General features: G+C 44.3%; 1 protein-coding gene across 1 annotated transcript; it reads right to left on the bottom strand.

Annotated features, from left to right (window-relative positions):
* Window positions 1-1,498: 1,498 nt before the first annotated feature.
* Window positions 1,499-93,086, bottom strand: SIAH2 (siah E3 ubiquitin protein ligase 2). The gene is made up of 2 exons (XM_086944910.1): window positions 92,619-93,086; window positions 1,499-2,593 (listed from the first exon to the last, which is right to left on the bottom strand). The coding sequence occupies exons 1-2, from the start codon at window positions 92,955-92,957 to the stop codon at window positions 2,036-2,038; spliced, it is 897 nt and encodes a 298-aa protein (XP_086801036.1). The 5' UTR covers window positions 92,958-93,086; the 3' UTR covers window positions 1,499-2,035.
* Window positions 93,087-122,930: the final 29,844 nt, after the last annotated feature.

The raw sequence follows: 122,930 nt of genomic DNA, 5'->3' as shown, positions 1-122,930 counted from the left end.
AAATCAAAGAGCATGAGACAATGGGGGAGGGGGGAGCAGCAGAACAGAAGTGATTTATATTCTGTAGCAGGAAACTCCTGAAAGTATGTATTTAGTGAGTATCCTTTATAATGACTTTTAGTCCTTGAATTTATGACGAGCAGTCATATTTGGGAGGGATATCCTTTCTAATTAAGGTTGTGTTGATGAACAAAAGTGGAGGTGGCATATAGCCTTATAGCCTGCCGTAGAGGGCTATACCAGCTATTAAAGGCCCTCTCCAGCGTTAAAGGCTCCGAGCCGAAGGCGAGGGCCTTTAACAAGGGAGAGGGACTTTAATAGCGGTATATCCCTCTACGAAGGGCTATAAGGCTATTAGAACATTAGGTCCTCTAGTGACAGAATGTTCTAACAAAAAAAACAAAGTCTTATGGGAGCGTCAGGGGAATGGAATCCCCTCAGGTTCCCTGAAGACTTTGTTCACAGCCAGAGCTGTGAACAAAGAAACATTGGAATGTTGGAGCTCCATGCTTATAGCAGCCTTTATAAGCCCGCAGCACTCCATTGCTTTCAATGGAGCTCCCAACATCCCAATGTTCTAATCTAGATTATACATTTTTTTTGTCCATCGATCATGTGTTAATTGGGCGCAGCTACACCAAGGTCAGGTAGAGGGAATGAGAAGAGGAAGAGAGGTCCGGAATGAGGGGGGGGGGGGGCGATGAAGTACAACTGCATCCCTAGGGTGCCGGAGAGAGACTAGAATAGGGTTGATTATTATGGAAAAAGACAGGAGGTGTTTGGAGAGGTAAGAATAAGGATGACAAGGTGAGAAGAGGAGGTGGCAGCCAGCAAAAGATCGGAGAGCAACAGTCCGAGATGAGGTAGGGAGAGGCAGAAATCTTCCATTCCTTACCAAGGAGAGTATTCAAATGATTGAAGGGTACACGAATGAGCAGCACCAGTGCAAGTCCAGAACATCTATGGACATTATGCCAGAGTCTGCCAAGACCACCAGGTAAATGAGAACAATATGGACTACCAAAGGAGGCATAAGCGCAACACCGGCAGCTTCATCAACACAAAGTGATGCAAGAATGTGTTGACCACATTGGGTGGCAAAATCATATTAGAGGTTAAGAATATAAAAGGCTGACCTAAAAACATGGTAGGTGGAAACAGGAAATCCCAGCTTCTCTTAATCCACAAGATATTTTAAGAATCAATCAGTGTTTTACTTGTGCTTTGTTCTGCATAGCTAAGCCCCCCTCCCTACACTCATCACCCTTCTCTCTTATTCTTTGCGCCTGAAGCGGAGGGCACTTCAGATGCAACTGCACCACTTCTGCCACATTAAGAAGGGATTTCTGCTTCGCTAAAACAAATTGACACTCCATCCGGATTCATATGGTTTTGTTATTTATACATTTCATGTATAGTACTAATCTGCCTTCTGAGGATTGTGCCTCTATTTGGAGTGGATATTTGCATTTCTCTCAATAATGCGCCAGTGACAAAAAAAGTTTGATGGAGTTTATTAAAAAACTAGATTGAATATGGCAACAGTCTTTAAATAGCACACGATTTACAATGTAATTTCTTTCAATATATTAATATTTTATGGTATTAAATAAGTAAGCTGGATTTCAGGAGTAACTGTATCTGATACAGGGCAGCCACAATAACGTTAAGGTGCATATCTCATGACCTCCTTAGGTCACACCAAGATCCCATTTCTTTTAAGGAGTGACTAAACGAAGAGGTCACAGTGGTATATTTTCATTGTAAACAGAGAGGCACTCAAACTACTCTGCTACACTGATGCTCAGCACTGAGTGAGCTAAAAGTTTAGTAGCCCCATATGGATTTCACTCCATCTCAAATGACACCACTTCATCTTCTGTACCTGATCACTAGGTATTAAGTTGCTTAAGACTTGTAAACAAAACCAAAAACGGACTTGCTTATATCTCTTTTAACACCCATGAAGACAAAGTGCAATAAGAAAGACAATACAATACAAAGATAATTTCAGAGCCATACAGACATGTATATCTCACGAGCAACATGTAGAAATTGTCACGTTGATTCCAAGGTTACCGTTATCTGCAAAAAGATGTGCAATGGCAGTATCAAAAACTAGACAGTCGCTGTTCATAATTGCAGCAGCTACCCCATCATGAATAGAACGGGGCGTGGCCTCCCATGTCAGTCTGCGGCGACTGCCGTTGAGTTCAAGTCTGTAGGCGAAATTCTCAGCTTGTTTACGTGTGCCAATTAGGAGGACAACTGCAAAAAACTGCTGATGACCTTCATATTTCTCTTGTTTCTCCAACACTAGCATGAAATGATGATCAAAGCAAGATTGCATCATCACCCAGTCCACAGCACCTGGAAGGTTAATGTCGGTAGCAAGAAAGACAATATCTTCTCCCTGGAGGGTGGTGATGCTCTTGTGGGCATGCATGAGATGGGACATGACTGCTTCCAATGCCCCTTGCCATTTACAGGAAGCACCAGGACATGGACACGCGTAGGGACGGTATTCACACGTATCTTCGTGGTCTGGTTTTTCTGTATGGTGAAGAGTTATGGAACATCCGGTTGAGGCATACTAAGTAGAAAGGGACAGAATAACACAAGCATTAGACAAGATAGAGTGACACATGAAATATACCTTTAGCCCTGTTCACACCCATCATCACTATTGCAACACAGTTGATGCAGGCAAACTATTTGCGTAATACACAGGGGGATGCTAGCAGAAGCCTACACTATTCCTGAAATTGGTTAAAGGCATGTGCAGTGGTAGACAATACATGCGCACATTATTTGGAGAAGGTATATTAAGTGCTGCTGAAAGATCAGTATGTGAAAGATCAGTATGTGAATACAATGTAATGCACTCAAAGCAACTAGAAACAAGGGATGCAATTAAATTGATCTCAAACCCTAGAATAACAACTTCTAGGATACACAATAAAAGTTCCTAGAAGGGAGAAGGAGAAGGTAAGGACAAAAGGCCCCTCACATAAAAGAGTTGCTCTGAATTAAAATGTTTGAACCAATCTGAACCACTGGTTACATCATTACTTTCTTAGTTTCAAAAGTGTTTTTATTGAAATTTGTAACAGGCATATAGTAAGACAAGGTTGACTGTGCCATTACATATTATGACCAAGTTTTTGCAAATCAGCATTGCCTCCCCCCTTAAAAGAAACAGTCCAAGCCTGAATTGCGTAGAACCGGTCCCGTTTGAATTTGCATAAAAGCAGGACCAGAAAAGAGTTCAACATGGTGGTCTCAGTCAGAGAAAAACACACACAAAATACTGGAATGCAACCAGAGGACAAAAAACAAACCTGAAAACTGCAACTACATATCAGTTTCTCAACCGAATGCCTCGGTGCCCTCACACTCAACTAACCAACAGGAACATTCTGCATTTAGAATACTGCCATTTACTGGACCCAATTATCTTGAGACTTATTCTAAGGTCTATCTATCTTCTCAGTGAACCTTGCTCTGCAGTGCGGCATTAAAAGATTAACATGTGAACAAACAACAATTTTTATTTAGAGCAAGCCGTATAATGGATGCAAAGAATACAAAAAACTGCCTTCAACTTGCTTTACTTGACCAGGATAATTACTTTTACTGTATAGAAGTTCTTAGCTGTACCTAGAGAAATGTCCAGACTACTCACCAGAAGCAATTACTGCTAAGGAACGGAAAGCATAATACCACCTCCACTACACTCAATTTACCTGCCCAATTGCTTGACCTGCATCAGCACTGATTAGAGGAATCTAGAGTTGACTGTCTTACAAACCTATCTACAAACACTGGCCAATCTTGGCAAATCTCAACATAAGTCTTCTTGCTGCTACAGTTGATCAATTGGCAGCAGACCAAAATCAGATTTCTCAACCGTTCCCAATGAGAACAATAGTCATGTATGGTCATCAATACAAGTTTACCCCAAAAAATACAGAAGTCACATAAATTACCTACCAGTAGTCCAGAAATCATACCTACTTTTCATTACTAAAACCTGGCTATACAGTGATGTGGCACCAGTTACATAAAAAGAAATCCCAGAATATACCCAACCCTCTTCACATATAGAGCAAATGGGAATAATGGAGGAGGGTTATCTGGGCTGCATACCAAAACAATATCCACATCCTTCAATAAAAGTTCACTGTGTCAGAACAAGAGAACATGCTTTTTCGAAACTCAGTCAGTCAAAATACTTTATTGCGATAACTTAATATCATATAAAGACAATGGCAAAGTACAGATTATTTAAAATACATATACAATAAATACATAGTTTAAAAACGGTTGAGATACATACAAAAGAGATAAAAGGTCATACAAAAAGTCATACATATATATATAACATCTTTATTTAGATATATAAAAACATATCTTTAAAAGTTTCTACCAGCACATTAATACAATCTTACAGCTTAAAAAAGATTAAAAGATGAAAGAATAAAAACAGAAAGCAATGTGGCTTTCTTATCAGTGCTTACTGCAGCATGTCCATTTAAAGGTTAGCACTCCCAGACAATGCCGGTGGGGTTAGGTACACATTCTGCACAGTGGTCCAATTTTTCTAAAAGCCTGTAGGCATACTGAACGAATTTAGCCAAATTTTATGTTTAAGACAGTGTTCTCTAAGGACAGAGCAGCAGTAATGGCATGTCTGCAAGTCCGAACTCCCAACCTGTTCCATTCCGGCCCGAGTAGGCGTCTGCGTTGGGACATTAAGAAGAGGCATATACATATACATATACAGAGCACGTGCAAAAAAGTTTCATTAGCTGACCCGCACCCTCTGCACGTTTGATCAGCCCTTTTTTGGCGCCATACAGGGAGATTTTGTAGGAAGCGCCAGTCTTCAAGTCTTAGGGCGATCAGGCATCGCTTTAGATAATAAGAGAATGTTATCGAAAGATAATTGGCCGGATAAAGTCGTTCATAGGAGTTGGCTACTGCCCAAGCATGGCTGCGTTTCGAAAGGCGAGCTTTGTCCATGATCAGGGATTTCAGTCTTATAGCTTTTTTAATTGTATTTTTGAAGGCAGTCTGGCTTGGGTTGAGGGCCCAGAGATCCGCAGCAGACATTTGTTGGATGTAATCATTTAGGAGGCGGCCATATGTTCCTCCCGGATTGCTCACACTAATTTCATTCCAGACCAAGAATTCCAAGGTGCCAGCTTCTGCCTTCCTTAATTTGTGGATCAGATTAAGATATGAGCCAACATTAGAGGATTCATAGTTAGTTAAGCCCAGCTCTAGTCTGACCTGTGCTGGCGAGGAGGAACTCGGCAGGTGGAGCAGTTTTTTATAGAGTTTGGTTGTCAGTTTGTTTAGAGACTTATTCATTTTTCCCTTGAAGATCTCTATACCGTACGAAAGTGTGGGGCCGATCTTTGCTCTAAGCACTTCCAGTAAGGGCAAAACCGTGGGACCTGAGAGTCTCCTCGATAGCTTAGCCAGGGATATCATTAACACTGTTGCCTTGGCTGCAATCACAGTACTCGGTTTGGTGAAGCTGCCCCTGGAGTCCAAATGGACCCCTAGGTATTTGTACGATTGGCCGATTGAGATGCTTTTTTTGTTTATTGTCCAGCCTCCACCGCTCTAGCGTTTTTTGCCAAACGGGACAACCATAGTTTTTTTCATGTTTATTTCTAATTGGTTGTTGACCGTGTATTGCATTAAGGCATCCAGAAGTCTCTGTAGCCCCACTCTGGTGAGACTGAACAGTGCCAAGTCATCGGCATATAAAAGATTGCATAATGCCGTGCCTCCTACTTTTGGTGGATGACTAATTACTTCCTCTAGCGTGCTTGATAGGTCAGCTATGAATAGATTGAAGAGAAGGGGAGCCAGTACGCATCCTTGTTGGACACCACGAGAGGTCCAGATTTTCCGGGAGAGATGCGCGCCAGACCCTAGCTTCACCCCGACCCATGTAGTGGAGTACAGCAGGATAATGGGATTCAAGATGTTGTCTGGGATTCCCCACTGCTTCAGTTTTTGCCACAGCGCTGCCCTAGGCACCCTGTCAAAAGCTGCTTTGAAGTCGACAAAGCAGCAAAAAAAACAATCGACCTGGAATTTGTGAGGGCTTTGTCGATGATGGTGGAGGTTGCCAGTAAGTTTGTCAATGTTCCTGATTTGGCAACAAACCCTGTCTGATTGAAAGGAATCAGATTTTTTTCCTTTGCCCATTGTCTAAGATCCTCCAGGATGAGGCCTGCAAAATGTTTTGCTTCTATGTCCAACAGGGCAATTAATCTATAGTTGTTTGGGTTGCCTCATGGACCGGCTTTATAGGTGGGATGGATAATAGCACCTCTCCAGGAATACGGGATGGTTCGTTGGTTCAGGGAGTAGTTAAAAAAATGTAATAGCACTTTGGACCAGAAAGGGATATCGGACTTGAATAGCCTCTGCGGTAGGCCGTTCGGCCTGGTGCTCCATCTTGTCTCCCTTTGGTCAGAGCATTGACTACTCTTTCTTCTGACAGTACCTCGAGTGAGGAAGGCCCCTGCATTTGATTGAGTGGAGGATTCAGTGTTGTACCTCTGCCAGTGTCAGAGACCCGTGTTAATCCAGGGCAATCAGGATTGTCTTGTGCCTGGAAATGCTCTGTTAGGTACAAGATCCAGTCTGCTTCCTGGATGTTCGCTGATCCGAAGGATGTTATATTCCGATCGATATTGTTAATGAGTGACCAAAATGACTTTGAGTTTTGTTGTTTGCTTTCCCATACCAGTTTAACCCAGAATCGAGCTTCCTGATCCTTTCTCTCTTGGGTAACTGCCCTCCTAAATGCCTTTTGGGCTTGACGATATGTGGCGAGGAGGCTGCTGTTCTCTGGAGATTTTAAGAACAACCTCAGTGCGTTGTTTCTCGTTCTCTTTAATGTTTTTATCATGGGGAGTGCTGTTGCTCCTACTGGTGGTGTATGGTTTGGACCCTGCCTTGTCGCTGGATATAGTCTGATCAGATGTGTACATAGCTGCGACCATGTTGCTGTGGGAGAGGCCTTTTGGTCAAGAGCACACATGATAAAGTCCTTGCTTGTTTTTAGGATGCACTGTCCGTTAGACTCACTCCATTTCAGGCGTTTTAGGTTGTCGGAATGTATTCCTTTGTATGTAAATGGTGCCTTTTTATGGAGGACTAAATTTGCGGCAAAGGAAACGACCAATGGCCTGTGGTCGCTCTCAAGTCTTGGCAGGACGGAGAAGCTGGCCAGATTGGACAGGAATTCCGAGTTGCAAATAGCGAAATCCAGGTAGGATTTTGTTCTTCCATTTGACCAGGTCCAGTTTGGGGGGGGAAATCGCTTGCTGATCTTCCATTCACCACCAGATACCCTGCGTTGTAAAGTCTCAACACGGTGGTCTCGCCTAATGTATTGGAAGTTTGCATGGGGGTTTAGATTGGGGGAGATCCTCAATAATGCTGGTCAGATTAGGTCCATCTGAGCCTGCTATATTCCCCTGGAAAAGGTTTGTGTTAAAATCTCCAGTGATGATGCGGTCCGAGTTGGGGTATTCTGTGGCTATGTCGATCATTGTTTTGCAAAATCTGGCCAGGTGGTCTTTTTTTGTGCAGGTGTTAGGATTGATATACACATTTATGAATAGGAGCAATCGCTGTCTGTTCCGTAATTTGATTTTGACCCCCAGTAGCCAGTCTTCTTTCAGGTTAAGTTGACTCAATTCACCTTTTAGGTCGTTGGATATGTATATGGAAAGCCCGCCTTTAGGGTGGCCGAAGCGGCTATCCCTCAGTGCCTGCTTCCAATATTCAATGAATCCTTCAATGGGGCGACCCTCTAGCTCCCAGGATTCCTGCAGGGCAATTGCCACGTGTTCCCCCAGGAAAGACATAGTGTCTTCATTTTGGATTTTATGGTGTAGGCCGCAGATGTTCCATGAGCACAGTGAGAAAAGTGGTTCCCCCTTGCCACTGGCCACATATAGTGCAACATGCGAGGTACTAAGAGCCCCAGAATAAGACATATCTAAAACCAGATATATCCCTGTTACAGGACCTATTATAGTCACAAAGTGCCTTTTATAATACTCAGTTCATGCTATTGAAGGGGGATTATTATTTTTCATCCTAATGTTCCTGCTCCTAATAGCACTCACTAGGAAGCTAGCCACATAGAACATAATCCTAGGAGTCTGCAGAAGCTGTAAATAAATAAGAGCAGGTTTAACTTGAATAAATCCAGCCTCCTTTAGGATGGGCACAAGGAACTTCCTCCTCGCCTCTACGTAATGCCCACAGAACATCACTAAGTGCATAGTATTTTGTTCGGAGAAATGGTCACAGGAACATGGTAACGCCTTTTCTGGGGTACTCCATACAGGATAAAAACCAAGATTAAAATGTATCAAGTTAAAACGAAAACGAGTTAAAATAAACCTGTGGTAAGGGTGGGTCACCATGTCACCATGTTCAAGTAGCTTTCTGGGCCGTCAGGTATAGACAATATTAGACTGACCCTAACACTTGGTTTTTTCAACTCACTCTCTTCTCTTTCCAGGGATAAAAGCTCTCTCATTGCACACTTTGTTAATACAATATCTTTGGGTGTTATAGACTCTGTTGCGGAGTATAACTCTGGCCTCCCCAGCTTTGGTGAAATTTTCCTTAATGTAAGTCAACCACTTAATGTTATTGACTTTATCCAAACACAGACAATCTTTCATGATAATGTGATTTAGGGGAATTTCTTTGTTAAGCCACATCCTCAGCCAAGCTACAAGAGGTGCTGTTTTTATCAAGTCTGTGATGTAGCCTTCCCCAAGTTCCAAGTGTACAGTGTGGGACGGAGTCGATTGTGGGACACCAAGAACAGATTTGAAGAATTTATTTTCCATGATCTGTAGGGAGTCTAGACCCCTGTAACCCAAATTGAGCTGCCATAAGATGCAACTGAAATACATTTAGCCTTATACATTTTCATTATGGCTGCAATTGGCCTGGCCCCCAGTTTCTTAGAGAACCCCTGGAGAGCTGAAGATGTTCTTGCTAACAAGATTACTCTGTTCTTTAGCTGGGGTCCCCAGTTACCCTTTTCATCAAATGTGATCCCTAGGTAAGGGAAGGAAGCTACTCGAGCAAGCTTCTCCCGTCCACAAAAAAAGGTTTTATGACAGTTTTTCCTTGCTGCGCTGCCCATAAGCATAATTTGGGATTTCTTCGCATTTATTTTTAGGTCAAGTGAGCCCATAAAAGTTTCAAAGGCGTCCAAAAGACGTTGGAGCCCCACCCCGGTACGTGCAAGAAGTACTGCGACATCCGCGTAAAGGAGAACAGGGATCCCCTGCTCCCCTACACGCGGAATGTCGAGGGTCACGTCCCTCAGGGCAGGTTCTAGAGCATTCCCATATAATGTGAACAAAAGGGGTGCAAGAATGCACCCCTGTCTGACCCCCTTTTCTGATGCAAAGTCCTCCGTACACCGTCCAACCGTGGTGACTCTAATTTTAGCTGTAAGGCCAGAGTGCAAGTCTGCCAATAAGTTAACTATTGTCCTGTCCAAGCCCATTTCTAGCAATATGGACCAAAGCTTTGATCTGTTGACCAGATCAAAAGCAGAGGAGAGGTCCATGAAACCAAGTTACATGGACCCCGCCTTGGCCTTGTGTATTTCTCTACCATCATATGCAAATTGAGACATTGGTCCTGAGTGCTTCTTTTGGGTCTAAATCCATATTGAACATTGGTCAGAATACTTTTCTCAGTTGCCCACTCATTTAGTTTTGCTAATATGACTCTTCCTAAAATTTTGACTGATGAGTCAATCAATGAGATCGGTCTATAACATGCAGGATCCTGCCTATTTCCCTTTTTAAACACAGGGATAATTATTGATGTTTTCCATGACTCTGGTATGTTATCATGGCTTAAGGCATTGAAGACCCTACAGAGTAATCTAGACCAAAAATTAGGGAAACATTTAAAAGCGTCAGCAGGAACACCATCAGGTCCTGGCGCCTTTTTCTTCAGTGTACAATCTATTGCTTGTAAGACTTCTGAGACCTCAAAGTGCAATTGATTTCCATTGGCTATACGGCCAACCGGACCCCCAGGACCTCCACTACTATGGTCAGAATAAATGTCGCTAAAGTGTTTTATCCAACCTTCATCAGGTAGGTTAGTTTCTAGAGGAGAATTCTCCTCTCCTGTGAATAAAGGTTGGTTAACAATTTTCCAAAATTCTCCACTATTTTTCAATATCGCTGGGTCTGATAGCTGGGACCAAGCTTCATCTTTGATCTCTTTTTTCCTATCAGCTATGGCTTTTTTATACCAGGCTCTACAGATTGTGATAAGAGCGGGGACTTTTGGAACAGCCTTCAAGGCACTTAACAGCGTACAATGTGCTTTTGAGCATCTGTTATCAAACCATCTTTTGATGGGCAGTGTCTTCATTTTTGGACCAGCAAGCAGTCTTTGATTAATCTTGCTGCAGATGCTACCAAAGGCAAGTACCACTTCCCTATTTTGAGCCTCGCTAGATAAACACACACCAACCTCATCCACAGCGTCAAAGAGTACCTCTTGTACCAGGGATTCTGGAATTATGCTATCCCATTTCAATCTGCGACCCTGGTCTTTAACTTTAAGTGCTAACCTGTTGTCGCGAGGACCATCTTTTAGCACTATAAGGTCAGTAATTGCTAGATCCATGGTGACAGGATTATGATCGCTAAAAACAGAAACCACTGTTTTATACATTAAAACTTTACCTAGTAAACATAATGGTATAAATATATAATCAATAATAGAGCCATTGTCTGTTCCCTTAAAGGTAGGGACCCTAACCCCCCCTCCCCACACCCAGACTCATAAATTCCATCTTGCTAAAAAGTTTAGACATTCCCCCTGTTTATTATGTTCAAGATGGATTGGCGAGCAATTAGGGGGGGGATTCTTCTTCACCGCAAACACACATTAATGTACAAGGGTGGATATTAAAATCCCCCATAAAGATGATTTCAAAAGAATTTACATTTTCACTGTAGGCTGACAAAAACGGATCCAATCTATCTAGGCTATGTAAAGTACAGTCAGATGCGTTGGCATTATAAAAATTTATAAATAAAATGTTAGGATGTTCTGCTAAAGAAAGTTCAACAATTAGACAGTGATCGGAGCCCGAGTCACATTTCTTCAAGCAACCTTTTATGTCTAGTTTAAAAAGACTTAACAGTCCTCCCTTGGCTCTTCCTGCAACACTGGACACTGCTGGGATACAGAAGTGACTATACCCATCCAATGAAAAACTATTTTGTGTGTCCCAGGTTTCTTGTAATACGATAATGTCGAACTTACTAATAAAATCTGACCATGCCAGGTTTCCCACTTTTAGCTTAATTCCTGCGATGTTCCAAATAAGTATACTAAATACTGGTACATAATGCCCATCATGGCTGTTTTGTTTGGGCGAGAGTCAATCATTTTGGTCCAAAAAGGATAAAGGAGTATAACGATTAGACAACAAAAGAGGTTGTGCAAGAAGATTTTGCTGAACTGGATGATTTGCTGTATTACAGCTTCGGTCTTGGCCCCATCTGTTATTCATATCCCAGTTGTTATCCCACCCTGGTGCAGGGGTCCTTGGGTAGGTAACGTTCTGTTGTTCTCCATAGAAAATGTTTAATGTTAATGGGACGACAGTACCCTTTCTACGTTGGGGCGGGAGTAGATTAGTAAGGATATTTGGCAGAATGCATGGGTGTGAAAAACTCACTGCCACACAATCCCCTTTGAATTTTTTGGGACGATTTCCTAACCAGGGAACCCTTTTTGCAGTCTTGATGTCCCGAACCAGTTGCTGCTTCCCCCCCGGAGCTAACTTCATATTGTTTGTTAGCCATTGTAATGCCTTATTTGACAAAGAAGTGGATGATTCAACTGTACCACCTTCTAGGGGGGGGAACATTGGCTAATACTAATACAACTGGCGAGGCTTCAACTGTAAATTGTAACGGGTCCGTTACCTGGGCTTGTACTGGGGGGATATTGACGGTTAGTAAACCGTCACCTTTACAAGCTATCTGGTTAGCATTCATTATCGGTAACTGCACTGGGGGGTTAGTATGCAACAGTTCATCTGTTCCCTCTCCAGCAACATTCCCCCCCTGTATTGTTGCCCAAGTTAGCAACCAACGTGGTTATGTTTTCTACCCCCTCGACTACCTTTTTGTGCAGTCCTCCCAGCTTTTTAACCTCAATTTGCAGTTTATCTATTTTAGCTACTAGAGGTTTGATGATGGCTTTAATTTTACATTCAATCAACTCGGCAATTTTTGAAAACAAATCATCATCAACAGTGTATTTTACTTTCCCCTCTCCATTATCCTTTAGTTTTGCCTTTGGGGTGATTGCCCTCTTCCTCCTTGCCCCAGACCGCAACCCTCCCCGCTTTGGCTGATTCTTTACACATGAACGTACTGGCCGAGGGGCGTGGTCTGTGGAAGACTGTTCTTCATCTGAAAGACACACCTGTACCTCCTGTTCAGAGTCAATATCCATGTCACTCTTAGGGTCCGCAATAAGTACCTCGGGGGCAAGCACTACATTCACAGGTAAATCGCTCTTACCCTGATTAGTAAGGAGGCTAAGGTGGTCATCGGGATCAGTCTCCAGGGGTGGAATATCATCAGTAAGAGGAAGTATAGTAGGGCTCAGGCATCGTAGGTCTGGAGGTTGGCTCAGCCCCAAAGATTCTCTCCTTTGTATGTTTATTTTTTTCACAGTTGGACCAAATAATTATCCATAGTGTTAGGTGTGGTAACAACGGCTTTTTTCGGCATCCTGCCGCTATACCCAGAGGTCTACCACTTCAGGATTAAATCTAGGGACTATATCAAGGGCAACTGTATCTTACTTGGGTGTTGGGGCTTTTTCGTCTCTCCGGCAGCGTTCCTGGCCCTGTCCCTGTCGCTTCCTGCCGTAGAGGGCCCGCCCTTTGCCCGGGCTTAGCCCCGGGCGCTCCCGCGCGCGACTCGCGGGGCGAGAGGGAGGTCAGCGTTTTGAAGCGGCGCCTCCTGGCGAGTCACGGGCGCGCCGCGCCTGGTGCTGCTGGGGGCTGGAGTTCGGGAGGTGGGAGGTCTCCCGGCGCTTCCCCTCTGCCTTCGCGTTCACTGCCGTTCACCTCACGGCTGGCCCGATGGCGGTACAGGTTTGTTTTCAATCACTATGGTGTTCCCCCAACTCATTAACTTTCTTAGCCACATTGCTCCTTCTATGTGGCCTGCCCCCACACAAATCGGCTAATGTAGGTAGATTCAATACAACTATTGCCAAGAGGCCTTTGAAGAAGTTTTACCTAAACCTATTATTAGAAACACTCTGCTTCCTTGCCATCAGACCCTGAAAAGTCAGTAAAACTGTTCCACCAATGGCTAACTGGGACCTTCAAACTGGTAATCTTTCAAAACAAAATGGCTGCAACCTCATTAAAAGAAGGATAACATAGATATCATTTTGCACAAAAGAACATGTGGAAGACATACAACCCCAATAAAAAAGCCGTGAGCTACATTCCCAGCCAGAGAGCTCTTAAAAATAGTCAACAAAATCTTTGACATGCCAGTAAAATAAAATGCTGAAAAAGCTACTAACCTAGAAACTTACTTCCACACAAAGCCAAGCAAAGACAGCATAACACTGCTTTCCCTGTGAAAGTGGATACAACGACCACCCAACCGTAGCTATGCATATTCAACCTTCTGACTGAAAACTAAGGGTCTAATCAACAGCAAAAACATAGAAGGCTCATAGAAATATCATCAACTCTTCCATATCAGCTGGTAAATTTAAAGACATTCTTCATTACATCAGTAATGAAGTCCCACCAAACTCAAAACCAGTCTCAGTAGATGCCTACCTAGGTTAACTATCAAAAGGGTATCTTATACCCAGATCTATTCCTTAATAAACCCCACAGACTACCATTTGAAAGACCGAAGGGTTTGAGACCCAGAAGAGATATGGAATCAATACTAATATCCATAAAGGGCAACCTCAAGAACTCTGTTGACTCTAATGACGTTGCTGCTAGACCCATTAACCCACCAACTCGGACGGCCACCAACTATTATCCCAAAGATTTTAGGACCATGGTATCCAGGACACAGTGCTGAAACGGTCTTAAGGATAGATTCTAGAATACCTGACTTTCTCCTTTTTAACTCCGTACCTATACCTGTCAAGTAGATATTTCACAGGGTTCAACAATTGCAGCACAACTTTTTAATTAACAACCTCCCAAAGTCATGGCCTCCATTTTCGGGGATTGTCGAATGGCTTTGGAATTTTGGACTGTAGAGAAGTATCTCTTACTTAACTCCTCAAAACAAACTGATATACCCGCTCGAAAATCCTGGCAAAAATCAACATCCTTTATCCTTCGGGTCTGTAGAAATTAGACAGCCTTCACCTCTTTCAGGTTAAGTAAAAAAATTAAAAAAATAAAAACCCTTGGTATGATCAGAACCCCTCACCTAAATCACAAATTAACAAAGCTACAGGAGGCTTGTTGTATATGGTAGAATATGTTGGCATCTTTAATTTCCTCTGCCTAGGCTTTTCACATGGGATACTGGGTCACTGGTACTAGTGATATGCCTTCTAGTCTATGAAAATAGGTTCTACATTGAAGTCTAGAAAACAAATTAGCAAGCTACAAAGAATGCAGTAGCCAGACAAATAATTAATCTACAGATGGGATCACATTACACATTCCCGCTCGCAGGGGTAAAAAAAAAATCCTCCAAAGTTCTTTACGTTAGATAAAGGGTGAACCATGGGATGGGCCAGCCTTCTTACCATCCATACTCTGATTATATGAGCCACCTTCAGATGAAAGTTAGCTCCACAATTGATTATTCCAAAGAAAAAAAGCCTACTTAAAAAAAATTCTCAGTACATACATAAAAGGTTCAGAACATACTCGCAAAGAGAATAAGGACCATTAACAACTATCACAAATTAAAAACAGAAATAAAGACTTGTTTTTTTCCCCCCCAGCGGACTTTGAGGCCACTAGGAGTGGCTGGTTTATATATGCTCCTCGCAATTCTACCCTTATATTCCCGTGTTATAACCACTTATATAAGACTCACATCCATGCTGCCACTCCAAGTGTGTTTAAGGTTTAAGTTGATTAAGTTTGGTATTCATGCTGAATTGGCAAAACAAACTTTTCCTTTGAAAAATATATACAAGCGTACAGGTACATTTTTGATTCCATAAATCAATATTAAAAAGTGGACAATAACCATAAAAAGACAAATACACAACAGTAAAATAAAGAACTGACCATACATTAACAGCGAATTGCAATTGGCCAATCTTACTGCTAAATGAAACTTAAGAAAACAACTACATATGTTAATTCACTGCATCTGGCCCCCTAAAGAAATATTCAATTAATTAATACACTGTTAACAACAGCACCTCCAAACATTATTTCATCAGCGACACATTCTTTAATTAAACTGCGGATTTAAGCTTCAGAAAACAATGGCCTAACATGTTAGTTCATTTCAACTATTAGTGCGAGAGCAGCAGAGTTCAGTTCAAAAATAGTATACCTACCTGGGATAATGTAGGCCAATTCTAAATACATTGATATCCCCTACTACCCCTTGTATGTATATTGTAAGAAAACTGGCTTTTTGCAGCCCCCCCATACATTTTGCCCCTATTCAGACTACTAGCTGCTGGTTTTTCAACTTTGAGTGTACAGAGGCCTGCTAACTAGACCTCAATGCCAGTGTTCTTACCGTTACAAAGAATGTCGAATTGGCTATCCCCAACAGGCAAGTACTGACTTGCTTATAAGTTCCTTGAATATGGCACGAATGGCATGTAAGGCAGTGTCCACCCAGGGCTGCAGCACTGATTGTGCCACCCTATGTGGGATCCTGCACAAAATGGCTCCCAGCCTGCCACTGCAGACCGCAAGGGCAGTTGTCACACTGCCAATTGGACTTTACCGTTACTGGCAAAGCCACCCATTCCCTTAATATATGGGAGTCTCCCCTAGCGTAGGCCTAGAGGGTTCTAAGGCAGGGAGCTGTATATTACTAAGTGGGGCATGTATGCTTATATATGTCCTTGCAGCCAAACCCCCAAAATTGTTGATTTGCTGCGGAAAGGTTAGTACACCCTGCATTAGGGTAACAGGCTGGCACCCGAGCCTGGCTAACTTCGGAATGGGACAGCCAACTGGATACTGAGAGGTAGCAAACTAATTGTCACATTAAACCAGACCAGATTCACCATTCGAATTTAATGTAACTATTAAAGTAAAACAACTTTTAGAACGTTGCCACTCTGTGACCAAGCTGGACCAGTGACCTCACACAGGTACTGGCCCACAGACTGCTTTCTGGCCGCCTGGGGAGTCTTGTGATTGACTTCCAAGCTTGACAACAATAGAACCCTGTCTCCGGGGGGTGTGTCGCCTCTCCCTTTTAGAAAGTCACTCGGGTTGTTAGCCTAAAAAGTGAGCTTCAAAGGCTAAGCCACCTTTGGTGGGCAAATGCCGAAAACACTCCGGAGGGGCTGCCCTTTATTTATGCAGATAAGCTGGAGACAGGGACAAAGAGAGAAGACCAATGCTCAAACAGGTTTTCCCCTGGATGTGAAGCCCACAGGTAGCCGCATCTCTAGGATGTGGCCACCAAGCCCCTAAAGGGTGCTGACATTGGGAGTGGGCAGAATAGTACACTGCAGGATTGTTAGATGTCTCACATTGCTGGAGAGTGATCACCAGATGGGAGAGGACCTAGTAGCCCATTGGCTATTGACCATGTGGCACCCCTCAGGGAACTTTGCTGGGATAAATATGGCACACTTTGCACCCTGTATCTCAGATCACATTGGAACTGGAACAAGGACTCAAGAAGGTCTACCCTGCTGACCTTGCGCTGCACAAAGAGGCCGCACCATCTGCTGGACTGCACCTGCTACACGTTTGTACTAACAAAGTTGGGATTGGGCCTGTGACTCCTGGTATGGGGAAAAGTGGTGACCCACACCAAAGACTGACTCCATGATCTGTTGGCTGATACCCTGGAAGGAGCTCCAGTAAGAAAAGAGCTGAAGTAATAAGTGACAAACAACCTTCTCCTATCCACATACTAGTGAAGTAGGGCCATCTCGCCTGTCTGGAAAGCACTTTGGAACTCGCCAAGAGGTAGGCAAAATCAACAGAAATGCTACAATACAATTAAAGTGTGGTAAATGCACACATTTGACACCTTAATGAGTGCATCTAACACTCTACATGCACACATAAGACACTCTGGTCCATTTGAAGCGTCCCAAAACACATGCGCAGCTTCTCTGTTCATCACTTATGGTACGGAAGACAAATTCAAGTAAAGTCCATGACCGCTGCAATATGCAATGCACTGCATCAGCATCTCCATGACTTGGCAAACAGAAATGATCAAGAGCCTTTAGCGGAGCCATACATTCGCTGAATAAACTTATGGTGTTTAAACCCAGAACCACATTGAGCACATAAAACAAACCTTAATCAAGGGATGTGTTGAATACACCTGGAATGCGCATGGGTCCTGGTGCACAAAGACTGAGAAGCACACAGAAGCCATCAAAGCTGAGTAGGCAGAAGAACACCACTAAAAGTGTGACACACAAACAAAACATATTTTTGTGTTGAGTGAAATGATTCGAATGTTAAATTATTCTAATTGTAGCTCCACTGTTTACATTAATTAATTAGTACACAACTGTATTTGGATATTAAGTTTCTAACACTCTCCTAATATTTTATGGGCAGAATCATACAAAAATTCCTCTAAAACAAGCCACTGGCATCACAAAGCCCATTTCCATATTTATAGATAATTGCACACCTATTAGAAATTTGTTTTCAGAAAAAAAATTTGGGAAGATGGTTGTGAAGTTTCCAGATTCCTACTCAAGGAAGCACAAAAGTTAGAGCAGGCAGACCTCGATGCAGAGCTCTGGCCAGGGACCAGGGTTCGATTCCTGCCCCGGCGGGTCTCGGGCTCATTAATTCCCCTGACTGGATATTCTCGCCTCAGTGCCTATTCTGATCATGGGTCCCACGCTGCAACTCTGGGCAATAGCTTGCTTAGTCTCCACAACAGCCCCCACAACGCGAGGGATGCCTGGTCTGCACCATGGGGGTGTCCAGGAGTGGACACTTCACAGGGAAAGCCAGGAAGGGTTCCCTTGCGATATTCGTACAAGCGCCGGGAAACCCACTGTGGGTAGCTGTGCGCTATACAAGTACAAAAACATTTACATTTACATTTACAAAAAGAAACAATCGAGAATCTGACAACATGCTTGACGGAAGGGCTCATCTTCCCAACCGCCACCTGAGGGACCACTTTTAGTCTTGCTCTTAGCTTTTCAAATCACGCCTTCTCAGCTCTAGTAGGTTACAGCATTTATATAGCGCTGCCTCTGCTGTTCAGAATGGCTGGTCTTGGTAGCACGATTCTTTAACTTAGGCCTCAATGTAACAGTAGCACCTCAAAATACCTCAATGTAACAGCAGCACCTCAAAATACCTCAATTTAACAGCAGCACCTCAAAAATACTTCAGGAGAAAGTCTAGGTATTCAAAGAGTTGGGGTCTTGACAGTAGATGTTGCAGTTTCAACGGTGCTGACGATGAAGAGGCAGTGATGGTTTGAAAGTTAGCTTAAAAACCTTTCAACTTCTGCAAGTGGCACGGAAATCCATCACTGATCTATCTGGAAATCCGCTCCCTTTGGAAATTGACGTACAATTTTCTTGATATAATGATATTTTCGGAGTTAATTTTTTTTTTTTTTAAGTTTTATTGTTTTATTGCAAGGAAATACAGCAAAGCATATTAATAAACAAAAAAAACAGAGTATCTTCAAAAAAGAAGAACAAATTATATAATAATTTTTTTAACAGAGTACAAAATGGAAGAGCAAATATAGAATACATAAAAATTAGATCCACTCGGCAATTGGTGCCCACATTTTTCCCCCATGATTCCTTTTTTAACCCCCTTGAGCTTATAGATAGCAGATTCCATATTAAACATAAATAGTAATTTTTCCCGCCACATGAAAAACGTGGGGGGATCCTGACTAATCCATTCTTTGGTAATACAGGATCTAATTGCGGCCATGCATAGAAAAAGAAAATAGGAAATTGGTCTAGGCAGAGTAGCAGTGTGATCTATACCAAGCAATACTAATTCATTAGTTAACTTTATATTACATTTCAAAATAATAGACAAAAAAGTTTCAATTTGTTGAAACAACAATGATAATTTAGGACAAAGAAAGAACATATGCAGTTCATCGGCTGCATACAATCCACATCGGCTGCAATTCGTGCCTACCGACGTGCTCCATTTAACTACTTTTCTAGGAGTATAATAAAGATTATGGATACACATGAAATGTTGGGATTTCATCATCCCAGTTATGAGACATTCTGCAGCCATTTTAATCAACAATAAGATATCGACATCTACTATACCTAGACTGTTTGCCCATTTAATCTGACATTGGCCTAAATCATCCCCGTATTCATGCATTAGGCTTGAGTATATAGCACCTATCCGAGGTTTTTTTTGTAAAAGCTCTAGTAAAGGATTTTTAACCGGTGGAATTGAAGGATGGCCCTGTAGGAAGCTACGAAGATGTAGGTATTTAAAAAAATCATTTCTTCCCACAGAAAAGTTGGTCATTAAATCCTGAAACGAAATCATTTGCCCATTACAAAATAAATCACCCAGGTGCTTTATTCCTTTCTGCTGCCACCTATACATAATTAAATCATAAAAAATTTCTGGAAATAGCTCAATTGATATAAGAGGAGTGTAGAAATTTAATTTCACTAATTTAATATGTTTTCGAATTTTCTGCCAGACTCCAAAAGCTGATTTCAGCGTCTTATATTTGTTTTTTTTGTAATAGCTGGGTTCTACTATTCTCAAAAAGCTACCCTTAACTTTCTCGCCCAAAATCATTTGGTAAATTCATGGAGTCTGACATTCTGCAAGTTCAATTCTTTCACCCAAAATTAAGGGGCCAATGTATTGTAAGACAGCAGAAAAGTAATAAAAAAGAAAATACGGTACATTCCATCCGCCGCATTCCTTGCTAAGAATCATTTTTTTACCAGCTTTTCTGTGACGTTTATAGCCCCAAAGAAAACGAAGTGTGGTTCTTTCTAAGTTTTTGAAGGAATGTAATTGGAAATCCAGAGGAATTGTGCGGAATAGGTATAAGACCTTCGGTAAAACCAGCATTTTTAAGATGTTGGTTCGGCCAAAGAGGGACAACCGTAAATGATCAAGACGCTGTAATGAAGTGTTGATTTGGGTGATAATAGGGTTTAAGTTGCGCTCTGGTATCTTTTCTATAGGTAGCGAAATTTGAATTCCTAAATATGTGACTTCTGAAGTGGTAGGGATATTTGCTGGTGGGTTTTCTCCTGAACACAAAACTTGAGTCTTTTCCAAATTAAGTTTATAACCCGAAAAGAACCCGAACTGTTTAGCAATCTGGTCAATATTAGGTAAGGCTGTTTGGACATCTGCAGTAGTAATCACGATATCATCGGCATAAGCAAGGACTCGATAGTTAATATTAGCTAAATGTATGGGTTTGATATTGGCTTCCGAAAAAAAACGATTGATTAAGGGGTCAATATAAAAAGCAAAAAGTAGGGGAGAACAGGGACATCCCTGACGGGTACCCCTGGAGATTAATAAAGGTGAAGATAATTGTCCGTTGATTCGAATATATGCTTTGGGGGTAATATACAAAGTTTTCAAAGCTTTAATGATCCCCTGACCTAATCCCTTCCTGAGCAGAATTTCCCAAAGATAATCCCAAGCAACCCGGTCAAAAGCTTTTTCAGCGTCTAAAAATACGAGTCCAATATTAGACCGAGTTGCTTGGGACCAATCCAAAAAGGAAATCACACGTCGAATGTGATCGGCGGTGTCTCTAGCTGGGATAAACCCATGTTGGTATTTAGAGACTAAAGGGGAAATAATATTAGAAAGTCTAACCGCTAAGATTTTAGAAAAAAATTTGCTATCGGAATTTATGAGTGAAATAGGGCGAAAAGATGAGGGTAATAACGGAGGTTTTCCTTTTTTAAGAAACACCGTAATAATAGAATCGTGCCATGATTGAGGGGAGTTACCTTGCTGTGCATTTAAACATAAATCCAATAATTCTGCTTTTAATGCATTCCTAAAAAATTTATAAAATTCTAACGGAATGGCATCAGGTCCTGCAGCTTTGCCTGAGGCTAGGGACATTAGGGAGAGTTCGATCTCCTCCCAGGTAAATGGTAGATCTAGTTTCTCCTTCTCTTCAGTAGATAGAATAGTATTCAATACTGGATCAACAAACTGATTAATCTGGTCTAAACAATCAGGACGAACATCATCTGCATACAGTTTGGAATAAAAATCACTAAAGACTCTCAAAATATCTTCCATTTTGCTAACTGTCATCCCTAAATGGTTATCTATTTTGTTAATACTAGCAAAAGCTGCTTTCTGTCTTGCCCTCTTTGCCAATATTTTGCCCGAATTTTCTCCAACTTCATATAACTCTGTCCTGAATGCAGAGACTTGTTGTGCAAATTTCGTAGCAAACGTTGGTAAATCGTATTTTTTAGAGCTGCTAGTTTCTTTATAATGGTTTCCGTAGGTAATCCTCGCTTATATGACTGCATAAGTTGGACCTCTAAAGATCTAAGATTTTTAAGTTCAGAAGTTACCTGGACTCGGGTTTCTTTTTGTTTGCTTAATGAGTAACTAAGTGTTTCACCCCGAACCCCACATTTGAAAGCATCCCAAACTATTTCTGGTGATGCAGTGCCTTCATTATTAAGAAAGATTTCCGGAATCCAAGCATTCATGCGATCAACATAAGCTGGGTCATACAGTAGTTTACGGTCAAAAGACCATGAACGGGTAGTATTAACAATATTCAGTGCAAACTTGAGTATTAAAGGATTATGGTCTGAGATAACTTTTGGAAGGACCTCATATTCTACTTGTGCTAAATCATTATATAATCCCTTATATACAAAAAAATAATCTAATCTAAAAAATCTTTGGTGCGGTGCAGAAAAAAAAGTGTGCCCAAACATACCTCCTCTTTTCTCATGGCCTACATCAGTTAGTCTGTACTCTTCGATGATCCCTTTAAGTGCTGTAAATACCTTCTTCTTCCTACCCTTGTATGGAATCCTGCTATAAATATCAAATGTTTCTTCCAGATGTAGATTAAAATCGCCACAAAAAATAATATTGGGTGACCATTGTGCAAGCTCTACACTTAGAAAATCAAGTGCACCAGAGTCATCCAATATAGATCCATACAAGGAACATATGGTAACTACTAGTCCTCCAACTTTAAGTTCAGCAATCACCCATCGTCCAGATAAATCCTCTTTAACTCTTTTGACTTCCCCCATTCCACGCCTCTTGAGTATTGCGACCCCTCGTGTTGTGGAACTCTGGCGAGAGCACCCTACCACTTCCAACCCAAGATCTCTTAGGGTCCCTCTGTTAGACCAGGCAATGTGGGTCTCTTGAATGCAAACTACATCCACCCGCATAGTTAATAACATCTGGGCCATTATACCTCTTTTTCTTTTATCATTCAAACCACATACATTGATAGAATATATCGATAATTTAGCCATTATAAAGCATTTTTAAATGGACTTGACTAAACAAACATATGAGCAACAACTGCCGAAATTCGATATCTACCAAAAATGAATCTTAAACAAAAAACAAATACGTCTTCCAGCTGTATGACCTTGCACCCCAAAAGAAGAGCTTCTTCCCACCCACCAACCCCTTTATTCCCCCCCACCCCTCCCTTCCCCCACCAGAAGCGTAAGGGTTATTGCCCTCATTGATGGTATGTGAGTATCAGCTGTGAGTTCCACCCGGGTCTGACCCTCCTTACAAAATAGCAAAAGAAAATAGAGTGCATCTGGGACTAGAAAAAACAGCAAGATAAAAAAAAGGAGAGCAATTAAGTAGCAAAGCATATTGCTAAGGGGGTCAGCCTATTCAAACTAACTGCAATGTTGAACATAACCTTGTTCCTATAACACTTATTACATAGTCTCTAAATATTGTTGCGCTTTTATCTCCGATACAAAAAATAAGGTTCTTCCTTTATGCACAACTTTAGGTTTAGCAGGGTTAAGTAAGAAGGTTTGACCCCCCCTTAGCTTGCATTGGTGCCATAAGCTGTTTTAGTCTCCAACGTTGTTGAACAGTTGCAGCACAAAAATCTGGTCTAACAAAGAATTCGTGCCCCAGACCTTTTCTGGGTTTAGAAGGTCTTGCCAAATCATAAAGGATCTCACGGAGAAGATAGTTCTGCACACAGATGAGAATAGCTCTTGGATGTTTGTTCCTCCCTTCCTGGTCTGTCTTTTGATTAAATGGGAACCGATGGGCTCTTATAATTTCCTTATCCCAGTCCCATCCAGTGAGATCCTGAAAAGCATCCGAAAACAAGTCTATTACGCTCACGCCAGGCTGGGTCAGATCCCCGGAGAGAACACGAGCAGCTCCTCACACGGCTGCAGTAGCGGCCGCCATCTTGCTTCCTCGGAGTTAATTTTCCAATGCGTTTCTTTACCTATATATCAAGTACTAAAGTCTTATGTACGATATTTCTGCCCACTCTGGTTCAAACTAAAACAAACAATGTGAAACACTCTGCCTCCCATACAGGTTCAGAACGCCCTTTATAAAACGTCAGAATAAATAAACTTGGTCTCTCCTGGCCATCTCAGGTGGAGAAAAAAGAATTTGGAGCATCTTGTGTAACTGGAGTAGATCGGGAACGCAGAGAGACCTGGATGCTGGAGCGAGGTTACAGAATTATAGCCTGGTGTCAACATCCGCTCGTTTTGATTACTGACACAATTAAATGGGAGAGGCTGGAGCAAGAGTAAGAACTTATCCACAAAGTTATTTCATCGCAATATTAAACAGTTGGCAGAACCATGTGGCTATGACTATCAATAAGTGAACATACTTACTGTAGATCAGAGTATTCCACTGAGTGTGCAAGTCTGTTGTGGTCTTAGTTAGACCATTTAACACGGTTATTTACTTGGACTACTACATTTTGCTGAATCCTGCAAGGCTGTTGTCCTGAGAGCCATGTACTATACCTCAGTAAATGGTAATTATGGGTTTAAGAAATTGCCAAACTTGGAGCTGGATGCAGTTTTCTACATACTTTACAGTATCCTCAGTGCAATGATCTAGCTTGGACCAGTCTTAATCGGTTTCAAATATTCTACACATTAAGCACTCTGAAATGATTTGTGGAAATCCAGAAGTTAACCTTTTTTCCCCACTGATTATTCAAGACCTTGTCTGGATATTACCTAAACACATCTGGCACCCTAGTAATCCTTGCATGACCATTTCAGCTAATATTTAGACATGCACTCCAATACTTAGGCAAATATCCATGTGGAAAGTCTACCATTAGTCAGCTATCCTAATGCCATCTGGGTGATTGATAGATGTGGCCACAATCAAGAAAGGGAGGAACGGGAGATCCATACTAAGGAATATTAAAGAAAACAGGGAATCAGCGAGCAAGTGATCTACAGAAGCAATTCTACAAGGTACCAATGTATAGAGTGGTCCATGAATTGCTTAGAGGCCGTTTCCAATTTCCATAGCAGCACAAGCACTAGATCTGACAACAAAAACAGAAATAGTGATCAAAGTTGGTCTGCTGGTCACATACAGCCAGGAACAATGTTACCAACAACTCAAGCTTCAGGATTCGGGAACTGGCCTAAATTCATTTCCGTATTACCAATGGAGTCGAGGTAAAAAAAAAATAAGAACAATGTTATCCTCATTTACAAGCATGAAGTGGGTCAGTTTTATCGCAGATAAAATTAAGCATCTCAGGGGGCCTTCTGTGCCTCACAAAGATAGTCTGGTGTTGAGGGACTGTGTGAGATACTTGTTAAGAGTGAATATGGCAGAAGGGGATATGCACTGTTTAATGTTTTACAGGATCAGCAGCAGAGTGCTTAATCACCCAAAGGTACTACAGATTGGCACACAGATAAACCCATACATATGCACGCTGAAATGGCCATGTAGTGACAGTACCCATCAGCAATACCATTTCGATGCGCTTGCAAAGCAGTCTCGTGTGTTCATTAGGATTGTGCAGCAATGGATATGAGGTGTATGGGCGTGCTTAAAAAAAAAAACACGGTGGAACCAGATGTTCCACGAATGGATTATCTTTTTTACACATTATAGAGAGTCAATTGCCTACACATTCTCCGCTAACAGGATGTCTTTCAGTTAACCCCCCCTTAATAATGTATCCCCTAGGATAAGTCAATTGGACTTTTTATTGACACGGAACTCTGCACTGCTTCTTAGCAAGACCAGCCCTTTTCCATAGGATCTAAATTGGATATTGATTTTCCCTAGCAAAGACATCCTACGAATCCACTGATTAATAGTTTTATGCTGAAGGAACAGCTAAAGTTTACAGATGTTTGCACCTCTGTGGCACTTTAAAAAATATATAAACAAGAGTGAGAAATGAGGCAAGATGGCCTTTGCAACAGTTCATTTCTAAGCAAACATTATTTTACCTTTTTAGGTCGAGCTCGACCTCCTTCAATGCGAAGCATTGATTGCTGTCTGCTCGACAACTATTGTCAGCCGTTTTTGGGAATGAGGACACGAGTGTGGCACAAGCGCAGATTTACGCAGATTTGACCTCGTGGGCGCGCACGGCGCCGTGCCCATCTCCTGCCTCGGAAGCTCCAACACCACACACGCATGCGCATACACAGAGACACACACACAAGCGCCCATGCACGCACGCACCCATACAGAGAACCTATCCCCGCCGTCGCATACACACACACACAGCATACACACACGCTCCCCCCCCCCCCCCCCCGGAAGCTCCAACACCACACACGCATACACAGAAACACACACACAAGCGCCCATGCACGCACGCACCCATACATACAGAGAACCCACCCCCGCCGTCGCATACACACGCGCGCACATACACACACAGCACACACACAAGCGCACCAAGACCCCACGCCGCGCACCAAGACCCCACGCCGCGCACCAAGACCCCACGCCGCGCACCAAGACCCCACGCCGCACACCAAGACCCCACGCCGCACACCAAGAACCCCGCCGCCCCCCCTACAACTAAGGATTGATAACGTTGGGCGCGAGCGCTTCTGACTCAGACAGCATAACATGGTAGCGCGCACACATCCCCCTCACACCCCACTCACCAGGTTATTCGTTCGTGTCCCTCGGCAGCCATCCGGTCATTCTGGGCAACAGGCGGGTGCCGCGCTGAGACGCAAATCTTCCGGCGGGCACAGGAGCGCGGGGTAGACTCCCGTCTGCTTCCTGTATTTGTCTGGCCCCACCCCTGTCCCAACAATGGTTGCCTGGCTTCCTGTTGAGCCGGGCTGCGGCGGTGAGTTTGCTTATTTCTAATGGTTTAGACGTTGATTTACCGTCCATTAAATTATCCAATACTTTATAGTATTACTCTATAGTTGCAAATGCACTTTTATGCCTTGATCTGTGTGGACATGTGGAAATCCTGAACGCATAGCAGACAAACATTTGCGTCATAGGAAAAAGCATGTCTTTCTGACATAATGTTCTAACGCGCATCACAGTCCCTGAGGAGACAAGGCTGCCAGACAGTATGTTTTTTTTTGGGGGGGGGGGGGGGGGGGGGGGGGGTTTACACAGCATGCATATCTGATAGCCATTTTAGAACTGTCAATAAAGGTACGGAGCTCTGTCACAGTCTTAATAACGGGGATGACGTAGATATAAAAAAAAAAAGCAACGTTGAAGTGGGCGAAGGGTGGGTAATTAAAAAGTAAAATAAAGCAGCAGCTGTACCAATCGAGGGTTGGGGGAGAAAAAACCAAGGTGATCTAGACAACATGTAGGCCTGGGCAAAAGTAAAATGGGGAAAGGAAAAAAAGACTACTTGTTAACCTCGGGAACGGGAATTTTCACAAACGGCCCCTTACAGACGCACCCGCCCCCAGCCCTCCTCCCACTTCATGAATAATCTTCACCTCGTTAGCGCACTTTACGTTTACCCTCCCACCGCACTAATGCATTTAAACCCTTGTTTTGCTACTGCAGATGTACGACACGGTATAAGTGTTTATATCGGCGTGTCCTATCCGTTTTACAGGTTTAAGTTAAAGCTCCCACCAAAGCCATGTGTCTACGTCTTGCCATATCAGATATGATATATCTTTAGGGATGCTTTCAATAAAGCATAATGTGAATGGCCGGTGTTAAGTTTAAGCTCTCTCCAAAGCCGATATTTCTGCGTCCGCCATGTCAGACACAGCATGTCTCTAACAATGCGCTCAATAGAGTTTCAAAAGTAAGCAGTTGGTGCTAAGTTAAAGTTCTCGCCAAGGCTGATGTTTTTATGTCAAGTCTATCCGACAGCGTGTATTTAACAATTCACTCGATAGAGTTTTAAAGTGAGGAGACCACGGTACATTAAGGCTGCCCACCTAAAACACTTTGAATATTCCAGTTGCCCTCTGTGTAACTTATCTCAAGTTTTACCTGATTTTGACTATATACCCCGGCCTCTTTCGAATTCTATGATTGCAAGTAAAACCCTTTGTCTCTACAATTCTGATCACTCCTCCAGAGACTGTTGCAGGTAGAGACATGCAAGTCTCCGGTATTATGTGCTCTGTAAATAAGCGCTGCGACTGGATGAGTTTAGTTGGCATGCTTCTTTTTGTTTTACCAACGTTTTTTCATTTACCCTTGCTGTCGCCTAGGAGTTTTTTATTTTTTTATTTTGGTGATGTTGAGTAACGCAAAATATCTGTGCCTCAGACGCATTGAATTTTTCAGGTACCTTCCACTTTTGCACATAGCTTTCTGCGTTCCTCCTAATTTAAAGAGACACCTAAAATAAAGCCTTGCATATTCTGTATGAGATGTGACAGGTGTATCCTGAGCGAGTCTCTGTCTGCCCGCAAAGCAAGTGCTTGTCTATTAGGGCCAGTAAAAATAAGTTTCTAAAATTCCATTGAGATGTGAGCATTTCTGTATCCTCAGTTTCTGCCAGTGAAGCTTGATTCTGGGGTGAAATCCCTGGATGATAGGTTGCGTAGAGGAGCCCAAACATTTCTCAACTCTCCACGCCGTTTTCTAAATACCCGGTAAAATATTACAAAATTAACCAGAGATGGCTGCACTTCACAATTTACTAACCGTTTAAACGGTCTAGAAGCATAGCTTGTACTCTTTAATTGCATTACTTGATGTGATCTATGTGGGTAAAAAATCCTAGGCCATCAGCTAAGTAAGTGAACAATTAGTCTAGAACCAGTGGCGAAAAGAAAAATCGAATATGAACTGTATAAAAATATATATTTAATTAGTATAAATAAAAATCATATAGAGATTCACAAAAATCAAACTATATGATAGGATAAAAGTATGATTAATAAGGAACCAACAACAGGTTTTATACACAATAAGTACATAGCATAAATCATACAAGTTACAATAAAAACAATACATTCACATTAGTTAATGACATGAAAAGTATTGAAGAATTATTCATTTAAACTCTTGAGTTCACTTACTTAGCTGATGGCCTAGGATTTTTTACCCACATAGGTGATTACCCTGCCCTAGGAGTCTGTATATTACTGATACCCAGGGGGTCCTTGTTTTCTCGCACCTATTACTTGATGTGATACCATTTGAATTAACAATTTCACCAGTTTGTGATAAATACCTCCAAATCGCTTCTTTTGTTGTCCATATTTAGGATACATATAAAAGGAAAGGAAAGGAAAATTTAGAGTCCCTATTTCATGGCTGCAGCTAGTGATAATTTTTGGTCCTGCTGTATTGAAATTCAAATTGCATCCACCAATGAAGGATCCCGAATCATAAAGTTCTTTAGGTCTCTGCACCACCCCAGCATCACTCAGCACCACCCCAGCATCACTCGGCACCACCCCAGCATCACTCGGCACCACCCCAGCATCACTCGGCACCACCACAGCATCACTCGGCACCACCACAGCATCACTCGGCACCACCACAGCATCACTCGGCACCACCACAGCATCACTCGGCACCACCACAGCATCACTCGGCACCACCACAGCATCACTCGGCACCACCACAGCACCACTCGGCACCACCACAGCACCACTCGGCACCACCACAGCACCACAGCACCACTCGGCACCACCACAGCACCACTCGGCACCACCACTCAGCAGCATCACCACAGCACCACTCAGCAGCATCACCACAGCACCACTCAGCAGCATCACCACAGCACCACTCAGCAGCATCACCACAGCACCACTCAGCAGCATCACCACAGCACCACTCAGCAGCATCACCACAGCACCACTCAGCAGCATCACCACAGCACCACTCAGCAGCATCACCAGAGCACCACTCAGCAGCATCACCAGAGCACCACTCAGCAGCATCACCAGAGCACCACTCAGCAGCATCACCAGAGCACCACTCAGCAGCATCACCAGAGCACCACTCAGCAGCATCACCAGAGCACCACTCAGCAGCATCACCACAGCATCACTCAGCCCAACACCAGGTTATAGGTGTCACATTTGCGAAAGTTATAACTATTGGCATTGTAAATGACAAAGCTATTAATTTAGCTATTTTCAAAACCAACACATAAATAAAAAAATTGGCCTTTACAAGACCAATAGCTCAAACTTTCCTAATGCGAGACCTATTGCATTGCAAATGCTTGTTGCTATTGTGTGTGCTGGGTCGGAATCTAGAACACCCCTACCAGAGTTAAGTTAGTAAGCACGTTTACTCATAAGGGCCTCTGCCACATATTTAGGAACAACTGACTGTCTTCAAAACATGTAATAAATAAAAAGAAATAAATTGAATAATACTGTAAGATTCTGAACAATGACTAAGCATTAAAGTGGACAAGCAGCATATCTCATCGAACCCCTTTCTTTACAATAGGGAACAAATACAAAACTAAATTTGAAATAAAATATAAGCATGAGACATTAACAATATGTAGAATACAGTGACAATCTAAATCACAGGTAACGCATTATGGCCAACCTGTAGTCACGAACATATGGCTACTCCTTCAAGATGGTCCAATGCCTACCAACAACCTTCATATCAGTTCATTTCTTTGCTGCCATCGCTACCATATTTTACTCCCAAATCACTGGTTTATGCTACCTTCTCGATCACTTCTGTCAAACACTCTGTATAAAGAAATGCAACTGGAATTCCAGATTCATCCATCCAAGCTTTACAGCTCGACTCATCACTCACCATGAACAGACAGGTCAACGCTGTCACCCCCAGATGTTTAAACACCCTGCGCATGCTACTAAAGACTTTCAAGTGGATCCCCCCCGAATCGAGGAAAACAGTCACTCACGCACTCATCACCAGCAAACTTAACTATGGCAACACACTCTACACCGGCATTAACAAGACCCTACTCTGCAAACTGCAAAAAATACAGAACACCACGGCTACACTCGTCCTCTGCATCCCCCGGCATGAACACATCAGCCAACACCTGCGGCGACTACACTGGCTCCCCGTGGAACAGAGTCACCTTCAAGATACTCACTCACGTCTACAAATGCCTGCACAACAACGAACCCAAATACCTCAATGACAGAATAAACTTCCACATACCCAACAGAAACCAGCAATCCTCCAACCTCGCACTGGCTGAAACCCAGCGGATCCGCAGAACCAGCTCAGGCGGAAGATCATTCTCTCACATCGCAGCTAAGACCTGGAACAAGCTACCGGTAGACATCAGACGCGCCCACTCCCTGGACACCTTCAAGAAGACCCTCAAGACCTGGTGCTTCGGCTGAATAGAGCTTCTCCAGCATTGGTTTGGTGTCTCATGGTAGACAGGGATTCTATTTTGCAGCTCTTATTTCCAATACAACTCACTCTTTTTAACCAAAAAGAACCTTTATTTTCCAGGGTTGGTGAACCTCTCCACCTTAATTACACTCTTTCTTTTGTTTTAAACTCGGATCACTCAAAAAACCCTTCCATCTCACTTAGATGTTAACTCAAATCTCACTCTCCAGACTGAAACTGGGAAACCTTCCTGCAAAAAAAAAAAATTTGATCACACATGCTCCATTGTCTACCAACGTTACTTGTCCAAGATACCACAGGCCACCACAAGAACATACCAAGCCACACCAATGCTAAATCACAAGCTCCTCTGCCACCAACAAAGTAGCAATTGATTTAGAATGATGCAATACTTAAACCATTATACAGAAAGGCAATGCTTGAACGAACATTCTTAACAATTGCTCAGATGAGCTAGCAGCTATATCCACAAGACCCTGCTCATACTGAAAGTTTAAGCCTCTACGTGCATCAGTGTTTGTCAGGAAAGCGATTATGGGGAATACTAGTGCAGGTATCAAAAGACAGACACAGAATTCGGTGAAACTCATATGGGCTTCAAGATGAGCATACTTAAACAAGACAGTGTCACTAAAAACCAAATCATAAAAACTTCACACGTGGGGCATTGCAGTGACGGCAAACCAGCAACATCAAGATAACAAATTAGTGGGTGATATTGCTGCATGGTGAAGAGGCTTGACCTGTGAATAGTACAAACAGTTGGAAAGTGGCACATTATTCTGCATAATGCACACTATTGGCCAACTCAGTCTTGTTATCCTACGTCCGGTGTACTGGCTGTTTCGTGGGAGAAGAGACCTATTTAACAAGCATTGGAAATGCAATAGGTCTCGCATTAGGAAAGTTTGAGCTATTGGTATTGTAAATGACACTTTTTTTTATTTATGTGTTGGTTTTGAAAGTAGCAAAATTAATAGCTTTGTCAGTTGCAATGTCAATAGTTTTAACTTTTGCAAATGTGACACCTATAGCATTTGTAATGCAATGTGTGTTGTATTTACGTGACTTAGATGTATTGATATTGCAAATACCAATGGCTTTTAATTTTGTAAATAATTAATACTTAAATAAAAGTTATTGTAATTTATAATGGCAATAGCTTAAACGTTTGTAAATAACTTTTGTGAAGATTATGTTCAGTGTATTTTATTGTGACGAAAATCCAAGAACATTGCATTTGCACCTACACACACACACAGCCACACACATATAGATGTGGTGGTGGTGGATCTGGGGAATATGGTGGTGGTGGATGTGGTGGTGGATGTGGTGGATGTGGTGGATGTGGTGGATGTGGTGGATGTGGTGGAGGTGGTGGAGGTGGTGGAGGTGGTGGAGGTGGTGGAGGTGGTGGTGATGTGGTGGATGTGGTGGTGGTGGATGTGGTGGATGTGGTGGTGGAAGTGATGGTGGTGGGTATGGTGGATGTGGTGGTGGTGGATGCGGTGGTGGATGCGGTGGTGGATGAGGTGGTGGTGGATGAGGTGGTGGTGGATGCGGTGGTGGTGGTGGATGTGGTGGTGGTGGTGGATGTGGTGGATGTGGTGGTGGTGGATGCGGTGGAAGTGGTGGGTGCGGTGGAAGTGGTGGGTGCGGTGGAAGTGGTGGATACGGTGGATGTGGTGGATGCAGTGGATGTTGTGGATGCAGTGGATGTTGTGGTGGATGCGGTGGATGTGGTGGTGGATGCGGTGGATGTGGTGGTGGATGCGGTGGATGTGGTGGAAGTGGTGGTGGTGGAAGTGGTGGTGGATGTGGCGGTGGTGGATGTGGCGGTGGTGGAAGTGGTGGTGGATGTGGCGGTGGTGGATGTGGCGGTGGTGGATGTGGCGGTGGTGGATGTGGCGGTGGTGGATGTGGCGGTGGTGGATGTGGTGGTGGTGGTGGTGGATGTCATGGTGGATGTGGTGGTGGTGGTGGATGTCATGGTGGATGTGGTGGTGGTGGATGTGATGGTGGATGTGATGGTGGATGCGGTGGTGGATGCGGTGGTGGTGGTAGTGGTGGATGGGGTGGTAGTTTGTTGTGGATGTGGTGGTGGATGTAGTGGTGGTGGGTGCGGTGGTGGTGGATTTCATGGTGGATGTGGAGGTGATGGTGGATGTGGAGGTGATGGTGGTAGTGGTGGTGGATGTGGTGGTGGTGGTGGATGTGGTGGATGTGGTGGATGTAGTGGTGGATGCGGTGGTGGTGGATGCAGTGGATGTGGTGGTGGATGCGGTGGTGGTGGTGGATGCGGTGGTGGTGGTGGATGCGGTGGTGGTGGTGGATGCGGTGGTGGTGGTGGATGCGGTGGTGGTGGTGGATGGGGTGGTGGTGGATGTAGTGGTGGTGGTGGTGGATGCAGTGGTGGTGGTGGATGCGGTGGTGGATGTGGTGGTGGTGGTGGATGTGACGGTGGTGGATGTGACGGTGGTGGATGTGATGGTGGTGGATGTGGTGGTGGAGGTGATGGTGGATGGGGTGGTGGATGGGGTGGTGGATGGGGTGGTGGATGGGGTGGTGGATGGGGTGGTGGATGGGGTGGTGGATGGGGTGGATGTAGTGGTGGTGGGTGTGGTGGTGGTGGTGGATGCAGTGGTGGTGGTGGATGCGGTGGTGGTGGATGTGGCGGTGGATGTCATGGTGGATGTGGAGGTGATGGTGGATGTGGTGGTGGATGTGGTGGTGATGGTGGTTGTGGTGGTGGATGCGGTGGGTGGTGGTTGTGGTGGATGTGGTGGTGGATGTAGTGGTGGTGGTGGTGGTGGATGTGGTGATGGAAGTGGTGGAAGTGGTGGTGGATGTGGCTCCAGATAAATGATATAGGATTGTATATTGTAGACTGAGGAGAGGAACTCCTCACGGATCTGGAAAAACAGTTCAAGGGAGGTATATGCTATCCACAAAATCACATTCTTCATCTTAATCCTCATTTAACATAAGCAAAAGATGCACTCTAGGGGGCAATTCGGTCAGAATAATCGAGAGGGCCTGCTGAGTAGTCTAAAAGATGCAACAATGCGATTTCATACACCGGTGGTGTGGTTCAGCGGCAACCAATGGAGCCAAGTGGACAAACACAGCATGCAGTTCTCGCAATTACCTTTATGTAATAGTCACCGGATCAGTAGGGATGGTTGGGGGGGGGGGGGGGGGGGTGAGAATGATCGGGTTGCTTTAACGTGTGGTAGGGTTGGCGGTATCAGTGTAATGCAGGGGGCGGAGCTCCCAAATACCAGAGATAGCACAGCGGGGATTCAAGTGCCCTCCAGGGGCGTTTGAAAGTGTGCAGGTTCAGGCCACACACATGCCACGACCCGAGAGCTTTGAGGTACTGATTTCTATGCCATATAAGGACTGTCAGCCATAGGCATTCCTCAGAAGGACCTTGAACTTACAAACCTTTGTTATGAGACAAAGAATACGTTTTCCATATTTCGCATTAAGCGAATGCCCTCAACATTTTTAGGAAAAGCCACAGTATGCCTACAGATAGAGTTAACCAGTTGGACTTTAAAACACTAATTGCCAAGATTAAAAACGTCAAAGGCGGTTATAAACACAGTTTAAGTCTTGATGGAAGAGACTGCACAACTAATGCGAGACCACAGAGCAGAACAGGCTGCCATGTTTGTAATGCAGAAAACTAATGTGCGACTCTAGGAACCTCTGGAAATGTTTACTTTCGACTTTGCCCTAACGATAGATAATTTGTACATGCACAGGCAACTGGCTCCTGTTGGTTTTAACTGTCAAATCTAATCACTTTAAGCCTCAATGTTTATGATAAAAAGTAAAAGGCCTCATTCAAACCAGTTGTGGAATATGTAGGAAAAATAACACACAACAGTGCCGTTATCTAGCTAGGTGGTTCCATTAGCTAGTAAAAAACGTCGCCATGGAGAGACTTTTAAAACAAATTTTTAACCACTAGGGATTTGTCTAGAATATATGTAAATTAAAGTATACTGGTGAAATATTATGACGGCTTCAAGATATTTTTATTTCAGTATTGAACAACCCAAGAACTGATGAAGCAATGGAAACGTGTAAAAGATCATTGGCAGCTAGGGATATGCTTGGGGGATTTCCTTGCTATCTATTTTAGAGGACCAAGTCATGACATGTAAAATATTGCAAGTAGCGCATAACATAAATTATTCTAATAAACAATATTTGACATCAAATTACATAATAAAAAATGATACTACTTCCAGGAATTATAATCTGTGGAAGAGTGGCAGAGTATTTTAAAATGGTGATGTAATAAGCAGTTTTGGGGTTTGAAGGTTTTAAAGGATTCGTTAAAACTCCAATCCTCCTTATAAAATTCCAGCTCTAGTAACGTTGATGACAACGAGGAGAACTGTAATAGCCGAGACAGGCAGGGCTCACCCACCAAAAAGCACGCACTACCACGAAACTGTCAGACCTAACTAACGATTACAAATGTTACTAATAAAGTAAAACTCAGACTGGGAGTTAGCAGAAATGGCACTTACACATTTTCTTCTTCACCTCCATACAAAGAAAGCATTTTTTTCCACATGGAGAGATTCCTCACCTGAACTCCCACAACATATTGGAGTGTGTTCTCCTTTTCGCAACCCAGCCGCCCTCCTTTGCCCACTTTTTAAGATGTAGTACGGGTGGGAAACTGGCCGTACATGTTGGTGAATTCCTACAAATCGCTCACTTTGTGAGGGTTTCCAGCATATGCAATGTGCACTCTCTCGCTGGGAGCAACTATAGCCCCCAACCCTAACCCACTATTACAACAGTGTTGGATATTACCAGTCATAAGTGCCAGTAGTGCCTGTGACGCTCCACATAATCTGATGCTCCGTGAAATGCGAGGGTAAAAAGTGTTATGAATCGGCCCATATGTGCGCAAATGCAAGAAGACCCAAATGATAAGCAGCCGCTGTTCAATAGCGACGTGTGCTTCTGGTTCTTGTAAATAGCTTATTTTACCAACTCAAGTTGCTTGTCTGAAGACGTTTCCCCGAAGATCTCTAGCTCCTCCAGTGTAACGGACAGTGTTCGTTTCATGAATTCAAGGATCAAAACAAAAAAAGGGTCACATTTCAGGACAGAGGGTCATCATTGCTGTGGGGAGGGGGGAGGAGAAATGCGACGCGACATGGCAGGCAGGGGAGGGGGCGGAGCGGGGGTGTGGGAGGAGTGCAGGAACAGACGGCGAGGGGAGGAGAGTAGGAGGAGGAGAGTAGGGGAGCTGTGGGGAGGGCGGAGGAGAAATGCGACGCGACATGGCAGGCAGGGGAGGGGGCGGAGCGGGGGTGTGGGAGGAGTGCGGGAACAGACGGCGAGGGGAGGAGAGTAGGAGGAGGAGAGTAGGGGAGGCACGGCCTAGCGGCCGTGCAATCAAGAAGTGAGGGGGCGGGAGAGTAGGCAAGGCAGGCGGCTGGGGGCATGTGCACGCGCTTTTAAGCTCAATGCGCATGCGCATTGAGCTTAAAAGTCACGGGCACTGCAAGGAATCGCCACGATTCCTTGCAAGTTGGATAAAGAGTGGATAAGCCCCCATAGTCTCGCTTGCTCGATGCGCATGGGCATCGACAGGCGAGACCTAAAAAGGCATGGTTGGTAGATCTGAAAGGTTTATGGACGATCATAAGGAGGCTAAATTGTTTGGGGTCTGAAGATCGAAGACTCAACATTAACCAGAAATACTGGTAAAAATGGATGGTGTTAAGGAACAACGTAAGTATTAACAAACAAAATCATTCTGGAATGTAAATGCATGTCACACTGGATCAGTATAAATTCTGCTTCAAGGCAAATAAGGAAAACAAACATGAGGTCAAATCTATTGCAGAGTCAAGGTTTTGGGTTTTTTTTTGTCCTCATTTGAGCAATAAACATCTCCGTAGATCAGGTGTCCTGTATTCCATCATTGCCAGCTTGGTTGTCTTTGCAACAGGTCCCCCATCTTCCGCTCCCATTTGATCAAAGGGAAATTATTTCTGGAGCTAGCAGATCAGATTCCCTGTATATGGAATTACTGCTATACTGCATAATTATTAGAAATCCATACCACCTTAAATTCCCTTTATCTCAGAGTGAAGATTCTTCTTCCCATATGTCCCAAAATACAGACATCTTACTCTGTGCTCTACTCCGATTCAGTTTCCTGAGCTTTTGGACCGAGGCCAACCAACCACATTTCGTGGAAGGACTAGGAGTTATCAATTTAATACATTCCTCACGTCTGGCTAACAATAATAATACAAATAGTAGATCTTTTTCTTTGTTACTTAACTTAGCCCATATCCCATTTACAACCCCAAACAAAACTAGACGTGTGCTTACCTCCAGCACTTGATGCAACACCTTAGAGAGGACCTTACCCACATCTTGCCAAAATGACTGGAGTTGGGGGGCACGGTCGAAACATGTGTATATCGTTAGCCTCTTCCTCTCTGCACTTGGGACAGCATTTCACGTCTTGGTTACTAATTTGTCCGTTTTTTGGCGTCCAGTATGCTCTATGCACTATAAATAAATGTATTTTTATGAGATGAGATGAGCTAATAGTATACAAAAAAAGTAGACATTTATACTCGTCAGAGATCTTGTACATCCAGCGTTGGCAGGTCTTTCCGCCAAACCTCTATAGGTAGAGCGAACTCCTCTTCCTTGGAAAGCATTAACATCCAATACTAACATGAGGAGATCTCCTCCTTTTGTATTGAACTTCCTTGTAACTTCGCTTCCAGTCCACCATTTCCCGTACCGTCCTTCTCCAGAGACATTACCCAGCTTACCAGCTGGTAATACTTGAATCTGGAGAGGTTACTGTTGGTTATTAGTGACATGTGTTCCCGATCTATTAAGATGTTTCGTACAAGTAGTTGACCCCATCTTGTTATACCTTCCTCAATCAGAGGGTTTGAGAGTTTATATTTTAGACATTCTGGGGGTGCCCATATTAGGTAGGTTGATAGTTCTTAAGGGATAGCAGTCGTATAAGTTCAATTTTGTAGAAAGAGAGTACCGTGATGTGCTGTTGTGTGAAGTCGTAAGAATATAATGAATTGATTACCATTACTCTAAATGTCTGGACATATTTTATGTTATGTGTTTTTAATGGAATATTGTAGTAAATATTGGTTGTGCTAAATAACTTATATTATAGGATTGTAAGAGGGGTACGGTCTCACACGGGTGTTAAAAAGTTAATATGTATAATATTTGGGATAATTTGGTATAACAGTAACTGTTGATGTTTTCTGCTGCTATCACGATTGATTTATTGATTATTTTTCGTTGTTTAATTTAATTTTATTTTTATTTCTCAGTTTTAATTGAAATACACTTATTCATCCTTTCCATGCATGCCCACGATATATTCAAGCTGTGTATATCGACATTGGCTGTCTATTCGGCAGCAAGTAGGGTTGTTGACATTAGTGGTGACGAATCCTTTGCATTCTGTGGCGGCCATCTTAGTTTGGGTCGTGTTGTTAGGCTTTAGTCCTTCCTCGCTGGCAACACTTTGAAATTGGCGCGGAGATGCGCGTTAGATCACCGTAACTGTTTGGTAATTCCTCGGTGACCGGGAGAAAGAGAGAAGAGTTGGCGTGACTTGGAGACGCTTGACGGTGTTGGTTGGTTGTTTCGACCGGACCTTTGTTTGGATCGGACCGTGGATTTCTTCACGCAGGTCAAATGCCAGGTACACCTTATATTTAGGGTGTAACATGATGTTTGGTCGCGTTTAGATTTTAAACAGTCTCGAGTTTAAGAGATGTTCTCACACATCGCCAATGAGTAGCGGCAAGTTATACATGTTGAGGACTTGTAGGCACTCGATAATTTGAATTAATATAGCTGCATGTGCCTTCTATGTCTGCAGATTTAAGGGGGAAAGGGGGACCTACTTCTAGGAATAATTACAGTAGTATGACTTTAATGTCCACAATGGCAGTTTGGACAGGGCAGGATTTTTGAAGCATGGATACAAATATGAATGTGAATTATTTTACACATGGATAATTGACCTTAGGGTGAATAGCTAGGACTAATGGTACTTTGTTATTTTTGATTTAGTTAGTTTTGATTGTTTACACGTTGACATTGCAGGTTGCCTTGCTAATATGAAGATTGGCCTAATGAGATACTTGGTGTGATATACCTAAGCGAAGAAGAATTCTGATAATTAACTGGGAATATTTACCAGAACTGAATGTGGTAGGTGACATAATGAGTCCCACGGAGAGGTGCTTGGTTTGTCTTTGGTTTGACTATTAAAACGATGCATGTTGACATGGTGTAGTTAGGTTATAAGGGAAGTGTGACTAGAGATTTGATCCTTGGTATTTCTGAATATATTCACTTGGTGGTGGTTTCTCTCTACAATCACATTGGATTTTATTCCACTTGATTTTATTCCACTTGATTTGATTTTATTTTATGGGTGATTCTTTATTAGAGACCCTAACCTCAGGAACGATCTTCTCCCTCTAGAATGGTAGTGGCACCCTTGGGTGCCTGTGTCCGTGTATATAAATTTCATGATAATGTGATTAAGTTTATTGCCTATTTATTGTATTTGATTTCTTGTCATAGGTAAAGTACTGCTTATTTTGTCTGCCCATTGTCCTGATGAGGCCTGAAACTGTTTGACAGGCCGAAACGCGTCGACAGTTGATTATTGATCTCGACACACTTTGTTTCACTTGGAAGTAATATGAGATATATGCTCGAGGAGTTGGAGTGACTTGAGAAGCCAAAAAAACATTGAGCTCGAGGAGTTGGAGTGACTTGAGAAGCCAAAAAAACATTGAGTTGTGCTTCAACAACTCCCATAAACAATTGTGGTGTTCGAATAAGGAATTAAGGATATAAGAGACATTTCCAATTTTTCCTTAGTTGTAAGCTATTGGGCTTCAGACATAACCCATGGATTAAGGGTTAACAATTGTTCAAATGTTATTTTGTTATATGTGAATATTGTTTGACAAAAGAAAATAGATATTGTGTAATTTTGATGTATATGATTACAATACAAAAAATTCCCCCCAAAATTTTTTTTGATTACTAAAAAGAAAAAATGATATCATTTATGTGTTTGGTGTTTCTTTAGAAATTTAACCATACGATGAACTAAAAAGTAGGACATCAGATCAAGTCATTGTAAATGTGTATAGTGGAGAGGGATAATTGACGGTATCCTTGTCCTTAAATAATTACGTTCAAATTGAACACCATTGGCATCACTTGTATTTTGCTTAATGCATATTAGAGCATAGTCAGTGTAGTATAGGATTCTTAAAGATCTCCTGATTTGGTACCAGAGCTTACATGCAGATGAAAATATCTTCAATTTCACTTTTAAAAAACATTTTAGGTACCTCAACAGAGGAAATAAATTGTCCTTAATTCTGGTCAGGGAGATTCAACGTTGTTGATAGCTGTAAAAAATGGAATCTTACATTTAATACCCCTGGATTTTTTGCTTTTGTTCTACCAGTTTCTTGGACATTTACAGTGAGTCTCACCAACAGTTTCACTCATGGTAAATTATGAGAAAAATCTACCAAGGTCTAATTGTCTGTCTGTCTTTTAGGATAAAGCTGTTGTAGCACAGCTAGGGTAGGGGGGTCTGAGCTGCTGCTTACATATGAACTCATGTGTGTGGGTTGCACAAGCAAGACTACCATCTTGTGCAGCCCTGCATTGGCACACCGGTATCCTGTAGCAGAAGGGACGCCTTCATGGAATGGATGCAGAGGTAGGGTGGGCCATAAAGTGCGGGAGGACATTCATAGTGCAAGCCTGTAGTGCTTACTGAAATCTGTGGCAGTTAAGTGAATTACACATTCTAATTGAAATCTGCATCAAAGTACAGTTTCCCCTGACTCTGCCTACAGGATCCAGAGATGTATGGAGATATCAATCTTAGTGTAAATATGCATCCCAATTGTAGATCCACACTGCTTATGGCACTTTAATGAACTGCCTTATTTTCCTGGATCAGCCATAATCAGGTTCCAGCTCCTTTCCCCACTGGGCCACGTTAATTACTCTTCTGGCCAGCAGGACGATCAAAGGCCTCCTGACACAATAGAGCCATTTACAATTCTTGATCCAGTTTAGGAAAGGAAGTGGTGGGGAGGCAATCTGCAACTGCCAATTAACTCCTCACACTGCACCTGGGCTGGGAAAGCCATCGTCCAAGCAAACAAGCTGAGCTTGTCATGAGCAGTGGAACGCTCACACACTGGGATAATGCTGTGCTGAGCGTTCCACAGGAACGGGTGTGGTCATGACGAGCTGAGCTAGTCATGTTCACACGAGCGCCGTGCCTCATGACGAGCTGAGCTCGTCATGAGCATGGGGGCGCTGCGAGCGCCCCCCGCACAGCAGGGGAATTACCCCCGCATGGAAGGTGTTAGAAGGGGAGGGCTGGATTCTGGAACTTTCCACCCCACTTAAAAATCTCTGCACCAGGGCGAGACTTTTGAGAAGAATCCCAGATCGAGGAGCAAGAATGGTAAAAGAATGCCCAGATGGAAGGAGAAGCTACCTGATGCCACTGCTAGGATGGACTGAACTCCCAAGACATGAATGACTCTTCATGGCTAGTGGTACTGACCTTCTTATGTTGGAGTAACATATAGGGGATGAGCCTGATGAAGGACCCTAAATGTTCCCTTAGGACTTCTGTGGACATTCCCTCAACTCTGCTAACACACAGGTCCCCCTGTCACACACTCATTTCTTGGAGAGTGCTGCATGGAAGGTGTTCGCTTTTCTGGCTCCAGAAGGGCTGTGAAAGACACCCATCCAAGCATGCGAGAACATCAGGAACCCAAGCAGAGGACGGGACTGGGAGCCAGACACTGCCAACAAAATTGGCACTTTAGAAGCCAGAAGGCCAGAGAAAAAGCTCCTGGTTGCTAGGGCTGGTCACTAGCAGCAAATCAAGCCCAACACCCACATCGGCCCTATGGGGCCAGAGAATTTGCTAGACAAAGCCAGGTCCTTTGGCGCAACTGGAAGACAATACATTTTGCTGTAATTTTCAAAATCTCTCTTCTTGGAGAGCCAAGCCCCAGCGTGTAAACCAAACGTTTTTTAATACTTTAAAATTAAGGAGGAAGTGTGCATGGGAAACCCCTCCAAATTCAACATTTCGCCAAAGGGACTCCCCGGGCCCATTACACAGAAATATTGTCCATGGGTGTGGGGGGACAGTTACCTGGGACAAAAGGTGCACCAGGGAGCGTTGCCATGCTCGAACTACCTGGCAGTGTGACTCTGCTCTCCATGCCAGTGCCTGGGGGTAACGTTTGGTGAGGGGGAAGAGTGGCAAGCACAAAGCAGACAAATTCCAGTCAGGATGCGGTTAGGAAGATAGAAGCAGGATGCACCAGACCTGTTGCAGATTGTGCCAGGAACGCGAGGAAGTGGGCTTCCCAGGAACAGATGCTTGCTGGGTGCCCCAATAAGAGGGCACCTGGCTCGAAGTAAAATGCAGCTTTTCAAAAAAGGCAACAAAAGGAGGAAAATGCCTGGGACACACGGCCACTACTTCATAATCCAAGCTCTAGGGCGAAAGAGTGTCGCATAAGCCCCTGGGACAGGGTCACAATTAGCACAATGGCAGTTGTGGTGCCCCAGGAAGGGTAGGGGCACCATCAAAGTTACCAGAGTGTATTCAGGGGGGCTCCAAAAGTGCAGTAGCCCTGCACCCCAAAGCTTCACAATAGTCCCCCTAAAGCTCCGCGGGGTTCAATCACTGACTCCAGGAGAGGCTTTCCCTTGTTTCAAACAGCTGACCCTGCCTCCCGCAGATAGTTGTTGACCTGCACCACCATCCCTACGCTGTGACTCTCCTGACCTGTTCGGAAGAGGTCGCTCCCCCACCCTCCCAAGGCTTGCTGTCTCCGTGACCAGAGAGCGTTAACAAGCTATACCGTGGTATCGTAGCGCTTCACAACTGTACCCTCAGCGCGACCTTTTCCCCCGCATTACTGCCGCTGCCTGCTTTGCTCGTCATATTTGTAACTTTTATTTTGTGCATTGTGCGCTTTGTAATCTTTGTGCTGTACTGCCAAGTCTGCGCTTTGTTTTCAGATTTGCGCTTCACTTTGTGCCCGGTTGTGCCTCTGTTCATCCCCCAGGCTCGGCCAGTTTCGATTTCTTTTAGCTCCAGCCATTTTGTTGTTTGTGGTGCTTCCCTGATCGTAGCTCCATCCCCCGCGCCCGCCTCCCAGCTGACCCTGCCTCGCCCCCGCCCCCGCCCCCTCCACCATCCATACATGACAGATGCTCCCGCGCGCAGCGTTCACGCGCAGCGATCGCGCCCCAGCTGCGCCGAAGTTGCGCCAAAGGTAAGCCCGTCTACGCCCGTCCGCGCCTGGACCGCGCCCAGCGCCATACCCCCTGGTTCCCGCAATGCCCAGCCCACTCGTATCACTTACGATGCCACCACCCTCCTAGCCCTTAACCCCAGCCGTTCCCCCAACTGCGTCCAAGCCGCTCCTGGACACACCCATGGACCCTTCTCTTGCAACTCATGCAAGTATGACGGCACCAAAACCAACTCCACATCCACCAACACCAAACAGAGACCTGACACCAACCACCTAAAATGCATCCTGCTCAACACCCGCTCGGTCCACAGACACGCCATCGACCTCTGGAATCTACTAGACACCATTTCTCCGGACGTCGCCTTCCTAACAGAAACATGGATGAATGCCTCTTCAGCCCCAGACATCACCATCGCCATCCCGGAAGGATACAAGATCACCCGTAAGGACCGCATCAAGCAAACAGGAGGAGGCATCGCTATCGTCCACAAGAACTCCATCCGCATCTCTACCAGCTCAGACGTCAACCTTGCCAGTGCCGAACACCTCCACTTCCAGATCCACACCGACCCCAAGACCACACTCAGAGGCACCCTCCTCTACCGGCCTCCAGGACCTCGTGCACAATTCAGTGACGACATCATCGACTTCATCACCCCACACGCCCTCTCATCCGAGGACTACATTCTATTGGGAGGCCTCAATTTTCACCTGGAAAAGAGCAATGACAGCAGCGCCACTACCCTTCTGGACAATCTCGCAGACCTCGGACTCAAACAACTTGTCTCTACGCCCACCCACATCGCAGGTCACGCACTCAACCCTATCTTCACCTCCAGCAAACATATCTCCTTCAGTCACACCACAGCTCTTCATTGGACGGACCACAGCTGCGTCCACTTTACCTACAAGAAGACCACAATCCACAACCATCCTCAACCCACCCTGCGAAGAAACTGGAACAAAATCACCATCGACCAGATCTCCTCATCGCTTCTTCTAAACCCCCCCCCGCCCACTCCTCAAACCCCGACCAAGCAGCCATTAACCTCACCCAATGGCTATCCGACAGCACCGACATCCTAGCACCGTTGAAAAAACGTCAAATCAAACTAGGCAGCAAAAACGCCTCCTGGTTCAACGATGATCTTAAGAAATCGAAGAAACTCTGTCGCTCCCTCGAGAAGACCTGGAAAAAAGACCCAAACACCAGCACCAGGGGCGCCTTCAAAAACGCCACCCGCATACACCACCAACTAATCCGGTCTGCCAAGAAAGCCGCATTCATAGACCGACTAGACAGCAACGCTCACAACAGCAAGGAATTATTCAACATCGTCAAAGAGTTTACAAACCCATCAGCCAACTCCAACGACATCACCCCCTCCCAAGCCCTCTGCGACTCCCTAGCTTCCTTCTTCCACAACAAAATCGCAGACATCCACAACAGCTTCGACAACAGACCCGGAGACCATCCTACCCAACTTGCTGCAGGACCTTCACCCCCCTTGAACATCCTTAACGACTGGAACCCAATCTCCACTGAGGACACCATCCGCCTGATGAACTCCATCCACTCAGGATCCCCCACAGACCCATGCCCTCACCACATCTTCAACAAAGCAGACTCCATCATAGCACCACACCTCCGAGACGTCATCAACTGCTCTATCAACTCCGCCACCTTCCCGGAAAGCTGGAAACACGCCGAACTCAGCGCCCTTCTGAAAAAACCCACAGCTGACCCCACCGAACTCAAAAACTACCGCCCCATCTCGCTTCTCCCATTCCCGGCCAAAGTCATCGAGAAAGCTGTCAACAACCAACTCGCCGCCTTCCTCGAAACCAACAAATCACTCGACTCCTCACAGTCCGGATTCCGAGCCAAACACAGCACTGAGACCGCACTCATTGCCGCAACAGACGACATTCGAACTCTACTGGACAACGGAGACACAGTTGCCCTCATCCTCCTCGACCTCTCCGCTGCCTTCGACACGGTCTGTCATAGCACCCTTCTACAGCGCCTCAGAAACGTCGGAATCCAAGGAAAAGCACTGGAATGGATCACCTCGTTCCTCACCGGAAGAACCCAGAGAGTCCGCCTCCCACCATTCAAGTCAGAGGCCACTGAAGTCATCTGCGGCGTGCCACAAGGATCTTCACTCGGCCCCACCCTCTTCAACGTATACATGAGCCCCCTTGCGACCTTCGCTCGCCAACACAACCTCAACATCATCTCTTACGCTGACGACACTCAACTGATCCTCTCACTCACCTAAGACCCTAACACCGCCAAAACAAACTTACACGAAGGAATGAAAGAAGTAGCCGAATGGATGACGCACAGCCGTCTGAAACTGAACTCAGACAAAACAGAAGTCCTCATCTTAGGCACCTCCCCCTCCGCCTGGGATGACTCCTGATGGCCAGAGGCCCTCGGAAAAGCACCCACCCCGACAGACCACGCACGGAATCTGGGAATCATCCTGGACTCCTCACTCTCGATGACCAGACAAGTCAACGCCGTCTCATCATCTTGCTTCAACATTCTTCGCATGCTCAAAAAAACATTCCGCTGGATCCCCACCGAAACTAGAAAAACGGTCACCCACGCACTGATCACGAGCCGCCTGGACTACGGACCTTGCCAATATCATCAGGGCATACGGGATGAGCCTCACGTCCTATGCAGATGACACGCAACTGGTCCTAGCAGTCAAAAATGACGGTCCCAAAAAAGCTAATACCTTCAATCATGGCATGTTGGCCATCGGTAGCTGGATGGCTCAAAATTGCCTAAAACTTAACTCTGATAAGTCAGAGGTGGTAATTTTTGGCACTCTATCCCCGCAATGGTCCCCCACCTGGTGGCCATCGTCAATGGGCCAACCTCCGGACCCAACCAACAAAGTGAGGAACTTGGGAGTCATTTTTGACGACCATCTAAACTTCATGCCACATGCCAATCAAATTGCTTCCTCAGCCTTCCATAAACTGCGGCTTATTAGAAAAATCTTGCCTTTCCTACCTGAGTGTGCCGGCAAAACACTGGTGAGTTCCCTTGTCCTGTCGACCCTAGATTATTGCAACGCTCTGTTTCTAGGTGCCCAGGAGAGAGTTCTTTGGAAAATGCAGGTCATTCAGAACGCTGCCGCCAGGCTCTTAGGGCGCATTCCTAAACACCATTCGGCCGCACTCACTATAAGACAGCTGCACTGGCTGCCAGTGAGGAAAAGAATCATGTTTAAATCCCTCTGCCTGGTTTACAAGGCTCTGAAAAATGTTGGACCCGCCTTCTTTGTCCAAAACCTTATCCCTTACCGCCCTCCAAGAACGCTACGATCATCCTATCAGCATGATTTAGTGGTACCCCGTACCAAATCTGTCTCATGGGGGGACAGAAGATTTATGGTAGCCGCACCTAAATTGTGGAATACTTTACCAGAATCGATTAGAACCAGCCCTTCCCTCTGGATGTTCCGCAAGCAACTAAAAACTTGGCTTTTCAACCAATGAACTTTTGCTCTTGGAGGCCCAAAACAATGCAGTAACTTCAGCGCCGAGATGCCTAAGGGCCGTCGTTCGCGCTCTATAAATGTTTTTATAAATAAATAAATAAATAAACACCCTATACGCCGGCACCACCGCAAAACTCCAGAAAAAACTCCAACGCATCCAGAACGCTTCAGCCAGGCTCATACTAGACATCCCGCGTAAAGATCACATTTCTGGTCACCTGAAAAACCTCCACTGGCTTCCCGTAAATAAGAGGATTACTTTCCGCCTCCTAACCCACGCACACAAAGCACTCTACGAACTTGGACCCGAATGCCTCAACACACGACTGTCCTTCTACACCCCCTCCCGTCAGCTACGATCCTCCAACCAAGCCCTTGCCACTGTACCTCGCATCAACAAAACCACCATGGGAGGTAGATCCTTCTCCTACCTAGCAGCTAAAACCTGGAACTCACTTCCCACTCACCTTCGCCTTACTCAGAACCACCTAGCATTCAGAAAGCAACTTAAAACTTGGTTATTCGACAAGTAATTCCCCACCCTGCCTCAAGCGCCTTGAGACCCTATGGGTATGTAGTGCGCTATATAAATCTATTGACTTGACTCCTGGACCTTCTCCTTTTAAGCAGGGCCACTGAAAATATGAGACTGCGCGGCATAAGTGAATTCCACATAATGATAAATTTTCAGCGCATTAGTCATAATCCATCATCCGCTGCATAATTTGCAAATTTTAACAAAAAAAGTTGTATCTAGCTCGAATGGTTCCAAAGTTACTAAAAATGCAGCAACATGTGTTGCCGTGCAGTGGAACGAACTTTGCAAATGTGGAATGGTCACCTTTCTGTTGCCTATTGGTATATGTGGGTTTTAAACTGGTACTTGTGAGGTAACACCCAATGCCTAAAGAGTTTTAACAAGTGTAAAAAATTTAAAATTATGAAGTAACACCATCACAAAATGTGCCGCATTATGTAACATTATTTGAGTGTACTTGCTGCATAATTTGGCCTTCTCCTGCCACATAATACCAGTGGCCCTGCTTATAATCTCTGGAGTGCAGGGAACCCTGTTGGGTGGTCCTAAAGCTTAAAGCGCAACATAGTAAAAGTAGAAATAAGACTCTGGGATAGAGGTTACTCAACCCAATGCTTTACTCACAATGTTGATGGTTGAAAATGCTAAGTTTTACCTTGTTCTATCCTCATTAATTAAAAAATTGTACTATAACATGTTTTCTGATTTTACTAAAGAAGTGACACCTGGGCAAAGCCAGTATGCCTGCTAGGACACTTCCTTATGTAGTGATATTGAGTCTAGTATAAGCAGGGGTGTTGAGGTTATAGTGTTCAGGATCTACTAGGTGTGTAACATGTTATGAGGGTGCCAAAGGTATTCCTACCTACCAGATTGTGCACACCCGCAAGTTGAGGTTACTAGCCCACATCACATCCCCTTAGTAGGCGTTGGACTACTCTTCTTCACTACCCTAGAGAGTCAAGTGCTACAATGGGATATTTGGCTCCCAGTAAAGGGAAGCTGCTCACTTATTACTTGTGAAGGACTCACATCCTTCACAACCAATAACCAGATTGCTTACAATAGCTCATTGTAAGTATTTGTGCCATGGGGTATTCTGTTAAATGTGGTTGTCGCAAATATAGGGTAAAAGGATATTTCAAAAAGGATGTGTAAAGCTACTGTAAAGAATGGTGCGAAGTGGCAGCTGTCGGGAGAGATAAATATAAGGGGAGAAAAGTATGGGTGGGCGGAATGTGCGTAGTCGCCAACGCAAAGCTCTGCAAAACTGTAAAAAGTCTGAGAGTACGCAAAAGTTCAGTGAACACACGGAACTGCTTGTTCCGCCCGTTCGCAATGCTTTTTTCCTAGTCGCGAACGCGGTTTGCATCCATGGGGAGAAATATCGCTAACATGCATTTTGAAAGCACGAAAAAGCAAAACATTCTGCGAAGCCGCGGATCGCAGAATTTTTGGCAATTCCGCGGAACGCAAAATTACCCAAATTCCGCAAGCAGAACGAAATTTACAGCCCAGGCCTAGAGAAAAGCTATCTTTTTGGTACGATGCAAACAGGAGTCCAAATCGGTGCCAAAGGGGAAAATTAATGCAGAGTAAAGTACAGTACTTATGGGTTCAAGATCAGGGCATTTCCTCACTCATCATGACATGGATGTGGAATCTGCCTACTGAATTAAACCCACTCGCCCTGCTGAATAATGAAGTAAGGGATAGGCCTACGGATAACCGACACCATCGCTGTATCTTAGTGTAATCGAGAACAAGGCTGCTATTTCAAGCTGAGAGGTTACTGTCGATAACTAAACGTGCGTCAGAGGGGAACGTGCAAGTTCATTTGAAGTATTTTAAAACTGGAAGTCACGGCGAGAGACAAGTTAGGGTTTGAGGTTTCATGCGGCCAAGACTTCATAATAAAAATAAAATGTAGGTTGTGGTCCGTGATCAAATCATAGTCGTCGATATAGCTAGCAAGTTAGCACGTTTAACAGAGCAGAGCAACTTTTGTTATTAAATCAAAATGTATGCTTCGGCTGCTCCGAGGCCGGTAGAGAAGATTGAGTCTGCTGCAGAGGCACACGTTTAAGGGAGTCGACAGCTGATCAGTCCTAGTAACAGGCTAGTGTATGTACAACGTACCCTCTGGATATTTTGGCCGCACGGCTGGCACTGGGCGCTAACAGGGTACAGACCGGCTCACCTTTGGCACAGCCGATGTGCATTCCACATTTTCGGGCTTCTGCCCAATATAGCAGATTTCTACCCTGCACATGCTCATGCTCATACAATAAACTAGATATTCCCCAAAGGTGGCCCCTGCTGTAAAAAAGAAGCCAAGCACCCTGTGCACAAAAGTGAAAAGCATTAGCAAATACAATAAGTCTTGCCTTAGGGACCTCATACGTGCTTAGCCAGAGCTATTGGCTTTGCTAATGTGTTTACGCTATGTAGTAGAATAGCGTAGCTTGTGTCCATCATGCCACAAAATTATAATTTAAAAAAGTGTTAAAAGAATTTGTTAGCTTATCTATAAGTAAAATGAGATTATGTACAACAACCTTATTAAACAAGCATTTACAATGCAATGGTCTCGGCATTCTTAAAGTTAGAGCTATTGGCATTGCTCATGACATTTTTATTTAGGTTTTTGTTTTTAAAACAAATACATGGCATTGTCATTTACAATGCAAATAGCAGGGCAGGAGAGCAAGCACAACCAACAAGGGGGCAGGAGAGCAAGCACAACCAATGGGGGGGGGGGGGGGGGGGGGCAGGAGAGCAAGCACAACCAACGAGGGGGAACAGGAGAGCAAGCACAACCAACGAGGGAGGGGGGCAACTTTCGGGTTCTTTAAGAGATCAAAGTAATGAACAAGAAAAAAAACAAGATGAAAAGGTTTAGGTATTCTGACAACTGCCAATTTGTCTCTCCAGGAACGGCGACAGTTACTGCTCATGACTCCACATTTTTTGTCGAAACGTATTTGGCACACCAAACAAAATCCCAAAGTATTTTATGGAAACAAACAACACTGAAGTTTGATTTTATTTTCTCCGCTTTTCAGTGGTGAAAGGCCATGGTGATATCACCAAAGACGTTTTGCACAAATGTCACCGATGTCTATTTTGGAGGAGATGCTTATTAATCTTCACTGAGCTTCACTTCGCATGCAGGTGACACCAGGTTCCTACTACACCACCTATGTCTTCTTTTTTTAGATGGGTATATGCGATAAAGTACACTAATAAGCCCTTGCTTCACAAATACATGAAGCTAATATATTTGTTTCAAAAAACAAGATTTGATATGTATGGCTGGCCTTAGGCCAGACATTCTGCTTTTAATAAAATTATATATATCATATACTTACATAAGGGCGCTCAACCAGTTTTAGTGTGTCTTTCATGTTTGTTTCGCCCATCACAGGAAACAGCTCGTGGCACAGGGTCAGCTCACTTAAGTCACTGGTTCACCTCAGTTTGGGTGACTGTATTCTGCTCTTTCACAATGTGCATATACCCCAAATAGAAGCCCTCGTCTACAGTTTTACTAAAACCATTACCAAACACTATCAAAGCCAAATGTCGGTGGCAAACGCTAAACATATTGTCTGTGCCAATGCTTGTTTTTTTAAATCTTTCTCTGCAGATAGTACAGACAACTTCAAAATGGATGACAAATAAAATCATATATTAGAATGAAGATTCAAGAACCAACAACTCTACTTCCTAAGCAGGGCTGCTGCTACCAGGCTCAGGTATTAGGATCACATTTGTTGAAATAAAAATCTTAAAAGAGCATGCTGAAAGAGACCACGCATACACCTCTGGTGAGAAGGGCAAGCCCACCTATGTGCGCCCCCTACATCAGGTTGCATGTACAAAGCCTGTAGGCAAACGATTTGCTAGAATTCACTTTCATCATTAAAATGAAGCCACTGCAGCAGTGGTACGCAGTCATATGAACAGATGTGACAGCTTAAAGTTCCCATACGAAGGATTCAACCCTGCAGGTGTTTGCATAATGGTTTAAATGACTTAATGATCACAACTCAATTGTGAGTAATAATGCCCATCACTCAGATGCTAGCGTACAGTCATTATTTATGAAGGCCAAAACTCTGCCCTCAATATGTCGCTTCTAATCTTGAGTTCTGGCTCACACTACGAGACGTCAGTTACCTGATGTAAATAGCGTACTTTTACACACAATGCGCCATGAAACTACCTGCAGAAAGCAAATTCAATCACCAGTGATACGGACCAAGACACGCACATCTTCCCACTCGAATGTTTCCCAATGGTGGTTGGAAATACAGGCAGAACAGTAGGCGTTAGCTACTAATAACCATACTCAACTACATTTATCAAGAATACCATTAAATATGCTCTAGTCTACTTTCATACTCGCAAGGACTGGATCTGTCACTGGTGGTCGGGAGCAGTTTCGAATCGCACTGAAAGGAAATGTAGGTCACATTTTCCAGATCCCACATGAGCGACTGCACAGGATTCTCAAAGATTGCGCCCATTTGTTCCAAAGCCTACCTGGGTGAGCTCCGAGTGCTCGCGAGGCTGCTTTCGCAAGTTGAGAATTTCAAGCTCGGGTTGCGGGTATGACGTCAGAATTTCATATACAGAAAACATAATATTCCAACCTATGTTAAAACAATATGGGAATTGGACTTATTTTACGGGCGCTAGAGAAACAAGCACAACCAACAGGGGGGGGGGGCAGGAGAGCAAGCACAAACAACGAGGGGGCAGGAGAGCAAGCACAAACAAGGAGAGGGCAGGAGCACTCAGCGGAGGACTGGGCAGCTTCTCTACTTCTTCCGGCGGCGGTTGGGCAGAAATGGCTTCAGAAAAGCGCCGACATTTTCGGAATCGGGGGCGTGGTTTTCGTTCTCCCCTCTTCCCTTTTGGCTGGAATGTAAAATTCCAGCCAATGGGAAGAGGAGAGAAAGAAAAAAGAAAAGAAAGAAGAGAAAGAAAAAAAAAAAAAAAAAAAAAAAAAGCCCCCGAATCCGAAAAAGACAGGGCTTAAAAGGGAGTGACGCCCCTCTCCTCCAATGGCTGGCCTCCGTTTAGGAAGCCAGCCAATGGAGAAGAGGGGCAGGTTAAAGCCCCCATACTAAGAAACATTAAATCTCTGAGCGAGACTGCGCAAGCGCAGCCTACGGTGCGAGACCTACAAAAATATATATATATATATATATATATTATATAAAATGTTAGTGCTTATTTTTTGAATGTTGGTATCTTTTCCCTGCCTGTTCTAATGGTTGGTATAGGTTTTTTTTGGGTGGGTGGGGATATAAACAACGGAAGGGTAGAGATTGGGAAATAGTATGTGAATTATAATTTGAGTAACGGATGGATATTAGGGGAGTATTAACAGATGCCAGATTTTAAGGGTACAATGGTGCTATAGCAATGGCTGAAGTATGGAATACACAATTAAATAACATAGCACTTAGTGTCCTTTGTCTTCCACCTGGTGCTTTGAAAAGGGTCACAAGTTATCTAAGCACTAATCTACCAATACAAAATAACATCTGTATAAAACAAGAGGCAGAAGTTACTAGTGCTACGAAGCCATAACAGTCACAGAAGTAGGTTATGCAAAAACTGAGTAACATAGCAAGCAGTGTATGTTTACCAATTCTTTACTCCCTTAATACCCTCATAAATATGCGGCCTAGTTTTTTTACCCAGACATACTTAATGTGCTACAACCTACTTGTAACTTGGTGCTTAAAGATGGCATACCGTACACTTCGGCCACCTGCACAAGCTAGAGGACCAAGAGATACAGGAAAAGTTTTTTGGGGGCTGCATAATAAGATATTAAATCAATAATTCTACTTATTTTTAAGTACACAAAACCGTAATCACAAATAGCACTGGTAATAATTTTTTGGTACGTACTGAGTGCACAATAATAGTAATTCATATAAGAAGCATCTCACATGCTTTTTTATCAAGGCCAACGATTAGTAAGGTATAAAAGCCCCGTATACTCGTTTTGTAGCCTCATTGAGCATCTCATGGCAAAAAGCTGCAGTTCATAAAGAATCAACAGTTGCTTCCAGACAGAAAGGAGAAGATAGCTTCTTCCACCAAGAAGTAGCAGTGGGAGGAGGAGCTTCGCGGGCAAGCAAGATGGCCGCGTAAGCTCGGAGCTCCGGAGACCCTCCGCATAAATCCTGATCGAAATCCTGATCCACGGTGGTGGATTCTTGTTGATAAGCGGTCGTTGAGACGGGACCTGCTGTCCGATTCAAAATCCGACGCTTGTAGACGGAGATACATCGTGCTGAAGATTTGCGCCAGGGATGGACCATTGTATCGGTGATGGCCGACGACAGCGACACTGTAACGCATGATCGATATGCTGTGTGAGTGACTACTGCGCCGGCCCTGCGGAGCACGCGAAGTTGCGGAGTGGCCTTTCGCTGAACAAACATCGGTGGCGGCTTCGCCCTGCAATTGCTCGCATACCCGAAGAGGCTTTGGTGTACCACCCTTTGTTCAGTCTCCCGGCTCCAACATGGCGGGCAAGGGCGAACCAGACAGAACGGCGAACCGGGTCAGTAGGAAGACGATCCAACCCCAGTCAAACAAGATTGATCGCTATGCCCAACAACGGATCTCGCCGAATGCGGCTGCCCGTTCAAAGACACCCTTCGGGCAGGATCGCCGGACGAGTCGGAGCCGACACTCCGGGACATCATGGGGGCTATAGCTGGCATCAGAACGGAGATGCATAAGCAACATGAGGTCTTAACGCATAAAGTTGATACTCTGGCGATTGACCGTAACCTGATCAGGGCCGATCTCGGCAAGACTAACGACAGGGTGAAATCGCTAGACCTCAAAACCGCGAGCCTCACGACTGATGTCTCGGACCTGCAGACGGAGGTCCGGGACCTGAGGTCTGCCAACGATCTCTTCTCGAGGCGGCTAGAAGATTTTGAGGGACGTGCCAGGCGGCAGAACATCCAAATTATCGGGGTACCGGAGGGTGCGGAGGACTCGGCCACTGATCTCTTTGTTGAAGAACTGATACAGACTCATCTGGCCCCTGCGGGCCTCAGCCGTTTCTTTTCAGTTGAGCGGGCCCACAGAATGTCGGGGGGACGGCCCAAGTCGGGCGCCACGCCAAGGCCCATTATAGCTCGGCTGTTCAATTTCAGGGATCGGGACGTGATCCTACAGGCCTCAAGACGACACGGGCCCCTCAAGTTTCAGAACGCGGATGTCAACTTCTACCCGGACTTTACTAGGGCGGTTCAGCGACAGCGTCAAAGCTTTGCGGGAGTGAAGCGGCGTCTCAGAGACTTGGGGATGAAGTACTCGATGATGTTCCCTGCTAGACTACGTATTGAACTTGATGGCCGTGCTGTGTTCTTCGACATGCCTGAAGTGGTAAGCGAATGGCTGGACACCTTGCCACACAGACACGAGGAACGAAAAGAACATTCGGAGGGCGCTTTGGGAGGCCCGAGCGTCAAGAGTAGAACTCATTTTAATAACTTTGTCGGTCAGTGACCCTGTTGACAATGACCAAAGCCATACTGCTGCACTTTATGGTGTATATCCTTCTTTCCGTTATGGAGGGTGGCGGGGGGGCCTACGTGATCTCCTTTCTCCTCTAGGGTCTTCTTGTAGTTTAGTTAATGGGGCGACAGGCACACTGCTGGTTGGGGGGCCTTCTTAGTCTGATGCAGGGGTGCAGGGTGGGGGGTGGTTTGATGGTTGGTTCTGTTTGTTTTCTATGTTTCTCTTTTCTTCTTTTAAGGCAATGCAACGACTGCTCTATTTCTGTAAATGTATCTATGAGGCCTACTGGGGTCGGCGAAGGCCCCCGATTTGGCGATGGGGGGTAGGAAATTAAAAGTGCTGTGTTGGAATGTTAACGGTTTCGGTGATCGCATCAAGAGAGGGGTGGTTTTACAACTGTTCAAGAGATGTAGGCCTGATGTTATTCTGCTGCAGGAGACACACTTGGTGGGAAATACGTGTCGAGCGCTTAACAGGAAGGGATTCAAGATGGTGGCGCATTCAGGGTTCTCCTCAGGATCCCGAGGGGCGGGGATTATGGTGCGCACGTCTCTCCCATTTGAGATGAACTTCAGCGTTGTTGATGAGAGGGGGCGGTACGTTGCTGTCTCAGGGAGATGGGAGGGACGGTCTCTGGTTTTAGTTTCAGTTTACGTTCCCCCGGGGCTACAAAACAACACTTTTCAGGACCTTGGAGGCGCCATCTTGGGTCTACCCAAGGGGTTGCTTATTGTGGGTGCCGATTTTAACTCGGGTCTGCTCGGGGACCTTGGACAGACATCCGCCCAGAGATCTCCGAAGTTCACAATCCTGGTTGCCCGATTTCCTAGACACCATGGGACGGATTGACTGCTGGAGACTTATGCATCCCACCCAGAGTCAATACACATTTCACTCCGGGCACATGGTAGCCTCTCTAGAATAGACTATGTCTTAGCTCTGGCGGCCCACGCATCGGCAATTTCCGAGGCCCGCTTGCTGGCGAGGGGCATCTCAGATCATTCCCCGGTCTGGGTGTCTTTCGATTTCGACATTGTGGTTACCGAGCGGGCGGTTGTGGTATTTCCGAAACCCGAAAACGCGCGGACTCCTGTCCAGGGCTATTGAGCTCTATTCCTCAGAGAATACTGGGTCGGTTGCATCGGCCGTCACTCTGTGGGAGGCGTTTAAGACTGTCCTGAGAGGTGAGGCGCTCTCCCTTATTGCTGATGTTCGGAGACGCAGAGACGCTGATGCGGTGCGCATCGAAGCGGAGATTATGGAGCTGGACTCCCAATTGGAAGTGGGCTCGACGCCTGAGCTGCTCCATGTTCTCTCGCTTAAACAATCAGAATATCGTGATATTGTCTCCGATGCTGCCAAAGTCATGGGTAGAGAGCAACAGGGTCGAATTTACGATGTCGGAGACAAGGCGGGCAAGCTCATTGCTTGGCTCGACAAAAAGGAGAGAGCCAGTCGGGTAGTTCCAGAAGTGTTGGGGGAGGACGGTCTGCTGGTCACCGACCCGAGTGCAATAGTAGAGATGTTCGCAGACTACTTTGAGACCATTTACACCTCGGTCTCGGACCGATCTGAGACCGACTCCAGTGCGCTTTTGGCAGAGATAGATCTCCCGTGTCTGTCAGACAGACCGTGATGACTTAGATAGGGACATCACCGCAGACGAGATAGCCATTGCCATTCGCTCCCTTAGATCTGGTAAGGCGCCTGGCCCCAATGGTATTCCAGTGGAACTTTATAAAATCAAGCACGATGTCGTCTCTCCGCCCCTGCAGGACATGTTTCTGGAGGCGCGAGAGATGGGCATGCTTCCCCACGACCAGAGGCTGGCCACCATTGTGGTCATCCATAAGGAAGGGAAAACCAGAGACCTGTGCCGATCGTATCGTCCCATCTCTCTGTTGAATGCTGAGCCTAGGATTCTTGCCAAATTGCTGCCCAACCGCTTGATTGGCGCGATTGGCGACTTAGTGCACCCGGACCAGTCGGGCTTTATTCCACACCGCAACACTGCCCTTAATCTTCGGAGACTCCATGGAGCCCTTGCTGGGGCTCACACGCTCAGGGAGCCGGCCGTTCTGGCGTCGTTGGATGCCACGATGGCGTTTGACTCCCTCGAATGGGACTATCTGTGGGCAGTGTTGGCGAAGCTCGGCTTCGGCCCGGAATTTGTAGGGTGGGTTAAACTTCTGTACGCCAGCCCGCTTGCCAACGTGACGGTCAATGGTCGTGTATCCGCGTCCTTTGCTCTCCACAGGGGCACCAGGCAGGGTTGCCCCCTGTTGCCCCTTCTGTTTGCACTGGCACTTGAACCGTTGGCCGCGTGGCTACGGCACCACCCCGACATGCACGGAATTCGCTGGTCCCCTGGATTCGAGGACCGAGTGTCATTATATGCTGATGATATCCTGCTGTACCTCACCTCCCCTTGCAAGTCACTTATTGTGGTATGTGACGTGCTTCGACTTTTTGGCCGGCACTCTGGCCTGGTCATTAACTGGCCGAATTCGCACTTGTACGCCCTGAGAGGGGAGACACCTCGTCTTCCAAGGGACTGTGGTATACAGGTTGCGAGACAGGGATTTAAATACCTGGGGATCTATATCTCAACTGACCCCAAGGCACGCTATGAGAACAATTTGCTTCCCCCTCTTGTTCGTCTCCGACGTGACGTAGAGGGTTGGCGTAAACTTCCGCTCTCCCTCCTTGGGGGCGCGGCATTATTTAAAATGATGTCCCTGCCCAGGTTCCTGTATGCTCTGCAAAATACCCAAGATCCGGTCCCAGCTAGTTACTTTGGGGAAATCGAGAGCTTGCAAGGCGCCCTGCTCTGGGATGGCAGGCCACGCATAGCTATCACGAAGCTTACGCTCCCGTGGTATGATGGGGGTATAGCATTGCCTGACGTTCGGAGATACTATTGGGCCTCCCAGTTGGCAGCCCTCAATCACGGCCTCTATGGCCCAGCAGACAGTCCGGGCTACGCCATGGATCGGTGGCTCCTAGATGGCGGGAAATACCATAGGGCGCTATACACGAGGTCTCTTGATAGGCGGATGTCTGGACCAAAGAAAACAGCCGTGCACATTTGGAGAACGATTACAAAGTCACAGGGGTGGAAGGATAGGCTTACAATGGCAACTCCTCTCTACGACTCCGATATTCTGGGTAAATTGTGGCACACTAAGGGATTCGACAAGTGGGACATGATCGGCATATCTAGGGTGGAGGATATGATAGTGAGAGGGGAGGTAAAATCTTTTGCCCTACTACAGACAGAGTTCCAGCTGGGCGGAACGGAATATTTTCGGTACGCTCAGCTGCGCCACGCACTCCTGTCGGCCATGCCGGAGGGCGAGAAAATCCCTGAATATTCCCCCCTGGAGGATAGAGTACTGGACGGCAATATGCCGGATAGCGCTATTTCCTTGACCTATAAAAAACTGATTAATACTCGCACGGACCTTCTTTTGGGAGTGAGAAACCAATGGGTACGGGATGGGATAGAGATCGACGACGAAGACTGGCAATGTGCGGTGTCATCCCCCAAGGAGGTTGCTATTCCTGCTCGGCTGAGACTGGTACAATTGAAGATTCTACATAGAGTTAATGTTACTGGTCCCAGGTTAATACATATGGGACATTCGGTTGATGGCCTCTGTCGGCATGGCTGTGGCGCGCTGGCCACTTTCATGCACATCATTTGGGAATGTAGTGCGATAGCCTCCTACTGGAGGCGGGTACACATGATTATGAGTGAGGTAACTGGGGTGGAGGTTCAGGCGGAGGCCCGGCGATGCCTCTTGAATATTTGGGGCCCAACTGACTAAAACACTGCACAATCCCAATGGGTTACCCTGGGGAATATGGTTGCAAAACGGGACATTGCACAGATGTGGGGAGCGACAACAGCTCCGAAGGTGGTACAGTGGAAGGCCAACATGGATTGGTGTATGTTCCGAGAGAAGACTGTGTATGTATCCAGGGGTAAACCCAAAAAATGGCAGAAGCTGTGGGGGGCCTGGAATGAGTATAGGGGTGACATCTGCATACCACCGGATACCGCCCCACTGGAAGAACACTTGACCCCATAGCCTATAACTCCAACTGGTGTTCTAGTTTCACTACTATCCTGTGCTCCCCCTCCACCCCCCTATGGTTCTGTGCATCAACACTGTATTTTGAATCTAACGGATTACTGAGCCTAGCCGACTCCTAGACCGGGCCCCGCCACATAATGGTTTAATTGCCTTCTTTCTTAGCGCTAGTTCTGGCACCTCTTTTCTGTACTTGTCCTTTCATAAAACCAAAAATGAAAATTATAACCTTGACACGTGCTGGTACTTTGCTTCTTGCACTTTTGACCCATTGTCTACTGACTTGCTGCCTAGCCTCCGGGATGTAAGGCTGAATAGCTGTGTGCACTATTTGAAAATAAAGGTTTTAAAAAAAAAAAAAAAAAAAAAAAAAAAAAGAAGTAGCAGTGGGAGGTAAGCGAGTCTACCAGAAGGTCTGTGGTGCTCGTCAAGCAATGTAGAAAGTTGAATTCGACGAGAACAGCATCTCTTTGTGTTGCATCCCGAATTAAACATACATACGGATTTTATATGTATAAATATTGTTTTATTGAAATGATGTATTGTGTAACATGTATTGATTTACTGTGAAATTCACCTAAACTGAATTTATTGTTGTTATGAGGAATATGTATGATTGTTTTTTATGAATTGTTAACCAATATGCATCTATTTCGGAACTTTTTAATAAAAAGCACTAAGATGCATACATCTTTATGTCGTAATTATAATGTCTTACATAGGGCTATATATGTAGTTTGAAATATGTCTAAACAAATGGTGTTTTGGAAAGTAAATGCTAGTATATGATTTGGAACACACAGAAAGGAATTTCTTTGCTTGATTGTGATACTCAAATTATACTACCTCCCACATCAACAAAAGGTATAGTTTAACAGACCAGCCCACTTTCACTTTGAGAGACCGTATTTTGCCCTTGAAGATTCACACATACACACACCTAAAATTAGTTCCCCACAACTAGTAATGGGTAAATACTTGCACTTCCCAATGATTGATGTCCCTATGTATAGTAGGGTTACATCAACTATTTCAATAACTCAAGACGTTTATTGTAAATTATAATATTGATTCCTCACTATATATGTCATTAGAGCAGCCAGAGAGTATATGCAGAATGTAGTTCGAAGACACCCCTCCCCTGCACAGCATTCCCTCACATGGCTCTACTAACACTGCTCGCCCCTAGAGGGAACTTCACAAGGCTTTAGTAAAACCATTCATCCCTAGCAGGAGCTTCTAATGGCTTGATCCATCACAGTTTTTTAGCTCAGAGCTCTGAGCTGGGATGGTGCAGTGAGCTAAAAAACGGTGATGGATCAAGCCCTGATCTGTTGACTGGGTCCAAGTGTTCTGCTTAATTCAGATACTCTGTCCATCACCACCCCCTTTTCTGAATCGTTTTGTCCACCATAAGCGTGGAAGGGTATGCTCACACATGAGTCCCTTGCTCACTGCACCATCAGGATTCAAGCAAGCCGGGCCGAAGACGGCTGTAATGCCAGAAACCGGTCCCCGGAAGCTTGTTTCCTTCCCAGTAAAAGAATTGGCTTGGTAGTTTGGTCTGCCCTGTTCCCATGATGCACTGGGCCAGGGACAGACTAATTTGCATGTAGCCAGGTTCTGAGCTGGGATGGTGAAGTGAGCTAAAAAACGGTGATGGATCAAGCCCTGATCTGTTGACTGGGTACGAGTGTTCTGCTTAATTCAGATACTCGGTCCATCACCACCCCCTTTTCTGAATCGGTCTACCAAGGGGGCCAAGGTCAAGAATACTTCGAATCACGCTCAATAAAAGACAAATTGGAAGTTCTTAATTAAAACAACCATTACTTTAAAATACGCCCTTTCAACTAAGAGCAGTTCTTACTAACATCCTTTTGTTAGTGTTGAAAAATATGCATCTACCAATGTTTAATTTTGGTTGCTCACCTACAAAAATCGTCATCACAAAACAGGAACCATGTCTGCAGCTCAGCCTGGCATCATGTAACAAAAGGCGTGGGCAACAGTATCAATTCACAACACATTGCAAATAATCAGCCCCAAGCTCTGTCAAAGTTGAAGGTTGTTGTTTTTCATTTCTGAAATAAAAATGGCATTAGAAAGATCGCTCTTTATGCAACCTGTCAAGGGGTACTCCTGGGAAAAATACTTAAAAATATTTTTTTTGGGATTTTTAAGCAACAAAGTGGAAAAACAAGAAATAGGACAAGGAAAGGGAAAACATGCCTTAGGAGCAAAAACAGTATTAAAGTTTTACATGAACAAACCTTGAGCCCAAGATTCCAGCATCAGTCATCCTACCCGCTGCGCCACACCTCTTCCACCAAGCAGAAAACAAATGAATGGAGGAGGACCAGCTTGTACTTATTAAAAGTCTTAACACCAATATTCATAATAGAATAGACGCTTTCAATGGTGTTAAGAAGAAAATGTACTTCCCGTTAGGACCAGAGGTCAGGAGAAAATTCTTAATCCTTGCACACCACTAAGCTCCATCCACAAGTGTAAAAGTAAAAGCTCTTCAGTGTTGACTCGCTCTAACAGCCTAAAAATATCCTTAAACAACCTCCCTGTGGGAAAACATTTAAGGCTGTGGCACCTCTTGGTGGGTGAAGCGGGCTGTTAGATGTGGAGTTCGCCCATTTGGCCAAGGTAGAGGAGGAAAATGGTGCAAAAAGGTTTCCTCAGAGATAGGTTATATGGCCATGTGTGACATATTCAAGGGCCTGGAACATGCAAAGCTTTGGGTGGTGTGAAACACACAACATTATGAGTCCTCGCGGAGGGAGCACTTGACATTGAGAGAGTCGAAGACATTTCAATTCGGACCCACACTGCGGTTTGGATTCATGGTTTTGGCAGTCGGTGGGTCCAAATGAGAGACCTGCAGAGGTGCAGACAAGTAATATATATAACATCAGATTTATGGATTCCTATATTCGGGTCCAGAGACGATATTTGGGAATCTTAATTTTGGACACTAGATGGGAATATCGGCATTCGGTTTGGAATTATCACCGACATCAAAGTCAATTGGTCCACTGTGACAATAGCCCTGAAGAAGTTGCATTAATTGTGACGAAACACGTGTTGGCTGAGAACAGAAGTTATTGAGAAGAGTAACAATAAAGCAGTGGATACTAACCAAATACTGGAAGCGGCCTTGAACTTATTGATATTCAGCTTGTGCTGGGGAATGTAATAAAGAGTTCAGGTGGTTCTTGTCACATTTTGGAGAGAGGTGTGGTGCGCTCTACCCTTGGGCACCAGTTAGTAGTGTTTATGTTACATAATAATATTGTGAACTTCCTGTTAGGGTGCCAATACCCTATTAAAGTCCACCCACAAGTGCAAAACCTAAACAAGAAACCATCTGATCAATTCCCTTACATCCTACACCCAGGAGCAACAAATCAGACAGTGTGGCTAGCTTCACAGATGGGAACTTTGAGAAAAGTGGCCACAGGGAGGCCAACTCTGGAGCAATGCCCTATCCAAGCCAAATACGCCATTCCACTAACTAGTTCGGTATATCTATTGGTGCCAAGAGAAAAGGATGAAGAATCAAACCTTTTCAAACAGTCCAGGAGTTTTCCCATCATTCAGAGAAATCCTTCTGGCCATTAGTTTTAGATAGCTCTACCTTAACCAGGGGATTTGTTCCCCTCTGGGATTCAGCATATTTAAAATGGATTTGTGTGTGGGGCAGGTCTGGCAGAGACAATTGGAATTTCCCAAGAATACGGCTGAGGAATTTGAAACAGAGCTTGGGACTTCCATAGTGGAGCCACTTGAATTACATCTACTCTCTGTTTAGGTTGCCACTACTGCAGTCCTAACAAGAGAGTACAGGGGTAGTTTGTCCTCTCAGATTAATCCTTCAGGAACACATTAAAAAGGGAACCGCTTTCAAATGTAGCCCCAAAACTGGATTTTTTTTTCACAGCCAGTCTTTGAAACGGACGCTTAGCAGCCGTAATCACCGAAGCCCCATTTGCCAGCCATCAGTTTGAAGAAGCAGTCAAACATCAAATTCCTGGAGTCAGTCATGAAACCGGAATTTCCATTGGAAGTGGTGCTCAAGATACCCTGAAGGTATTCTGCTTTCATTGATAGTTTGCATCACAGGTTGAAATACCAGAATTCTCAAACCAGGACCACCAGGAATTATGTATCCAACTGCTGACACACTGGAGAATGCTACACTGAACCCTGTAGCACTCTTATTCATGGGCAGCTCATCTATGGACAACTTATCGGATGCCGTGGAAGAATCACAGCTGGTGACTTCAAAACCAGAACGTTTAAGTGCTAAGCAGGAAATCCTCTCAAAGGAGCACTGGCTTGGCAACTGGATGCAGCACAAGAAGAATCAAGGTCTTCTGAAACGTCAATTTCTGTTGACAGGAATGCCTCCTGTTACACTAATTCATGAAATAGTAATATTTTTCCTGTGAGAACTTTGGTTCATACCCAAATATACATCATGGTATTTCATTAGTAGTTATCTACTCTGAATTGAACATTCTTCCATGAATTCATTCCAGGCACAGAATGCTTTGTACAGCAGATTACTTGTTTGCCCAATGTCAAATGAAAATGTGACCGCACCAGGTGTATTAAATCGGGCAATATTCTCAGGCAAGCAAAAGTAAGTGACTGCTGAAAAAAAAAAAATCTGCCCCCCCGAAAAATTGTTTTTCAAGCCCTACAATAAAGCCATGTGCCAGCCCATAGGTGTAATGCAGGCCCACGTAGCGTAGGTGGACTGCCAATCAAGCAGGATTTCTAAAGCACAGCTAATTACCTTGAGGGTCTCCAGGAGCTGGGAACAGTGCTGCAGGGGATAATTCCGTTGAACAGCACGGCCTGGAGTCCTTATCTGAATTCAGGCAGAAAAGATACGGCCCAGAGGTTGAATGGGAGGTAATGCAAGCACTTCCCCGTGAGGTAGGAGAAGGAGCATCCTCCAAGGTTACTGTGGCGGATGTGAGCAAGGAAGTGGCAGGCAGAGAGCAGGTGTCTGCAGCGAAGGTCGAAGTTCTGGCAGTGGTTGATGTATGCTGGTCCTTGGTTGTGTAGGGATTTGAGGGTGTGGCTCAGCATCTTGAGCTGGCACTCTTCTGAATGGGGAGTCAGAGGCACTTCTTAAGGCGGTGGGGATGTGGGTCCACTTTGAGAGGTCTAGGATGAGTTTTGCCGCGGAGTTCTGCATGGTCTGCAGTCTCTTGAGTGGCCGATTTCTATGTTTAGTGGTTTGCCGTAGTCCAGTTGGCTAGTGACAAGGGCTTGGGGGAAGGTCTGTCTGGTGTCGATAAGGAGCCACTTGAAGATCTTACGGAGCATGCAAGGGGTTTGGAAGCAGGTGGATGAGACTACATTGATCGGTCTTTTCTTTATGAGCTTACTGTCCAGAATGATGGTAAGGTTGTAGGTGTGGTCTGTTGGAGTGGACGAAGGTCCTAGTTTGGGAGGCCACAATGCATTGTTCCATAGGGAGGTTCTGTTTGCAGAGGTCAATACGTCTTCATGCACCTGTGGAAGTTGGTCATCATGATGGAAGGGTCTTCTGATACAGAGAGGTTGAACTGGGTGTCGTCAGCGTAGGATATGATGTTTAATCCATGAGCTCTGGCAACGTTGGCCAAGGGAGTCATGTAGGTGTTTAACAGAGTAGGGCTGGGGGACGCCGCAGGTGGTGTTCTTGGGGAATATATGATGTTACATCGCGGTGTTCACACAGCGATACCTTTACAACGCAGGCATTACAAGGCAAGTCGTTACAATGACTTGCGCTGGAGGGCGCTGGACTTCCGAATAGTATTTTTACTATTCCAACTCCAGCCTACGTTACAGTAGGGAAGGTGTTGGAATAGTAAATCCTGCTATTCCTTAGCTTAGAGCGCCATTCAGCACAAGTATTGTAATGACTAGCGTTGTAATGCCCGCGTTGTAAAGGTATAGCGGTGTGAACACCGTGATGTAACAGATGTTTTCCTTTCTTGGATTCTGAAGAGAAGGGAGGAAGGTGGATGCACTGGGTTCTTCCGGTGAGGAAGGAATCAAGCCATTTGAGGTCATCTCCCTGTATTCCAATTAGATGTAGCCTTTTGATCAGGGTGTTGTGTGATAGTGTGTCAAAGGCTGCCAATTTTCCCTGGTCAAGGAGGGATTTGATGTAGTCTGTGGTTGCGATCAGGATGTTTCGGCAGTATGGTTTGTGCGTAATCTGGATAGAGAGAGCACCAGAAGGTTGTTCTCCAGATGTTCTGTGAATTGGCAGATGATTGCCTTGGAGGACATTGGCGGGAAAGGGCAGCATAGATGGGGGTGGTAGTTCTAGAGTTTGTTTGGGGCAGGGACGGCAGATGGTTTGTGTTGGGGTTTGACTTTTAAGTGTTTCAATTCTTTGGTGAAGATGGCTGTGGTGATAGAGGTGCTGTGGTGAGCTTGTTGCAATAGTCTTGCTCCCGAGATTGCTGGTATGGGGGGGGGGGGGGGGACAGGTGTCTGTGGGTGCTCCCGAGTGGACTGAATTCATGATGGCGGTGGTGTCTTGTGTGGTGAGCTGGTTCCAGGTGGTGAGGTTTTTAATTCATGGGGACGAGAAGCCCGTGTGTATCGAAGGGCTGGGGTGCATAGTTTCTGTAGATGGTAAAGACCTAGTCTTGGAAGACTTCTGCCAGGGTGTTGCAGAGTTCCTGGGAAAGAGTGATTAAATTCAGTCGCTAAGGGGTTAGAGAATTCCAATGAGGTTGAAGTCTTTGCTGTGTTTGGAGCTTGCTTCGATGTGGTTGGTGAGGGCGCTCCTTGTAGTCTATTTTAGACACTGATGGTATTGGCTGAGGGATGTCTTAAATGTGGATCGGTCCATTGGTTACGGTGCGTGTGGGGGGGGGGGGGGTGTTGAGGCAATTGTTCCATTGGCTCTCTGAGACTTTGTTCCAGCTGCGGTGTGAAGTGCTGGTTAGCTTCAGGTGGTGCGGGGGATCCCAAGATGGTGAAGCGGATGTTGGCGTGGTCTGGCCAAGTAAGTTTGTAGACATGGCTTTACTGGACAAGTGTGCGCTGCAATGTGTGTGGATTGGTGGCTAGTTGAGTCAGGCAGATGTTGTTCATGCTCTTGGGAAGTTTGGTGGTGTTGGTACTCTGTGGTCGTTGAGGTGAAAATTGAGGTTGCTGAGGAAGATGTAGAGTTTGGATTGAATGGCGAGCAGTGCAATGAATTCAGGGATGGCATATCAGAAACGGAGGTGAGGACTGTAGGCGACTGCGCCTCCGATGGTTTTTCTGTCATTGGTTAGGAGTTGGTAGTTGAGGCGTTCCATGATCGGGGTGACGTTGTCTGCAGTGGATGGCTTCCTTGTGGAGGATGGCGATTTTACTTGTTTGTTGATGCGGACTTGGTGTGCTATTTTGAAGCAGTTAGGCATCGCTGAGGTGGTCGGGCATGGATGTGGAGTCAGGCCTCGGTAAGGAAGAGGACGTCAGGGGTGAAGAAGGTGACTGTCCCATAGCTAAGCTGCATGCTTCCAGAGAGATCGTGTGTTGAGCAGGAGGTTGTCTGGGGTGGTCATGGTAGGCATGGTTGAGGTCGCTGAGCTTTCTGTGCCCGAATGTTGCAGGAGAAGAGACAATGCCAGCAGCTGAAAGGTCCTACCATGGCTCGGTGGGAGGTGCGGCAGCAGTTGTTGTGGGGTTCAGGGTCCAGGGCTTGGAGCTCAGCGGTGGTTTAGCTAAGGGTGGTGGGAGGGCCAGGAATCCGAACGCTGGATGCGGACAGGCATGCCTTTGACGCGCTGGCAGCACTCCCGTTATGGCCACGTTAAGTAGGTCCTGGGAGGAGGGTGAGGCACTGGGAGGTGGTGGGCAGGGCAGGTAAGAGGGTTTTGAAGAGGCAGGGATTGTCCCAGTCACCCTTTAGGGGGACGCCAAGCCATCAGGGGGCTCCCGTTCCCCTAAAAGAACAATGAATATTTGTGTTGGCCAGATTCTATAGTAGTCTGTTTAGATCTAGGTTCTGAAACTACCTACTACCTATACTAAATTGCGGATCGATTGTTCTGGTCTAGCCTTGGTGTGTCGTACTGTCGAGGAGCTCATGTGTAGGCAGTGAGGTTTGGCGGGGATAGCGAACCAGAGTAGAGTGAGTAAGTGAGCACAGGACTGGTTATGGTGGCGGCTGGGCAGCTGCGGTACTCGTGCAGGCTGGAACAGTTCAAAATAGAGCCTGAGGATTAGAGAATGGAGACAGTGAGCAGCACCGCAGCGTACACCCACTGTTTATTGTACTTTTCTAGGGAGGCCCAGGAAGATAGAGAGCAGTGCCCACTTCACCCACAACTCTCATCTGTCCCCTACAGTGTACATCTCTCACCGCCCTCTGACCACCACAACCTTCCCGGCCGCTTCAACCTCAGCATCAAGCAAGTACTGTGGTACAAAGTGGGGGGGGGGCACTGCACTGCAAGCCGCTTCCTGCACAACCCCGGGTGGGGGGTCACAAAGAAGAGCTCTAGGTAGCTCTGGCTGTCAGTGACTCACGGAAGCAGCAAGCATTAGGCTGGTGCGGCTTGTGTTCCCTGTGCTACCGACTCCCCCCGTTCCCCCCCCCTCCTCCAACTATTTCCTTTACCCTGAGAAACTGCAACAATCCTACATGGGACATAAAGACTAGAAGAACACAAATGTACAAACAAAGGATACAAAAGGATACTAAAGGGCCACAAAGCCCAGTTAAGTCTGGAGGTTGAGGACACAGAGTGACAAACCCACAGCCACTCAAGGATACAGGTGGCTTATCGAGTCTGCATGTGCTCATGCCCCTTCCCTAAGTGGCATCTAGGAAGGGGTGAGGCAGCGCACCTCTACACAAGGAAAGGACAGTGGAAGGTGCCAAGAAGACACCCAGGGCAACCTGCTTCTTCGTCTTGTATCTTGCTACCAGCCTCCAGCTTCCCCACATAGCCCACACTGGTAGTCTGATTAAGAGGGCACTTATATCCGGCACTGGGCTATTGAGCTACTGATCTACAGAGAGCCTAAGAAAAATCATATACTACTTGAACCACTTTGTGTAGACATGGAAAGTCATGAGGACCTGGGGTGGTTCAGAAGAAGCGGAGGAGTTAGATAGACTATCTTGAGCTCCCAGTTGTATCAGACCAGATATTTGACTCAACACCAACTACACCTGCAAGAGGCCTTCAGATTGACCCAACAGTGCATACAACCGTAACCAGCTTCTCAGGACCTATTGCTACCCTCTCCCTGTCAAAGATTCCTTCTAAAGTTAATTTTCTAAAAATAAAAAAAAACTCGGGCAACCATTTTCTTCAGCAATGCAAGCCTTAAGGGCCTGCCCATCCCCCATAGGGACCATATATAAGGGTGTGTCAACACAGCATCCTCTTGGCTGGAAGCAACACCAGGAACAAGCAAGCCTCCTGGATCCCCTGCCTGCACCTTTTGGCGCCACCCCAAGGACCCTCGTGTCAAGCTGGTGTAGTACAACAAGAGATTAAAGAAAGAACAGCCAGAGATGCTGCCCTAAATCCAAAAGGTGGAGGGCAATTATCGCAGACCTTGTTAAACTAGTCATTGGGTGGGGAAGACCTGGCCCACTTATCACTAAGAGGAAGAAGAGAAGAAGCGGGTGGCCCCTGGAGACAAAGTATGCTCCACTCAATTGACAACAGATCAAATAAGGGGGGGTAAGGGCGAGAGTCATTTTCCCCAGATGTTCCGATCACCCAAGGATGTAAAATAAATAAATAAAAAGGAGGACAAAAATATATGACAGGCAAAGTCACTGAATCAATCAATTGTCATTGAAAAAGACTCACAAAACCTTAGAAAAGATCTATCTTAACTCCACTCAAAAGAATGGAGATCATGTTGTCATCTTTTGGAAATTAAGCCCCTAAAAACTCAAGCCCCACAGGAATCCCCAAAGAGGAAGCCACAGGATATCAAGAGTTGCTCTGGGCCACCGTTCTTGGCATCTTGCAGAGGACGGTGGAGGCAATGTCCTTCCAAGCCTATAAAATGGACATACAGATCAGCCTCCTAAACACCTAGGCCTTGTACGTAGCCAGTATTGACAAAAAGATCCCAAATCTAAACAACCCGATAAAGCTGGCTCATGCGGCCAAGAGTACTCGCCTGACATGGAACTACTCTATGGTCCTTAGTAAAGTAAGCACGCTTCAAGAGGTGATGACAAAGCTAGGTGGAGAACTGAAAGAAGCAGTTAACGGAATAACCTAAAAAGTACAAAAAGTTAGGGCCCCAGAACATGGGGGGGGGGGGATTGAATAGGGATATCTGGACTGTCAGAGACGGCACAAAAGTTAAAACTGTAGCGGAGGCCAGACACCTGCAGCAATAGATACCAATGCTGAAGGCAATTGTTCGTGCACTTCCCCTAAAGCCAGCATTTTTGGGGACAAACCTGCCTCTTAAGTGGACTCGCAGGGCACACTACACAGAAGGTGAACCCAAAAGTAAACGATCAAAAGGAAGGAAGGGTCGCAATAAAAATCTAATCCTGAATCACATGGTGCCCTACCCTTAGTTTCAAACAAGGAAATCTTCAACTCTCACTACCCCGCCCAAGGATTAACATCAGCCCTGTTTCCTGGAAGTGCTGCCTGAAGGTGTAGCCCAAACCTCAATCTACTCCCTTGACTCAAAAAGAGTAACATCATGTGATCTTGTAAAGTGAGCACCCCACAAGACGTTGTGGACCTAGCCACAACAGAGAAAAGAGATCCTCCTACAACTCCTGGAATGATAGTTAAGCAAAACCGACCAAACTCCGTCTCGAACACTTCGACGGGGGCCATAGTTTCTTGTTGAATAACCTGCAAGCCAACTGGAACGGGACTACTAAGCATCAAAATCCTATACTGCGGAAAGCGATCAAGCAAGTTTCCTCCACAATGCCACTGGCTCAGTTACAATGAGCCAAAAGGAGTCCCATACACCCCCTCAGCTGCCCCCCCAGAATGGCTAGCCTGAGCTCGAACTCCAAATTTCATGAAGGGGGCCTATTTCCATTTTCTAACAATCAGCCCATCAACAAAAGAGGGACAACAGTTATTTTCATTGTCTTCTGGGAGCAGCTTACGATTGGCTTACTCCATCTGCCCCTACTGAAACTAATCCCATACCCTTCGCGTATTCGACCAGGGACATTAGAATATCTGCTAGAGTACAAGATGGCTGCTTAGACACTATGCAATCTCAAATTGAGACTGTCTGCACATTATTTTATCTGGAATATAAGTCTAAAGGTCCATTTGATATTTTAAATTGTGGTAACGTACTTAAACTAATCTGAGCCATGGGCACGCTCGAAGGTGTTACATCACAAGAGATGGTATCTACTGAATTTAATCGCTCCTGGGCCTGGCTAGAACAACAGATCAGCCAAGGTAACAAATAGATCCAAGGAGCTAGCCATGAATGTTCAGAGATACACTGATACCTTTGAACTGCCGGGTGGGGGGGGGGGGGGGGGGGGTAATCATAATCACCTCTCCTAAGGAATCCGAATACCCATACATTTTCGAATATCTGTTGAATGAGTTCACACCAGCTCAGCCCAGACTTGCCCACTCTGACCTCAGAGGCGCACTAGGCAAAACTCTGGCACCTTTAACTGAGCACATGAAAGGTGGCCACGAAAAACAACATTTCTAGCCCTGAAGGGGCAGAAAACTGGGAATGGCTGTCTGGAACCCTCAACTTAACCCGACTGCTATGCTGACATAGTATCAATTTAACTGGGCCCTCTGATCGGCCGTTCAAGATATGCTCTTGGAACATCAATGGACTGGCAAATAAACTGGGTGACCAAGACATTCTATTATATCTACGTTCCTTTGAAATGGTCTTATTACAAGAGACTTGGTCACAGAAGGCTAATCACCTGGAGGGGAACACAAATCACTTCATTCTTGCTATGACGCAACGGAAGTATGGCCGCAGCAGTGGTGGTCTCCATATATGTATCCACTACAAGTGCTATTGATTCATGGGAACAAGAGAGCGACACTTAAGGGCTACAAATAGTAAGCCTCTCTCTGAAAACAACTAACAGCCAGCTAAATAGAATAACCATGATAAATGTTTACATATGTCCTAGTTCAAGGGCAGCTCTCTCCACGCAGCTGATCGAGATTATCCTAAACCTTAGATCAGAGAAAGCCAGTATGAACATCATGACATATCAAGCGATTCTAATATGTGGCTAAGGACTGAACTGCCCTCAAATGAGATAACGGAGGCGCAAGACGGTGATTGGGCAATTCCATCTGAGGTTCCCCCCAGGTGGCACAGAAGATAAGAGAGGATGGGGACTACAAGGAAACCTGGAACATCTTGGCCTAAGAGCTCTAAATGGCAGATTACTTCTTGATAAACCACCCTGCCTCTCCTAATTATGGAGGACTAGGGCTTCCTTACTGGACTACACCTTGGTCAGCCTTCCCTTAATGAAAACATTACTTCGTTCGTCTTTGGCGATAAAACGGACCGTGACCACCGCCCTCAAGATCGAACCCTCAACATCGGGCTAGACATGTATGAGGTTGCAGCAGATCTAGGATTTGAATGTCACACAATCAACCTCAAACGTATTAGATGTACCACTAACTTGCTCTCAAACCTGGTCTCGGAAGCCAAACTACTACTGGCCAACACAAGCAAGAGGGAGTCTTAGTTTCTTGCAGGGCAAGGGTCACTAAAAAATTGCCAAGTCAGCTTCAAAGCCGGTACTGGGAAAACAACGAACAAATATTGCATTCCACACGAGGGGGAAGCAACTGCCTAATAAGGAGCTCCAAAAAAGGACCAACTAGTTGTGGAGAAGCCTCAAAAAGTCGCCAATGGACCCAAAAATAATTTGTAATTTGAGGGAGGCTAGAAAACACCTAAATGCAGTGAAAAAGAAAAATCAAAAGAAAGATATGGAATTCGTTTTTGGCAAAACTATGGTATGACCCCGGGTCAAACAACTCTGCAAATTAATGGCGTATTGTAAATGGACTGGGTGGCACGCTTCCAAATGTGGCTTCCTCCAACATCTCAGAGTCAAAATGGTATCACTTTCTGCATGACCACTTTAACAATCAGTTGCAACCAGATTAGTTCCTTACTCAGGGGAAAGGTTTGGAGGCTAGCAAACCCTCAGAATACTCTTCAGAGAGCTGTGACCATGTTACTCACTGATGTTTCATCACTGACGCTCTAGTCCAGAAACAAATTGCCAGAGGCCACAGAGATGGGGAACCTGGCCCAGTCTGTATACCACCAGCTATTTACAAGGAGGACCCTATATTCTGGGCTGCCCAACTAGCTGAACTTTTCTGGACTATATTGCAGCAGAACCGTATTCCCACCTCATGGCGTGGTTCGATACTTGTTCCATCTTATTTGGGGTGACAAAAGAATCCCTGGGAATTATCGCTTGATAGCTTTAATTGACAAAGCTAAAAACGTTTCTGGTCTGCTGTTAGATGCACTACAAATAAGGGCCGAGACAAACAAAATCATTCCGCCGAACCAGACTGGGTTCACGAAGCATACAGGGGCATCCATGAACCTCGTTGCACTCTCCCTTCTGTTTGATCAAGCGGAATTAACCTGTCTGCCTGGGTTTTATTACCTATACATTTGCATTCAGCATGTTTGACAGGGGGGGGGAAGCTATGGCAGAAACTCGCTCACCTTAACATCCCGGGCAGCCTGCTCAGGGCCCTGCAATTGCTAAAACATGAAACATAGGTCAGAATACAAATTGGAGATGGATCACGCCTGTCTAGGCCAATAACCACCTCTTAAGGCCTTAAGCACGGCTTGCACCCAGATTAATCAACCAGTTTTTGTCTAACCTGACCCTTTCTCTACGTAAACATGGCTGGATGAAGTTGCAGACCTATAAACACCCCAAACTACAGTGTTACCTAAACAAACTTTACAATGACTGGAAAAAGGCACAGTTCATGAAACTAAGGATTGGGGTAATCCCAATCCATTACCCAGTCAGGAAAAGGGGGGCGGGGGGGGGGGGGTATTTGGGGAGACCCGGCAATGTGTCTGTTCCGCAAACAAAAAGAGGACATAGCACAGTTACTGTGCTTGTGCGCCATTCTTCTGATGGATAGGAGGGAGCCGCTACGAAGAGGCGGGGTTGCCAGGGTCACACGATCCTAAAGGGAAGCAGTGATAGGAGGTTTCAACCCATCCAATACCATTATAAACCGTGCTCTGGTTAAATTTATGCATTGTTTTTCAAAAAAGGTTGAGGCCTTGGATCATGCAGCTGAAGGGCTGGGGGGGGGGGATTAGGCTGTTAGCGTGCCTGGTACTGTGCCCCTGAATGCACTTTTCTCTGAAACAGTTTTTAAAAGGTGCAGGCTGATACCATCTGATCAGGGCGCCTAGATGTCTAGACAGTGCTACACAAAGAAATGATGGACGGAATGCTGAATTAATCATACATTCACCCCCAGTCACGAGATCTGGGTTAAATTTATCATTTTTTTTTTGCTCACCATGCCACCCCAGTTTAGAACCAGCAATATGCAAATCAGTATTGACTCTGTGCCTTATGGGAACAGTCCAGACCAAACAGCCAAGCCAGGTCTTCCCTGGACTGGAAACAAGCATCCTGAGCCTGGTTTCTGGGTATTACCCTTCATCAGCCAGGCTAGCTTGAGTCCAGTGGCACAGTAAACAAGGGACCCACGTCTGGGCATACCATCCCACTTAGGGTGAAAAGTGCTACGCAAACCAATGATGGATGGAATGCTGAATAAATCAAACATTCACCCCAGTCAAGAGATCTGTGTAAAATCCATTGAAACCGGTCCTAGGATGCTTGTTTCCAGTCAAGGGAGGACCTGGCCTGACAATACAGGCTAGACTGTTCTCATTGGGCGCAGGGTCAAGACTGATTTGCATATGAATGGGTCCAAACTGGAATGGCATGATGAGCAAAAAAAACTATGGATTTAGGCCCAGACTCTGTACTGGGTTCAAATTAAGAAATACAAGGGGCTGATGGTGAACGAATTGAGATGAAATGAAATGTGCTGTACTCTTTTTTTCCATGCCTAAAGTCTGCACATAGTATTAACAAAACCTTTTTTAAACATGATTTTAATTCTGATGTTCAGTATGTTTTTATGGTGTATGTAATAATATGCATTTTTATGATGGTTTTTAACCATCGAAATAAATAAAGTACTGAACTGAACTGAACTGTACTGGGGTGAATGTATGACATAGTTCTGCATTCTGTCCATCAATTGATCTTTATGTAGAGGTCTAGACAGAGCACAAACCCTAGTTGCATTGATAAAGGCTACTTTTACATTATTTTAGTCATAGCACCTTACTCATACCCGCTTTTAATGTTTACAGATCAAGGCTATTTTTAAGCATTGCAGCCAAATTTATTGCATGCTCCCTCGCTAAGGTGCTAACTGTACGGCTTTTTAGGCATATATTTTACAATGCATTACCTTTTTCTAAAGATTTAACTTCAGAGATGCTATTTTTTTTACTTGTAACATATTACAATGTATTTATTTATTTATTAAGCAATAAAGTCTACTTACTTAGCAATGAATATTTCGATATGGGAGAATTGGGAGACCCTCATTACATTCAGTAGGGAGAGCAGCATCATTGTGCGTTCTGTCATTGTGCAGGTCCAAGGCATGGCAATCTGTAGTCGTGGTCACAGAGCAGGACCCATCCTTGAGCTACACCCTGCCAATGCTACACTCTTCTACGATAATTTGCAGGAGGCTTTGTCGCTCATCTCTTAATCCGCAGTTTCCCCCTTTCAAATGGCAGATTGCGTGTATTGGGCTCCGGAAGTGGGGAGTACACTTCCCATAGGGGGCAGCACTTTTTTACTACGATCAGGGACACAGAACGAGAAAGCCAGACCACTTCCCTTGGGCACTGCTGGCTGACATGCCCATCAGGGGTCCTGGTCATCCTTAGCATCTCCCTTAAACTGTTAGGGCAGATCTACTTGAAGTAAAGAGGACAGCAGGATCTTGTGGGAAGGCGGAATCAGAAGCAGAATATAAAGCTGAACTGGCACTGGGGCATTTATTACAAGATTTACAAACATAAATAGGCTGAAATATATTTATATTTAAATTAGAGACTATCAAAGTATGGCTGAAGTGTTTCAGATTCTTGACATTGTTTTGAATCCTCTGATCAAGAAACATTTTTTTAGAAACCGTTTTATTGAGTCGTTGTGATCAATGTTGCGCTTATTCTCTTGTTTGAGAGATAACCAGTGAGAGTGGCAGAATAACAGAAAAATCGGATTAAATGTGACAATTTTTCCCTGGCTTATTTACCCAGGTTTCTGAAATGCAGCTACAAAAAAAATCCCACCACGGAGTTAAATTGCATTACTGCTATCATGCGGTGTACAGTTATAGAATTACCGGGCAATGAAAGGTTTAGGCGCCATGAGAATCAGACAGGTTATTTACGCACAGAGGCCACTTGGGTCCTTCGCCTCTATTAGAGTGTGGATGGTTACCTGACTTTTAGAGTAGCTCCGCATAAGTGTCCCTTGATGAGGGCTCAGGAAAGATGGGACCAAACTATCACTGAAACACCATTCTTAGGGGAGAGGGTAAGAGAGAAAGTGGGAAGGAAACCGTCCTAAAAGTGAATCCAAGAAATGAACACCCTAGCCTGACAGAGTACCAGCCTCCTACCTCAGGATGAACATCCCTATAACACAGAAAAAGGATTACTCTCCATACCCTACACAAACACCTCAAATTCAAGAAAGAATTGGTCATAAGATCATGAAGGGCCATATGTATCATCAACCTGATTTGCGAATCTAAAATTGCGATTTTTTAGGAATCCCTATATCAGAATCGCAAATAGGGATGTACGTACAAATTCACATTTTTTTGGTGAATTCTTAGTATTCCTTAATTGCGATTAGCAAATTGCGAATCGGAATTAAGGAATACTTTCCCATTCATTTCTATGGGCCAGGAGGCCCATAGGAATGAATGGGAAGTTATTCTCAATTTGTGATCCGCAATTTGAGAATCGCAAATTGAGAATAATTTCAAGGGTTCAGGGGTGTCCAAAGGACACCCTGTTGCATTGCTGAAATAAGCATGGGTGCACATGTGGCGCACATACGTACCCTAAGGGCATGTATGTGTGTCACATGGCACTTTGAAAAATGCAAAAATTTGCATTTTTCAAGGAATTCGCAAATTACAACCAACTTGAAGTTGGTGGTAATTTGCGATTCCTTAAGGACAATTTGCGTATTTTTTTGCTTCATACATTGCATTTAAGGAATCACTAAATTTGTGATTCCTTAAATGCAATTGCAAAATAAGGAATCACAAAATTTGCGATTCCTTGTTTTGCACCAGATTTTCCTTAATACATACCATTTGGCAAATTCGCATTTGCAAACTTCGGAGTTTGCGAATGTGAATTTGCTTGATACATATGGCCCTTAGTCTCCAATCGGTCTGTCCGACAGCTGGAGTCCACGATCTGGTTCCTGCACTTAACATTGCATCTGGACAAAGAACAAAATGCCCTATAGTGAAAGAGTCAGGACTGAGATCAAATAAACCCATGCTCATCTGCCTCCTGTGCCAGGAAAGCAAATGAAAGCATTATAAAAAATAGGACTCTTTCTGGAAGAAGCCCGACGAATCAGAAGGAAAAATACAATCTGAAAGAATCGGACCGTTGATGGCAACTTCAGGAATCCCCATTACACCCAAGGCAACAACATAAGCCAATCTCTACCCTCCCTCGGCCCCTTTCCCTCACAAATCTTCCATATTTTTTCTCACAACTCATTGCCCGTTAATGGAGTATTATGCAACTTGCATTAACTTTTCTTAGTTTCTAACCTCGCCACAGTCTCCTGACTATTTCCCCTTCCAAAGTCTACCACCAATCGCCTTAAGAAAGCCTTTCTGTCCAATGAAACCCAAGTAACTTGTGTTTTGTTATATCTCACCAGTATGGATTTATGTTTTATGTTTTTTTCTTTAATTCACAAAAGGAATTAGGCTGAAAATGTGAGACATCGGGGGAGGGGGGGGGGGGGGGGTTGGTTGGGGGACACAGCTAGTGGCCACAATGTAAAAATCGTACTGGAAAAACATTTTTGTGACATGTTGAAATAAATGTAATTCAGACTGTAGACCGGATTTTGACATTTTTCACTGTGGCACATGCCACTCAGAATATGCAGCTGATGTTTACCAAGTCCTTAATCAGGGTTGCTAGGCTACCAGAAACGTGCGTAAGAAGCAGATACTGCATCTAGTCAGGTGACGATGTCCTTCGTGGAGTGCTAGCTTAGTTAATTATTTACAAGGATATTCAAGTGCTTTCTAAGTAGCAAAGTGCTTACCTTACATCCAGAACACTATACTGTAGACAATGGATCAAAACACTCAAAGGCTAGAGCACTGTGACCAGGTAGCAAGGTAGGCAGTAACGTAAGCACATGTCTGAATGGGATAATATGTTTTGCGTACGCAAAGGTTCAATGTAAAGCACTACGGATACATGATTACATAATGGAGGTCTGAGTCAGGGATCTGTTGGGGCGAACTGTTTCACATTAATATAGTTGGATTTATATTAAAAAAAAAAACAAAAAAAAAACGCTGCAGATATTAGAAGAGAAAATATGAGAAAACTCAGTCCGAGAGAAAGTTTGATAATGACCAGAGCATAAATCAGCAATGCGAGTAACGTCAAAGCAGTGAAGAGACAGTGTAAACTAAGGTTCCAGCCGAGCACAGAGTAAATCAGCCAATCCAAAGGCAGATGAACCGGAATGGGGATTTTGAAGCAGGTTGGCAAGAGCAAGGTTGTCTTTAGGCCCAAAATGGTTCCTTGGGTTTCCATTTTGCATGGGTGAGCAAACTCTTATTTTTCACTCAAGGGTTTGTGCACTTACAGTCAGTCTTTAAAACCACTTGGTTGCGACTGCCTGTTCAGTGGAAGACTACTATGGTCTTGGAGCTTCCTTTTTTCCGCTTGTTCAAAGATATCACGGGGCTCCCACTTTTTGCGATTGGTAGTCTTGTGGAGGACATCTCCAGCCAAGTAACTCAAAGATGGGAGGACAGCCTCCATCTACAATGTGAACTCTGCAACAGAAACACACACACCAATGATCTACATGTGATCAAGGCGCACAAGTAATGTTCATTTGAAACATGGATGGTGGTTTGGGCAATGGGCAGACCCACTGTATGCCCTGCAATAACACATGGTCTTTTGATCATGTGGGTCTGAAAGGACTCCTATTGGATTGCTCTCATTCAGCTTTCCAGAGAGGCCAGCAGGAAAGGGGATTACCCAAATACATATTCAAACTCTAGCCAGGTCCCTTGCAAGATCTTCCTTGTCTTTCATCCAGCAGCCATGAAGAAGGGAAACATTGGAAACCAGCGAGTTGGCTATTCCATCCTCGGTGAAAGACGGTCCATTTGGACTGCACCAAGGAAACATGGCTGGTTGTGTTTGCCTGGTAGCGTGAGTTAAGCCTAGGGGCTGGGAAACATGGCGGCCTATGTGTAAACATCACAAGAGTTTAAGCCCTCCCATTGGCCAAGGATCCACAAATGGGTTATATAAACCAAATAAATGCTCTGTACTATATTCCTAGCAGGTGAAAGTATTGAGAAAGTCAATGATGTTGAAAAGCATCTACTGCTGCTATTAAATGGATTTAAATGCTCGGGAGAGCTCCGTTCCTTTTCTGCAGTTGTTGTGTAAAAGGCGAGACTCTACCCTCACCAACACAGATGTACCCGCCCATAGTTCAGTGGTTGAGGGTGGAGAATATATATATATATATATATATATATATATTCTGTGTTTGCTGACCCATAAAAATGATTTAAGAATAAATTAATTACTAGGCCACGCCTTATAAATTCCCAAACCTAAAAAATCCCCAGTGGTAATAGCGCTCAATTATGAAAAAACATTCAACAAAGTTGCATGGCTCTTCCCGAGAATCACAATGCCTAGATTTCATCTGGGTGAGTCGTTTAAAAAAATATGGTGAGGCTTATACTACAATCCCAGTACTAAAATTAGGACTAACAGTGTCCAGTCTGACTGTTACCCGCTCAAACAAGGCACTAGACATGGGTGTGCCCTTTCCCAGTCCCTATTTTCTCCAAGATATCGAACCACCTAATTTCTCTCAATGAAAGCAACAACTCAATCAGATTAAATTTCGATGGCAAATATTTTAAACAGGCGACCAACAAAGGCCATTATAAAAGTCACAGAGCAAGCAGATATTGCTATTCCTGAAAATATTGCCAAGATCAAAGCGTACTCCTCAGTATTGGGCAATACTCTCAAAAAGGATAAATCAGAGGTTCGTCCACATAGCATTACATGCACCAAAGAGGTGCTGTACTCATCACAGTAACCCAAATTTCTCAAATATTTAGTATTTGAATTCAATGCGGACCTTAGTGAATCCATAAAACAAAATTAATCCCTGGTCCTTCAAAAGGTTGACAAATTCCTGGAAAGTTGGTTAAAAAGAATTCCTGATGCAGTGGGGTAGACTTAAATCCATAAAAATGGTTATCACTCTGATTGTTAACTACCTATTAAATATGTCCCCAAGCGGATAAATTATTTATTTTTTATATAAAGTAGACCGTTGTCCAACAAATTCATTTGGAATCCTAAAAGAAAAGAACCCACATTCATTGCCTTGAAAAACACTTAGTCTACCCACAAACCTAGGCGGGGACACTTTTGCAGATGTAAAAAAAATACCAAACCGCCTATTTGGTTGCCCAAGGTGCGAAACAGCTTGACAGTGCCATTGACTTTAGAGCCCTATGGCTTTCCCTGGAATAGTCACTCGCAGATAACCTCTCCTTAGATCTCTCCCAACCATATACAAAGACCATTATATTCTAATTAACCCGATCCTGAATCACAATAAAAAGGTTTTACTACATATTTACGTTTGCTTCTCTATAGTAAAAGTTAGATACGCCTTACAGGCTGCAATCTGGTTCTAAAAGACATCAAACTTGATCCTCAGCTTGCCATATGTGGCTCATAGAAGATTAAGGGAATTTTAAGGTTAGCGACTTTGGCTCCAAACAGCACCCCTTATCATTCGCCAACATCAAACAAAAATACGAAATTGCACCCTCCGACTTCTAGGACTACAGGTAGCAATCTCCAAACACAATTCCTTCCCTTTTAAAGAAGCCTCGCTACTGACCCGCCTAGCAAAATTTAAGAAGGTCCAACATGTGGCCTCCAAAATATACACCAAGCTCAGACTTCCGACCACCTAGTTGTGCAACTCAAGAAAAATGGTGCTCTGACTTGTCCCAGGACGGATTATCTAATCCATACTAATATAATAAAGAGAGAGCCCAAACCTTTGAGGCGGGTAATCTCAGGAACCACAGCACCAATCACAACACCCAATACAAAGTTGGAAAGGGAAGTTGCAGCAGAAGGACATAGGCTATGCAGACGCCCACCATATACATTTAAAAGGTAAAAGAACCGTGCCAGCAAAGTAGTCCCTTGTGGGTGTGTCTGCGTTCTGCTGTGGGCGTGTGCTGGGGGCATGACAAACGATGGGGGCATGTGGTACGTTCCGCCCTTCATGCCATGTCTCATATCGTGTGCGAATCCCACCCTGCTCCCTTTAAATACCCCTGCACCCCATAATCATAACCCACCCTTACTCCTTAAAATACCCCAACACCCTTAAACACTAACCCATCTTAATACTATAAATATACCCTGTACCCCCAAACCCAAACCTATCCCTAAACCCTAAAAATACCCCTGTACCCCAAAACCTAGCCCTGAGCCCTAAAAATACCACTGTACCCCAAAACCCAAACCTAACCCTAAAGTACCCCTGTACCCCAAAACCCAAACCTAGCTCTGAACCCTTAAAATACCCCTGTACTCCAAAACCCAAACCTACCCCTGAACCCTAAAAATACCCCTGTACCCCAAAACCCAAACCTACCCCTGAACCCTAAAAATAACCCTGTAACCCAAAACCCAAACCTACCCCTGAGCCCTAAAATACCCCTGTACCCCAAAACCCAAACCTAGCCCTGAACCCTAAAAATACCCCTGTACCCCAAAGCCCAAACCTAGCCCTGAACCCTTAAAATACCCCTATACCCAAACCTACCCCTGAACCCTAATACCCCAAAACGCAAACCCAGCCCTGAACCCTAAAAATACCCCTGTACCCCAAAGCCCAAACCTAGCCCTGAACCCTTAAAATACCCCTGTACCCCAAAACCCAAACCTACCCCTGAACCCTAATACCCCAAAACCCAAACCCAGCCCTGAACCCTAAAACTACCCCTGTACCCCATAACCCAAAACAAATCTGAACCCGTAAAATACCCAAACACCCCAAAACATATACCTCAGTACCCCAAAACATATACCCCTATACCCATACTTGCCTTATCCAAACATTAAGAAAACATGCTTTTACCATTCATGCATTTACAACGAATTTTGTTGTAAACGTATGCGTGGTAAAAGCATATAAAATGTAATGCAATGCGTTATAATGGCATTGCGGAGTCATGGTACTTTCGTAATGAAAGTATGTGGAGTGATGGTATGCTGAAAGAAAGTTGCGGAATAATGGGCGTTTACCTTCCCCCGGTAAGTACATTGGTGGCACGGCGGCCCACATCTCCAGCAACATACTCATATTTTTTCACCACCCATTTGAAAAATGCACAGGTCTCTCTCATTGATGGCCAGCACTGGCATACACTTTTAGACACACCTCCCGCCACAAGTTATAGAATTGCGAACTTTAGAGCTGGGGAGCTACGCTCGAATCTCGGCATCAGCTCAACATCCTGTGATTCCAGGCAAATTGCTTTGTCTCCCAGCTCCCCGTGCCTACCACAAATGAATGTGTTCTTCTGTAATGTAAATTGTCCTCATGCCATGTGGTCGAGTTCGCGCTATATAATATTGCAAGGAAAAATAAAGTAGGGAAACTCGAGTTCACACAGTACTGAACGAGCACTCTTAAGTGCGTCAGCGGTGCACTGTGAATCGGAGCGTTTCACAGGCCTGTCACAGATAGGAAATGCTATCGAAACGAAATCCAACAAAACGATATACTACTGGCCGGCAGCAGTTCATACCTGGACAAAGTCGGGATGGGCTGCTAGTCCATTATACACTGACTGGCCAAACCTATGGGCTTATACATTCAATAAAAAAAATATCAAATATTGCCCAGACTATACTACATAACCTTCCCAGAACCTTTTGGTCCTCACACCACCTGGCCACATCGGGTTTCATGGACAACAGCATTTGCTGGAGTTGTGACTCCAAGAATGCGGACCTGTGTCATATGCTATACGACTGCCCCACGTTACACAATTACTGGACTAATATCCACAATACCCTCGACAACATATTACATATTAAACTCCCCAAGACAGTTCATTCTCAGTTTGTGGTCTTTTTAGCCCCTCAAACACAACTGGTCTACAGAGGGAGGACTTACTACTTATGGACTTAAATGTTTACCGTGGCGCATAAAACGATCTAGTCCTCCTGGAAACAACTAGGGAATACCTCCAATAACACGCGGTAGAAATGGCTGAGATACATCAGGGGCACACACTCAATATTATCTACCCAATATTCCTAGATCTCGGTCAATAAACTCTATGGAATATTCTGAACTGATTCCTTGAATTAATTACACACACCCCTGAGATACTAAACTATGATCTCTTTATACCACCACTGCCAACACCCATTTGCACTTGATAATCATCAGGACTTGGATGACTTCCTTGTAGTCTTGCTGACATACGCTAGGTCACTTAGACACAAGTTATAGGCGCCTCGACCGTTAACAATGGCAACCTCCTACCAGTACTTAATTTGTAAAAAAAAAAAAAAGAAGTGCAGGTGCTGAAAATTTTGCCAAGGAGCCACAGCTCACTTCTTCCTCCGGTGAACCCCACTTTCAACACTCACTGCCTCAGTCTCTATCTTCTAACCTTGATCTGTTGTCTGTCCCCTAAGTATTTGTTCTAAGAGTCTATTCTCTCACGTCTCTAATTGTTTTCTATAATCTTTGTCACACCTGGTGTGTTACCTTATTCCCTGTATTTCTGATTTGCCCTCTATTCCTTCTAGCCCTGCCCTTTTTTCTCTTCACTCTTATCCATGCTCTGCTCTCTCCCCCCTGATCTTGTCTCTTTACTATCACTCTTCTAGCACTGATTAGCTGTGTCTCCGTTTTATCATTTGTCTGCTTTTTTTCCTCTGCCCTGTCCTCTACATCCTTTCATTCTATCTTCTCTCTTCGTAATGCTCTCTTCTTCACATCATGGCTGCTTTCTCGTTGTATCGGATTTGCTCTCCTTTTCCTTAGCTCCATCTTATCTCTCTCCTCTCCTGTTGTTTCTTTCTCCTCTTTACTCCTGCTCTCGCTCTCTCATCTATAACACTGCTGCTGCCTGTGACCCCTGCCGTCAGCCTGTACATGTCCCTGCTATTTTGAACTCTGAGGTTTCCTGTTGTCATTCCTAAAGAAGTGAAAGATGGCGTGTTTTACTTTCTTACCTACACTGAGTGCAAAAACAAAATGCACACCAAATGAAAATGCTTTTTTTTGCATATATTAATCAGTGCGGAAAGACTGGGTTTATTGCGGAACAGACGGCTGCTCGAGCACAGCAGGTGATGTCACGGCTAGTGCTGCCTGTAATTAGTAGGTCTAGGGATGGCGACGGCATCGGCATTCACTGCTCAGCTTTCTGTGACCCTGCCTGCTACAGCACAGGCATTGTCCAGAGCCGTAATGCTGCCAATGCTGGTAAGTTTGGCCGTGGTGCCTACTGGACTCACGCACGCTCAGCAATTACCATGCTGCGGTGCAGCGCACAGATTCTACAGGTGGAGAAGTGTGGCTCAATGGGTGGAGAAGTGTGGCTCAATGGTTAGAGCGGCAGACCCTGATGCAGAGGTCTAGCCCGGGACCAGGGTTCAATTCCCCACCTCGGCGGGTCTTGGGCTCAAAATTCCACGGACTCGATAATTCTCGCCTCGGTGCCTATTCCAATCATGGAGTCCCACTCTGCAACTCTGGGCAATAGCTTGCTTAATCTCCACAACGGCCCCCACAACGCTAAGGATGCCTGGCCTCCATCTCGGGGGTGCCCAGGAGTGGACGCCTCACAGGGAAAGCCAGGATGGGTTCCACAGCGGTATTCGTACAAGCGCCTTGAGACCCTTGCGGGCGAATAGTGCGCTATACAAGTATCAATTTACATTTAGGTGAAGCCATGGTGCACAAAAGTTAAGGATAGCAGCAATGCAGGGCTGCAGGATAGGCTACTCTGGCTACGCAGCAAGTGGAAAGTCCACACTTGCTTTTGTTTATTCTTCCTCAAGAGCCCTCACTCCCAGGTTCCAAATGCGCTCTCGCAGCTTCCTTGCCTCAACTCCCTCATGAGCCAGCCCCCAGCTACAATTATCCAATGGTAGGCTTAGGCTCAGGCAGTGGCAGGGTGCAGCAGTCTCAGTGAATAGAATGCAAGCCACAGTCTGACTTCTTGGATTTGTGAACGGCGTGATTACATCACTAACGTGGTGATACACAATCACGCCTGCCTGGACAGGCGTATGCTGGCCTGTCTATGAACATTTACCAGCCAGTCACCATGCAATGTACGTCATTCTTTTTATTTTGAATAATTAATATTGAGACCACCTGCAGGGTCAGAAATTGAAAGGAGTGCCGATGCAGAGCACCTGCTCAAATTAAGCACTGCCTCCTACCATTTTTTCTTTCATTGTGCCTTCCCTATTTTCGCACCATGTGGTTGGTCAGTGTAGACATAACTGCCTCACGGGGCTACTTGTTAAGTATTTACTAACTTTTATTCTAGCTTTATGTAATATCTGAGCAATTGTTCTATTGATAATGTACTTAGTCCATCAATGCATATCAACCGCCTGTTTTGTACTAAAATTTCTATGAAAATCTCTTGAAATCAAAAATAGAAAGAAAAACAGAATAGTCAATTACAAAAAGGCTATGGGGTTGAAGTGGCAGGGTCTGCAGAGCTACCGCCCACGAGGCGCACAAACTACCCATACAGCCATAGACTTATAACCAATTCAAGAAAGCTTAAGTTCAATCATTCTTTATGTGGGTTGAGAAAACTTAGATGTATGAACTTGGGTTAGTTTGTAGTTGGATGTCTTCCTTTCCATGTATCATTCAAGCATTCCCTCTGTGTCCATCGTCATTTGAAAATGTGTCATAGGTTTGTTTTGAGGTTATGTTAGTCTTATATCTGTCATAGTGGATATGTGAAAGAAGGGTGGTATAGAGGGTGTGCTTTGGGGGAAGTCTATTATTTAGGAACAGTTGCATTGAAAGTGGTCCTACCAGGGGCTCCAGATTTCCCCACGTTTGTGGAGGGAGGCATCCCCAAGCTTTACCAACCTCTTTGATAGGCATGAACAATTATCCATGTCACATTTCCATTCTTGCACCGACTGCCTATCTTTAGAACTCCACCATCATGTGATATCTCTTTTCACTCTCAGGCATCAAATTTGAGTGTGGCTAAAACTTGAGCCCTGCGTTTCTTCACTTCACCCTTAGGAGTGTTCAATCGATGGCAGTCACACAGCTGCAAATAGGGAGTGTTAAACCAGTTTCTAGTATTGTTTGACAATTGAGAAGTATAAAGGCGCCAATTGTGATTTGACATGGTCTACAGGTTGGGGTGTTCTGAAGCCCTTGTGACATACTCTCAGGGTTTTAATTAATTCTTTGGAAATAATGAAATTAGATGGGATGGAGGAGGGGCAAATGGTCCGGCCTCAATTTGCCATGTTCAATTGTGAATTTGTCCCTTTCCAAACTGCAACAAAGAGCTGCCATAGAGCTTGTGGGCACAGACTACTAATAAAAAGTTAGATCATAGATATAGCTCCCGTAACAAGGGATTACAAGATTAATTTGGCTTCCAGGGGGTTAAACACTAGGATTTTTATAATTAGTATTTTTTACTGGGCTTGATCATTGTATACAGCTAGTTCCATCCCAGAATCAAGAGAGTAGGGGTGGATAAATTGTACAGTTCTTGATTTGTTTTCTACGGGGGGGGTGGGTGGGAGGAGGGGCAAAACAAGGTGGGGTTATATTTAGATTGCAGCTTTGTTAAGGAGCTGACCATATAAACATTCCTAGATACCTGAAGCAGTCATTCTGAACCTGGAGTAGGGGTTTTTCACTTTAGTTCTTCCTTCAATGGGACCAGGATGGACTCGTCCCAATTGACCGTCAGCCCCTCCTCTACCTTACAAATCTATAATTCTCATTCACTAGTCGTTTGTGTGTGTATGTGGGGGGATGTGCTTGGTATACTGAGGAAAGAGCAGCACATCATCAGCATAGAGTGAAATGTGATCTTCTGCTGACTCCTCCCACTGCAAGTGTGTCCTCTCTCATCTAGAGGTTCAATCAACAGAGTGAACAGGAAGCATGAAAGGGGGTAACCTTGCCTTGATTATGTTTAAATTGGTAATGGGTGTAAAGATAAAGGGTCCCCTGCTATTAATGGGAAGTTCCTCGAGGCAGGGAGATAATACTTAGCGTAAATTCCTAGGGCAACTTCAGAAAGTCACAATAAACCAATGCAATTCTAGTACCTTGAGAGACAGAGACAAATATATATTGAAAAGTACAAAAGTAGTTATTTATTGATAAAGATATATTCCTTATTTCATCTTTAAAACTAGACCAACCACATACACACCACATCCATATCATTCGTACTCAACAGTCATAATATATACATTTACAGGTATGATCAACACCTGAAATTTCATCAGTCAAAACATTATGTACATGTTCTGATATGTTTTTTATCTTTTCATCACAATGATCGTCTAGACATTTTCCATAGATGAGCCTTGTATATGGGCTTTTAATACAAAAGGTATGTATCTGTGTCGTGAAGCGGTTGCAGCTCCCAGGTGGTTTCTACACGCGTTTCGGCCTATGAATACCTTCTTCAGGAAAAGCCACCAGAGATACAGGTACTGTTATTTGGTACGAAAATTGTCCGTCCGGACAATTTAGCATAAAGGGGATGAAAAAGGCGTCTTACTTCCAAATGAACCACCACTGTTTTCTTTCAGATAATTAAAATCCGTTTGGAGGACGATTCCATAGGGATATATATTTCTTCCTTTCTCCCCAGGCTCAAAAACTCTTCACTTGACAGATTTTTTATTTGAACTGCTGTGGGATTCTGACAGGATTCCAAAACGATACAGTGCAGGCCGTATGGCGCGCGTGTTGAAGGATGCAACACGCGCAGAGTGAAGAGTCCAGATAAATCCATTGGGAATGGGTCCTGTATTGTTCGGTTTACTTTTATTCTGGCCCATGGCGGGTGCAGAGAGGTTTGTCATTTCCGAGACCCAAAGGTGATTTTGCGCAAACTTGGAAAAGGAAGTCTTAGCTTATGGAGTCAAATTTTTTTGTTATCTATTAGGACCAGTGCATGTGATCCAGTGAGTTCATCACATTAAGCCACTGCCAGGTGCCTAATACCATGCCCTGGCATAAAGCCATTTTGGTCCATGTGTAATAAAGAGGTAATTGTTTCCACCAACCAGTTTAGCAATATTGCAAGGATTTGGACTCTTTACTAATAAGGGACATGGGTTGTAGTAAGAACAGATCTCTGGGGGTTTCGCCAGTTTCGGGATAATAACTATCATGGCCTCACATACATCTTCTGGTAGTTGAATTCTGCGGGTCGCTTCATTAAACAGGGAAGTTAAGAAGGGGCTTGTTAGGGAAACCAATCTTATGAAAAATGTCAATGGTAAGAAATTGGGGCAAAACTTTTTGCTGCTGCTTGTGTTAACTCACAATTGGAAATGTCGAATAGCAGGTGGTGTTGAACTGTCCCTTTTAAGGCACGGTAATACCTTCTATGTTTTGGCCCGGTCTATAAATGGCACTGTGGGAGAGAGGGCCCTTGTGTTCTGGTTGGCGTTAGGAAGGAGGGGGTGTGAGAGAAATGGTGTGCAGTGTTTGTTTGGCCTACTGTGCTGTTCTTATCCCTAATGTCACTGCATTTATTCCTTGCACCAGTTTTGATTCCCTTTTTCATCGATCTTGAAATTATAAACAATGCACCTTCAATCTCATAGAGGCAAACTGCAAGACTAGTACAGCCATACTGCACCTGTAGGCTTCCAATTGTTTTTCGATGACGCATTCATTTGGGCTTCTGCAGAGGTTCTTAAGGTCTGAAAACCTGCACAAAACTAGATTGATTAACGGTGACAGATTCCAAACGTGTGTTTCCCGAATCAGTACACCACTCACCACATGGGAGACATGCCAAGACCAACTTTGGAACTATGTGTTTGCTCTACTGCAAGGAGTCCAGGCTAAGGCAGGAAGCTGCCATCCATCTACCTGGTCACAAAAAAGGTTAAAGCATAATGAAACAGATTCCCAAGTGTCAGCAAAAACAAAAGAATGATCTATTGTTCTGTCTTATAACTAGTCTCCTGCTTGCATGCAACTCGTTTTGCTCACTGTCATTTCAAACCTCCACCGAAACAATTTCCTCTGAAAGAAAACTTAAAACTCCAGAAGCCAAAAGTCAATTTACCTCGATAAAAACTAAGTGAATCAGACAAAAAGGGTTGTACACCTAAGGTCCATGGGACTGAATGTATGCTAGACTTTCACGACGACCATGAAAAATGAATTATTTCCACCTATGGAATGCAAATGTATCCTATAAGGATATTCGGAAAATCTGGCATAGATGCAGCCCCACGGCTCTACCATGGCAACCATGTGTTTAATGATTGTAATGTAACATTTCAAAACCCTTTATAAGTGAAAAAACATGCTAATTCTAAATGTTCTAACAGAGCTGAAGTACTATCTACACTGCTACTTTACTGTAATGTTCTTAAGAGTCAACGCTTGATCCATTATTTTTTTTTATTAGCTGCATTTCGCTACAATTTATAAAAGCAGTAAAGAGAAAACAAACATTTTCAAACAATCATCTTTTATCAAACAAAGCTCTCAAGGTTTCTAGATGGTTTGAGAGAAGTTATGAATCTCCATGGTGCCCACAAAATTAGCTGGATTCATAATATAAAGAAGCTCCTGCTCGAATCTGGCCTGCCATCTGATTGGGAGCCTGGGGTCTCTTTATCCAAGGCTGAAACTAAGCGAGCCTACTGGACATGGGTTGATGATCAAGAACAAAGGGACCCAAACCGAGGTAGGCTGACTGAGGCATTTAGACAACATAAATTAAAGCCTCGCTTGGAGTCTTACTTGGATTTCATTAAGAAACCAAGAGACAGATCCCTTTTCATCCAGTTTAGGTTGGGAACACTCCCCCTTCGCGATCACACCTGCAAGTGGAAGCCCCCGTACCAAACGTCCCCTGACTGCCCAATCTGTGAAGGTGTCACTGAAAATATCCCTCATGTCTTCTTTGTATGCCCAGCCTACGCAAAACACAGGCAGAAATGGCTCAAACCTGTGTGTCTGTTGCTTGGAACCAGGGACCACTCCTCTGCACTCAGAATACTTAAGGCTGACACTAGCACAACCCTAGTGTGTGGGGTGGCCAAATTTCTTAGTTGGGCCTGGCTGATTAGATTGAAGGCTACTAGATGACTATAGTTTTAGTTGAATCTTTAAATCTTCACAAAGCTGCTAAAGTTTAACATGTTTTTAAAGTATTTATTGAAATATGAATGTTTTTTTATTATAATCAATTTAAAAAAATGTAATGTTAATGAATTGTGGTTTCATATTTTATGTGCTTTATGATATTCTGTATATCGAAATAACGCTTTGATGGTTACAAACAATGTTCTTTCTATTACTTTAATCCTACTATCTGTATAAACAGAATGCCCCAAGGAATTCGGTCACGGGACAGTTTTTAATTTACCTTACGATATCAGTTTTGCTGACAGAAAGGTCTCTACTTATTAAGTTGAAAACATCTCTGTTCTCCCTTCGGGCATTACTATTCCGCTGGCAGAAGCACTCTACCCCAAAAACGACACCAAGAAAATAATTTCACTGCACATTGTGGTCCCAACTTAGTTTGGTCCTTGAGTGTGCGTTAGTAGTAACTTTACGTATTGCAAATTTCAAATCATGAAAAAAGCACTTTATTTTGCCAAATCCATGAAGTCTGTTTTGCGGAACAGGACATTCACAATAGAGCGCAGAAATCTCACAGATGAGCATGGGCATACACAAAACCCTTACAACTAAGTGGTTTATGCAAATAGACGAGTCATTCTGAATGTGGAACACGTGTAACGCTCTAATAGGAAACACCACTAGGAACTCAAAGGTCAAGGAATAAATGAACACACTATGCTATTCCAGAAAAAAAGTCCTTGTGGATGTCTCTCCATAAAACAAATCACATCCCAAAATATATTGGCCCGGTGCAGATAGTATCAGAAATTTGCAGTAATGGAAACATCAATGTCCTTGAATCTGCAACTGCAGACTCTTACAGCTGGACTCGAAACTTTGCAGCCGACAAAATAACTACAAGTGCACAAATTCAGGCCTTAGAAGGATGACGACAGCCAAAAATGCCAAAGGGCTCTACCTGCACCCATTTATGCTAGTTATTTATATAGTGCACTTATACTAAGATGTCTCTTGGTGCACAACAAAATAGCTGAGTCTCGGACCAAAAAAGAAAGGTATGTCGAAAATAGAAATATTCATTTTCTTCCTGAAAATCATGAGGTGAAATAAAATGGCAGCTTATTCCAAAGACTAGGAGCAAGCACTGAAAAGGATTTTTAGACAAATGAGGATTTATTAAATCGAGGAATAGCAAGTCACGTATAAAGCCAACAATTTGCGGTACCCATCTCTGAAACTGACACTTATAACGTAGGATGCTAGCTCATTTCTTTAGGAAAATAAAGTTGTATTATAAAAAGGACTTATTAACATCTAAGGTCACTCGTTTCCCCTGTAATGTCAAACTCCACCAGAGTGGCGCTACTATATGCTCGGGAGATTTTAAATTAGAACCTGGAGGAAGAAGTTATATGCACCTCTACAATAGGAGTTGGGATGCATTCTGCCCCATATAACTCTCGGTGTGTTCAGGGTTGGACCTGCCATTCTGTCCCTGTGGCATTTCCCTGGTAGACTGCATGTTTGGCGACGCCATGATCTAACCATGACCCAATCTAACCAAGGGCCTTCAGCACGGTGGGCCTAGCTAGATCACTTTTGCCATGGGTGATTTGGGTTACCAGTCCGGCCCTGGGTGCGTAAATGGAAAGTTTGATGATAGTTATCATCAGGGTAAACTGAATACATGCAAGGGGGTGCACAAAATATCACTATCGCATGGAAGTAGCTTCAAGCATCCCCGGGGCCCATTAACTAGGTTAGTGCTATACAGGTACCCCATGCATGCCTTATGTATATTACATAGCACAAGTTAGTTATTAATTCAACAATAAAAGCATATTGTATTGTAAAAAAAAAAAAAAAAAAAAAAAAAAGTTAGTTGGGCCATTATACGGAGTGTATGGCTTTAGCAAATAAAGTACCCCACATACCTTTGTGTTAGTAAGCCAGTCTGTCCCTTCCTAAGTGGTGCAAACCGTGCACATAAAAGCACAGCGTGTCAAAAAATGCCCAAGAGTAACAGCATTAATAAGGAAGTCTGAAAAGAATAAATGGAACACTGTAATACTTTCAAGCCATGCACAGTACACCAGGCCAATACAGGATATTCTCCTGTGGAGAAACGTATGTGCAAATAAAGAACTAGTGTGCCAGTTAGAATAAACTGGACGGTTAGCACATTAACAACTGGGTCACAGAAGTCACATGCAGCGTGCCCCACTTTGTAAATGCAGTCGCAGAACCATATGCCAAGAGGAATTGCATCAGTTAACAATGATCTGCCTTGATGTGATAAAACTGTATGCAAACTATGAGGTATTCAAAATGCATGGTAGCGGCAGCCCATCCAGCCAACCTTTAAGATCGCTGCCCAGCAGGGAATACTAGAATGTTCAAATGGAGAGTTTAGTCCTGCTTGCTCCCATACTTCTCTGCAGTTCTTGGGATCACTTGTTTGACTGAACTTACTCTTTCGCTCTATCGACCACACTGCTGTCCCCCTCAACCCTTCCACTGATGCAGCTGTGGTCCCATTTCTGCTTACATTTTTTGATCTCTCCGATGTCCATCTCACTCTCCCACCCATCTTGGCCACCCTCTTGCCTCACCTTGCAGGGGAAGTAGACAGACGTGGCCACCTTCTCCATAGCCAGGTTGCGGATGTTGCCGGCAAGGGGCCCCCTGCAGGCGGGGCAGCAGGTCAGTTTCAGGCGACATGGGTTGCAAAGCAGGTGCCCCGCCTGGCACTGCAGGATTGGAGGCAGCACATATTCAAAGCACACCGGGCATTCAAATAGTGAGATGAGCTGGTGGTGAGATAGCGGAGAAGCAGGGGCACCGGGAGGGAGCGGGGAAGCGATGGTGGCAGCGCCCGTGAGCAACGAGGGCGGCTGTGGTTTGCCGCAGACTTTGCTAGCAGCGACCCCGGCGGAAGACGGGCGGCTCATCGCGCTCCCGGTACACCATGGGTGTGATGAGGCTCAAGCGCGAGCCGGGCACCCGTACAGGTGACCGCGATCACCAAGCAGCGGCTGGCGCGTGCAGACATCTCAGACACTAGACCGGGATGCGCAGAAAGCCTATATGGGCGTGGCCGCGGCCATGTCAGGTGTGGATATTACTGTTCATTGTCCTATGAACGCAAAAGGCGTGCACAATGGGCGTAGCGGCGGCCACAGCAGGTATGGGTATCCTCAACAATGTCCAATGGAAGCGGGAGGCGTGATACAACTCCGCCTATGCTTCTTTCGTCTCCAGGGAAACGATTACTGAAAGCGGGATCATTTGCTTAAAATCTCTCGCACCCTTTAAATAAGTATATGAGGAGCGATGATGAGCCGACCGTACTCTGGATGTCGTCATAGTTACAGTTTGTTCCACAGTATTCATCCAGTTCACTGAAAGATAACCGGAACTATGAGAAGTCTGCAAATCCTTGCAGTCGGTTTATTCACTCAAGGAGTAGCTAGCTCTAGACAACATTAGAGCCTTAGGTGTTTTTCCACCTCCACTACCGAGCCATTGATTTTTTGTTGTTTGGAAAATGGGGCACTTCGGCTTAGACCTTCCTACTTTTTGTTCACAAAAGGTGTCTGCGGCAGATAGATTTGCAACCTTTTTTTCAAACATCACAGGGATACTAAAGGTACCAATGGGGTTGTGAATTCCCCTTAATATAACAAAAAATAGCCGAAATTTAGTATATATGTACATACTTTTTTATTTTGTAGAAAACGTGCTCTGCAAGCTCGCATATTTATTTCTTAAGATTACATCAATGAAAGGTTTGCTGTGCTTGAATCACAATCTTCTCAGCTTTCAACAAGAGTAAGAGTTGTACCATTGTTTTCATAGCTTCTGCCTTTTTTCCTAAGAGGTAGTCATTTTTTCCCTATTATTTTGGTTTCAACCTACTTGAAACTTGTGGAAACAGGTGTGAAACCTAAGGGTGACCCCAGAAAGCTATACATTACCGAAAGATAGACAACATTCTGAATTCATCAAGAGATAATTTGTCGGCTGACCGACGTCCCTGAAGGGGACCCTCAAGAGAGCAGCCCCTTTAGTGCCACAGGATGGCACAATGGACAGCTTAGTGTCTGAAGACCCCTTCGAGGTTCCGCTCGTCACTTCCGGCCGAGGTCGGGTTAGGGGAGAGGTATAAGTTTCTCACCCGCCCACCTGGCAGCCTCTTTGTCCTTCACCGCGGACTCCTTTTGGACGTGTCCTGGGAGCTGCGGATCTTTGATTGCACGGTGAGTGCAAATCTCCTGCCCGGTGCCTCCCTTTATGGGGGGTGTATCAGGGCTGGGTGGCCTGCATGGATGCGGGCCGCCTTGGAGGGGGGGTTTCGGCAGCTCACTTTTGGACACGGGTGTCTCCGCTGGCTGCCCCGGCCCTGAGTGGGCTCTGTGGGTGCCGAGGATGGAGGAAGACAGGGGGGGGGGCTGCTCTGCACTGTGCACCCTGCTTTCTTTCGCCTGTCCCGGGTGGAGGACTTAGAGGTGCTCCCGCCTGCGAGCCTGTCGGGCCTCAGCCCACGTGGGCAGTGGCCAGGGCTGGAGTGGGACGGGCGCGGGGGGAGGGAGGTATCAGACGCCGTGAGGCATCCTACCCGCCACGGGTCGTGCAGCCACATGGTGAGTCAACACCACCCCTCCCCCCACCCAGCCTCTCCATCGGGGTTAATATCCAGGGCAAGGCAGCCGGGCCACGCCTGGGAAGGGGATGTTGGGTAATAATGGCGTACACGGGCCAGCATCACCGATGCTGCCAGCTCCTTGCCTCGGTGAGTGCTGGGGAGGGGGGGGCAGCTTAGAGCGTGCATCTCTGTTCACCCGTTCAGGGTAGTGGCATTAGAGGCGCTCCCCCCCTCCACGGGTAGTCCAAGTATCCATTAGTTGAAGTCTAGAGATGACAGCTTACACAAACATCGCCCCAGTATTGGAAAGGACTGTTGCCTTGTTAAGACTACCCCAACAGATAACGCCAGACAATGAGCCGTCCTTCCCAGGAGGGGACTTCAATAACCTTCAAGAACCTACTCACATCCCTTGGCATACAACATCCCCATATCACCCACAGCGGCCCCAGGCCAATGGTGAAGTGGAACGCTTCATGCGTACGTTTAACAAAGTGTTGTGCATAGTGTGGCTGAAGGTACCAATCCTGAGGCAACTCTGCATCGGTTCCTACAGAAGAACCCTGCATTGCACCACGCAGTGGTCCCCTTGGTTCTTGATGCTCACTGGACATAGGCGGGAATACCATCCCAGTGTCCAGCCGGTAGACCCCACCTCCATATGAACCGGGCATCACTCAAGCCCTACGTGCCTAGATCAACGAGCGTGTCAGCAAGAAGTGACGTGCCAAGCCCTTTCAACTCATACCAGGGAACCAGGTGCTCCTGTGAAACCGCAGAACTGGAGGGAAGTTCAGGACACCATTCGAACCGGGAACTTGAACAGTCTCATGTGTGAACTTGACTGCCATCACCACCAAATATGGAGAAAAATGGCCACCATACATTTGTAATGGTTCCAGAGGGTAGACCAGCCAAATAAAGACATCACTGCATTGGATAGATTGGGAGGCAAGATGGCGTCCACGCGACTGGACGTGTCAGCTGACCTCTCTCGTCGATCCACAGGACAAGTTACCTGGAAGCAGGGATTGTGGTTGAAGCCGGTCTATCTGGTGAATATATTTGGTGCACAGTCTACTGAGTGTCTGGAGGACTGAAAAGAGCTGGAATTAAGTTAATAAGCAGCAAAAAAATGTTTTCGCATCGAGAAAGAAAGCACGGACGCCGACGTGTATGCTGGAACTGGTCTCCGCGTTCGTTAAGCTCCGACGAGCTTGGTGGGCGGCTACCTACACAGGTGCGTCTGCTTGGCTTCGTGCTGACCGCCGGGCGAGAGAAGGAGAGCGAAGGAGTGTCGGGATAATGGCCCCGAAAGGAACACAAGGAAAACGAGGAAAACGAGGACAGGAGGCAACTGGGGGAGGGACAGACCTGAATGGGGGGGCTGTCGCTCCTAAACCCGGGATGATGAACGTGACGGAGAAACGACCGGAGAATCTCGGTAAGAGTAAGCAAACCAAGGCTAAAAAAATCCCAGCTTTTTTTTACGGCTGCAGAGGAAAAACGTAGAGGAGGGAACCTCACTTTATAAACTGTTGTGCTATCGGAAGCTACTTTAAATGAGCCTGTAATACAGATAACGGACACAATAGACACAACAGACACTGTGAGGGAAGGGGCAAGTGAAGGCCCGAGACAGGATACAGTGAATAATGAGGGCGCAGCTGTTTCTGAATGTATAACACTGCCAGAAAAAATGGTAAATGGGGCTGTAATACAGAACTTATCTAATCCCTCTACAAGCCTGGTTCAGACTGAGACTGAGTGCAATTTACTTGGTACCTCGGGTGGCTCTGTGATAAATACAGTCCCGCCGGAACAGCCTGTCGCGGTAGGGCAGCTGACAGTTAATGAGGCGGAATCAGGAGATTTTTATTCTGTGTCGGAGAACTCTGTCTCATCATGTGAGGACCTTGCTGCACATTATTCCAAACAAATGCGAATGTAGGATGAGAGTGACATTGAGTATGATGAATCAGCCTAGTACACTGAAGATAGCCCCATTACAGTTCATGGGGAGGAGGTAACAATGGTAGATGGAGCCACAGGAGGACATTCTGGCTATTTAACGGAAACTGCGCCAAATGTAATGGCAGAAGATCATATCACTTTATCTACCATTTATCAGACAATCCTGAGTCATATGGATAAAACTGAGCAAGAAAGCCACAGGATACAGAATTCATGTCAAAAGCTTCAACATGCTATTCGGAGACTTGCAAAATCTCAGGCTGACTTTGGGGAGAGGTTTACAGAGGTAGAAACCAGAGTATCGAATATTGAGGATGAGTTGGCAAAGCAAAAGGTCGCTACAGAGTCTTTAAGGATGATGTTCTTTGGAAAATGGCCGATTTTGAAAACCAAGCCTGGCGCAACAATTTAAGGATTATGCAAATTCCAGAAGGCAAAGAAGAACAAGACCCACGTAAATTCGTTGTAGAACTGTTTCGTAAGGCGTTACCCGATATAACTAAATGGGACTGGGATAGAGAGGTCGAGAGAGCCCATAGATATCCCTTCAATATTCGTCTTAGACCTGGACAAAATGTATCTAAACCTAGACCTCTGTTAGTGGCTTTTAATAGCTTTCTTGCTAGAGAGGATATATATTTGTACACTCGACCTAAATGTAAAAGTATGGGGATGGATTAAAAATTTTTGCTACACCAGATTATAGCAAATATACTATGGATAGTCGCTGGCAGTTGCACCAGTTGGTTAATCAATTTCAAAGCAGGGGTGCACAGGCTTATATCATGAATCCGGCAAAACTCAAGGTGATATATAAAGAGAAAGTTCGTTTTTTCACTAATGTTGCTGCGGCAAAAGAATATTTCAGTCTATTCATGATACACAGGTTTAAGGGCCGGCTGTGAATATATTGGGAACATATTTCTCTTTTTTCACCACATTTCCTTTCTTGTAAAACCACTGACTACCGAATATTGACATGAGCTTAGAAGGAATAACGTTAGCGTGAGTTTTTGTTAGTCCTGTGGGGAAACGATAGAGGGGGGTGGGAAGCTTGCTACCATCAACAGGACCGTGAGTCCGAAAGCCTCGGTAAAGGTGGGTGGGTATGGGAGGGGGGTGGATGGCTAGGAGGGGTTGGGTTGGCTGGTGGAGGGTTTAGGGGTTAAAGGGGGAAAAAACCACATTGGCAACAAGTGACAATACTGAAAAGAAAATGTATGTCTATTATAAAGATTTATGGTTAAAGCAATCAATAGGGATTGTATACATTTCTAAAGTAAACGGGAGTGCTTTGATGATTTTTGGCTGATGTCACGTAACATTAACATTTGTTTTTTAAAGGTATCAGGTCTAAATAATGTCATAAAACGAAGAGGATAGCATCCGAAATTCGATATATTCAGCCAGATATTCTTTGTCTTCAAGAGACACATTTATCCTGGAATAATAGACTCCTTGTAACAGATTTAGGATATACACTTATTGCTGCTTCACAGCAAACATCTATGACTAGGGGCGTTATAATTCTTGCTAAACATGGATTTTGTACGACAGGACGTACTTTAACGGATACGTGGGGTAGATGTGTAATTTCAGTGTTAAAGATTGGGGGGGCACAATTTAATCTCTGTTCAATCTATGGATCCAATTTGGATGAGGCGGAAGTTCTGGATTGGTTAAATATCGAGCTTGCAAACTGGCCCTCACTCTTAATTTTGTGTGGGGATCTGAACATTAATTTAAACACAGGGGAATTAGTCACTGGTTTTGAGAAATATAAGGGCCGTAAACCACAAGTTTTTAAAGCTTTATATAATCTGGTGTCAGATCATGGCCTAGTAGACACCTGGCGTAAAATGTATCCAACACTTCCGGGGTACACTTTTGACTCTTTTCCCCATAAGAAATTTGCCCGCCTGGATTCTTTTTTTGTATCTATGCATTTACTGGGTGGGCAAAGATACAAGTATTTCCCAGGGTTTCATCAGATGATTCACCAATCTTAATTGAATTTTCACAATTAAAGGTGATAAAGCAACCTAGGGTCCTTACGTTTGATAGAAAGCTCTGCCTTGATGAACAGTTTAGAATCCACATGCTGAAATGGATACCGGATTTTATCAATAACAACTTATTTTCTACAAGTATAGATATGATATGGGATACACTCAAAGCTTGTCTCAGAGGCGAAGCTGTGAGCTATGGGCTTTATAATAAAAAAAAGTCACGAGCAGAAATTCGAGATCTTTATAATTGTTTAAGAATGGCAGAAGAAAATTTGATTAAAGAAATTGGGAAAGTAGATAATGTGGGAAATATTTCAAAGCTTGAAGACATAGTGGCACGATGCCGGCCAAGAATAATGGGGGTATGGAGTGAAGAGATAGCCCGGAAATATCTCGTGAATAGAAGATATGTTCATGAATATGGAGAGGCAATTGGTAGAACTTTAGCTTTAAGACTAAAAATGAAGGAGACATCTCACATAATCCCCAAGTTACAAGATCAAAATGGTATTGTTCAGGAGGACCCCAAAAAAATACTTGATATTTTACATCAATTCAGAATTATACACTCACCAGTCCGCTCAGAGCATGGATACTTTACAGGAAGAGGGAACTTTCACTAAATTAACCGATAGTGAGAAAGAATTTTTGGATAGACCATTTTCTATGGAGGAATTGGAAGCGGCAATCAAAACTTTAGGTATGGAGATGGCTGCAGGCCCAGACCTTATTCCAGGAGAAGTTTATAAATGTTTTTTTGAACCAATGAAACACATCATGCTTGAGACATTTAGAACTGCACAAACCGGAAAAGCCCCACTGTCGTGGAATGATGCTTCTATTGTGGTTTTTATTAAAAAGGGTAAACCTCCTGAACTACCGGGCTCATATCGTCCAATATCTTTACTTAATTGTGACAGCAAGATTTATTCTAAAATGATTGCCAACCGTATATCTAAAGTGATTACACCATTAGTATCATTAAATCAGCACGGGTTTATCCCAAATAGGGGTACAGTATCACATATTAATAAGGTCATCACGTTATTTGATATTGTCCAGGCGGAAAAACGTGAATTAGCATTGATATTGCTAGACGCTGAGAAAGCGTTTGACCGCGTAGAATGGCAATATTTATGGGGAGTCTTGAAGAGAGCGGGATTTGGCAAAGATTTTTTGACTGCAATTCAGGTACTATATACAGCGCCAAACGCAAGAATAGTAGCTATGGGCTCTAGATCTGAAAGGATAAAAATAACTAGAGGGACTCGTCAAGGTTGCCCTTGCTCCCCACTTCTTTTTGCTTTATTTATTAATCCATTTTTATATAATTTGTCAAATTCACCTTATATTAAACCTTTTATAGTCAAAAATATTGCACATTCAGTGTTTGCATACGCTGATGACATTGCCGTTATAACAGCTGATCCTGCAGAGGCTATAACAGAGATTGAAAGATTGGCTCATTACTTTGGCGCAATGTCAGGGTATAAATTAAACTCTTCAAAAACACAAGTCTTATGCATGGATAATATTCAATTTAATGACCCCAGGGTAACGGCCGAAGTAACAAATCTTGGCATCAAAATTAAGACTCAAATGAAAGAGATAGTGGAGGTTAATTGGGATACTATCATTCAACAAATAAAACAATCGTTAGATAGGTGGGGACGGTTGCAGATGTCTATAATTGGAAGAGGCAACATTATCAAAATGAATATTCTGGCTAAAGTTTTATATTTATATCGGAGTATTCCTTTGGAGATCCCTATAAATTTCATACTAAAGCTTCAGCGTTTTTCTTTAAAATTTCTATGGGCCCCTGGGAAAGTTAGGTGGGCAGCAAAATGGATGACGTTACCGGTGGAAAGAGGAGGGCGAGGGATTCCTGATTTTGTGTTGCATTTTTATATATTTTTTTTGCAAAGAATGAGACTTCTTTTAACTGGTGAGCCAATTGAGGATCCAGCTGAAGCTCCTTCTATATTTTATCTACTATTGGGGGAACATGCAAGGAGGTGTTTATTGAAGGACTTGGAGGGAAACTACTTTAAGCATACTCGCTTTAAAGTGCTGGATTCGGTCTTTAAAGTTTGGAGAATTATTAAATTTGGGAGAATCACATATTATACACCCTTTTGCGCGGACAAACTGCTTCAATCTGTATTTTGGGACAGATTGGCGATGGATTTGTCACATAAGGAGATCCTGCGAATTGGGGATATGTATGATGTTAATGGGATTATTTGTACTTTTGAAAGTTTAGTTTTGAAATATAAGTTACCCCATTCTTCTTTTTTTCAATATCTTCAAATTCGAGATTTTTGCATGAGAAAGCAAATTAGATCTGCCCCCAATAAGTTAGTGGAGGCAATTCGCCTTCGTAAAAAAATTGGTATATTATATCAGATCATGATGGAGTACAGACTTGACGATTTACAGAAATATAACACATATTGGCAGATGCAGTTAGGGGAACCGGACCTTGAAATACAAGATATTATTCTGATGGCGAAAGATCTGTGTCTTTCAGCCAATTTAAAAGCGCAAGTTTATAAAACGATGTTTAGGTTATACTATACCCCTAAACGGATGGCAGCATGGGGTCCTCAATATGATGGTGAGTGTTTTCGTTGTGGTGATGAGAATGCTGATAGCATACATATATTTTTTAGTTGTCACAAGCTTACGCACTTTTTGACTAGTATAAAAATCTTTGTTACTATGATCATTCATACTCCGATAAAAATTTCTCCTGCATTTATGTTATTAGGCGGAGGACAAACCGTGGGAAAAACACTGTTTTATATAAATATAATTTTTTTTGGTTTATAGCAATGACTGTAGCACGGTTATGCATTGCTACAGAATGGCTACAACCAGAGGCCCCAGTATTTGAATTTTGAAGAGCTAAGTTATATAATCTATATGAATAGGAATGGAGTTTGTATTCGTTAAAGGGGGCGAAAAAATGACGTTTGGGTATGTAATTTGGGGGGCAATTAAAGATTATTTAGAGATGTAATAACTGTGTAATTTTTTGATGTAAAATGTCAAGAGCTATGTAAATATTATTATTTTTATATATGATTGGTGTTGTTCACTTGGACCAACTGTGGAAATTAAATTTAAAAAAAGGATAGATCGGGAGATGACTGGAATGGCCGAACCTCACAGCCAAGCCCTGAACACCCCCCCCCCTGGTTAGCTCGAGTAAAAAAACCAAGGCGAAAGTGGACGCCGAACCCACAGCCAAATCAGATACTAAAAGATTTTGTTTGTTGAACTTTTTTCTAGGCGTTGTTTCATGCCAAGTTGGGAAGGGATGTAATGACCCTAGCACCACAAGAGGGGTGCCTGGGGTGACCCAGAAGCCCATTGCACCTTGAAAACCCTCTGGCCGGGCGTGGCTAGATGTGATAAATAAAGGGGGTGGAGACCGCTTGGGGTCTTCCGCCCAGAGCATCATACTGGTGTGAACGAGTAATTTATCAGCTCCGTATGAAGGCTGTGCTGCAAACCACCCGTGAAGAGCATTGCCAGACTGACCATGCTGTAATTCATATGTAAAACCTAATGGATGAAAAATGAGTATGAAGGAAACCTATGCATTTCTGAAACATGCATTCTTTTCGTATACTTGTCTACATTTGAAAGCCAAAAAGACAGAGTGATATAATAGGTAATAACAAATGTTCTACTAGTCTATGTTCCCACACATCTTTTGATAAAAATAGTACCCCACTTGTGTGGCTGTGCCTAGTGTCTGCGAACAAAATGCCCCAAATGCGACCTGGAGACATTGCATACCACCCAGCAAGAGCAAAGCATTTTTTACAATGTGGGAAGCTGCAGAATTTGGGTCTTAGCTCAGCCATCACAGAAGAGAACATCAACACTTCTGCCATTTCTGAAAGCTAGATTCACAGGGTGAGTTTTGACTCGAGTGGAACCCACAACATTTGCTAGCCCATACGGCCTCTGAAACCTTAAACTTTGGCTAAAACATGCATTTTCTTCACATTTATGTGAGAGAAAGTTCAGAAAGCTGCAGGGATCCACAAAATAACCAACCACCTGTGTTCTCACACTTCTGATAAAAATAGTACCCCACTTGTGTAGGTGGGCATAGGGACAATGATAAGAAAGATTCCAAAATGCTACATCGACAGATCACATTTTTCTACTCAAAACCATGGGAGTAGCTGTGGATTTTGAGAATAGGCTCGGACGCCATTCAGGAGAACCTACCAGACCCCGAACATTTCTCGAAAATAGACACTCAGGTGAGTTCAGGGTGGTCTGGCTTGCATGATCCCTTACGTTTTCTTACCAACTGGCCTTAAAACCCCAAACTTTGTTTTACTCACATTTTTGAGATAGTGCCGAAATATGTGGGGCTCCCCAGATTTTCACTCAGCCAGCATTGCCACACTTGTCCTAATAAAAACGCTACCCCACTTGTGTGCAAGGGTCCAGCATCCAGGACAGGAAAGGCCCCAAAACTCAACAAGAACAGATCAATTTTTCCACTCAAAACCAACCTTTTTTTGCAATCAGGGTGCTGTGAATTTTGGTCCCAGGTTCCACCGCCACTCAAGGAAGCCTGCCAAACCCAGACATTTTTTAAAACTAGCAAACTGGGTAAATCCAGTGTGGTGTGCCTTGTGGAGATTCTCCAACATTTTCTTGCCCACAATGCCCTGCAAGTCTCTACCTTTGCCAGAAAGCACTAATTTTCCCTTCATTTCCTTGACAAAAACTTCCAGAATCTTCAGGGATCCACAAAATTCCTTCCACCCTGCCATTACACAATTGTCCCGATAAAAACACTACCCAACTTGTGTTGCCTGGCCTAGTGCCTGGGACAGGAACAGATCAAACTAGGCAGAATGGAAGTCCTCATGAAGAACAGAAAGATTGCTCTGCCTAGGGTAGAGGGGAGCGCAGTACCATTTCAAAGTGGACCACTTCTGTCCTCATAAAAAAGGTACATTAGAAGTGTAGTGGGCTTTTTCCCCTGTGGGTGGAGCAGATCTCTGATGGTGCCTAGTGGACTTTCTCTTCCCCCAGGGGATTGGGCTGAATAAGGATAAAGGCCCCCTGTCTTCCATAGGGGGCTGCCGGAAAGACTCATTTGCTTTGAGGCAGAAGGAAACCTAGCCATTTCTCAATATAGTCATGGAACTCTATGGTGACTTGCTTGATCTTTAAAATGGACAGTAAAGGGTATTTAATCCCCTGTATCTAACATCCTTATCCATAGCTATTAACGGATTGTCTTCAGTGTAGTTTTGTCATTGCCAATCACTTGAGGTTGAACACCCTGCGGAGTCCTTGTTGATTTCCCATGTGTGCTATCACCTTAGTTAAATAAAAGGCTTTGTCACACATGACAGGCAGTTGGTGGACAGAGACCAAACTGGCAGCATCTCTCAGTGTGTGTCTTCCGTTGCTCTGTGAGGTATGCCTTCATCTGAGAGCACATCATTGGGGTAATCAATTACATTATAGTGGCTTTAGGGCCATCCTCTTTTGAATTGCTTTTAATTCCAATATGAAAATCCAAGCAGTGCATATTGATAGAAAGGAAAGGTCTGCCTGTGTTGGTGGCTGCTAAAATGAGTTCCTCCTTCTGCTCTTTCATCAGGGCCAGGCTAGTCATTCTGCCACTTATGTCAACATCATATACAATCCATTGAATTCACATGTATTCATCATCAAAAGTCTTTATTCGCTTTATATGAAACCATAAACTCATTAATTTTCAGCTTATCACCTGGACTTGATGCAGGAGGCGTGAAAAACCAATGTATAATATTTTCAGTATTTGCCATGAAATACTTTAAAATCCTGCAAACTACCATCACCCTATGTACCAGTATATGGGTCCCAAAACGTGTTTTTCCCATGCAATTTCCCATAGGACCTTTAGCCACATCTACAGCCCGAACTGCTGAACGGAATTACGCCAAATTTGGCAAAGGTGTAGTCCTCAGTTCACACTTGTGCCTTTTGCTTAAATGGTGTCAATCTGTTCAGTAGTTCCTGAGAAAATTACAGTTAAAAGCGTTTATATATTTATGGGCGTGGGTGATCCGCGGACTATCAGCGGACCGTTCGTGCATTGTAAGCTCCCTTTACGATCACATGCTGAATGCTAATTGGCTGTCAAGTGGTTGTCAACATTCGAAACCAGGAACTGTTGGCAGCCATTTTGTGCCTTGGTAGAAGCAACGCTGAAGAAGTCAGTGGAATATGTGTACAAAACGTAGAAAGTGGTCAGGGTAGAAATACTTTTACCCTCTAGACCTGCTTAGGGGGTCCCAGAAGGACCCCCAGAGCCCACATTTTTTTTCTTTTTAATAAGACCCGGCAGGTGCATGTGGGGTGCGTGGACTCTGCCGTAAAAAAAATAAAATAGAGCTTTTTTATAATTAGCCCGGGAAGGGGGGGGGGGGGGAATACCGGGGTCAAAATTATGAAATTTAATGGGGGCCTTCCAGCCCCGGGGATCATCACCCCCCCGGGCTAAAAAGAAAATGGTGGTGGGGGGGGTCCAAGGTCCCCAAAGCTGCGGGACCACCACACCCCGGGGCTTTATGTATTGTGGGAGGGGGACTGCATGGCCCCCCTCCTGGAGCACTCTAGGGCCCGTCACCCCCGGTGCCCCCATGGTCCCATCTGGCACCCCGTCCTTCAGGAGACGGCATTGCTTTTCCACATGGGAAGATGCTAACTTGCATGTGGAAAAGTTATCTGGTTTGGATTTTGAAAGTGAGAATAGATTTCACTGCTCTGTCTTTCAAAATGCAAACCAAGTTTGCTATGGGAGAGCAGGAGCCGCGAGACTCCCGCCCTCTCATAGCAAACAGCAGTGTCCCGGGGGAAGGCACCCTGGAACACTGCAGGAGCCGGCCCTGGGGGCAGGGCCCTCAAGGGCTCCAGGCGGAGGGCCATGCAGTCTCCCTCCCACAATACACAAAACCCCGGGGGTGGTGGTTCCCGGGGCTTGATGGGGGTCGTTGAGGCCCTTCTACTTCTAATTTTGCAGGGGGGGCTTGGAGGGAGGCCACTCCAACCATTTATTTTATAGCTCTGAGGGTGGCTCCCACTGTTGCATAGCAAACAGCTATGTTGAGAAAATCTTCCAGTAAGATAACAAAGGATTTTGAAGCCCATTTTCGGCGTTTTTGTTGTAGGTTGCAGCCGTTAAAGCGGCAACAATTTTAACTCCGTCTTTGTAAATATGCCACTAAGTTCTGTAATGTCGACAATCTCATCTCCCATTTAAATAAGCACAAAGTATTTATTGAAGTGCATTGTGAATCGTGAAGCAACACTGTCTAAATGTGATTGATAAAGAATTGAAAGAGTTGTGTACTTCTTTTGCTCATCATATGCATCGGGGCAGATTTACAAATTACAAGTTCATTGCGTTACTGTTGCATCATTTTTAAGATGGGAAAAGTGACGCGAAAGTGGCTCAAGGGGCTTGTAAATCTGCTACACAGTGTTCTGACTTACTTTGCTTTCCTTTCTGTCATGTAGAGGATCCTGGGTAAATATAACGGTTTCTGTACAGCCAGTACCTTTCAACTCTACCCCCAAACTGCTTACTGCCTGTTACCATAGTAACAGTTCATGAAACACGTGAGCACAGAGGTTAGAAGGTCACCACACTATGCTATGGCATCCCACTACAAGCAGTAACTCATTCAGTCTCACTTTATGCAGATGACATGCTGCTTTATTTTAAGGATCTTGGCATGGATATGCACCCCATAGCTTTGGTATTCTCGCACTTCGGCGACATATCCGGCCCCCATCTTAATGCCATGAAAACAGTGGCGTACTCCTTTTCTGACACATACGAGGGGATCACCTGCAGTTTGGCCACTTACAATTCAGGGTAGAACCCATTACATTTAAATACCTTGGGATACAAATTTACAGATCCTCCACTGATACCATAGATGGAAATATAGTGAGAACTATGAATTCACTCCGTTCCCAAGTGGTGTTTTGGAACACCTTGCTGTTGACACTAGCAGGCCACTTAGCTGTCTCCAAGATGGTTGTTGCCCAGACTCTTGTACCACTTTGTGAATATTCCTGTCACCGCGCCTGCCTGGATTTTTCAGGCGCTAGACACCTTGCTTACAGCACTATTGTGGGGAAAGGGTAAACACAGACTAGCCCTGTTTAAGATGCAACTTCCACCCACTTCAGGCGGAATGGGATCGCCTGACTTTAAAGACTATTGGATTATTATACCCCTGCGCGACTACATACATTGTTGTGTCCTGGGGCCAACAGGGCATGTGACCCCCCTATCTCTTATATATTGCATTACACTGCTGAAAGCTAGCTCTAAAATATACAAAAGTACGAAATCCATATGCTCTCAATATCCCCCTTTATGGCTTGCTCACCCACTGAGGCGTTCTGTCCACTGTTTGTGTGCGGGACCGAATACAGGCGGTCATGACCACCCACTGTAGGCGACCTTTTTTTGGATGGGACTTTAATGCCCCATGGGCAGTTCATGCAAACGAATGCAGTGCCGGACACCCTGTTCCTCACTCATGCATCGGTCTCACAATATGTCAGACAGTACTGGCTACTAGACCAGAAAGAACCCCCCTACGTTTCACTTACTTCAGTCCTTGCATGTGATGGGACAGGGTGCCACCTGGTTCAGTGGCTATATCGGGGCTACGAGAGCATTTACACATTTCGCTTGCACCGCTCTGACAGAGGTGGGAAGGGGCCCTATCGAGAGAATTCTCCGATAGGGAATGGACCTCTGCACTAGAACATCCCTGGCGGGTCTCCTGGAACTTCCGCCTGAAGACAATACAGTTATTAATATTCCACAGGGCCTAACTTACACCGCTGGCAATTCAAAAGATGTATCCCACGGCATCCAATCTCTGCCCCAGATGCTCCCTCCAACCCACTGATTTTACTCACATGTTATGGTCATGTACTGCATTGGGGAGGTTCTGGACGGAGGTCACTCAGGGATTACCCCGACTTACGGAGTGTTCCCCGTGGGACAAAATGGAGGTGTGTTTGCTGGGGCTTTTAGCCACTGCCCAAGATGGCAAAAATATTACGTCGCTTTGCGGGCCTGTCTTTAATGCTCGCCAAACAGTTAATAACACTATGATGGAAAGCTCATATGTCACCACGGGAGGGCAAGTGGAGGGATGAAGTTATTAGATGGATAGTGGCAGAAGGGGAAGCGCTTAGACGCAAAGAATACCTAGGTCTGAGGAAAAGGTCGATTTCCATTGAATGGGCTCAATTAATAGAGCAGCTTAAAGTACTAACGGACGTTGACCCAATGGAACCCGCTAGCTGGAGTAGCTTAACAATGTCTGGTACGTGGTACCTGGATGGATGGTGGCGTCGACATGGGGTGGCTTTCCCTTCCCCTCCATCTTAAGTTCCCTCCCTTCTACCCTCCCCTTTTCCCCTCAGCCCTCCCGGAATAACTCGTGAATCGGGTCTGTTCCTTCTTTCTAGCCCCCCACATAACCTTTTGCACTATCATTATGTTTGATTTACCGGGGAATTTTCCCTGGCAGAACGGATTGTCCATAAGCTGCTGTTTACATTTTATTGTTTATTGGGAGGGCATAGTTGTGGGAGGGGTATTCAGGGTGGGAGTTCAGGGAGATAAAGTGATATTGTACTGATTTCTTGAGAGTATTTTTTCAACTATATTGCTTTGTTTATACCTGTCTATCATCAGCAATAATTGATATATCAAAATACATCACACACTAATTTTTCAAATTGTAGAATGGAACATCAGTGTACCCTTTATCAAAAGGTTACAACACCGAATGATTACTGATGTAAGATGTTTCCACTCTTTTTATGTCAAAAATCAATAAAAGTTATGTGTTAATAAAAAAAAAGAAATGTAATAAAATAAACTGCGGTAGATTAATTTACTTTAATTGAAGTTAAGAAAATGTAATTGATTAAAAGTTGGTTAAGGATTGGGTTTATTTATTGTAATTAAAATTTAAATAGTAAAAGATGAGGGGGAATTTATCTAATTATTCTAATTCACTTTGCACAAACATTACAAAGACAAAAAGAGTAGACTTATATTATTCAATTTATATTTATGGCACTATTGTCCATATAATATTCTTTGATAAAATGTTATTTGATTAAATTAAAATATTTTAGTGGCTGGGGTTATGGGTAATTATTTTAGAAACATTAATTTATTTAAGGGTTAGAGTAAGGGATATGCCTTATAAATAAAATATTATGAATAAATAAAGAAAGACATTCAATTTAAATTAATTAAGGGTGTAAGTTAATGATTTCAATATTTTATTAAATAAAAAGCTAAAAGTAAGTAAGAATTGAGGATGTTATTTAATGTAATCAATGTTAATTAATAATGTATTATGATTAAGGATGGGTGAAAATGTTTATTTTTTTTAATTCGTATTAAGCAGAAGTAAATAATGTTGCAAGTCCGCTTTTTTCTTTTGAACTGCTTACAGCTTCTCAAGATGGAAAAAAAGCAAAAGGCGGATAGTTGCTTGCATTGAGCCACACACCGTTGTGAGAGTACCACCCCGCTGTAGGTATTCACCATTTTTGCCTAGTCAAAATGATTTCCTTTTTATTTTTATAGAACTAGCCTGTGCCCCATTGGATGTCTAGGCAGTGGGACGCTGCTAAAGGGTTCCTCGTATATTTGCATGCATTTGCTCTGCCCGTGAGATATGGTATCTAATTGTCAAACATCATGCTTTTAGTTAAATCTGCAGCAAGGTTGTGCAAAAACAGATATGTGGCATAAAAGCTGAAAGCTGCAAGTGGAGTACAGTGTATCCTATATAAACAAAACAGGTGTGTGGAGGGTCGGGGGGAATATTTATTGACCTTCCTGCTCGCTCCCCTATGCCAAGATACAAAACACACAAAAGAACAGGCAAGGTCTGACAATGGTGTGTAACCGCACTGACGGCCGTGAGGTACTAGTGGTGAGCGCATGAGATGAAGGGTTGCAACAGTAGAAACTCTTTGTCACCAGCAGGACCAAAAAATTCCCATCAGACCACCCATGTGGTGGAGTTGCGTCACATAGGAATCAAATGATCATCCCGAACCGAATCTGACCATGTAGTGTCGATCGGGAGGGGACGTCAGAGAAATGTGGTCCTGCTGTGACCCCAAGAAGTATTGTGAATGGACAGCGTGCAGTGCTCAGGGAAAGTGTAAGATAAAATTGACTACCAGGACACCGAAGAACATTGCAATAGGGGTCCTAGTGTAAAAAATTAAAAACACGCCAAGTAGTACGACTACTCAGAGGCGCTGTGCAGTATGGTCGACATGTTTCAGCTGTAAGAGCAGATAGCTCAGCTTTCTTCAGGACCTTTAAAACAGAAAAACAGCTACTGCAACTACATATGGAATATATAAGTGAAAAAATGTACTCATCCAGAGTCATATATAAACCAGGAACTAGTATACTTAAAAGTCCACTGGAGGGAAGGAGAAGTGTCTTCTTCCTAACAGGAGAGAAAGAGAAAACACAAGAGACAGTGTGTCAAGCACCACCAAATCTCTCGCGCACACCCATCGTACACACACAGCGACCATGCAGACACACCCGCAGGAATAGATTCTATTCTGCATTTAAACAAGCATATTGTCTTGAATCACTCAGAGGCATTTCCTCTAGGTGATACTCACCCAGCTTTGTGTGGGTGATGGCCTCACCTCAACCCGGCAACCGCTCGGGAGTATGAGGCCCCGCTCTGTGGTATAGAAAAGGACAAGGTAAGCACACAACTTTACGATGTCCTACCCAATGGTTCTATACAAATAACCAAACTGACGTGTGAAAGTACACAAAATGTCACCCAACACCGAACATCACAAAGATTCACAAGGGGTATACATATACAAAATTATATCACACCCACTGTGATCCCTAACAACCCATAGAGTCCTGATATCTGTGTGCATCTTAAGAAAATACATTTAAAAGATGGTATATGTCCTGACCCCAAAGTGGAGTAATGCATAATATACACGTGCTATATGCAAGCAGGGATCTGTGGTGGCATTGTCCCTAAGCCAGACCTAGTAAAGGCTGCTCAGCTCCCTCCATATATTCAAAAACAGGGTGCCCAAGACCTCCCATAGGTGCAAGAGGAATAGTTTATATATAAATAAATAAATATGGGGCCCTATTGTGTGATGCTGCACTACCTAATAGACCGGGGATGTGCTGATCTCAACACTAGTAAGAGGAAAGATGAGGGGTCTGTCGGGTCTTAATAGACTCGCTATTCCACCAGGAAGAGTTTACTCGCTAAACTGACAATATGAGCGAACTGACTTACCTCTCCGTCGGTGCTCTCGCTGCAGACCCGAGCGGAAGTGGAGGTGCAGAGTGCTAAAGACCTTCCTCCTTTTAAACCCGTTGACCGTAGAGTAATGGTAGTAAGCAACCGCTGAGGCTCGCGTTGCGGAAGCTGCTACCTTCTCGCACATGCGCAAAAAGGAGAAGATCTCAATACTATTGCGCATGCGTTTGCCCTTAGACTCGCCGGTGGGCTGAAGTCAAAGTGGGAATAAAGATTTAAGAAGCGAGTGTTCTGTGAATAAATAACGGCCGATCCATTATCAAGTTTACGGGCACAAAGTTCAAATGGCACCAAATCGGTGAGTATTATAAACCGGAGCTCCTATCAACACGTGTCGTCATTGGGTGATAGCGCAAGAATTAAATAACACCAATATCCCCATAGCGTGTAATTATTCATTTATTTATTTTCAGTTGAGAAGAGATAGTCCAAGATCATGTTTATTATCGAAGACAGCTTCCCCAGGCCAAAAGTAAAAACAGCACAAGTCTCCAGCCGTACCATATGCGGTGGGATATATTGATAGAGTGGTCCTTATTGACAATGTCTGGAAAGAGACCACGTATAAAGTCAGAATCAAGGGCACACAGGTGATAAAGGGTAACCAAACTATATGCGGATCCTGTATGGGACTAGGAGTTAATGTCTAGGGGTGTCAGTGAGGGCAGACAAAGAGCTAGCTAACACACATCAGTTAGGTGAGCTAAGTGGTGCAAACATGGTTGGCACCATGAACAAAACGACCCGCAACTAAGAAGCTGCACTCAATACTATATAAACAAAACAGGTGTGTGGAGGGTCGGGGGGAATATTTATTGACCTTCCTGCTCGCTCCCCTATGCCAAGATACAAAACACACAAAAGAACAGGCAAGGTCTGACAATGGTGTGTAACCGCACTGACGGCCATGAGGTACTAGTGGTGAGCGCATGAGATGAAGGGTTGCAACAGTAGAAACTCTTTGTCACCAGCAGGACCAAAAAATTCCCATCAGACCACCCATGTGGTGGAGTTGCGTCACATAGGAATCAAATGATCATCCCGAACCGAATCTGACCATGTAGTGTCGATCGGGAGGGGACGTCAGAGAAATGTGGTCCTGCTGTGACCCCAAGAAGTATTGTGAATGGACAGCGTGCAGTGCTCAGGGAAAGTGTAAGATAAAATTGACTACCAGGACACCGAAGAACATTGCAATAGGGGTCCTAGTGTCAAAAATTAAAAACACGCCAAGTAGTACGACTACTCAGAGGCGCTGTGCAGTATGGTCGACATGTTTCAGCTGTAAGAGCAGATAGCTCAGCTTTCTTCAGGACCTTTAAAACAGAAAAACAGCTACTGCAACTACATATGGAATATATAAGTGAAAAAATGTACTCATCCAGAGTCATATATAAACCAGGAACTAGTATACTTAAAAGTCCACTGGAGGGAAGGAGAAGTGTCTTCTTCCTAACAGGAGAGAAAGAGAAAACACAAGAGACAGTGTGTCAAGCACCACCAAATCTCTCACGCACACCCATCGTACACACACAGCGACCATGCAGACACACCCACAGGAATAGATTCTATTCTGCATTTAAACAAGCATATTGTCTTGAATCACTCGGAGGCATTTCCTCTAGGTGATACTCACCCAGCTTTGTGTGGGTGATGGCCTCACCTCAACCCGGCAACCGCTCGGGAGTATGAGGCCCCGCTCTGTGGTATAGAAAAGGACAAGGTAAGCACACAACTTTACGATGTCCTACCCAATGGTTCTATACAAATAACCAAACTGACGTGTGAAAGTACACAAAATGTCACCCAACACCGAACATCACAAAGATTCACAAGGGGTATACATATACAAAATTATATCACACCCACTGTGATCCCTAACAACCCATAGAGTCCTGATATCTGTGTGCATCTTAAGAAAATACATTTAAAAGATGGTATATGTCCTGACCCCAAAGTGGAGTAATGCATAATATACACGTGCTATATGCAAGCAGGGATCTGTGGTGGCATTGTCCCTAAGCCAGACCTAGTAAAGGCTGCTCAGCTCCCTCCATATATTCAAAAACAGGGTGCCCAAGACCTCCCATAGGTGCAAGAGGAATAGTTTATATATAAATAAATAAATATGGGGCCCTATTGTGTGATGCTGCACTACCTAATAGACCGGGGATGTGCTGATCTCAACACTAGTAAGAGGAAAGATGAGGGGTCTGTCGGGTCTTAATAGACTCGCTATTCCACCAGGAAGAGTTTACTCGCTAAACTGACAATATGAGTGAACTGACTTACCTCTCCGTCGGTGCTCTCGCTGCAGACCCGAGCGGAAGTGGAGGTGCAGAGTGCTAAAGACCTTCCTCCTTTTAAACCCGTTGACCGTAGAGTAATGGTAGTAAGCAACCGCTGAGGCTCGCGTTGCGGAAGCTGCTACCTTCTCGCGCATGCGCAAAAAGGAGAAGATCTCAATACTATTGCGCATGCGTTTGCCCTTAGACTCGCCGGTGGGCTGAAGTCAAAGTGGGAATAAAGATTTAAGAAGCGAGTGTTCTGTGAATAAATAACGGCCGATCCATTATCAAGTTTACGGGCACAAAGTTCAAATGGCACCAAATCGGTGAGTATTATAAACCGGAGCTCCTATCAACACGTGTCGTCATTGGGTGATAGCGCAAGAATTAAATAACACCAATATCCCCATAGCGTGTAAATATTCATTCATTTATTTTCAGTTGAGAAGAGATAGTCCAAGATCATGTTTATTATCGAAGACAGCTTCCCCAGGCCAAAAGTAAAAACAGCACAAGTCTCCAGCCGTACCATATGCGGTGGGATATATTGATAGAGTGGTCCTTATTGACAATGTCTGGAAAGAGACCACGTATAAAGTCAGAATCAAGGGCACACAGGTGATAAAGGGTAACCAAACTATATGCGGATCCTGTATGGGACTAGGAGTTAATGTCTAGGGGTGTCAGTGAGGGCAGACAAAGAGCTAGCTAACACACATCAGTTAGGTGAGCTAAGTGGTGCAAACATGGTTGGCACCATGAACAAAACGACCCGCAACTAAGAAGCTGCACTCAATACTATATAAACAAAACAGGTGTGTGGAGGGTCGGGGGGAATATTTATTGACCTTCCTGCTCGCTCCCCTATGCCAAGATACAAAACACACAAAAGAACAGGCAAGGTCTGACAATGGTGTGTAACCGCACTGACGGCCGTGAGGTACTAGTGGTGAGCGCATGAGATGAAGGGTTGCAACAGTAGAAACTCTTTGTCACCAGCAGGACCAAAAAATTCCCATCAGACCACCCATGTGGTGGAGTTGCGTCACATAGGAATCAAATGATCATCCCGAACCGAATCTGACCATGTAGTGTCGATCGGGAGGGGACGTCAGAGAAATGTGGTCCTGCTGTGACCCCAAGAAGTATTGTGAATGGACAGCGTGCAGTGCTCAGGGAAAGTGTAAGATAAAATTGACTACCAGGACACCGAAGAACATTGCAATAGGGGTCCTAGTGTCAAAAATTAAAAACACGCCAAGTAGTACGACTACTCAGAGGCGCTGTGCAGTATGGTCGACATGTTTCAGCTGTAAGAGCAGATAGCTCAGCTTTCTTCAGGACCTTTAAAACAGAAAAACAGCTACTGCAACTACATATGGAATATATAAGTGAAAAAATGTACTCATCCAGAGTCATATATAAACCAGGAACTAGTATACTTAAAAGTCCACTGGAGGGAAGGAGAAGTGTCTTCTTCCTAACAGGAGAGAAAGAGAAAACACAAGAGACAGTGTGTCAAGCACCACCAAATCTCTCACGCACACCCATCGTACACACACAGCGACCATGCAGACACACCCGCAGGAATAGATTCTATTCTGCATTTAAACAAGCATATTGTCTTGAATCACTCGGAGGCATTTCCTCTAGGTGATACTCACCCAGCTTTGTGTGGGTGATGGCCTCACCTCAACCCGGCAACCGCTCGGGAGTATGAGGCCCCGCTCTGTGGTATAGAAAAGGACAAGGTAAGCACACAACTTTACGATGTCCTACCCAATGGTTCTATACAAATAACCAAACTGACGTGTGAAAGTACACAAAATGTCACCCAACACCGAACATCACAAAGATTCACAAGGGGTATACATATACAAAATTATATCACACCCACTGTGATCCCTAACAACCCATAGAGTCCTGATATCTGTGTGCATCTTAAGAAAATACATTTAAAAGATGGTATATGTCCTGACCCCAAAGTGGAGTAATGCATAATATACACGTGCTATATGCAAGCAGGGATCTGTGGTGGCATTGTCCCTAAGCCAGACCTAGTAAAGGCTGCTCAGCTCCCTCCATATATTCAAAAACAGGGTGCCCAAGACCTCCCATAGGTGCAAGAGGAATAGTTTATATATAAATAAATAAATATGGGGCCCTATTGTGTGATGCTGCACTACCTAATAGACCGGGGATGTGCTGATCTCAACACTAGTAAGAGGAAAGATGAGGGGTCTGTCGGGTCTTCATAGACTCGCTATTCCACCAGGAAGAGTTTACTCGCTAAACTGACAATATGAGCGAACTGACTTACCTCTCCGTCGGTGCTCTCGCTGCAGACCCGAGCGGAAGTGGAGGTGCAGAGTGCTAAAGACCTTCCTCCTTTTAAACCCGTTGACCGTAGAGTAATGGTAGTAAGCAACCGCTGAGGCTCGCGTTGCGGAGGCTGCTACCTTCTCGCGCATGCGCAAAAAGGAGACGATCTCAATACTATTGCGCATGCGTTTGCCCTTAGACTCGCCGGTGGGCTGAAGTCAAAGTGGGAATAAAGATTTAAGAAGCGAGTGTTCTGTGAATAAATAACGGCCGATCCATTATCAAGTTTACGGGCACAAAGTTCAAATGGCACCAAATCGGTGAGTATTATAAACCGGAGCTCCTATCAACACGTGTCGTCATTGGGTGATAGCGCAAGAATTAAATAACACCAATATCCCCATAGCGTGTAATTATTCATTTATTTATTTTCAGTTGAGAAGAGATAGTCCAAGATCATGTTTATTATCGAAGACAGCTTCCCCAGGCCAAAAGTAAAAACAACACAAGTCTCCAGCCGTACCATATGCGGTGGGATATATTGATAGAGTGGTCCTTATTGACAATGTCTGGAAAGAGACCACGTATAAAGTCAGAATCAAGGGCACACAGGTGATAAAGGGTAACCAAACTATATGCGGATCCTGTGTACTTTCACACGTCAGTTTGGTTATTTGTATAGAACCATTGGGTAGGACATCGTAAAGTTGTGTGCTTACCTTGTCCTTTTCTATACCACAGAGCGGGGCCTCATACTCCCGAGCGGTTGCCGGGTTGAGGTGAGGCCATCACCCACACAAAGCTGGGTGAGTATCACCTAGAGGAAATGCCTCCGAGTGATTCAAGACAATATGCTTGTTTAAATGCAGAATAGAATCTATTCCTGCGGGTGTGTCTGCATGGTCGCTGTGTGTGTACGATGGGTGTGCGTGACAGATTTGGTGGTGCTTGACACACTGTCTCTTGTGTTTTCTCTTTCTCTCCTGTTAGGAAGAAGACACTTCTCCTTCCCTCCAGTGGACTTTTAAGTATACTAGTTCCTGGTTTATATATGACTCTGGATGAGTACATTTTTTCACTTATATATTCCATATGTAGTTGCAGTAGCTGTTTTTCTGTTTTAAAGGTCCTGAAGAAAGCTGAGCTATCTGCTCTTACAGCTGAAACATGTCGACCATACTGCACAGCGCCTCTGAGTAGTCGTACTACTTGGCGTGTTTTTAATTTTTGACACTAGGACCCCTATTGCAATGTTCTTCGGTGTCCTGGTAGTCAATTTTATCTTACACTTTCCCTGAGCACTGCACGCTGTCCATTCACAATACTTCTTGGGGTCACAGCAGGACCACATTTCTCTGACGTCCCCTCCCGATCGACACTACATGGTCAGATTCGGTTCGGGATGATCATTTGATTCCTATGTGACGCAACTCCACCACATGGGTGGTCTGATGGGAATTTTTTGGTCCTGCTGGTGACAAAGAGTTTCTACTGTTGCAACCCTTCATCTCATGCGCTCACCACTAGTACCTCACGGCCGTCAGTGCGGTTACACACCATTGTCAGACCTTGCCTGTTCTTTTGTGTGTTTTGTACAGTGTATCCTTACAGCACCCCCCCTCTTCAAACCATAACCTCAGGGTTGGTAAGCAGCCCTGTTGCACCGAAGTGCGAGCTATATTATTAGCGTTTCAAGATTAAGCTCTTTGGCATTTTAAAGGCTCTTCTAACATTAAATGCATCAACAGTAAAATGTTCCTTGAAAACGGCCAACTCCATGTGCAGATGCGTACAGGTGAAACATGCAAAGTTTTTGACTAACATGTTTCTGCAGTAACTAAGACTAAAGAGGCTATTTGGCAAGTCACAGCTTTCCTTTTATCATAAAACCACAATTGTGTACCTTGACAGAGGAATGTGTTAGAAATTATACTGCAGGGGGGCGTGGCTTGGGCCGCCAGCAAGATGGCTGCACCCTGCTGAGGCTCCATGGGAGACTGGAGCGTCTCTTGGTCTCCAACCTGGACATGCAGTGTATACAGTAAGGGAGCCGGCGCTGGGGCAAAGGTAGTTGCTTTTTTCTTTTTGATTTGAGCTACCTGAAGACCTGTTTCCCCAGTGTCCTGCTCCTTTTATTCCCGTCAGTGGCGCCCGCCATTTTGACCGCGGCGGGCAGCCCCCCCTCATTCTCCTCACAGCATGCTTTTCCACATCGCTAGGAGAGCGGCACGGGACACTTCATCTTATGCACATTATCTTTTGGACACTCTATTTCAATTTAATGCTGGACAAGCATTTTTTTATTCGCTCTTTGAAGACTGCTGCTGTCTTAAGGGCCCTTTCTTTGAGGTAATTGTACAATATGAACTGGAGTGGAGAGTGAAGACAAACCTGCTCTGCCTGCATAATTTATCTGTTCAGTGCCTGATACAACTATGATTCCTTTGTGTGGCACCTTTTTGAGCATTTGCAGCGCTTTCATGTTATATTTGCGGCGCAGTGGTGCTTTCTTTGCTGCAGTTTAGCATCTTTCTCTCTTCGGTTAGAGACCCCTCATTTTCCATCAAGGTGCCTTTGCATGCTCTTATCATGTTATGCCTTTTCTGAATGGGACTCCACAATAGTGGTTCTTCATCTAAGCCACTTCATACTGCTTCAAGTGTACTAACCTCTACCCTTCAAAATTACCATTATCCACATGTGTCACCGTTCCTTTATATGGTCTTTTTTGCATTTTGAATAATCTCGAACTGGCCTGCTGTTCAACTATTTTGTTCTGAGGCGAAGCTTTCTTTGTCTCTCCAGCTCTAAATATCTCTTGTGGTGCTTATTTACTGTTCATTCCGCTGGTTACTCCTGTCTTGGCGGTTTTTCCTCCTCTGCTGGATTTACCTTCCAAAGTTGAAACTCATTATACCTTTTCCTGCGACAATTTGTAGTGTCTGACAATACAGCTGATTACTCCTTTCACTCGTTTAAATTGTTTTTTAATATTCTCATGGATCATCCTACATTGGTTTCAAAAACCTCTCCTACAACAATGTCCTCTCAGCGTAAAGATTCTACTACGACTGTCACTCACAAACGGCAAAAAAAAGAGACTAACTCTCCTACTAAATCACCACTTCCAGTCACTATGGAGGATCTTATGGAAGAAGTCATGAAGCTCATGAAGCCCTTTGTTATAGACACAAACGCTACTATCCAGAGGCTTGAAGAAAAATGGTCCAATCTAGAATCTAGAGTTTCTGAGGTGGAACAAAGAATTGGCAACACCCCGGATGTGATTCCTCAAGTGACAGCCATGTCTAAAGAAATTACTCTACTCAAGGCACAGACCGAGGACTTAGAACATTGAAATAGGCAGAATAACCTTCGCATTTATGGAATTCCTGAAGGAGAGGAGGGGTCAGATATGATTACCTTTCTGAAGATCCATATCCCGAAGATTGTTGGCCTTAAAGATGGTATTAACCTAAACTTGCAGCGTGCTCATCGCATTGGTCCACCATCTGGTGGTCCCTCATCTTCTTCATTAAATAATCCGCCTTGTGGGATAATTGTGTTGTTTCTGGAATATACTGAGTTATTGATTGTCCTCTCCGCTGCCAAGCTGAGAAAACAGATGCTGTGGTCCGGTCAAAAAATATTTTTCTCTCAGGATGTGGCTCGTGCGACTGCTGCTCGCCGCAAAGAATTCCTATCTCTTCGCCCTGCACTTCGTTCTATGAATGTCAGATATGGTTTGGTGCACCCTTGCTTCTTCAAGGTCACATTTAAAGATCGGTCCTACTACTTTGATCGCCCTGAAGACCTTCGCCACTTTATTTCTCGTCATAAGGGAGAGGAGATGGCTATTGGAGGATCCTGAATGGTGTTTCTTTATTGTATTATCTTGAATTGCTTCTCCATGTAGATAGTCATCTCTCATTTTTCCTTGTGTTTCCTCCACAGGTGTTTTTTCTTCATTAAAGAATCATTCCTTGATGTCTCCTCACCCTCACCCTTTCGTTTCGACCCTACTGTTTCTAATTGTCTCAGATGTTTGGTAAGTTTTCATGTTTCCTACTCATTCGTTGTTCTTTTCATCTTCTTGGATTATCACTTATTTGTATTACCTTACATTCTCATTTATTCTGTATCAGTCCTTTCTCAGGTGTACTTTTAATGCGCTCCCTTTTTCCTCCTTTCTTAATTGACTTATCTGTTCCCTTCGCCCTCCGGTTTCCATTGCTGGCTCTGTTGCCTGTACCCCCCTTGCGGCTCCCACCCCCCACCTATCTTTCTTTTCTTGGATTTGTATTCCGATTTCCTTGACTACAGTCATCTGGCTGCCTGTCAACTTTTCATCCGTTATCTGTTTCTTCTCTCTTCCCCTTTTTCTTTTTTTCTTTCTTTTTTCTTTCCTTATATATCTCTTTCTTTTCTTCTCTTCTATTTCACTTCCAATTCTTCTTACATTTTGTTTTCTGATGTACTTCCTCATAAAATTCCGGTCATCATACTGCATTTATTTGTTTTTTCATACTCAATTGTTCATATTTAAATGCTTCCATGGTTTTGTTCTTGGTTTCTCTGATAGCATCTATATAATTTGGCTGAATTGTTTATTATTATTAATATTATCAATGTATACAAATGGTAATGGCTGATAATGTTCGGATTGTCTCATGGAAGGTAAAGGGTTTGCGCAATCCTTTTATAAAGCAACGGGTACTTACCCATCTATCTAGCTCCCGTCTTAATTAGTTTAGATCTTCCCTCTTTATCTCCCAAATCTCGTTGTTGGAAGTTTTAACAATTGCCTACTTAAATATCCCACCTTTCTCAGCCACTTTAAATATTTCGTCTCCGAATTCTTTCTTATTAATTCTACTCCGGATATGCCCTTTCATACTGTTTGGGATTCCTTTAAAGCTACTACTAGGGGATTCATTATAGACTATGTAGCTACGAAAAGGAAGCTCTTTCGCAAAGAATCAGCCTCCTTACTTTCCTCTATCAACAACTTAGAACATATCTATATTATTCATCTAAGAATGCTGACTCTCTTAAATCTTTGATTCAAGCTAAACTAGATTTTAATAGGAAATCCACAGAAGAGGCTTCGGGGACTTTGTTAAAAATAAATGCTCAATTCTATGGTGGCCGTAACCGAGCTGGTAAGTTGTTGGCAAATTATTTGAAGGTGAAATCTCAAAGATTTAGAGTTGTTAAGATTATCGATGATCACAACATCCCTCATTTCAAAGACGAAGAAATTTTAACTTGCTATACAGATTTTTATAAGTCTCTTTACACTCCAGAATCTTCTCCTTCGGAAGCCAATTTGGATTCATTTTGTGACTCCTTACCCCCCGCTCCTCTCCTCTTTCTGATTGTTCCTTGTTAGAAGGAGATATCTCTATTTCTGAGATCAAATCTGCCTTGTCCATGTTGCCTAAAGATAAGGCTCCTGATCCTGATGGCCTTACTGCTGAGTTTTATTCCTGTTTTTCTTATGTTCTTTTGCCCCATATCTTATCTGTCTTTCAATACTTTGTCCGAAATGGAGAGGCTAGAGGTTCCATTCTTGAAGCAATGATCTGTCTCATTGCTAAAAAGGATAAAGATCCCTCCCGTTGCGCTAATTATCGTCCTATATCCTTGATTAATCTTGATTGTAAATTATTTGCCAAGATATTAGCCCTTCGTATTAACCAAGTTCTTCTGGACCTGATTGGATTTGAACAAACAGGATTTGCTAAAAGTAGGAATATCTCTGATAACTCTAGAACCTTCCTTTATATAATTTATCTTGCCTCTAAGAGTACCTCTCCTATTGCTGCAGTAACCTTAGATGCGGAAAAAGCCTTGACCGTGTTCACTGGTTTTCCATGATGCGAGCTCTTAAATGGCATGGCCTTGGCCCTTCTATTCTTTCGTACATTCGTTTGCTTTATTCTTCTCCGACAACTTCGGTTTACGTTAATGGCTCCCAATCCTCTTATTTTCCTCTACATAGTGGCACTCGTTAGGGATGCCCTCTTTGTCCCTTACTTTTTATCCTTTCTCTTGAGCCTTTTCTTAATTTTTTTAAGACACTCCCCCACTTTTTTCGATGATTTATACACAACTCTGTAGAAATAAAATGTACTGCTTATGCAGATGATATTATGTTATATGTCTCTGATCCCTCTACATCTTTACCTGCATTTAATGATATTCTCTCTTCTTATGCTGCGCTCTCAGGTTATAAACTAAATTTTTCTAAATCGGAAGTGCTTTCCTTGAACAAATTTTGTCTAAAACGTATGTTTGAAGGCCTCAATTTTAAATGGAATACTAACAGCATTACCTGTTTTGGGATTAAGTATTCTTCCACTATTGTTAAAACGACTCAGGTTGATTTGGAAGAGGTTTTGTCTAAAGTTAAAGCTATGGCTGTTAGATGGTCTCCTCTCTATTTATCATGGTGGGATAGATTAGACACCATTAAAATGATGTTCCTACCAGTCATTACTTTTTATCTATCTATGTTACCTATTAAAATACCTTTGACATTTTTCAAGACACTCAATAGTGTTCTGAGCAGATTTCTATGGAATGGTCGGAAAGCCCGTATTTCTTTAGCCCTCTCTCAGCTCCCAAAGATCGGGCGGTGTTCAGTTTCCTAATTTTCGACAATATCATTCTTCCTTTTTATTACGTTAAATGCTACCATACTAATCTGCAGGAGAAGCTTCCACCACTTCAATTTGCCACAGACTAGTGGAATCTCTGATTTCTCCTTTCCCCTTTTCTCTTTTGGCAGGTTTCTCTCATCCTCCTCGATCTTTTAACTGTCCAACGATCTCTCACTTTTTTCAATTTTTCACGCTATTAATTGTAAATCCCAGACTAATCTTCAGATATTTTTGGACTCACCTCTTTGGCATAACAAAAGAATTAAATTGTCTAATCGTACTATTTTTTGGAAGGCATGGGTCGCCAAGGGGATTTTTCAGGTTAAACAAATAATACGGGATTCTAGATGCCTTTCCTTACAAGAAGTTCAATCTACTTTTGATTTATCTGCCTCTTCTATATCAAAATATGAATCCCTACGTCGGTCCTTGACAGAACAGCTGTCTCTATTTTCTGATACAGCTAACAACAAGGAGCTTAGAGGGAACAGTGGTCGTAGGTCGCCCTCCACTCAATTTATGTATTCACAAAACAAGACCTAGACCACAAAGGCATCCATGAATTAGTCACTTAATGATGTACCATCATATGCAAAACTTTT

Source organism: Lissotriton vulgaris, chromosome 11 (assembly GCF_964263255.1).
Source record: "Lissotriton vulgaris chromosome 11, aLisVul1.2, whole genome shotgun sequence".
Lineage (NCBI taxonomy): Eukaryota > Metazoa > Chordata > Amphibia > Caudata > Salamandridae > Lissotriton > Lissotriton vulgaris.
Note: the sequence above shows the minus strand (reverse complement) of the source record. Positions and strands in the feature narration are given on the sequence as shown.

What these genes read in the sequence shown, in the direction of transcription:
- SIAH2 (XM_086944910.1), bottom strand. Translation starts at nt 92,957, where the DNA reads ATGAGCCGCCCGTCTTCCGCCGGGGTCGCTGCTAGCAAAGTCTGCGGC. An exon ending in CTGTCTACTTCCCCTGCAAG is followed by an intron (nt 2,594 to 92,618) that starts GTGAGGCAAGAG and finishes CTTTCTACTTAG; the next exon opens with TATGCCTCAACCGGATGTTC.